The 144179-nt window shown below is 37.8% G+C and overlaps 5 protein-coding genes, 1 non-coding gene and 5 pseudogenes across 10 annotated transcripts; 9 read left to right on the top strand and 2 right to left on the bottom strand.

Moving 5' to 3' along the window:
• The first annotated feature begins 4641 nt into the window (after positions 1-4641).
• Positions 4642-7015, top strand: LOC143593477 (putative WRKY transcription factor 29; annotated as a pseudogene). The gene is made up of 3 exons (XR_013146108.1): positions 4642-5101; positions 5804-5917; positions 6286-7015. The product of XR_013146108.1 is annotated as a putative WRKY transcription factor 29 (transcript).
• Positions 7016-20763: 13748 nt separating this feature from the next.
• On the top strand, positions 20764-25041 carry LOC143593476 (putative WRKY transcription factor 75). Its single transcript, XM_077073096.1, has 2 exons — positions 20764-21318; positions 24736-25041. The coding sequence occupies exons 1-2, from the start codon at positions 20813-20815 to the stop codon at positions 24911-24913; spliced, it is 684 nt and encodes a 227-aa protein (XP_076929211.1). The 5' UTR covers positions 20764-20812; the 3' UTR covers positions 24914-25041.
• A 3465-nt stretch (positions 25042-28506) lies between these two features.
• On the bottom strand, positions 28507-33193 carry LOC143593481 (E4 SUMO-protein ligase PIAL2-like). Its single transcript, XM_077073099.1, has 17 exons — positions 32989-33193; positions 32163-32235; positions 31927-31992; positions 31751-31816; positions 31561-31661; positions 31402-31453; positions 31243-31314; positions 31087-31154; positions 30949-30997; positions 30768-30852; positions 30555-30656; positions 30422-30473; positions 30302-30353; positions 30088-30204; positions 29399-29998; positions 29028-29322; positions 28507-28940 (listed from the first exon to the last, which is right to left on the bottom strand). The coding sequence occupies exons 1-17, from the start codon at positions 33171-33173 to the stop codon at positions 28651-28653; spliced, it is 2325 nt and encodes a 774-aa protein (XP_076929214.1). The 5' UTR covers positions 33174-33193; the 3' UTR covers positions 28507-28650.
• A 2964-nt stretch (positions 33194-36157) lies between these two features.
• Positions 36158-40451, top strand: LOC143593475 (uncharacterized). Its single transcript, XM_077073095.1, has 7 exons — positions 36158-36219; positions 37323-37634; positions 38030-38182; positions 38284-38591; positions 39230-39389; positions 39487-39816; positions 39923-40451. Exons 1-7 carry the CDS (start codon positions 36168-36170, stop codon positions 40423-40425), a joined length of 1818 nt encoding a protein of 605 aa, XP_076929210.1. The 5' UTR covers positions 36158-36167; the 3' UTR covers positions 40426-40451.
• Positions 40452-49875: 9424 nt separating this feature from the next.
• LOC143593483 (respiratory burst oxidase homolog protein A pseudogene) lies at positions 49876-50556 on the top strand (annotated as a pseudogene).
• Positions 50557-50878: 322 nt separating this feature from the next.
• Positions 50879-71224, top strand: LOC143593480 (respiratory burst oxidase homolog protein A-like; annotated as a pseudogene). The gene is made up of 13 exons (XR_013146109.1): positions 50879-51036; positions 51767-51815; positions 52673-52786; positions 65739-66153; positions 67416-67802; positions 67917-68012; positions 68685-68800; positions 68869-69036; positions 69616-69775; positions 69864-70067; positions 70173-70301; positions 70628-70706; positions 70791-71224. The product of XR_013146109.1 is annotated as a respiratory burst oxidase homolog protein A-like (transcript).
• Positions 71225-75918: 4694 nt separating this feature from the next.
• LOC143593479 (reticulon-like protein B2) lies at positions 75919-78439 on the top strand. The gene is made up of 5 exons (XM_077073098.1): positions 75919-76172; positions 77263-77443; positions 77542-77683; positions 77784-77853; positions 77937-78439. The coding sequence occupies exons 1-5, from the start codon at positions 75992-75994 to the stop codon at positions 78110-78112; spliced, it is 750 nt and encodes a 249-aa protein (XP_076929213.1). The 5' UTR covers positions 75919-75991; the 3' UTR covers positions 78113-78439.
• A 745-nt stretch (positions 78440-79184) lies between these two features.
• On the bottom strand, positions 79185-86807 carry LOC143593478 (uncharacterized). The gene is made up of 16 exons (XM_077073097.1): positions 86456-86807; positions 84477-84598; positions 84312-84400; positions 84207-84242; positions 84010-84106; positions 83891-83933; positions 83706-83803; positions 83563-83627; positions 82985-83481; positions 82396-82453; positions 81806-81919; positions 81161-81729; positions 80505-80643; positions 80362-80430; positions 80161-80280; positions 79185-79532 (listed from the first exon to the last, which is right to left on the bottom strand). Exons 1-16 carry the CDS (start codon positions 86668-86670, stop codon positions 79419-79421), a joined length of 2445 nt encoding a protein of 814 aa, XP_076929212.1. The 5' UTR covers positions 86671-86807; the 3' UTR covers positions 79185-79418.
• A 2063-nt stretch (positions 86808-88870) lies between these two features.
• TRNAL-CAA (transfer RNA leucine (anticodon CAA)) lies at positions 88871-88954 on the top strand. Its single transcript has one exon. It is a non-coding gene; the product is annotated as a tRNA-Leu (tRNA).
• Positions 88955-106921: 17967 nt separating this feature from the next.
• LOC143593474 (cation/H(+) antiporter 18-like) lies at positions 106922-110481 on the top strand (annotated as a pseudogene). The gene is made up of 4 exons (XR_013146107.1): positions 106922-107109; positions 107351-108352; positions 108847-109440; positions 109835-110481. The product of XR_013146107.1 is annotated as a cation/H(+) antiporter 18-like (transcript).
• Positions 110482-132144: 21663 nt separating this feature from the next.
• Positions 132145-138935, top strand: LOC143593482 (uncharacterized protein At5g41620-like; annotated as a pseudogene). The gene is made up of 4 exons (XR_013146110.1): positions 132145-132299; positions 133766-134014; positions 136010-136141; positions 137026-138935. The product of XR_013146110.1 is annotated as an uncharacterized protein At5g41620-like (transcript).
• Positions 138936-144179: the final 5244 nt, after the last annotated feature.

The following is a 144179-nucleotide window of genomic DNA, read 5'->3' as shown; positions in this document are numbered from 1 at the left end:
GCTTAGTTGGTTAAGGAGGCGTAACACCTGGAATAAAAACCTAGAGACCGTGGGTTCGAAACCGATCATAAGCGACAACTGTCTTGCCGCTGAGTGAGGTTGATTTACCTCTTACATGAGCTGAACTAATCTTTTGGCTAAATCCCCTAGTATATGAAAGAGTGAAAAAGTGTTTTCGTTGTTGTGGAAGAAGAAGCCTTCGTATCTTAATGCACGTATTTAATTTATTCGGAAGCTATTAGAGCGGGATCAACTTTTTGGGGAATATGAGTCGAAGCAATAACAAGAATATTTCTAGTTTCATAATCCCTGAAGAGAAGGTTCACTAATAGGCCTAGGAGAAGTCATTTGACTTATTTACATCCAGATCATGAATGTTTGGAATCCATATTATGCTCCAGTATTTCTATACAACACTTGAATGGTTATGAATTATGACAATATATTTCGTATTTATTTATGTTCAGGTAATTGGTGCCTTGGTGGGCTAATATTTAAACTTAAGTTGGGCTCAATTTAATTGTTATGAGCTAACTAAACCCATTGGACCATTATATTAATGTGGGCTGAACTAGTCTTTTGGGCTTAAGTTTGTTTACTTTATTCGACACTTCAAATGATTACGACCAAGACTAGAGGTGAAAAAAAAAACCCAAATTCGAAACCGGATCCGAAATAAAAACATGGAACCGGTTTTTAATACCCGAACCCGTACCCGACCCTACCCACAGGGTATGCATTTCAGTACTAAAACCTGAACCCGAACCGGGCCCGATTTGTACCCAGTAAGTACCCGAAAATCCGAACTGGTTCCATACCCGAAACTGGGTTTTTCCAATACCCGGAACCAGGTATTTCAAATAACCAATGTATACCCGAAAAATAACTTAAAAATACCCGAAACATACCCTTAAAAAGTGAAACCTTTTAAAAAATTCAATCTATACCCGAAAAATAGCCGAAAAAAAACTCGAAAAAACCAACAAATAGGGTTTTTCCAAAATCCGAAAATAGGGTATTCAAATACCCGGTTTTAGAATACATGGTTCCATACCCTATCAAAACCCGATGCATAGGGTATGGTTTTTAAAGGCAATACCCGGACCCGACCCGGTTTTTACTAATACCCCGATTTTCCAATACCCGGTCATACCCGAACCCCGGCTATTTAAAAACCCGATTTGTGCACCTCTAACCAGGACTACGGTTCACACTTTATTTAAGAATCAAATACGCGTAATATTAACCACATGATCCTTGTATATACGATATCATATATATCCTATCAATTTAGGTTATTACTAATAAGTATAAAAGACAAGTTTGGTGTCGCAAAGTCTTCATTGGGCATTTTGCAACACATTATTGGTTTGTGGCAATTTCTTGTATCGGCATCGTAATGAACGTAACGAAAATAGTCCGAATACCAGTTTTATTTTTTAGTCCAGTACCTTACGCCTTGTTCTTGAGTTTTTTAACCAATGAAAGAAAAGGAAATGAGATGGAAGGATAAGAAGGGAAGGGAAGGGAAGTAAATTTTTTTTAACAGATGTGTTCTTGAGTTGGAAGGAAATTGGAGGAAATAAATGATAACTTATTGGAAATAAACTTACCCTTAGTAATCATCCATTTTTTGGAGGATAATTTATTGGGAAAAAACATCAATTTAATCCCTCCTAACTCCTTCTACTCCTTTCCTTTCTATCCTAAAAAAACTCAAGAACACTCATTTTTTAACTATCCTTAGTTTTCCTTTCCTTTCTTACTTTAAAAAAGTCAAGAACAGGCGTTAGTGATCATGATGAAAACCAACCGAATTCGTGTCGATTTACCACCTCACGTCCGGAACCTACAATGCTTGGGTTTTGTCACCACCTGGGTTTTACAACCTGCCCCGGTGCAACGCGCCGGGTATTACTACTATTATAATAGATATTAAATCTGCAATCTTGAAAACCATATTTTTATGTATGTTAACCCATAAGTTTCAATAGGTTAACACAATTAACTGTGCAACTTTTTAAAATGTAAGCTTCAAATTCTATTAATTATAACCTAACAAGTTTTCCTTTTACATATGGGACTCACAACTTTCACTAGGTTACATAATTACCCCATAACTTTTCAATATAGTAATGATCATGTTCCATTAAGTTACACAAACAAGCATACAAATTTTTAATATAGTACCGAATCCATACCATTTGAAGTATGTCGTATCGCAGCATGTTGGGATTCTTTCACTCTACATACACAAGTCTCTCACCGCAATGCACAATGACAAGAAACTAGTATATGTTTTAAATGACTTAAATAAATAATGGTTATCGTAATAAAATAAAATAAAAGCTAATATCTCATAAATCATCATCAAAACCCATGCTAGAAAATCAGACATGGAGCAAGTGGTACATAAAATCCATAGCCCCACAAATCACGCCAAATATATCACAACTTATATTTTTCCGTTTATCTTTGAAAATTTTGATTCCATTATTCACCACCGTCTTCTTGACTTGGTCTAATATTATTTTTCCTCATAAATATTATTTTTTTAAACATTATTTACCAAAAATGACTATTTTAAAAATATTTATCAAAGTGAGTTTTAAAATAAACTTTTCTTCTTCTCACTCTTAATCCTATTAAATAAAATAAAGGTTAAAACTTTAATTAAACTAAAAAATGTGAAATAAATAATTTAAACATTTATTTATTATTATAATAAATGGACCCCAATAAATGATATTTATGCCATCATTGATACAACAATACGTATGTACTACGTTTCTAATGATTTTTGACGTAGTTCATATTTCTTGGTATAGTAAACTAATGTTCTTTTTTGGTAGTTTTGAGAAAATTAGGATGTGTTCTCTACTTTACAATGTATACAACTTCAACATTTCTTGACGTTTGTTTTTCATAAATGGTTCATGCTATTATAAATGGTTCTAATATCAAAGTCTGCTAAGATAAAACGGGTGTCAATTTCGCAATTTCGCTATTCACCAGCCGCGAAAGGGTAAATAAGTATATTAATTTAAAATATGTTATATATCATAAAATCGGACATTTTATTACTTTTAGTTTGGATTAAAAAGGTTTAACACAATATAAAGAAATTAAGAAGGTTGTTTTTAGAATATCTATTTTTTAACCTAACATGCCAACATCAAGAAAAGATAATATATTTACTTTCTAAAAGTCAAAATATGAATTTGTAATGTTTGATGAGACGAAACCTATAGATATATGCCTTCAAATGAGCTGAAGTTACACTTGTGATAGAAAACGAGGTTTTAGATTAAGTCAGTGGATTTTTTTTAACTATGGTGAGTTTCATTCAAAAGACGGAATATAAATGATGGTGTGGATCAGTGACTCGTCAATGATCCAAATGACCGTTTAAAAAGAAATCTACTGTGTGAGTATTAAAGATTTTACTTAGCATTTAAAGAACACCTGATTTAAACAATAAATATCATGGCAATGTCATAACACAAATATAATAAACGCAATTATGGTCTTTAGAATTAAGTGTCGCAATTTTAAAAATAATATCTAAATTTTGCACGGCAAAGGTTATGAATTCCCAAAAAAATTTTCCACAAAGTAAATTAATATCTATTAATATTATGAACCCAAACCGTTATCTATTAATCGATAATAACTATACCGACAATTTGATCAATACAACTCGAAAGCTTCACTTTCACTACCAAAACCAATTCCACATGCAAAATTATCAAAGATTTCACTTGGTTTTGCTCACGGTGATGATAATGGGTAAAACGAGAGTATAAATCAATGATAATTATGCTATAGGATTTGCCCTTATCAATTAAAGTGAATTTTGAGACTGTTATTGATCAAATTGTCAGTATGAATTTACTATCGATAAATGAATCATAGTTTGGATTATTAAATTCCAATTTGCCTACATATAATAACAAAAATCTATTACACATTTTCTTATTGTATGATAAATACATAATACTGTAAAACATTTTTTATCAAATGCCCAAAGACCCGATGACTCGATATACTTGCTTGTTCTTTGTCTGAGAGTGATCGAGTTTATGCCTAGTTAAAAATAGTTAAGTATCATAGTTGTTGATTAATAATAGAACTTGCTATAGTAGTGGAATTCCTCTTATAAAGATCATGGAAGATTAACATGTTCAATTAGGACATGTTTAACGTACCAAATACATGTGTGTGTGTTTTCAAGTAATAAGTTATTATGTGTTTTGAACATGTATTATATCCATTTTTAACATGTATAACAAGTTAGAAGAGTTAAATATGAAATCAACAATGAACTTGAAATTAAAAAAAAGAGAGTTAACATATATTGTATTATTTGCCCAATTCCCATCCGTACAAAAAATATTACTGTTATAATAATAATAATACTAATAATAATAATAATAATATGTTTGACATGATAATAGAAACAAAAAATCATGGAGTCAAGAAGCTTAGCGAGTAAAAGCCGCATGCCGTGTTACAATTTTGTCCAACCTTACCCTACTCTACCCCCCCCCCCCCTCTTTGACTTGCCACCAAAGTCAACATCCCACTTGTAAACCTTACACACACCTTCTAAGATATTTCTGTAACACATAATTTAATCACTTATAAAAACCTCAACATCTTCTATTTATATATCATCTTTTATCTTCTACTCTTTGAACATTTCAAGAAATATTAATATTAATGGCTGACTGGGGTTTACAAGCAGTCATCAGACCTAATGAATATGATCATGATATCGATGACGGTCATAGTTTTCGACATCTTGATCACGACGACTTATTCGCAGGATCCATTGATATCAAGAAAGAATATTATGATCAGTCTCTTCTCTTTAGTTTCCCTCATCTAGTTGATCAACAACATCATCATGATGTTAATGAAACAGTTGTTACAAATGAATTAAACCAACTTTACAAGCCTTTTATCAGGTTCCTGATATTCAGACCGATATTTATCATCGTTTTGATCAAAAGATTCATCAAGATAATGGACAAGAAGTCAAGAATTTTTGTGGGTCTGCTACAAAAACCTCACAAGCTACACCAAAGCTCAAAAAAAGGTGTGCTTTTAGTGTTTCTTTTTGTTTTCTTGAAATGCTTACAAGTTACAAACCCTAAAATAGTAAAATATGATGATGAAGGTTTTATTAATATATATATACCTTTAGTGACTAGTAATTCAGTGAACTTAAGCATATGATTTTCTCCTAAGAAATCGAGGTTTCAGATCGATTCGAATCTTAATTTCACTAGTTTCCTACTATCTTAAACATAAGCTTGCTTAGCACAAAATACGATTTACTTCATCCTGTTGGTTAGCATGTTATTGACGGTGTTGTAAGTCATCCGATCTTAGATTTAAATCTTACTTTCAATAGTGGTTTCCTACCGGCTTTAACTAACTTGCCCAACACAAACTACGATTTACCTCGTCATGTTGGTTAGCAGGTTATTGACGGTGTTGTGGGTTAATTTTCCGGTCTCAGATTTGAATCTCACTCTCCTTAGTTTCCTACTATCTTAAACGTAACTTGCTCAATTCAAACTACGATTTACCTCATCCTGTTGGTTAGCAGGTTATTGACAGTGTTGTGAGTTTTCCGATAATTGTACTTCTCAAAATGATGAATCAAATTAGGTTATATATCTTAAGATCGAAGATATCAAATCTCTTGGAACCGTTTTCTTAATCGGATCTTTTATCAATCTTTTGATGCTTAGTGTATTATCATGTTAGTGACACTTTTTTTTGGCATGTGCAGGAAGAATCAACAAAAGAGGGTGGTTGTTCAAGTAACAGCCGATGGTTTGTCTTCAGATCCATGGGCTTGGCGAAAATATGGTCAGAAACCAATTAAAGGCTCAATCTATCCAAGGTATACATACATCTCCTTTTGTTTCTAACAACAAAAAGGTCACTAAAAGTGTAACATAAGTTGGTGTAAACAAACAAACGCGACCAGTAAAATCTCCTTCAGAAATAGAGTCATCGGAACGTGAAATGAGAACAAACATTTTTTGTTATCTGTGAAGATAGAGAGGATGCACCTAGTGAGACTGCTGACTCCAAAATTTTTTTACACGGAACAAAATACAAAATAACATACAATATATATAATTATACATTATATAGTTATAAATACCATCATACAAGTAAACTGTCCATAACTAAAGATAATGATAAAACTGCTAGTAACATATTTTGGTGTCACATTTCTAATCATTTGATGTTTAAATTCTACAGAAGCTATTATAGATGTAGTACTTCAAAAGGTTGTATGGCAAGGAGACAAGTTGAGCAAAGTTGCACTGATTCAAGCATCTACGTTTTAACCTACACTGCTGAACATAACCACCCGAAACCAACTCGTCGAAACTCCTTAGCCGGAATCAATCGTGGCCGACTCAAGGCTACTCCAAAGAGTCCCACCACTAGTGAAGGTTGTAAAACTGTTACTATATTATCAAAAGACTCCCCCTTTCATTCTCCAACACCTCTTTCGGTTTCATCTAATGAAGATGAAGGCCTCCAACAATCAAATATCAAACACGAGACAACATTCATCGATAACTTTGATCACAGTATGATGCCAGGATCAATCAATGCTGACGACGATTATATGGTTTTTAGCGACAATTTCTTCGAGGGGTTGGAGGATTTTGGAGGGTATAAAATGGAGTCATCATCTTATGTGCTTTGTTAGCATATGTTGATGATGTTTTATTTTTATTTTGTAAATTTTCTAAGAGGAATTGTGTTTTAGAAAAAGATTTTTTATAAGGTTTTTATGTTTACTTGTATACCTTAAATCATAAAACAAATTAAGTGTTTCTTAATGAAATTAGACAGAAAATTCAACAAATGTAATAAAGAGTTAGGTTGATAGCTAGTGAGATGGATAATTATAATTTATAATGCCAAAGAGGTTGCTAATTTATTAAGCCAAGACTATTTAACTTTGTAATCTTTGATGATACAAATATACATTTGTACTAAAATAAATAAAATAATTTTAGCTAAACTATAACTCAGTATATAAGCAAGTGTACATAGGAGACTCGGAGGGTGTACGAGCAGCACCATCGGTCGGAGCACAAACTTTTTTTATACATATCACATATACATGTTTTTTGGTGTTAAAAATAAGGTTATTTGCAATAGTTTATGAGATAATTACATGCTTAAAATGAATTTTGCTTATTATAAATCAGTCGATAATTTATCCATGTACGCTAGTGAATAAAAAATTTTCGTTAACACTTACGGGCCTATTTATTTTGTCACGGCCGAGGTATTTAAATTCTCGGAGACGGCCCTGCAAGTGTACTTTGTGTTTTAATTTTACACAACTTTTTTAGGGTTACATATTTGTTTTATTTGTTATTTTGTTGGCCCTTGGTGGATACGAAGAGAATTTTGAACAGTTTGTTTTGTAATTTCCTTTTATCGAAATAGAATTAAGTTCTCTTAAATAAAATTTAAATGCAACTAGCAATTCTTGGGTTATAGATAAAGATCCTGTATATCTTTATTTTATTAAGAAAATACAACTTTACTTAATAGTATTAGTTTATTTAGAGGCGAAGTCTATGACTGATTCAACTCTAATCAGTATACAAATTAAAATATCGTGAGATTAAAATATTTTAAGATTTTAGTTGATTTACAATCAAATGATCACATTCATCGATATTAAATTTCAAATTGATATATAATACTTTCTATCACATAAATGCAATAGCGTTTTAGATTAGTTATTTCAGTTTATTGTTAATTAAATTTTATTAGAAATATAATGCCATAATCAACATAGTGTAGTTGATGTCAATTTATGTGACCAGCTCATGAGCTATCATCATCATCGTACGTACTCAGTAAATCCCGCAAATAGCAAAGCTATGGTAGCTAGGTCTGAAAAAAGTAAAATGTAGACAGTCTTAATCTACCCCTTAGAAATAGAGAGACTGCTTCCGGTAATTCTCATTATCATTTTATAAATTCTCAAGCCTAAGTTTATCGAATAACTTTGAAATCAACCTAAAACCATTTTGGAAGTTATGATACCGACAATAACTTAGGCTTATAAAACAATGAAATTCTATCTTTCCATCCATGTAGGACAAGATGTTACAACCATCGCCATTATGTATTCGTCCGGTATACACACCAATAGTCAATGCTCAATGTGACGCGTAAGACTTAGTCTCTTACTTTGAGGGACTACTATAGGTTGGTCCTATAACCTTTGAATCAACTTACAACTATGAAGAAGACATGATTAGCAACTGAGGATTAATACGAGACGAATTGTTACATGTTGGGATCACACACAGTTACGATTTCACATCATCACGTGTTTATAAAGGTGAGTGTCTCGTATACCTTTCGAAATATTGAATTTAAACGCATAGGATTCACAAGCAAGTTAGGTTTTTAATGAGAGAGTTAACAAGTCACAACCAAACATACAGTGACAATTTTAAATATTTTATAAGTTTATGAAGTCATAAAATCCTTAATGTGTGAATCCCACTTACCAAACAAGAACCTTGTCAATAAAGAATAAAATAAAATGGCATTTAATTTACTAAACATCTATTATTGCGTATTGATGATTTATCGTGTTATACAGGTGGCATTTGACGCTGTAACATTTATATTATCATTAATCACGGACAAGTTAATTTATTTGGATAAAATTAATATAATATATATAGATTATAAATTTAGAATAATAAATTAATATATTGGACCATATCTTGAATTATCGGTGGGAATGATGTAAGGTGAAGATGGCCTTATGGGAATATTAAAATGTGAAAATGTATGCTAGTTTGGGGACGCCGAATTTTGCGTTCACGCTTTTGATGGTAATTGAAAGAGATGGTCAAATATATTTTATAAAATGTTAAATATATTAATAATATATAGTTGGAGATTAAATATGTGTAATCACAGCCTACAACGAGAAATGTTTATTAAAATACATTAAAACGTATTAATGAATAATATTTTATTTGTACTAGATGACAAAAGATATTTTTTTTATCAAAAAAGTTTATACTAAAAAAAAATAATGATGAGGTAACTAATTTAAGTATTAATAAGATTATAATAATAAAAGATAATGATGAGGTAACTAATTTAAGTATCAATACCTGCCGTAATATTTAATTAAATCAAAGATAAAATACGGACTAAGAAACTATATTGAAGATATTGTTGAATTAAACAAAAATAATAACTATATTAGATGATAAACCATATACTAACATAATATTATTATGCGTTTCAGTTCTTAAAGTATTTTTTTTATATCCGCTTATGTTAGTGTGAAAATGAAAATCAATGTACACCAATCAAATTATCATATCAGCCTAGCGGGCCAAGATTATCATCAAGAAACGGAGCCAATGATCCCACAAAAGCCGCGTTCGTATAAGTCTTAGCATCCAAGTGAGAACGGTCCGATCATGTATCATTGAAGTCGGCCCTCCAACAAGCGTGCCCACATGGGAATTAGGGTTAGGTTCAAGAGAGAAATAATAGCTTGACAATGCACTTCTACAACTAAGTTAATTACTTGCTACCGTATCCAACCGTGTATCATATTTCTAGAGGGTTGTTTCATCTAATGTTGAAACCCGATTTTTTTATATGCATTGTAATTGGTTTTCAAACGTTTCGATCCTTAGCTTTTATGAAAATTAACTTGGGATTTTGCAAAATATTTGATTCGAGTAGAAGTTAAAGTCGTGAGTTCGCATTGGATGGCTTCGAAGAGTATGTTGGAGTAGGCGACTAGGCAAGTAACACCATGAAAGAACGTGATAAGACCTTTGAAACCAGTGTTTATGAAAGTTAAAAATACAACTGTTGAAGGTGTCAACTTTTAATATACAAAAGTCACTAAAATAAATATATGATATTCTCCTAAAGAAGTGAAAACTTCTTTCAGTCTGTTAGTGTTGGTGCATAATGTTAGTAGTTCAGTATTTTGTGTTTTGTCTGTGTCTGTAATCATTTAGTTTGTTTGTAATGTTTTGAATATTGTTTATTGTATGTTCGCTAGTGTTAGGCGAACTTGGAGGATAAGCGAAGTTATGACAACTTCGCCTAGTATGTTAGGCGAAGTTGTCGAGGTCTATTTAAACCTCCACTTCGGCTTTTAGGGTTAAGTTTTTCCTGAACGAGTTGGATTGTGATCTTTAGCATCACGTGTTGGCTTTGGTATTATATCACTTTTATCATTCTATTCCGTGTGTTTATCTATCGATTCATCGTATTACTTGTCTTACACTCGTATCGTATTACGTGGGAATTCCGCACCCTCGTGTTACGAGATACTCCTGTGTAGATCCGGCTGGGAACCTACAATTGGTATCAGAGCTTTTGCTCGTGATTGTGTGGTTCGGGATTATCACACGGGTGTTAAGATCGTTCCGTTTGACTATTCGCGGAACGAGTTTACGTTGAAATACCTCGTTTTTGTGTCTTGCCCATCTTCCCCCATCAAATATACTTCTAAATCACCCTCGCGTCCCTCGCAATCAATCTAACCAAACCTGCAAAATTCAATTGTTCGTCAAGCGAAGTTGCCGTCACAAAAGGTAGGGTTTAGGCGAACATATAAGTGTTTGGCGAAGTTGATTAGCTGCGAAGTTAAGATACTAGCGAAGTTAGTAATCAAGCGAAGTTAAGGAAACTGCGAAGTTAGTGGGCTGCGAAGTTATAGATCCAGCGAAGTTGCAGACTAGGCGAAATTGTATTAACTTCGTTGTTCGCTGTTCACAGAATCTTGTTTCTGTTTTTTTAGTACCTTTTCTTTCAACTATGACTTCGATAAACATCACAGAACTTGTAAAGATGGAAGTTGAAGCCGGTTCAGCAACTAAAGCTCCGAAACTACTGAAGGGTATTGGTTTCGTTGCACGGAAAGATCGTTTTGAACAGTATGTGAATTATCAAGACGCTAAGATGTGGGTTTGCATTCAAGACGGTTACATTCCACCAACGTCCTTGTTTGAAGGTCGTGAACAGATTAAAAAGTACAGTAAGATGGAAGAGGATGAAAAGAAAATGTATGAGGCAGAGAGTAAAGCGCATGCAGCTATAACAATGGCACTTCCACAAGAGATTCTCCATACTTTCAAAAAATACAAAACTGCTAGAGAACTATGGGAAGCGCTAGAAAATAGATATGAAGGTAATGTTGGGATACGTACCTCCAAGACAAAGCTGCTAAAGACTCAATTCTCCGTATTCAATTATCTGAAAAACGAATCACTTGATGATATTATCACACGATATTATCATTTGATGACCGAACTAAATAATTACTCCATTGAATACAAGGAAGAAGAGGTAGTAGAGAAACTTCTTGATGCTCTCCCACTGAATTGGGAAATGTACACTGTTCTGATGAGAGAAGATAAAGACTTTGCCAAGATTGATTTGGACACCGTGGTCAATAAGTTACGAAATTTTGAACTTAACATGGTTCGGAATGAGACACCAACTGATCAGGTTCAGGATCTGGGAATGTATGGTGCGAAAGTCACTCCAAGCTCAAGTTCAAAATCAGAATCCTCTGCCTACTACTCAAAGGGAGAATCAAACTCAACTCATGATGGTCATGTGATTCTCAATATGGATGGTGACGTATGTTTCGTAGCTGGTGGTAGTAATCCTTCAAAACCTCAAGCCACAACTGGAAATTTCTCATCAAATGTTCCAAGCTATAACTACTCACAGATTCCCATGAGTGTTAAATCAGCTGAACAGCAGTTTGCTCTCTATGCATCCTTCATTGCATCTTATGAGAACTACATCAAAGGTAAAATAGTCGACCCTGCAACTTTGGACGAAGACTATGATCAGATCGATGCTGATGATTTGGAAGAGATGGACCTGTAGTGGCAGATGGCTATAATAGTTAGAAGGGTAAAGAGATTCATGAAGAAAACGGGTAAAAAGTTCGTTGGAGAAAGACCAGGGTTTGATAAATCAAAGGTTCGATGTTACAACTGTCAACAAAATGGTCACTTTGCTAAGGAATGTACAAATGAGAGAGTCGAATGAAGTCAGACCAGGCCTGCTCAACAGAATGGGGGTGGTAGTGAAAATAAGGCTATGGTATCTCAACAGAACGGTCGATACAACTGGAATATAAAAGTTGAGGAGATGTTCGAACAGGCAAATTTGGTAAACATTGAAACTGGAGGAAGTGAGAGGGAGACGGGAGAAGATCAAGCATACATGGCAGAAGTGAACGATCAGCTCTCTGAGGTAAGTTCTGAACTTCATTGTGAACAATGTGAAAACCTGTCTGAACAATTGAAAACATTAACTGATCAGTTTGTTAGTTTGGACACACAATTTAAAACCTTAAAAGAAGATCATCACTATACTAAAACTAGAGAAAACAGTTACTCGGTAAAAATAAAAGCTAGTGAAAAGGATATCAGAAGTCTTAAAGCCACTCTAGCTGAAAAAATACAAGTAATTGATCTCAGTTATGAAGTTTTAGAAGAAAAGACCAAACTAATTGCTGAAAGAGATAAATAGATAGCTGATTACCAGGTAAAAGTGGTGGAACTGAATAGAAAAATTGAACAATTTAGAAATTCTTCTAATATGTTAGATCACATAATCAGTGTTCAACGTTCCCCGGTTAACAAAGGGGGAATTGGATTCTCTGAAGTTCCACTACCATACAACAATAACTATACTTATGATCCTAGTGATCAGCAATCTGCGAATGTTGAGATTAGTCAGACAGTTCCAGTCAAAGTTTCTACTAAAGAAACTGAAGTTAATAAGAGCAAAACGAGTAAGTCAAGTTCTAATGTTGCGATTTCTGTCCCTAGCTCTGTCTCATCAAATTCGGACAAGTCATCCAAATTGGGTGAGATAAAAGAAGAGGTTGTGTTACTAAAACGTGGGGAGGAATATAAGCCCGATGAAAAGAAATCTTCCCTAAATCCGTTCGTCCCACCATATGTTAGACAAACGGGTAGTAACGCAACCTCGACATCAGCAACAACTGTTGAGACGAAAGTTCAAAATAGAAGTTGTTTCAGATGCAATAAAGTAGGACACCTTGTTGCTGATTGTCCTCTAAAACAGAGGAAATTTAGAGGTATAAGGCCTCCGAAAACTGAGAATAAAACGAATACTAATTATGATGCTGGTAAGAATGTGAACACACCAAATTTCAGTCATTGGACTAATCCAAGATTTCAAAGAAATTAGTCTCGTTTTTTCCCAGTAAACTACCAAACCAACAATTATAATTCAGTTAATTCACGAAGGTTTGGATGGCCTCATAGCCAGTCCTCTAGAAGGTTTCCGTTCAGAACTTACAGAAACCATCCTCAAACTGACTGTGGGCAACCAAAGTACTGGATGCCGGACAACAGATTTAATCGACCCAAGACCCGTAGGTCTTGGGTCCCCAGATTTTAATCTATTTCTTTAATTGTGCAGGAACAGTCAAACAGGGATGTAAACAATATGTGGGTTGTTGACAATGGCTGTTCCCGGCACATGACTGGTAACAAGAAATTGTTACGTGACTGGAAATCTATTCAAGAAGGAAGGGTTAGTTTCGCTGGAGAGAGTGGAGGAAGAATCAGTGGTATTGGAACTGTGACGAATGGAAGAATAAAGTTGGAGAAGGTGAATTTTGTGGAAGAGTTGAAGCATAACTTGTTGAGTGTATCTCAGATTTGTGACAAAGAATACACGGTGCATTTTACTAAAATGAGGCAATCGTTCTTTATCCTGGTTTCAAGATACCAGATGCCTGGGTTGTGATGAAAGCTCCAAGAGAAAAGAACACGTATGTAATGGATATGAGGTCAACTGAGATGACAACAGAAGAGTCATGTCTTCTGTCAAAGGCAACTGAGTCTGAGTCAGAGTTATGGCATCGAAGAATGGGACATATATATCTTCGCAAAATGAATTACATTGTCAAGAATGGGCTGGTACTTGGGGTTCCCTTGAAGATATTTAACTTTGAAGATCAATGCTTGTCGTGTAAGAAAGGGAAGCAACACAAAAAGCCTCATCACTCCAAGAAGGTTAACTCAATTGTCAGCACCCTAGACCTACTTCACATGGATCTCTTTGGTCCTGTGAATGTAAAGAGTCTAGGTGGAACGTCATACTGCTTGGTTGTAACCGATGATTACTCTCAATACTCTTGGGTATATTTTCTGAAGACAAAGGATGAGACAGTTCAGTTGGTAATTAACTTGATTACCAAGGTTGAAAATATTGCTAGGAGAAAGGTTATCGATACAAAGTGGGTTTTTAAATTTAAGATAGATGAGAAAGGGATAGTCATACGCAACAAGGCAAGATTGGTTGTGAAAAGGTTTAATCAGCCGGAAGGAGTTGATTACAACGAAATGTTTGCTCCTGTGGCAAGATTGGAGGCAATTCGATTATTTCTGGCATTTGCTGCACACAAAGAGATGAAAGTGTTCCAGTTAGATGTGAAAAGTGCCTTTCTTAATGGTAAAGTCGATGAGGTGGTGTATGATGAACAACCTCCGGGTTTCCCTGACCTAGATTTTCCTGATCATATGTACAAACTGAGTAAAGCTTTATATGGGTTACATCAGGCTCCTCGTGCCTGGTACGCAACATTGTCAGACTACTTGCTAGAAAATGGGTTTGAAAGAGGAAAGATTGATAGTACGCTGTTTGTCAGGAGAAAAGGGGAAGAGTTTCTTCTCGTTCAGGTTTATGTGGACGACATCATTTTTGATGCATCAAAAGTTCTATGTGTCAAGAATTTAAAGCGGTCATGAAGAAGAGGTTTGAGATGAGCGCCATGGGTGAATTAACTTTCTTTTTGGGATTGCAGGTAGATCAGAAGAAGGATGGCATGTTTATTCATCAAACGAAATATGTCCATGATGTGCTCAAACGCTTCAAGATGGATGATAGTATCCCATTTGACACTCCAATCTGCGTCAACCACAAACTGGGTGCTGATTCCGACAGTGATGAAGATGTGGATCCCACTCAATATCGAGCAATCATAGGTTCCTTAATGTATCTAACCGCATCTAGACCTGACATTATGTTTGCAGTTTGTCTTTGTGCTCGTTTTCAGGCAAGCCCGAAGGAATCTCACATGAAGGGAGTGAAGAGAATCTTGCGGTATCTCAAAGGCAAGCCTAAGTTGGGATTGTGGTACACGAAAGGGGGAGAACTGGATTTGGTAGCTTACACAGATTCTGACTATAGAGGTTGCAATCAGAACAGGAAGTCAACAACCGGTGGATGTCAGTTTCTCGGAGGAAGATTGGTGTCGTGGCAGTGCAAGAAGCAGACCTCAGTAGCCATTTCCACCTGCGAAGCAGAATACATGGCAGCATCAAACTGCTGCTCCCAGGTTTTATGGATACAACAACAATTGCGCGATTATGGTATGAATTTCACTCAAACTCCTATTTGCATTGATAACACTGCTGCAATCTCAGTAACTAACAATCCCGTTAAACACAGCAAAACTAAACATATTGACATTCGTCATCATTTTATACGGGATTGTGCTGAGAAGAAATTAATTGTGCTTGAAAAGGTTGATTCTTTGGATAATTTTGCAGATCTTTTTACTAAAGCGTTTACCGATCCCGTTTTCAAAATCTTGTTGAGCTTAATGGGATGATCAATCCCGAGTAACCTTGTTTTCTATAAAAAAAAAAAAAGAACCATCACTATCGCTTAAAATTATGTCGGTTGCTTAAGTTTGAAGGACATATCCTCGGATATGTTTGGTCCTTACTTCTACTTGTAGATTATGAGGATAGCCATTAACCGGATGACTGAAAGTGACCGGGGCGGTTTATGATGGGTTTGATTCTTTCGCTGAAAAATAGTCGTTCATACTTAGTTAGACGGACACATACTCGTATATGGTCGGTCCAGCTGATCCATTTGATCTTCAGGATAGCCGTTTACCTGAAGACTTTGACTTGATCGGGGCGATAGGATTTTAAATTTTTTTTTGGGAGATGATACAATTTTTCAAGTCTATAACGTCGTAAGAAGTTTCAATACGGTGTTAAAATGAAAATTGATCCAACCTTGGAAAGTGATAGAACAACTGATTTTGTGTTCTCAACTGGTGAAGTTATTAGGCCTAAAAGATTCTAGAACAGTCATTGTATGTTATGGTAGCTTTATATGGTGCGTAAAAGTAGAAGTGATACAAACTAAATATCCTCGATTTAATGTGGAAAACCATTTTGAGTTGTGCATGTCTCCATATACATCTTTCCGAATGATAGGCAGAAAAGTGATTACTCAGTCATACACGAGCCCGTGAGTGTTCTGATTCCCGAGAAGATAGTGTTAAGTACCTGCAGTGATCCAGATTCGGGACTTTCAATTTGTCTTCAAGTTGAAGTTGTATTAATGTCATTATTTGTATCAGTAAAAAAAATGTATAGTTTAGGCCTTCTGAAGCTTAAAGTGTTTCAAATATCTAGAAAGAGACAAGAAAGAATATTTCAAGCAGAAGAAAGAACGGGAAGAAGACTCTAAAGATGGATGTGTGCTCATTGATTAATCAGACACTACGGGTCGAAGTCAACTCGGGGTGACTTGGGGAAAGCCAAATACGCTTTGAGAATAGATATGAGGCATCACAATCTCTCATGTGATGTCTATCTAAATTTTGAGCTTAATTGAACCTAATCCGTATCACTGAAGCGATGAAAACCATACTAAGTTTTATACCTGCTTACACCCTGTTTCTTTATGTCATAATACCGCTGAACATGGATCTATGTGACAGCCACTTAATCAGTATGATTCATGTTCGGATCTTTTCTAAAACATGCAGGTTCTCGTCATGACTGAAATTTGATCCCGTTTATTTATTTATCTTTACTTGGTTTTATATTTTATACATTGATACGTTTTAATAAACACTTGGTTACTTGTTTTGATCCCTTTTTCTTTTATTCTAGTCAACTTCACTTAAGGCGAAGTTGTTTTTAAGCGTAGTTGGATCTGGCGAAGTTATCGATATAGCGAAGTTGACCAGCTGTTTGACCTTAGGCGAAGTTGTCAAAGGGGCGAAGTTAACCATAACTTCGCCCCTGTATTTTCAAAACTATATAAAGGTGAAAACGGTGGTCAACTTGGTCAATATAGCGAAGTTGGTCAATATAAAGTTATCGATATAGCGAAGTTGACCAGCTGTTTGACCTTAGGCGAAGTTGTCAAAGGGGCGAAGTTAACCATAACTTCGCCCCTGTATTTTTAAAACTATATAAAGGTGAAAACGGTGGTCAACTTGGTCAAATTATTTCCAAACTTATAACCCTCGGCGAACTTATACCCACGAATTAACCCTCATTATAATCTAATTTTTGTCCGATTTAAAGGTTTGTAGGATCATTGTGACCCGCAATTCGTAACATATGGTGAAATCAGTGTCTTGATGATCCAATTCGTGGACTTGGTTGAACGGTTCTTTAAACCCTCGTTCAAAAATTCGTTTTAACAGTGTTTTAGTAAAAACATGGTCATCTGAGTCTTTATCGAACAACCTTTATCATGTTTTCATCCTCAGATTGGCCAAACCTAGCTACAATTGGATCATCATCGTACGCCGATTAAGCAGCGAAGTTAGGGTTTAGGCGAAGTTGTTCTCAACTTCGCCATATGACTAACTTCGCCTGCTCAGGAACATATTACCTAAGTGATCTGGTTTGTTCTCAGACGAAGTTGGGTTTTTACGCGAAGTTAACAATCAAATATATCATAACTTCGCTCCTGGTAAAAGGCGAAGTTATGATCTGTCAAGCCGGCGTTCTAACTTAAACCGTTTGTTGTGCAGATATGGCAGCTGTGGCAGGTGCTGGTGGTGCTGGTGGTGATGAAGGTGGAGATAACAACCGACAGTTCTTTCCGGGTCACAACATGTATATCACTTTAGATCCGGATGCTAATGGTATAGACGACTATCGTGAGATCATTTCATTTCTCGTTCGCTCACGTATTTTTCACGCCATCACGACACTCTTCCCATTTCGCTACCAAATATCGAAGACATTTGGCGAACAATTGAAGTTGTTTGTGATTAAGCGTTATGATGGAATTCAGTATTTTAAGAAGGCTTTGAGATCGCTCAACACCTTTCCTGAGTGTGAGGTGAAAGATTTGGCTCGTTTGAGATTGATTAATAGGAGTGATGATGATATTGCAAGAATAATTGGAAAGATAGTATGGAAGGAAGCTATTAAGGAGAAAAAGTTTGAACTTCTAAAGCCTAAGAAAGGAAGGTTAGTTGAAGATAAGGATAGGGGAATGCGGGCTGATGGCAAGCCCGGGATGGTAATGAAGTACAAGCCGATTCGGTGTTTAAAAGAGGTACCGATGAAGATGACGCCCAAGGATGTGTTAAAAGATCTCAAGTGGTGGTACGTTGATTGTCAGACAGCTGAGGCCGTTATGGAAGATGAGGACGAACAGGAGATTCTAAGAGTGTATGATCCCATGCAATTGGTTAATTTGTCTCAAGCTGATTTGCATGTACTAAACGATAAGAAGATATTCTACATTCCTGCGTGGAAGGATGAAGCCAAGAAGTACCAGAGGGTGGTTTCTGTCTGTGTAAGGCAGGGCGTCCATGCTTGAAGATGAGTGGTATGAAAGTTTTGGGATTACAAGACACGAGAATGAAGATAGAGATATGAAGCTACTGCCATGGGGGAGTCTGTTGGTGCATAATGTCAGTAGTTCAGTATCTTGTGTTTTGTCTGTGTCTGTAATCGTTTAGTTTGTTTGTAATGTTTTGAATATTGTTTATTGTATGTTCGCTAGTGTTAGGCGAACTTGGAGGATAAGCGAAGTTATGACAACTTCGCCTAGTATGTTAGGCGAAGTTGTCGAGGTCTATTTAAACCTCCACTTCGGCTTTTAGGGTTAAGTTTTTCCTGAACGAGTTGGATTGTGATCTTTAGCATCACGTGTTGGCTTTGGTATTATATCACTTTTATCATTCTATTCCGTGTGTTTATCTATCGATTCAGCGTATTACTTGTCTTACACTCGTATCGTATTACGTGGGAATTCCGCACCCTCGTGTTACGAGATACTCCTGTGTAGATCCGGCTGGGAACCTACAGTTAGTCATATATGGGCTCATTTTTTTGAAAAGGCTTAACAAAAAAACAACCGTAATGTTGCTGGGCTTGGGCTTATTTACCGGGCCCGTTTTCTTTCATACACTGATACACATGGATGGGTCATAGAGTTTATGGATTATTATTGGAGTTTATATAAAGAAGATAAATGAAGTTGACCTAAAGTGATTCGATATAATCACAACTCAATCTAATGGAACTTTAGTTAATTATATTTACGAACCTGTTACAACTAGGTGATTAAAAGCGAGATAGAAAAAAGTAACATATAAGGGTACGGATTCATAGTTTGTTGGTTTCTATTCTAACATAAAAAGTTAGGATTTATAGTTTGTTGGTTTCTATTCTTTGAGAGTTTCACAATTATGATCCGAGCTTGTATTTTATCTTGTGCGTATTGATTGTATCACTTTCTTTTATCTTGTGTTTTGAGACTGAAGTATAGAGTAAATAATTCTTGATTTGTGAATAAAGTTCACATTCAGTTTTCGTGACACTAGTGGCGAACTACATGATCTCTAAACAAACTACTTTACATTGTCTTAATACACTTCTATGTGTTTCAACATGTTCATCACTCATAAGCATTGGTCAGACACGACATGTGATGGTGCCTGGTGGTCGACCGGTGGTTATGGTTTTGTATAAACTTGTATACGTATTCAAATGCATATATATAAACTTTACAATGAATTACATGAGTAGAAGCAGATGATAATATGTCGGTTTGTAGAGGACCGGATGTTAGTTGTATGAAAAAAATTAGTGTTTATTAAGGAACTGAGTATTTGATTATATGACTATATATAAATATTTGTTGTTATGACTTATGAGTGCTCTTAAAAAGACCGAGAAAGGGTTAAATTGGGGTTGCTTTGGATATATCAGGTTTGCATGTACCTTTTTATTTTTTATATAAAAAAACAAAAAGTATATAAGTGAGGTGTAAAACAAGTTTGATATTTGAAAATCCTAGATTACTTGTTAGTCGAAATAACAAACGGTATCTAACCATCTAGGACACTTAACACATTTTCTTTCTTTCAATTTTGTATGTATTCTCAAAAGGTTAAATATATTTAAATACTTTTATATAAATTCAGAGACATTATACACTTTTTAAACTAATAATAATTTAATCCACAAGCTGAGTGAACATCAATTTTCTAAACTACCCACAACAATGATTGATATGTATGCTTCACTCTTAATAACCTTGACTGGTTGTTAAACAACATTTAGTTTAAAAACTTAAAATATATATAATATATATTCACTTTGCATGTAAATATATGTATGCATGAATTGACAAGAGCGTTACACATGGAACCAAAAGGTATTTCTTAGCTTAGCTACATCTTTTAACAATGTATCTTGTTCAACAAAGTTAGGTAACATTTAGTTGGTTTTCTGCAACTTATATATCTATCTATATTATATATTAATATCTATATAATATATTATATATTAATACACACACACACGTTCAAACATGTATATATATAACAAGTGTGTGGGACAGACCAACCTCTTTCATCTACATTCATCTTATTATCTTCAATTTCTCTCTAGATTAAATATATTTTTCTAGTATGGAAGGAGATGAACATGCTACACAAGTTCCTATGAATGATAACATGGTAATCATGAACAATATTAATCCATATATGTTGGATTACATGAGTAGTACTACTCCTATGATTAATAATCCAATGTTTCAATACCCTCCATCATCATCTTCTCCGGTTTTGCCGCAGTTACCTCTAAGCATGAATGATCATTTGGATCATAATAATAGTAATATGAATAATAGTAATAATAATATTAGTTTGGAGAGTAGTAATGTGGATTGGGTTAGTCTTCTTTCTGGTTTCATGCATGGGGATCAAGGATCAACGATGGGGAGGCGGTTGAGTGAAGGAGATGAAAAGATTAACGCGCTTAGATTAAACGAGAAATTGATGAAAAGTGGGAGGGGTAAGAAGGTGACACCATCTAGGGTTGCATTTCATACAAGAAGTAGTGAGGATATTCTTGATGATGGTTATAAATGGAGAAAATACGGCCAAAAATCGGTCAAGAATAGTCAACATCCAAGGTACGTAGTTACATCTATCTCTATGTATATCTCGAGATAGCTTTTGGTGATTCTGTCATCTAAGATAGCGGATCCTACTCAAACTTACCACATGTCCGTTAAACAAGCATGTGACATGCAAGGTGGCTAGTGGGAAAAGGCATGGTCTGCTATCTGAGATAGCTGAATCCTTAAGAACGTTTCATAACCGATTTGGATCATCATAGACCAACTTTTGGTTAAACCCACCAAACCACCAAAAATCTCTATGCATCTATCTATCTATCTATCATGTGTGTCACCAGCGTTCGTGTATATAACTTTGATATTATTTTCTTGAAAAGATATTGAATATCAACATCAGACTGAGTGAACTTTTAGATTTTGTTTATATAACTATGAACTAAAAAGTAAGATTAAAAGGTTTCAAACATTTAAGCAAAACTTATGTAAACATGTATGAATATATTATTTTTTTATAAACTAGCTAGCGATTTAGCAAAATGAAAGTGTGTGTTCTATTAGTAATTATAGGTATTGTTTTGAAGAGAGTGTAATTACTTGATGCATGTCATGATTTATAAGGTAAATATATTGAGAACTGAAATATTTGACATTTGCATGAAATTTTGATACATAAAATTATAAAAGGGTCTAGGGGTGTTATACACTTATATACACATCATGTATTTGAAAATTGCGACAAACATATGAACTCAAACATGACATGAATATGCGTTGCTTGACGAACTTTTTTTCTTCTTTTTGCGTAGTAGAGCATTTCCATTGGAATCTCTATTATCATCTTCAAAAAAAATTTACATTTCTTTTAATTTTGTTTAAACTCTAACATCTTATTCTCCAATATAGTTTCTATATATAATACTTTTTTTTATTCTTACATGTTTGAGGTAAAAACCAAAACACTTGTGTTACAAACTGAAAGAGTTATTGTACAATATTGGAATTTTTTTATATGTGAATGTAGAGATTCATTGCAAAATCTTTAAAATTTGGAGATACTGAGATTTGGATGAATAAGAAAAATACGAAAAATCTCTAAAATTGTAGAACTAAAAAAGCAAATGTACATATTACTATTACATTTGAATTATAAAATCTTATACTTATTTCTTTTCTCAGTTTTAAATTTTAGCACAAATTATCCAACTCCAACCAAATTAACTTACTATATTATATAATACACATTTTAAAAAATAAACGGGTTAAACATTTCAGTCTGCAAACCTACTGGGTTGATACATGACTTGTTTAGCTTAACATGTTCATGGATTTGATACGTTACCATTTGTGCTACACTCATGCCTTCAAAATCCATTTTAGATACGTACCCTCTCAAAACTTCACATTTCACAACCAAGAAAAGGATAATCGCGGTTCATTCTATTAATTGCGATCACTCCTTCGTTGTGCTATATGAATAAATGTTGGATTGATCATTCTTTTTGTAACTATCTAATGATTAGTTCTTATTGAACTCATTAACGAAAAAAAAATATTCTAATGCTGATGGTTATAAACTTATACCTTATAACCATGTACGTCACATACTCGCATCAGCATAATTTCATCAATATCTCCAAGTGACCAAGACAACACCAAAAACCCAACAAAAAAGTTAAAGTTCTTAACCAATCTTATAATATTTCTCATCATCTTTAGAAGTCGAGTAATCATTTATCATCCAACAAGCTAGGTCAAACGTTATTTAAAGTATTTGTTTATTTCATGATATAATATCAAGTGATGATTATTGGTTTATCTATAAATGTGAAGTTTAGATATTAATGATTTCTCTCACATATAAAGGGTGCAAACAAGTCGAGCCGCTTGTAAACAACTTGAGCTTAGATCGATAACAAGCTCATAACGAGTTGAGCTTTTTCGAGCTCGATCGACCTGAACCTAAGCCTCATTAAAGCTCGTTTAGTCATCGAGGCCATGCTTAAGACTTTCATGGGAAGGTCGTTTAGGCTAGTCGAGCTGAGTAAAGATTTATTTAAGTTTTTTCTCAAAATATATACAAAATAATTAAAGATACTAATTAGGAACGAGTTTAGCCGAAGCTTGAAAAATAACTCACAAGCCGAGTCCGAGCTTTCGATTACGCACATGTGAGGAACATTTCCATAACCATGTGGAAAGAGTGTTTGAGTTCTTGTCATTTTAATTCATAATAAAATGTGCCTCGTTTTGACCTCTCTCTCTTTTTGGTGAGCAATAATATTATGAGTAAATAAGGTGACCTAACATTTCTATCCTAACTACTATTAAAGCACTAATCTCTTCTCTCTTTACAGAATTTTAACCTGTCCGGTGAAAATTTCCTAAAAATATTTTAAAACCGAATATTGTTCTAAAAAATTCCATTAAATTTTTGGGTTAATTTGGATCAAATCATAACTTTTATAACTCTTTTAATTATTTTTTAAAATTTTACTATATTTTATTCAAACATATATAATAAAGGAATTTTAATAAGTCAAACAAACTTAAATTCTGTAAAACTTTAAACCAGGGCGAACTAAATATATAGTTAGGTTCAAAGAGAGACTTTTGAGAATCGTATAATCCTTATGTGCATAATATCTTAATTTTAAATATATATAAACGAATTCATACATTCTCTTAAGCTATCAGATTGTTTTATTTGTAAATGAAGGTTTCTCATGAATTTGACCCGAATTCACGTGTATGAGTCTCACCAAATCCAGATGACCCTTAAACGGGTTATAACATCTCATTAAATTAAAAATTAACCTCACCAAATATTTGATATGAAAATCATATTTAATAGAGATATACTAAAAATCAGTATCCGATTATTTTAAAAAAAAAAGATATTATTTGTAATTAAGAAAAAAATTTAATAGTAAAAAGAATAAGCAGGTCATCGATCTCACAAAACTCAATAGCTTTTAAACCGAGTTATAACATCTCATTTATTTGTGAAACTCTATCACCATATCAAATCCTAAGTATATTATTAACTTTCTTACAAAAAATAAAATTAAGATCTAAAAGTTATATAAATATTATAAACGAATAATGTAAAATAACCCTCTAATACGATGAATAAAAACTAGTTTGATTGATATAGCTTAATTCATAAAGTAATGAAAGGTATATAGATCGATCCAAAATAATTGAATCTTTAATGATAAATTTTAATCTATAGATGGTACAAAATAACATATATTCACAATTTATGAGAAAAACAAAATTTTGTCTCCTTTTCATACTATTAAAGTGTTACAATACATTTTTTGGTAAGATAATTGTAAAAAAATATGTCTTTTTTATACATGTACATACTTGTTTTGTTCTCTATACGTATACATTATTTATTTACCAAAAGTTGAAGATATTTACCTTTTTTATTATTATTATTAATTTGTTTGTGGGTTTGAAATGAAGGAGTTACTATAGGTGCACTCATCATACATGCAACGTGAAGAAGCAAATTCAAAGGCTTGCCAAAGACGACTCAATCGTGGTGACAACTTACGAAGGCATACACAACCATCCTTGCGAGAAGCTCATGGAGACTTTGGCTCCGCTCCTCAAGCAACTCCAGTTTCTCTCCAGATTCTAAGTCGTTAAACACCCGCTAATTATGTTCTTTTAGTTTGTACATTTTGATCTTCAACTACTATGTCGTCGTTTCTCCTTTATTGGCTTTCTAGTCGTGTATCAAACACCAAAAATGAAAGTACAAATCGAGAGAGAAGTTAATTAATTGAAAACTGTATGTATAATGTATAACTAGTATCTTCGTATTAATTGAATGGAACAAAAGGGCTTCTTGTTTTTTTAGCGGGCTCACTTAACTACTTAAGTATAGAGTACCAAAAAAATAAAATCAGAATGTATTTATAAAAAAAAGAACAAACTTAGGCTATCCGGTCAACTTAGGGCTTTGAACTTTGAACTTAAGTATATTTCAGACTTTTTGTTAATTTGTCACACATTTATACATTCGGTTTTACGATTTATATTTACTAATATTTATTATTATTTAGGGCTTTGAACTTTGTTAAGAGTTCACGAGACACGCATCCCATTCTTCTACTTTTTGATAAGAACCCAAAATTGATTTTGTTTACTAGTTTACGTCAGTCATAAGCAGGGGCAGATCTACTTAAGAAATAGGTGATGCGTTGAAAAATGTATGAGACCAATTGAACAAGTGGATGTGGTTATGTAATGCACCGAACAGTGTCTAGTGCCGTGACAATCGTCAATTTCAGGTTAACTCCGTTAACTCAACTCCGTTAATTCAAACTTAAAGATCATTGAATCTATAACGCACACTTCATTACATTTAAACTAGGGTTTAAATGACGCTTAACACTTACTACATGTGTAGTCTTTCGGGATTTGCACCGAAACGCAAACGAGTTGACGCAAACGATTGAGGAATAAACGAAAAACGTCAACATAATAATTATTGGATAATTATGTGTTAACATATGTGTTACTTGATTATATGGTGTGTAATGCTAGACAAGAAACAAGAACTAAGTTAGTTAAGCTAGAAAAACAACAATTGGAAGTGGAGGGACTTGAGTGTAACTTGTATGTCTATAAATATAACCTTAATAACTTAACCCTAACTCCTTATTATTAACCTCAAGTCCGATCGGCCTCCTTCCCTTGTGAACCCTTGGCTGCCGTCCACTCTATACACACATTCAACCATCAAATCAAGTGTTTGATTGAAGAACTAGGTGCTAGGAAGGTATAATTGATCATCCTTTACAATCTTGTTGCTTGATTTTGATGTTTGTTGGGTTAACCACAAACCCTAGGCTGCCGATTTAGAGTATGTACATAGCTAACATGATTGTTGTTGAATTAATGATGATTGATAACTAGTATTGATGTTGTTACATGTTGATTTTTGTGTCTATGATTTGAGTTCAAACAAAAACCCTAATCTTGTATGTAATGTGAAATTGATGTGCATGGATGGTGTTTATGGAGTCTAGAGGGTTATATGGATGCATGATAGTTCATAGATTGTTATTATGTTGAGTTTGGATGCAAACAGATTCTGGACAGAATGTGTATACGATGTTTAAGTGACTGTAACGAAGTGTAAACGTGAAAGTTGGTTGAGATTGTGGGTACTACAGTAAACTAGGTTGAGTCTAGTTTCTATAAAGTATAAATTTGTAATTTTTGGACAAGTAGAAGTTAACTTTTATGATTTTACAAAAACGATGTGCAAAGCTGAGCTGTTAGACCTGCTGTTAGGTTATGTTGTAAATGTTATATCTCATGAACTACGAGACCAATTGGGTTGGTTCCACTTCTGGAAGTTGACTCATTGAGTTAAGAACCAAACCCAAGTGGTCTTGCATTTATTGGATTTTTCGTTTAACGGGAATTGCAAATAACATTCTGTTGTGCATGAATCTGACTGTTATGAGTTTGCTGTAATGATTTGATGATTGTGAGAAAACTATGAGGAATAAAAATGTAATAAAATATGTTCTGGAAACCTAAGACATATGTGCTTCTGTGATGATTTTTGGTAAATTAATTGAGACGCTATGATCGGTGAAATAGTACAATCTTTCTAGTAGGATTTCTGTCTCGGTGAAACTAGCTGCTGAGTTTTGTGAAAATGCATGAAATATGATACTTGCTAATTTATTATCGTGTTATGACCAAATTGCCCTTGAGGGAAATGATTGCAAGATAATTGTCGTGTTTTGACTAAAATGCCCTTGTGGGGAATAACTGCTAATTGATTGTCATAATTTGACCAAAATGCCCTTATGGGGAATAATGGCTAGTTAATTGTTATTTGTTGACCAAAATGCCCTTACGGGGAAAAATTGCTAGTAATGTACGTTATGAATACATGACACGTATATGATTGCTTACACATGTGATGTGTCACAAAAACACTTGTTAAAGTCACACACGATTCACAAACGAAACACGAAACATGTTATGTGCATAGGTATTACGTGCCGGGTCTAGAGACTCGATAATATTCCGACACTTAGAAAAATCTCTTTGTTGTTTTAGAACGTTAGAGAGAGTTTTTCGGTGACGCGCATCTTGGTGATTTATTTTGGGAAATTCTTCGCAAACAGTGAGTTTCACTTTCCCCTCTTTAAACTGTTTTCAAACGCTTTTCACTTGGGGGAGATAACATACTCCACAACGCATTTAAGATTTTGTTATAAATTATATATCACTTGTAAAGGCTAAGTGGCAAACGAAATATTTGAAGTCCTACACATCGAACCGGTTAATATTTAGAATAGCGAGTCACTGTTGAGTAGTACTACTGGGTTTGACAAACCCCACCCAACGCTAAACTCGACTGGAGGTCGAGCGGGTGTAATTTTGGCTAACACGTACCATGGTCTGGAGGACCTGGTGACAAGGCACTTATTAAACGAGTCAGCTTCGGTGTCGAACACTTAGTAATACTTGTTGTATAGATTAGCTACCTATCGATATATAATTTGACATAACACTATCTGGTAACGCAAAACGCCGTAACGTGGTTACGCAAAACGCTTAACGCAAAACGCTGAACGCAAACGCTAAACGATTTATTTTTATATAACTTGTGAACTCACCAACCTTGTGTTGACACTTTTAGTATGTTATTCTCAGGTAGCCGAGGCGGGGGCGCGGTTTAGGAACATGCATTGATTGAAAACGCTTTTGTCCTGCAAACTTATTTTTAACGATATCTTTGGTTTTAAGTCGTCCTGCGTGACGCAACTTTTGATTAAAGGTTTTTACGCTTCCGCATTTAATTACTCGTAAACGTTTTAATGGTTTTGAAACTTTATTTTATGGTTTGATTATAACTGATGATTCCGATCCTGCCAGTTCACACCCTCTGACGGTAAAACTCCGTTTGTGGATTTTGAGGGTGTGACAAGTGCATGTGACCAAGTGAACGTAAATGCACCTAACGAGGTCTAGTGAATGCGAATTATTGAACATGTAGGTATTTTGATTAACAACCATTAATAAAGTGTTGTATTATTGTTATATATGTTGTCGACTACGTAAGATCCAATGTTAATCGAAAACTTTATGCATAATGTACAGCTCTTATCGTCGCATTAATGGAATAGAACATAAAGACATAAAGCTTCTTATTTTGTTTAGCGCGCAAACATAAGTATCGAACGGGCATGAATAAAAAATCATTTTAAATGTTTACAAAAATCTGAATAAATTTATTAAAAAGTTAGAGTCACCCTAATTATGCATACAACTCTGGATGATACCTACATGTCTTTAAATAAACATTAAACAATAATATCACAGTACATGGTGACTTAACTACTTTCACTTATCAGAACCTTGACCGCCAGCCATATTAGTATCTGAACCCGAACCTGGGCTGCTTCCTTCCGCTTGAGGTCTCGGGTTATTAGCCATTAACGATTGTAAATGAGGCGGAAGGAACGGTCTGGGAGTGTTCATAACAGGTGGTGGTCTAGCAGCTTGAACCGGTTGACTTGGTTGAATTATGGACTGCTTTCTTACAGCTTCAGTGTATTGCCACCCTGAAAGGCTTCCTCGCATACGACCCGTTGGCCTTTGCGTTTCCTCGCCCAATGCGTTTACCGAACTCCCTATATCCATATTCCATATTAAGTTATTAACTAACATGTATCTTTAATTTTTATTTATTTAATGTTAGAAAGTATGTTAATTGTTACCTCTTTGGTCTGCTGTTACTGCAACTGGTAAAGATGACGGCCCGGATGTCTGAATATGGGAAGTTGCTTGCTGATGTAATGGATACGTGGGAGATTGACTACTTGCAACCCGAACGTGAGGATAAGGTTGACCAGATGATCGAACCGGAAATTGACTTTGTTGGTTCGAGTTGAAACGGTCTGTTGGAAGAATATGCCAGCTGCCATTTGTTGGCTGAGGTGAGGGTGAACGACGGATTTGAGGGAGTGTTTGACTTTGACTTTGACTTGGGAGAAGCAAATGATTAGGTTGACCCTGATGAAAAACAAATGGAAATTAAAAAAATGAATAAAATTAGGGAAATAAATAGAAAATTAGAAAATAGTCATACCTGAGAATTCATGTGCTGATGTGGATAAGACGTTGAGATATTTTGTTGTCGGTCAGCATCGACCGGTCTTGCAGAAGCCGGAGCTGGAAGTGCCTGAATGGCATTTGGTATTCTTGTTATCCAGGAGGCAGGTGTCGGGTACCTTGCATGGCCGTTACCATTATTACTTGAGATTTCAATCTGTTGTGACTGCATAGTATTAGCAACAGGTACTTGACTTTGACTTTGACCGGGACTCAAGGAGTTGAAACTGTGCTGCCTTTGAATAGTATTATTAGTCGTTTCAGTTCCATGTGTTGATGAATAAAAATCCCTCCAAAACCCGTCTTCCATATGTGGTGCGACATTTTCATTCATTAAAGATTCGCCAGCCGGCGAAGGCTTTTTGTCAGCATCCATATCAGTTTCATCTATCTCGTAATCATCTACAGTAAGGTCCATAATATCATCCACATTTAGGGCAACAGTTTCTTGGTTCGAAGGCGGTGCATCGTTGGGTTTTTCTGTAGTCTCGTTACTGATATTTCCAGTGCCGGCTTGCCACGAACCATCGCTTGATATTTCCACAAAATAAACATCTTCTGCAACCTCTTTCAAGATCTATATAATAATAATAATAATAATAATAATAATAATAATAATAATAATAAATAAATAAATAAACGGAATATGTATGCATGTTGACTTGCCTTGACCATGCTTTGGTCAATCCTAATGTCAGGGACGTTTACTGATTGGTTACAATGGGGACAACGCCACAGTGGTGTTCTTGAGTTCATTCCCATGTAATTGTTGTAATCAAAGCACTTAGATAAAAAAAATCAAGGAAATTAGGATATCATATAACAACATTAAAAATTGAAAAAATCGAAACTTTTTGATGATGTGGCGTGGAGAATTTACCTGAAGATGTTTACATGTATGCCCTTTGACAGGGATATTGATAAGACTAAAACTGTGTAAAAATACGAACAATAATCAGATCACAGAAATTTCATTATTGGATGTTTATGAGTTATATACCTTATGGGGCACTTTAGTGATACCCTAGATGGTCCTTCAACTATCTCATTATCTATCATCAAAAGAAAAACATATTAGCCAAGAAAAGGATAAAAATGGTTTTAAAAAAATCATAAATAAACGTGTAGTTAACCTGGATCAGATTGAGTAGCAATGGGTGGAACATAATCAGGAATGGAAGGAAAAGTAGGGTTTGCAACCACACTCATGAAGCCAATAACTATTATATATCTCCCTATATAGAATCAAATAAAATGTCAAGTGGCGGTAGTCGAGCATTAAAATTATTTTAGAAAATCAAGAAATTATGTTAAAATAATAATAATAATAATAATAATGAGATTACAGTTAAATTGGCCCACTACTTGAAGAAGATTGCTTCCATATTTAAGCATATGCGAGACAGGTGTCGGCATCTGTGGTCCAGGATCCTAATGAGAAAATTTAAGAACCAAAAACATGTTAGTGTTCACCGGTCACCGCAACCACATCATAGTACAAGCCATGCAGCAGTCTGTAGAACAAACCTTGTAAATAACAGTCCTTTTATCGACCCCTACTCCGTTCAATAAAAAACTACAAATTAAAACAAATGAATAACAGATTAGCCCGATGCAAACACATATGTATATTCTTCAGTGAAAAAAAAAACAGTTAGTGCATACTTGGCTTGCTGAGGAGTTATGAGACATGACGATGTCTCTATATTATCTGTTTGAGCAACAAATAAATACTGCAAGAAAATTGGTTCAACCAAAAAAAAGTGAGATTCGTAGTCAAGATGAGAATATAGAACACAATTTAATATGGTAAATGCTTACTATCTTTTCATCAGGAGATGTTCTTGAACTCTTGGATATATAAAGATCGGTCATATATGAATCATAACCTGGCTATATAATATCAACAAAACATACATTTAGATCACGGGTTTACAAGATAACTTTTTTTCAAATAAAATAAAAACTGAACGTTAATACCTTCGTCTCGAAAATAGCAAATATTTCACCCATTTTCATTCCTGGATAGAACCTGAAAGTAGACATCTTCCAATGTAAATTCCGAATTTTGGAACCAAAACTTCATTAAAATAATAATAATAATAATAATAAAATAATAAAAGATGATAATATTAATACCTTGACATAATTGTGGAGATGGTGGGATGTAAGCTACTCTCCTTGTTCTTCACATGAGAATTTAAATCATCAACACTAACACTGCAGAAACGGCTTTGCATCTACAATATGCAGACAAATCCTTTTATAAGAAGGATGTGGTAAAAAGATGAAAACGAATGAGTGTTAAAACTTAAAACCGTCCACGAACCTCTTTTGAAAGAACATAAAGTTCTTCTTTTGCCTTCTCACTGAACCATCCATTACTACACGCACTCTATAAAAACAAATAAAATACATCAAATAGAAAAGCCAGCAGATGTGAAAAAAAAAATCAAGATTTCTTTATTTATCAACCTTCCTTATTTTAGAAAGAGATTTGAGTACCTTTACAGAGATCATAAGTACCATAACAGCTGCTTGTGAAGAGAGATCGCTTTTCCGCTGACATACCTATTCGATGCAGCAAAAGGACGGTTATAAAAGTGAAAAGATAACGTTAAATAGTAAATGGAATTATTCATATAATCATAGATTCATAGATAACATCATAACTTGTGGAAGTAAAACAACATTAAACTTATGAAACGAAGCTTTTGATATTCGTATAGAAAGAAAGTAACCTGATTTAACAAATAAGGTAAATCTGGAGCTCGGCCTGGGACTTCGTTATTAGAAACAGCATAATCAATGCCTCTGTAATTGTCATCATTTAGTCAGTATGATGAATTAAACAAAAGAATCAAGATTCATTAAACAAGATCTAGAAATCGAAGAAATTTATATGATTAACATAATAAAGGATCTAGAAAACTATCAGAGTCATAAACTTGTGTAATACATATAGCATAAGTCGCATCTCGATTATATATCCAACAATTAAAGATGGTTTTTTAGCTTCTTCAAATAAGCTAAAAAACCATCTTTAAATAAGCTTCTTCAAATTAGCTTATATAAGCTCATAAGCATAAGCTTAAAAACCTAAACCAAACACTAAGTTAGCTTATTTTGTAAAAAAAAAAGCTATAAGCTTTGTTAAAAAAGCTAGGCCAAACACCCCCTAAATTTTCACCAAACGAACATAAACAAAGACGATTAACTGTTCCTGTTCATTTAAAGTTATATGAACGAATACGAACTCGTTTACAGGCCTACTTATGACTTCTGTCTCTTACATTGCATAAGACAATCAGTTAATTAATGCTCATTACACTAATCACTTCATCAATATCACAAAATCAGCTATATATATATATATATATATATATATATATATATATATATATCTCTAACACAGCTCAACACTCAACTAATCACACTACATTCAAAACCTAGGGTTTCAAACAAACACAACAATAACCACAAACTCAACTAAATAACAATTTACACAGTAAGCATTCCAGCTAACAGAAGCATATAACTTAATAATAATAATAATAATAAGTAAACCTAGCGAGAGATAAACAGAGGTTGCAAAACTCAGCATTATCGGAGCGTGCATCGCCGCGAACGTGAGCGAGTAGGCGGCTAGTCACGGCGGAGATGCGGAACGCGTTGACGTACGCCGGCGAGAGTGTGTGTCCGGTGGTCATGTCCGCCGGTCCGGACACCGGTCTAGCCACGGCTACGGTCATGGTGTCAAGAGTTTTGAGTTTAAAGTTTTGAAGTATTAAATTGTATAGTTTTAAATTTGAATTTTGAACTTACATTTTAGGAAACGAGAGTTAAATTACATTTTTGTCCTTTATTGGTACTTCGTTCCATGGTTGTCTTTTACCTTTAAAAATTTAAGGGAGCGTACTTTATGTTTTTAGCTTAAAAACGTTTGTGGGGTTCGTCTTTTTCATTAACGGACGGTTAAAGTTATAAGTGTGTCATGCACATGAGATTAGAGATGAGTAAATGACATCAAAACCAGTACCGTCGATACCGACTCAGTACCAACTTTTTTTGGTTTTGGGATCGGTACAGTACCGGTTTCGCGGTTCGATGTGGTACTGGTATTTTAATGCTTTTTGATTTGGGTAACGTATCAGTACGGTGTCAATCTCATCCATACATGAGAGTGAATTCGTCTTTATAGTACTATTTTAGAATAATCAGACCCGATAAGCTATACTATAAATATAGTTTCAGCCCGATAGATAATTAGGCCCATGACAAGAGGTCCAGCCCATAATAAAGAATTGGCCGATAGATTTTGATGTTTTTTAGTTGGATTTAAATGTCTTGATTGTATATAATCTCTTGTATCACTCCTAAGTTCTAACTTGTGGATTGTAATGTCTTAGGTAAAGTTCCGAAATTGGAAGGTGGATTGCGATCAAGTACTCGATACAATACATGATCTTGAAACTTGAAACTTGAAACGGTTAAGCTTTTGTAAATTTTCGCAAATGATTATAGTGTTTTGAATTAAACAAAAGAACTTAAAAACTTTTGTCAAGTCGGGGATCGTACACATGCATTAACATACGACCTTTGAGACTTTTGAAAATACAAACGTTACAAATTAGGTGTGATGCGTGTATATTGACGACTATGCAAGTTCCAAGTCAACAACCAATTCTTGTCTTTCTCCCCTTTACCCCTTACGAGTACAAGTACGAGTAAAGCATGCCTACAAATATCACATGATTATGAATGTTAGGAATAAATTATTGTTGCAATTTGTTTTTAATACACACAAAAACAAAATGTGTTGCATATAAAAACAAAAGGTGAAAACATACCAAATAATTATTTAACTATGCCCAAATAAAAAAAAAACTCATAAATTATCGTGATTTACTTGCTTAATGTTAAGCTTTGAGCTTTTAATTATTCAATGGCCTAATATTTAGGTGGTTTGTGTCTCGGTTCACCTTTTTAACGCTTTTTATCGTAATTTATTTTTACAAAGATTACGCCTTTAATCTTCATAACTAATAGTGTTACAAATAATATTATGTAACGCGCAGAAGACCACTGTTACGATTGTGTAGGTAGACCAACTTCTATGTAAATTTTTCTTTCTAAAATACTCATGACTATCAAAGATTTGTGTGTGCCGGTATGTGAATTAAAAGCATTCTTTTTGTTGAATCGTGGAACTTGCTAAATCATAAGAGTTTATATGTTGTGTAGGGTCCAACACTCCAACCTTAAATCTATGTGGTTCAAGATTAATGCACCACTTAAACTAAGTCGTTGCCTCATTTCAGTTCAAACTAAAAGATATAATAATATTTAATAGATGACTCTTATTTTGTCTATACATGTTTCTAACTTTCTATTTCATGGGGATACTGTTATAACTTGAAAGATATAATACTAGACATGTTTGGAAGATTTAAAACATTTATTTAACTTATAAGTTGTTGAAAGAAAATACGTTTAAAGCTAAAACTCTGTAAATATTTACTGAGGAGATTAATTCCAACAAACACATGAAAATTAGAATTGTTAAAATACAGTAACCCTTAAAAATGTGGTGCAAGAGCTTATAGCTTCAATAACTCAAATTTTTCACACCAATATGTTTGCTTATCAACTAAAGATAGATTACTTACAAAATTGATTTCAAACCAATTTATACTGATCTTTTATATAAGGAATGCAAAGAAAGTAAACATTATTTTTATTATTTTAATGACTAAAGAATAAAGTCTGGTTACATAGGGTAACCCAATGATAAAAGACAACCTCATACGTTTGTGATGCAATAAAACCCGGTTAAAATCAAATTCAAGCTTAAAACTGCTTTCATCGCAAATCTAACGATGGTAATGAAATCCAAATCCAATGGGAAAACCTGAAACCCAACATAATTGGGACGGGTTTGAGATTCGTTTTGAAATTTTTGTGGGTTTGGGACGTGTTTAAGATTTCTAATATATCTGATTACCTGATAACATATACTCATTTACCCGATTATATACCCAATATAAGTTTTTATACTATATATATAGTATATTTTAAATCTATTACTTGCCGAAACTTGTTTATGGTAATTATATATGACATATTTAACTTTATGATAACTGCTTTTTGTAATCGACTAGTTATATGTTTGTCAAAACTCGATAGAAACCCGATAGAAATTTTATCAAAACCTGAAACCCGACGGGTAATTACTCGATTAAAACTCGACGGAATTAAAATGAACTTTAATAATCAGATATGAGTTTAGAAAAATCTAAACCCGACCCATTACTACCCTACCCAAATCTTTATTTTCACACCAACAAGTTACAACCCATTGATTTGAGTATAATAAGATTACACAAAGGAAATATTATGCACATAATAAACATATAACATAACATAAAATAACATTAAAAGTGTAAATGACAATTACACCCTCAACCTTATTTTCTTCAGATTAGTGGACCCCACCAACCATTTCACCGGAATATTCCTACCGGCAACACCCACCAACATACTCTCGGTCACTTTTCCCGAAAACTATAAATACTCCTCATTATTTCTCTGCCCTAACCCAGCCGCAACCACTTTCTCTTTCTCTCTCTAAAACCCCCAATTCACTCCTCCCATCCGTTTCCAATATTATTATTAATTCTTATTATTATTAATTCTTATTATCCCAAAATGGTCAAACTTCAGTCATCAGTCACAGATCGAAGATAATGGAGCTGTCGGAGCGTCAAATTTGCAGAAGCTCATTTTGTAAAGATAAAGGTGTTGTTTATATAATTAATTATAATTAGCTTAACTGAGATCTGTTTCTTTTTAAAAATTTGATCTTTATATTATAGGTGTTGTTATGTTTTTAACCTAGTGGTGATATAAATTGGGGGAATTGATTAGGGTTTTGATTGAATTGGAATTTGTAACAGCTCAAGTAAACCCGTGCCGGGATATTGCCCCCTTTACCCCCGATGGATTGCCCGTCCAGAAACTCACGGTTTCGCTTTCACCCGACGAACTGCCCGCTCAGGTGAAACACGTCTCGGTAGAGAAGGTTTTCACCCCTGTTAAGACGGCTTCGTTCTTGTGCTCAACCGATGTGTCCCACATCGGTTGACGTGGAGAACGAAGCCTTGGTATAAGGGGTGGAAACCTTCTCTTCCGAGATGTGTCTCGCCTGGGCGGGCAGTTCGACGGGTGGAAGCAAAACCGTGAGTTTCTGGACGGGCAATCCATTGGGGGTAAAGCGGGCAATATCCGGCACGGGTTTACTTGAGCTGTTACAAATGGTATTAGAGTTAGGGGTCGGAACGGTGTGTCAACGAGGATGCTTGGCTCACTAAGGGGATGCAGATGTAATTTGTAAGTCCCGCGTTTGTTGAGAGGGAGAACGAAGCCTTCCTTATAAGGAGGTGGAATACCAAGACGTGTTTTGCGTAGGTGAACAGTTCGTCGGGTGAAGATAAAACGGAACAATATTTTGGCACGTTACAATAACTGTACTTGTGATATCTTGTTATGTAGTTTGTTGGCCAATAGGGAAGACATGCATTTGTTCTGTACTTGTGTAACTAATGGTAGACGAGGTGTCTCTGTGTTACTTAAATTGATGAGGGACGAGGGCTTATTATGTAAAGAAGAATGATTTTGTTATGTACCATTTGTTATTTGATCGCGGTTGAAGTTGGTTAATGTTAATAGTTTAAAATGTAGCGATGAGTGGTTTGTTGCTTTAGTGTTTGTTTGTTGCAGTTCTGTAATCTGTACTGTAATATATTTGGTTAAAAAATACAACATTGTCATATGTGTGTATTGATTTGTAACTTTATCTTCAGATTTTGTATTTATCTAATGTTGGTTCTAATTCTTTGTAGACGATAACTGTAACATAAATGGTTCAAAACCAGCTTTCTGGAACAAGATGTCTGACGACGACTTCTACAAAAAGGCGGAACAATTAACAAGCTTTCACAACGAAGAGGCGTTTGTCGACCATGACATGAATTCTGTGCCAGAGGTTAAGGAATTACAACGGAAGTCCGGGAAAGCAGCCAGAAGTAATGTAAACGGTTCTAGAAGATCGCGGGTAGCACACATGGAAGCTTCTATGAACGTAACAGGATTAGTTGATGTTAATGATCTATCCAAGGATCTTGGTTCTTATCCTGGCAAATACAACATTGCAGGTAAAGTCGGTACTTTGTGAATTATTAAATATAGAAATCACCTTAAATGTATCATAAATTGTATACGACATGCTGATGTGTACATTGTTCCTCGTTATGCATTTAGTAGCTTAATGTAAAATGTCGATATGACCATAAAAGATGTCAACTATATTTGGTTCCCAATAAGACGGTGGTGCGTACGTTTAACATGTTTCTTTTTTTAATTCTATTCACCTTTTTCTCATGTTATTAAGAACGATAATTCTTTTTTAAGAGCTAGCATATAGCTGATGTTAATCATAAAGTATACATCAGCAGCAACTTCAAATAGCGGCGCTATATTATTATTATTTTTTATTATTTTTTTATTATGATATTATTCCTCTGATTCTGCTGACTTTTTATGATTACAGATAAGACACAGGCATTTAAACAGAAGACATCTGTCTCCGGTAAACGAAGTGAAAAAAGAAATGGCAAACTTCATAAGAGCAAAAGTGATACTTTTTCTATAAAAGCTGGTTTGTCAAGCTTCAGCTCATCCGCTAGTGGAAATAACGCTCTTGGTCCGTTTTTTTCTTCTTTTTTTATTTTGTCAATAAGTTATTCCATATTATTAATCAAGTTGACATATTTAACTTATTTCTGTTATTGAATCGGTGGACAGGAATATACGGTTCGAAACATGATATCTGTGATTTTGCAAAGCGTGTAGATGAGATATCATTGAATGAGCTGCTTGATGGGAGTTATAAGTGTCCCGACTCCATCAAGGTCAAAGAAAAGTCAACGGAAGCTTTAAATGGAAGTATTTTGCTATCGGTTAGAGAAGCTTCTTCAGTCCTTCACCTCCAAAAGCCTGCTCAAACCTCGGTGCCAGCTGTCGATGCTATTTATAATAATGCATCTGTAACAAACTCTAGCTCGAACGATGGTAATAAAGGAGAAGCAACAGACTCGTCTCCTTGTAACAAGGTTAGTTATATGTAGGATTAGGATCATGTGAGAACTATTTTGAAATTGAGAACTTTGAGAACCATTTTGGATCACAAAAAAAACTCTTTTTAAAAAAAATTATAAAACAAAAAAAAGCGAAAATAAAAAATGTAAAAAAACCAAAAATTTTTATTTTTCATCCCGGTTTCATAAAGAAAATAAAAAAAAAATTAAAAAAACAATATCAGTTTAGCAAAATTATACATATATGTAAAATACATATTTTTTAATTTTATACATGTTATTCTTTATACACATATGTACAGTTAAGATAAATGATAATGTACATATGTGTACATTATGTAAATCGAGATTAAATAAAAATATACATATTTGTATAATTAAGGTTTTTTTTTATGAAACTGGGATGAAAAATAAAAAAAATTTGGTTATTTTACTTTTTAAAAATTTTCGCTTTTTTTGTTTTATAATTTTTTGTAAATTTTTTTAAAGGGTTGTTTTTGTGGCTCAAAATGGTTCTCAAAGTTCTCAATTTTCAAAGGGTTCTCTTAGGATCCTCACCCTATATATGTATATGTATATGTATATGTATATGTTCTTGCTTAAAAAGGGAACTTGTCTACTTAAAAGTTGCTTTATTATTTGGTTTATTGAAGGTGGAAGGTTCTCTCGCGGGCCCCGCTGATCATCATGCAAATATACTTCAGTTTCCATTGTTGGAACCGAAAGACGTTTTGGACCGTTTAGCTCTTGTTCCTCACAAGGATGTTGATCTTATGCTTCTTGACAGTATGAAGCCTACCTCATCCTCAAAAGGTAATCTTTATATTTATACGCGTTTATAACTTTATCCGTATTTAGATACTTAATATTAAATGTCTAATACGTTGTTAACGTTTGGTAATAATGACAGTACATAATGGTGGTAGTTTACCAACATTTTCTTGGTCACATGTCTCCGGAGGCCATTTTAAAGTCAACCCTGATTTGGTCAAGTCAACACCGAGTAAAAGTACGTGTCAAAGTAGATGGGTCAAAATGGGCAAGTCAACCACTTCTTTAGGGGTCACCACTACTTATCTTGAAGACTTTCAGTCTCTGACTTATAATCAAAGCCTCGTTCCATTAAAAAGTCAGCTGCCCGGGTCAACCCAAAAGGAAAAATCTCCTCTGGTATCAACTTCTGACCGAGTAGTAACCGCTGCACCTTCTGGGCCCCACACCACAGCTTCCAAAACCCCAGGTAAACGTTCTTATATATCGCGGTTTTTTGTTTTTATCGATGATATGATTATATTATATTACCGTTTATGCTAAAAGGCGACTTTTTTTTACTTGTTCTTTTACAGCTGTGCATTCTGCAGGGGTCTTATTAGCTGCTCAAACATTGTGCAACATTGCAGCCAAATTCCGTAAGCAAGGCCAATACGGGCTTGCCAGCTGGCAAAAGAAATCATCCCAAAAATCTATAAGGTCCAGCAAGTTAACATCAGACGAGAAGCTCGAAAAGGCATTATTCACCATCCCGAGTTCAAGATCCGTGGGACCCACCAGCCTCATCAACCGTTCAGACGACGCAAAGTCAAACATTTCAAAGAAGCTTAAACCGTCGGTCAACGACCCCGCCAAAGGGCAGTACCAATGGTCAACCGTTACACCTCAGTCAATCCGATCGTCATCGTCTCCAAATAAAATTTTTAAAAATGCACATCATGAAAGTAGCAGCAGCCCGATGAAGAGATCGATCGCAACGCAGCATGCAAAGTTACCAAATAAGCCTCCGAAGCTCAGAAAACTCGTGCCGATGGAGTGGAAAAGCCGTGGTGACCATAAAGGTAATGCGAAGTACTAAAAGTTCAATTCTTTTGGTTAATTATGTTGTTAGTTTGAATTATGTTGATGTATATAGTTTTAGAGTTTGTAGTACAGAAAAGTTTCCCTTGTTGGGTCCATAATGCTTTGTTGTAATTATGTAACAGAAGGGATAAAAAGATTCGTTTTTTTTCTTTCGTTTTCTGGTTTTATTGACCGTTTAAATCATGTTTGAATCGAAGCTTGGACATGTTCATCGGGGGGGGGGGGGGGGGGGGGGGGCTCAAACGGGTGAATTTATACGACGTATACAATTTTCAAACGAAAAATGGTCAATTTACACTGTTGTGCAAAAAAACAGGGGGGGCTGCTAAAGAAGCTTCGCCCATGATTGCTTCCTGTGTTTTTTTACACTAAAAACGCTTCGTATAAAACCATTGATCACATCATTTTAAAGTTAAGATTGATTTGGTTATAGCCTAATGGGAAAGTTGATAAAAATGTTGCAACGATAATAGAAGTATAGAACAACCTTCATTGTTAAAGAATGAGTTTTTAATTTTATTTATACTTTATTATTTTGGAAAAAAAAAAAAGTGTTTACGCCGCTATAAAAAAAATGTGTTAGTTCGTTAATCGTTGGAGAGTTGTATATATACGTGATCGAGTTAATGAAATGAGTAGCTATGATTGACGAGTTCCTTTCTCTTTAATTCGTTCTCCGATTTTACAGCCAACCTTTTTTATATAGTCTAAAATAACCAAAACGTATGTAATCAAAACCGAACAATTACAAAAGTTTTAAGAACTAAAACACGTGTTAAAGATTAATTTTGATTAGTAACTGAACCAAATTATTCTCACTGCTTAAATACACAAGCCAATAACAACATTTAGTTGCTTTCTAGTTAAACCTTAACCAACTACCCTACTCAATTGTCAATAACCATGCATATATTTACCCCTTTTTTTATAATATCTAGATTATATTTTTCTAAACCATAAACAATGAAAAATTGTTTTTTTTTCTCTTTTTTATATATCAGAATAGAGGTGATTTGGTGTTTAAACAGTTTTTAGTGAGATACATACTTTGGGAAACTTTCACAATTGATTGTATAAACAACAAAGAAAGCAAGTCTATATATATGTAAGACACAACTCATAATAATTATTATGTTGGTTGCCTTACAATAAATATAGCATTGATAATTGTAACAAAAATAGTTTTAATTATTTAACTTTATTTTTCTAATAATTAAATATTAGTTTTTAATGGCGTTATGAATCATGTTCAATGCATAACCACTTTGAAAGAAAAACGATGAGAATCGCATAGTATACTTGCACGTGTTATTTTGAAATTTTAATGAGAATGAGAAAGAGTGTGTGACAAACATTTAGTAGTTTGCATAACCGTTTTATGTATTAATTTAATCATCTAAATTATTATTGTTTATTTTTTTGCTAATAATCACATATTATCTTTGCTATGGCATATGACCCATGTTCAATTCATAACCACTTCAAAATAAGAAAATACGAGAATTGCATACTACACTTGAACGTACTATTAATTTTATGATTTAACGAGAGCGAGAAAGAGTGTGTTACAGACGTTTAGTAGTTTATAATCGTTTTATGTTTATAATAAATGTATTTCCTATATTATTATTATTATTATTATTATTATTATTATTATTATTATTATTATTTAATTTTTTTTGGAAAGGAAGTAACGGGTAAGACAATGACTACATAACAAAACTTGGGTGTTCTCTTGACTTTATTACACTACTTTTCTTTTTATCTTTATTCAAAAATCAAGAAAATGACATCCATTTGATTATTAAACAAGTAATAATTTGAATATACGTGTATTTATTTTCTATTTTCAATATAAGAAACATGCATCTTATGGGCTATCTACCATGAGTCCATGACCACATCACTTAACTCAAATTACTTTAGAAATGATTTATAATATATAGACTTATTTTTATCTACGAAGTCATAACATTTAATTATTTACTAACAAACTAAAGATGGTCTATTGGCGTTGTGCTATCATAATTCTGTATTTGGTGGTTGTATTTATATTGTTGTTTTTTATATTGTAACAATCAGTCTCTCATACCAATCAATATTTTATGCTAAAATCAACAATAAAGAGAGAACAATTTAATTTAATTCTTTAATTCCCAAACCGCTTGTAACAAGAAGCGATTGATTATGAAAATTACTAAACCGAACTACCTATGCTATTGTCACTCATAACTTAGTAAAAATAAAGGTGTGCTGGTTTGAAGGTTTAATTTTAATTCTTGATTAAAACGTTAAACCAACACACCTTTATCTTTACTAAGTTATGAGTGACCATAGCATAGGTAGTTCGGTTTAGTAATTTTCATAAATCGGTCGCTTCTTGTTACAAATGATTTGGTTATTATAGTTATCAGGAAAGACAATTTAGTTATTTCGGTTAACTACATCTTCTTACTTCTAGGTGTAACCCTAATAAAATGAAATCATGTTGATTTACAAAAGTAGAATTAGATAAGTAATATCCCATTTATAAAAGTTATAACAAATTTTTCATACAATATACACTTATATAAAAATAATTATAGTTGATATGAACTCTGTGATCATTGATGTGGGAGCATCTGGTTCGTTTAGCCGAACTGACCCGACCGAACGGTGACCCATGAGGAAGAATATTTGGAGTGTTGGACAAGATAGCTTGTTTGAATTCAAGATTAAAAAGATCTTATATTATTTTTCAAAATTGAAACCTGGTTTCTCTCTTTTCCGTTTGTTTTAAGTTAGGATCTATCGTTTATGTTTTGTTTTACATAGTTTTGAAGATTGGTTATCGTAAAAAACATTGTTCTTGAATCTTTCGACTTGTTTCTAACCATTCGATTAGATTAAATCTATGAATACACTATGAGTTTCTTGAGCCATTTAAGTATTACCGTGGATTCAATATCACTGCTCAACTATTCATACACACAGAACCGTACCCGATCAATGAAATTAAACTATTAAATTTACTTTTTTTTTATATTTATTTTGTAATTACTCAAATTTTCTTGTGAAAGCTACCAATACATAGACTCATAATTTTATTTACTCCTTAAAATGTAACCCGTGTTTATTGGGAGTGGGTCAAATTTTGACTTAAAATGGGCCTTAGAAGGTGATGCAAACAGGATCTTCTAGAATGACACCTACTTTTTTTGGGATGTTACCTTTAATTCGATTTTAATATTATTTAATAATTTATCTTTATGAAAAACTTGTAATTAAAAGTAATGCAAACAAAAAACAAAAATTTTATGCTATTAATATTATATGTTATTGCATTTCTTATTTGAAAGATCATGTTCTTAAGTTCTTTAATACAAAGTTATCACACACTTATATAATATCACATGATTAATTGATGCATCTTGATGATTCATATATAGTCCTCTAAGTTCTAACACCCATCATACCCTCTTCATAAAGAGACCGATAGCTAATGTGAAAGAAAGAGTAACAGGCGGGAAAAACATAGACAGAGAGACTTGGGAAAATACGGTAATTGTGGGAGGGGTGAAGAGAGTGGTCGTTTATAGAGTTTCTTTCGGACAAGCTAACCTGAGGGTTAAGGGAGCTCGAAATGTACAAGAATATATAAGGTCACATAAATACATCAAATATATGTCTACGTGATAATACATCAAGGACTTGTTATTATGATGTATATAAGATCTCCACACTCTAATGAGGGTATTTTTGCCTTGTTTTTTCTATACATATAATGATAAAATATATTTGTCTTAATTCTTTATATTTTAAAAACTATATTATGAAATCTAGTATTTTGTTTCCTTTAATTTTAAGGTAATATTGATATATTAATATATGACATTCTTAAAAGACCGGTGCATCAATAACATTAATAACAGTGCGTCTAACTCATGCATCCTTGGTATACGACACGTCTAACAAATACTATGTGTGTGTAAGTAAATAATAAGCTTATATACTTTCATGTACATAACAAATAAAACCAAAATGGCATTACAAAATTCTTAAATTAATCTATAACCAAGCTAAGACACGTATAAACATATTTACATATACACATGTACTTTTTATGTACTACAAATACATTATGTATTTTATAGGTGGGAATCATGTGCACATTGAAACAAACGGACATCTCCACTTATGTTTTATAAATGTTCATACAAGTTACAAAAGTCATAATACAATACATACATAAACATAATTTTCCAACGAACCAAGTTATAAGGTACCGTAATTATTTCCAACTTCTTGAGTAGTATTTTTCTTAATACCCGGTCAAATAATGTGACATCAGCTACAAAGTGGAATATTCCTTGTTACTATACATTAAATATCGTTTTAATAATGTAACTATAACATAAGATAAATATCAGAGTCTAGCGTTGTAAAAGTATTTTTGATTATTTTAATATCTTTGTTGTTGCTTTAAATATATGTATTTTTTTTGTTTCGGTACCATCGAAAACACCGAATGACTTTGTGTCAACTCGTTACCGTAACGTTTGGATTTACTGATCGGGGTAAACATAACTGAAACTAAAAGAATTCATGTAGACTCGGTGTTTCAACATTTGGGTTTTACCGTGTATACCAATTTCCGAATGCATGTTAATGCACCGTCGTAACACGACGCATACAAAACTAGTTAAAAATAAATGATGATGTCTTTTTCTCTCATTTTGTTTAGTTGAGAACTAAGAACTTATTATATTAAGCATGCAAGACCCAACAACAACTAATTGAACAGTATCAATTTTGGTATTTCAGTAATTAAATAGAATATCAAAGAAACTAAATAAATATACTAGAGTTATTACAATCGTTTTATCTTAATCACTATCACAACCAAAATCCTATTAAGGTAATAATAATTATTTTGAATATTTACAACAAAAGGTAAAGATAAAAAAATATTTTTTTTTTCATAATTACTCATCATTAGCGCAGTCACACCTCACTGGAGGGTTTTACCCCGAGCTACACTTCACTGGAGGGGCATTGAGGGCGTGGAGGGGCTTGCCGGGCTTGTCTTTTCTGGCGTGGAGTGGTTCCAACGCCCCAGGGTAAAGCACCATACAAGTACACATATTCTTACAGAGTTACACTGATATGTCGCTAAAAGTCGGTTTTCTAACGAGGACCAAAATTCACATTTATGTGTGTAATACCTTTTCCACAAATCACCTAACAAGTCATCAACAAAATAATATACATAAAATTAATTTGATAATTTTTAATTGTAATATTATTTTTCAAGTGGGGGATACAGGCTTTCCTTAATTTCATTACCATTAGCAGCCAGTAGTTAGGATTAAGAAATTTGGTAGACATTTTTTTCAAATATGTTTCTTTTTTTCTTTTCTTGTAACATAAGTTATTTGATTAGGTTATAGATTAGATTCCCTAAACTTTTTCTCAGTCAAAGAAAAAAAAATCCTCATATATATCAATGTTGGCTTATGTATTTTATACGTTTGTAACAAAGAATAATGTTGTTGAAACTTGAAATGATTGTCATATATACAATGTTGATGTTTTTAGCTGATTATATTTTTGTAAAACCAAAGTCACATTTACATAATTTGTTACAAGTTAGGAGGTGCATGCGCTTGTTTGAAACTATTAAAAGGAATCTTGGGTGTTAAAAGAGAAATACTTGTTTTTGAGAAGTAATTATGATTGTTGGTAGCAATTATGATTAAGTATGTTGTTAGTACTAACAACGTCACAAACATTTATGATTTCGGTAGTAGCTTGGGTGATTAAAAATAACTTATAAGACTATTAGCGGCGACGACTCTTAGCAATAACTTTACAACATCCGCAACTTTGGTGATTAGTTGTTGAGTTAATTACAACTGACAGACGAATCATCAATACTAGCTTAGTTAGTACCAAAAGATTACTGTTGATAGAGTTACTATTGTGGTAACGTTTTTAGTCTCCAATTTACATACTTATTCACAAAGAGTTATATCGTTTTTATTGAAGCTGTGCTTTTCCCCAACTATAAAACGTAAGTCTTTGGTTAATTTCTTGTACATCAGTGCAGGTTTCTCAAAACAGAAAATTGCATAGTTTCTCTTCAAATTATCTGATTGAGATTTCGAGAGTATCATCTGAATACTTTAATTTAGATTCTTTTCAAACTACAAAACATACATAAACATTCAAAAATAGTTTATAGAAAGTAGCGGATTGAATTTATATTATCATAAAGGTAGAATGTCAATTAATATCATCACTTTAAGAAATATTATTCTAATGACATCAAATAAATAGGATAGTAACATAAACTTTTCATCAAACACTAACATGACATGGTGAATGGAATGCATGTTCATCATAATGTAAGAGAAAGTCTTAATCGAATTAGGTATTACTTAAAACTTAGTGAAGGTGTCAAATTACATAAAGACATAACGTGTGTAAAGTATTATTGTTATTTTTAAGATAACATATATGGTTGGTGCCTCTAATTACACTCACTTGTCATACCATTGTTCATAATTTTGGCTATTGTCACCCAACTCCCATGTGTAGCACATCCCATCTTATAAGTCTCATAATTGAGTTTTTATTAACTTAATCATCATGTGTTTAATTTCTACTTGTAAAATGGTAAAACCTAGCACTATATGATGCAAAATATGCACTTCACTGAATTTGTTTGGATTTGTTAGTGATCACCTATTAACTGTTTCAAATGTGAGTTTTTCGTTGCTAAAAGTTTATTTTATAGTAGTGAGTATAACCGACTACTAGGACTTAGCTCGGTCCATGATGACCAAATCACGAGTTCTTGCCCATGTTAGCATATCACCATTGTTGAGCTTGAGGAATGATTGAGGTTTTGGAATGATTAGATGAGTGAATTAACGGTCGAACGAGGAAGAAGAATCAATATAAAAAAGAAATTTTAAGAGTTAAAAATTGAGTAATTTTATTGGCATCGCTTGAGAAACTTGATATCTTACTGTTGTGTAAAGCTACCACTCACTTTTTACCACAATCATAAATTCACCTTTTACATATGAAGCACTTCTCTACACATACTAAGGTGTTGTTTGTTTTTTAAGAGATAAAATGTATGCAGATTGCGAACCATATCTGCAAGCATCTGTAGAAGAAGATGTGGTCTGCGCGGCGCATACAAAAGAGACTGCAGAGACCTTTTTTAGAAAAAGAAACAACATCGTCAAATATAAAAACTTAAACCAAACGAATAATCCAACTACAAACCATTAACACAAAATAAACAACTTTATAAAACCAAAACTAAAAATTACATAATAACGGTTTGATCACGACGACACAATAATCTCCAAAGTAAACAACCAAATCACAAGCTAATAATTTCCCTAATCATATTTAAACAATATATATAAGGCTGAGGGGTGTGGGGGGGCGCGAGAGGGGGCGCGAGTGGGGGCTCCAGCCAATAATATTGTGACGTGTGGCAGAGAGAGAAACTTGATAAGATGGGTGTTGGTTGTGGTGCTCGCGCCCCGGGCCCTGGTGTGGAGGGGCGCGAGAGGGGGCGCGAGCGGTTTTTTTTTTTTTTTTATAAATGTATTAAAAAAACGTATTATTAAAAAAACTCATAAATTATTTAAAAAAACACACATTAATTAAAAAAACACATTAATATCTAAAAAAAAATTAAAGTACTAAAAAAAACATTATTCTTATTCTTCGGCTTGGTCTTCTTCGAAACCTCTTCCGGATACGTTCCTTTTGTTTTTCCATCAGCATTTGGTCGACCGGATTTAGGTTACTGAAGTCTCTTGTAAGGAAGTCCAAATCTCTCATTCTTTTTTTTTCCTTTTTGTCATTAGAGACCACCTCCATGGTTTTGTTGAATTTATTGAGGGATTCAACAAGATCGGCGATGTTTACGGCTTCCCCCTCAGCCGGTTTTTTCCCCCTGGCGTCCCTTCCCAATGGCCGCCTCCTCGGCGGTGAAGACGTTTCCTCCCCCGCAACGTTTAGGTCGAATCCAACCCGGCAATCCGACCCGGCGGAAGTGCTATACGCTCCAGACGAACTAGTTTTAGTCCGTTTCGGCCCTACTTCCGCATCAAGGTCCGGCGCCACCAGCTCAACCCACTTAGAACACCTTCTCAACCTCTCCCACACCTTTACATCGTCCCACGTCTTCACCGTCCCATACCTCCGCAGGCACTCCTGCTTCCACTCTTCGACAGTGAAATTATAAACCGCCAAATCGTCACTGCCACTTGGTCTCATACGACCGGCGTTCCTGTTGAACAGATTAGTAAACAAGCCGACAAATTTTCTGATTTCGGTCCACCGACCCGAAATCATATCGGCGTTCCGCTCTGTACTCCCAACGAGCGAATAGAACGTCTCCCTAACCTTTGTCCAAAAGACCTTGCTCTTTTGGTAGTCGGCTGCAAAATGCATAAATAAATTTGTAAGTCATTTAACTTTTTTATTTAACTTTTTAATTAAAAATCATTTTTAAAAACGTTAAAACAATTACCGCAACGCCGATCCTCAGAAATGACTATCCAAGCCCGACACAGGGCTTCCTTCTCATCCGATGACCACGGAGTGGTTTTCCGTTTCGTCCTTCCAGTCGAAGCCGAACCCGACCCGTCCGTTGCAACTTGTTTTTTCCGGTGGACGCGTCTTCTTTGTCCCGCAGCTTCACCTTCTGGTTCTTGTATCTCCGGAACAACAAAGTTAGGAGACGGTTGTATGTTGGATGGTTGAAAGCCGGATGATTGTTGCGACCCCGAATAAAACATCGGTTGGTCCGGGTGCCGACCATAAATCGTCGTAACTGTAATCTGAATCTAGGTTTGGGTACCAATTTCCAGCCATGTTTTTAAAAAAAGGTTTGGAAGATGGGGTGATTTTGGGTTTTTTTTTGAGGTTGTGGTAAGTATTTTATGTGATTTTGGGGTGTGGTATGTGATATTGGGTTGATATTGGTTTATATAGAGAAAATTTTTTTTTTTTTAATAAACATAAAGAGCCCAACGGCTCTATTTACGCATTCCCAGGCTCCCTCAAGCCCAACCTCTCCCGCGAGACCCCTTGCGCCCGCCTGGATTTCCGCGCTCACGCCCCTTTCGCGCCCCTCTCGCGCCTCGGTGTTGTGGTGCTCGCGCCCCGAAGCGCGAGCGAATGGGCTCACGCGCTCCACACCACTCAGCCTAATATATCTTCCTTCACTTCTCAAACTAAATCTCACTCATTTCCTAAGTCTCTTTCCAATATTATTATTATTATTATTATTATTATTATTCTCTCTCTCTTTTTAACACCCAACCCATATATACTTTCATCTAATAATATTCATTTTCACATTCATATTCATACTCATATTCTTCGTCATTCTCCAACATTCGTCACATCCGAGTTTGCTACTACATATTATTAAAGGATTAATACTGTGCGAGGCGCCCGTCACGAACGCCGATGGGTGTCCGATACCGTCCCGGACAACATGCCAAGCGAAAGCTCTTCGCCCGCGTACACGGACACGTCATCGATGAATCCAGCCGATCAAGAGTTCGTAGAAGTCACTCTCGACCTTCAAGATGACGACACTATTATTCTCCGCAGTGTCGAGCCAGCGAGCGCGACAGTTATCCACGTGGACAATGAAAACGCATAAACTGGGACAGTCCCGGTTTCTGTCCCAGTTTCTGCGTTTTCGTCACGCTCTTCAACAATGCGAAGGAGCTCGTCGAACCGGTCCAGCCGGTTTCGACAGTTCTCGCAGGAGTTGAAGGCGGAGGCCGTGGCCAAAGTGCGCCAGTTCTCCACGGAACTGAAACGCTTTCCGTGGAGTTACGGCCACGCGGCACGTGCCTCATCGTCAGGATTGGACTCTGCGATGGCGGCACGTGCCATAAGGAGGCAGCGTTCGCAACTTGATCGAACGCGTTCGGTTGCTCATCGAGCGCTTAAAGGACTCAGGTTCATTAGTAAAAACAAAATCAACGGGGCGGATGGATGGAATGAAGTTGAGAATAACTTCAAAATCCTTCAAAAGGATGGGTATCTATATCGTGCCGATTTCGCACAATGCATAGGTTTTTATTTCTCGCTATAGCTACACCGTCCTCATCTGATTTCAGCCGTTTTGACCAAAAAAGTCAAACTTTGAGAACTATTACCCTATTGGTTAGAACGGCCGTTTTCTCAAACTTTGAAAATTTTGGTTAAATCGGCCGTTTACAAAACATTCAGACTGCCGTTTTGACCAAAAAAGTCAAACTTTGAGAACTATTGCATTACTGATCAGAACGGCCGTTTTGTCAAACTTTGAAAACTTTGGTCAAAACGGCCGAATGACCAAGTTTCAGGTCGTTCTGGCCATAGACGGCCAAACTTTGAATTTTTTTAGTAACTGATCGTTGTTTACGTTTTTATGAATGAAGGATTCGAAGGAATTTGCGCTTGAGGTATTTGACGCAATAAGCCGAAGACGAAGATTTAATGTTGACAAGATTAGTAGAGAAGAATTATACGAATATTGGTCGCAGATAACCGATCAAAGCTTCGATTCTCGCCTCCAGATCTTCTTTGACATGTAAGATTTACAATTACTGGTCTCAAGTTCAAACCTGACAAAGAAATATATATTTATTGGTTTAATGTAAGACTGAGGGGTGTGGGGGGGCGCGAGTGGGGGCGCCAGCCAATAATATTGTGACGTGTGCCAGAGAGAGAAACTTGATAAGATGGGTATTGGTTGTGGTGCTCGCGCCCCGGGACATGGTGTGGAGGGGCGCGAGAGGGGGCGCGAGCGGTTTTTTTTTTATTTTTTTATAAATGTATTAAAAAAACGTATTATTAAAAAAACTCATAAATTATTTAAAAAAACACACATTAATTAAAAGAACACATTAATATCTAAAAAAAAATTAAAGTACTAAAAAAAACATGGTGTTGGTTTGGGTTTGATATAGGTTTAATAGAGAGAAAATTGTATGTTTTATATTGTTGTTGGTTTGTATTTGATATAGATATATATAGAGAAAAAAAAAATTTTTTTTTATTAAATAAAGAGCCAACGGCTCATTTTTAAGACCCCAACGTCTCTTTCACAATTCCCCAAGTCCCTTTACGCCCAACAGCTCCCGCGAGACCCCTTGCGCCTGCCTCTTTTTCCGCGCTCGCGCCCCTCTCGCGCCTCTCTCGTGCCTCGGTGGTGTGGTCCTCGCGCCCCGGGGCGCGACCGGCTGGCCTCTTGCGCCCTTTCTAGCGCTCCACACCCCTCAGCCTAAAGTAGTAGTAACATGTCTTGTTACATTTTTTAGGGTAGACAAGAATGAAGATGGAAGAATCACTGAAGAAGAAGTTAAGGAGGTAAACATTGTTCATACATATTATTATTATTATTAATTATTAATTATTATTATTATTAGTATTATTTGATTTTCAGTTAATTTAATACAAATTATTCATCAATGAAATATTCAAACCTGTTTTTAGATAGCCACTTTAGGCGTGGCGAGTGGTTGAAGAGTTGATTTGGTGATCATTTCTGTTATACAAAATCTTTCAATTTTTAAATATTTTTATTAAAACTATATTTATATAATTTGAAGCTTATATAACACTTTTACTAGATATCTTTTAAGCTTTTCTGTGATATTATCAAAAGTTTTATTAATATAAAGTATGTTAAAAGTTTGTCTAAATATGATATTTTTAAGTAATATTTTATTCGCATGCAATAGTGAACTCAATAACTTTTTGAATTAGGGTTATTCATCGTATATGATATATGAAAAACGAGTATCGGATATTAGAGAATACTGTAAAAAAACTACCCGGGTCTCTGAAATTAGCATATTCAAACATGTGCAATGACAAATTTTCAATGCCTTTTACATTACAACTGTTTAAAATCCTTCAATTTCCATTAGTAAGAAAATGTGTTACCATGTCTTTGTCATGAATTATTGCTAAAATTTTGGAAAAAAATTACCCATAAGTATAATACCTAAAGATATTTTGGATTGTAAAGGTTCAAATACTTCCAAGTATAATTTTAAACAATTTTACAAAAATAATAATATATAACATGACACATAAAATATGTATAAAAAGTTGTACTTTGAAAGTGTGTACTAGTGCACTAAACAAATATAAGGGGGTTTGGTAAAGACTTTTTCATGCATAGTACATGAATAAATATTAATTTTGGAAACTGTTAACAGATAATAATGCTAAGTGCGTCAGCAAACAAGTTATCAAGGTTACAAGAACAAGCAGAAGAGTATGCAGCTTTAATAATGGAAGAGTTGGATCCTGAAAGACTTGGGTACATTGAGGTAAGTGTGGGCCCCACCCTTGTGTTTTTGTATGGTTTACACTTTTTTACACATTACAAATTTAGTTGTCAAAGTAAATAAATGTCCATCTAGAAATTTTTTACTCGAAACAGAATTGACCTTTTTACTTGATAATCATCATTTAACGAAATTTTTAATCAACAAGATTTTATCACGTTTAAAATAAAGCCTGGCAGAAGACCAGAAAATCTCATCGGAAGACGAGACGGATAATTCTGTCAGGATACTTTAAAATCCTAGTTGGTTCGACGGCTTTTTTCCCAAAAGTCCGGGTGTTGGATATTGACATGTGGCGTGACTTGGTTGACTGAAAATCTTGTGTGGTGATGATTATTAAGTAGTTGGCACTTTGCCGACTGGTTTCGAAGTAAAAATTTTTATGAAAACCCCGTTCGTATGGACAAAATGTTTATTTTGATTGGTCAGATTAACAATTTGGTCATTCTTTATATTTACGTACTATGTTAAAAAAATAATATAATAAATGTAAAAATAAGAAACAATCTATGTACGACTCTTTCTTTTTAAATACTTAAGTGTCATTTTAGTACACACTACATACAAAGTATAAAAGTTTACGCTAATAAATGATAGATGTATTTATTATTTTTTAAATGTTTTTAGCTATAATAATAAATAGCCATCATGAAATCATCTATTTTGACACATCTTTCTGTCTGTTTTGTTATTGCATGAGGCTATTTTATACAATTAGTTAGTAATTAGGTAAGTTAATTGTTATATATAATTATATGTTAAAGTCAACCACTCAATTGTTATAAACCTTTGGACAGCCATAGAAATCAAGAGATTGAGATTTGTCTTGTGTTTTCATTTATTCATGTTCTAAATTCTTGAATATTTACATAAATTGAATTTTTTAATTTTTAACTTTTAAAATATTAGACAAGAGATTTGACTTGGCCTAAAATATAAAAGAGGTGAGGTGTCATCATCATAAAATAAAAAAAAGAAAAAATTGCCATGTGACATTTATAATAAATTAATAATAATAAAGTAGAAATATTTATTGTAGTAGGATGAACATGATAGAAATTTCAAATTAGAATTCATGAAAACCAGGGATTATTGCTGAAAAATGATATGATATAATATATTTATTTTACTTAATTAAATCAAGTGGTGTGTGTTAGTTTTCAAAGTAGTGGTTAGACCAAAAAGCCTTGGCTAAGATCAGATTAATTACATTGTTGTTCAACTGTCCCATGAAGAATTAAGAATGAATATATATATATATATACATAACAACATTGGAATACACATTCTTTTTTGGTTGTTCAACTGCTGTCTATTGGAAGAAAAATATACAAAACATATTCTTTAAAACCAATGTATCCATATATCAACTTTACACGTATGCACTAAGTAAATTTTTAGTTAAGCGAATTTTTGTTAGATCACCTATTTAAATTACAAATTTTTAACTTATATAGAAGGGACTATTTCACCTATAATTAGTAACCACGTTCTTTACACGTTTTTGTTAAAGTCGGTCAACACTTTTTTTCTAATAATAAGAACCACTCAAGTTACATTACTATTACTTTCACAGTATTTTATAATTTTTTTTATTATACCAATTGAATAAAGTAATGAAATTTGAGAATTACATAATATTTTTCTGTGATAAGATATGAATTAAATTACGTGTAACTTATTAACTTATAATTTGTTTATTATATGGGTTGAATAAATGAAATATTAAATATATAGTAATGTAAATTAAGAATTGTATAATGATATTTTGAGTTAATTAACATATAATTGAAACTACATGTAACTTATTAACTTATAATCTAAATATTTGAAGTCAAATATCTAATATAAGCTACCATATATAAATTTTATTATAATTTATATGTATTGTTTTCTATTACTAAAATTAAGAAGGAATGAAATAAGATAAGCGGAAAAAATAATTTTGAATTCATAGAATTATGACACGTGACACAACTAGTTACATATTTACTAGGTATACATTTTGATAGTATAGTATTTTAAATTCTAAATAATAGATATAAACACAAACTAAATGAGCGGTAATCATGAAATCAATCCTTTTGACATCATAAGATATTACATTTATGAAGAAGTTGTTTTTATTCTTCTACTATGACATATTTATTTAACAATGTGTGCTAATAATAATATCTTTGTTTTCCACTTTGGTTCCATACCTTATCTTAGCAAGCATCTTGAAGAAACACTAGATGACCCGGGGCAGACTATAGATAATCTGGGGGTTAAGTAATGTTTCCCACGAGGATGAGGTCTGGCAGAGAAGGTTGTTCTTCAGGGGACCTGCAAAACAGACACCGTAAGCTCGTCACTGAGAAGGGGGGGGGGGGGTTCCTCCTTGTGACCACCCTCCGGCGTGAGAATCAGACTAGATTGCTCTGAATATAAGTGTATATTAAGAGATTGCTAGATAAGATTGAGATATCAGATGATGTCCTTACCATTCCAAGGTGTTGGAGTATTTATAGCCGAAGGTAGGTTTCCTAGAAGGTACAGCCGGCTGAATAGTATTCCTGTTCTACCAACAGTGGACTACGCACAGGCCATGCTGGTTGGTGGATAGGCTACGGCCAACAGTAACAAGGTCGGCTGTACACTGTTCCTTTACTGCCGGCTATGCACTGTTCCACCAACTGTAGGCTGCGCACGTCCTATTGTAAGGGTTGGTGAGTAGGCAGCGGCTAATAGTGACAAACAGTATTAGAGGGTGCTCCTCCTCGTACTGTTGTCGGTGAGCTGTCACCCTGTGATTGGTTCACGGGCTGTTCTGGTCAAATCGTCCGTTCTGCCCATACCTTAGTAGGTATAGTACGAAAGACCTTCCAGAAGCATACGGACTGGCTCATTTAGGCGGGAGTATTCCCGCCTTGCTCATTCCTTCATGTGACTACTGAAGTAGCTAATGCCTTGTGCGTGTAGCCTTGCTGTTAGTGCGGGTAGCCTTCCCTGATGGCTTGTATCCGCAGCTGCGGGAACAGGCGGGGAACTTCACCATTGGGAGGCTTTCCCTGCGGGTACAGCTGGCGTACTATGCGTAAGGTTCTTTGAGCATGGTGGGTCCTGCTGGAGCAGTTGGTCATTGCGCAGACGTCCCTGTTCAAGGTGAGTCTTGCGGGTCCAACTGGGCTCTGCTGGGACCTACCTCTTCAAGTCCCCCCAGTCCAATGTTCTTCTCATGAATTATTAATAAGTGAGGTGAACTTTTGGACTTAGCAAGGGGTTTTGAAAAGGGTTTAGTTTTTAGGTTTTCCGTGGTGATTCTTCCCGCGGTTTTCCTGATGTCACGCAAAAATTCCCGACTTTTCTGCTTGATCTTTGGGTGTGAAGCGGGTAGGTTTGTAACCTCCTCGCACGTCAGGAGCGTTGAGTCCCACTTGTGTGGATTCTCCATGGGGTTTTGGGAGTTTTCAACATATTGATCAATTATGCTAAAACCGCCAATCCCATCATGGAGTTTCAAACAATATAGTTCTCGACGTTCCCGTCATGCGGGGATGTTATTCCCGTTTCCGCAAGCATGGCCCAGAAGATCCTTCTTGGTTTGAATTCCCTGCAGAGTGCTAAGTATGTGAAGGGTTTTGCCTTGACACTGTACCCGCACTCGTCTTACGGTTACTTTACTTCCAAGGTATTCCTGGCGTCAATTCCCTGCGGGTGCTAAGTATGTGAAGGGTTTTGCCTTGACACTGTACCCGCACCCGTCTTATGGTTACTTGGTTGCCAAGGTAAGGGGTATTTTCCCGCTTACTTTTGAATCTTTTTGAAATTTCTTTTTTGAAATTCGAAGAGTTGGTGAAAGGATAAGAACAGTCCAAACCTCTGAAACGTCGTGCGATGGTTTCTTCTGACTGTGTCAGGACGTGCAGGAAGTTATGGTAACGTGACAGTACCTGGTCATTCCAGTCGCTTTTTCAGGCGCGTGGGCCCGTTTTTTCGGGCGCGTGGCCGCGAAATTAATGGTATGCGTCCTTTCAACAGCTGTTGCCAGCTTGCTTTTTGCCACGTGTCATAGTTTCATTGCACCTTCGATTTCTCTCTCCTCCGCATTAAATTCATCGCATTAATTGCGATTAGTATATAAAGGGGGAGAGGGTTCTTTGTAATTCACACTTTCACTCTTCTCTTCATCTTTAGAACGATTTCCGGCGAATACTCATCTTTCAGTCGAGCATTCTCTTGAAATCGTTTTCTTCTTTCTTTTGCAAGATGTCTCGTGATCTCGAATCTACAGCCGATGACAAGAGTACTGCTGGCGAGTGCCAGTGTGCTCTGCCTGTCGATCTGTACCAGTACGTCGTCAGGAAGTTCATGCTCGAGTCTCTCGAGCCTGAGTTTCCTGAACCCCATCAGACTGTGTACGATGCCCCCAGAGGCAAGATCGGGGTATATGCTGCATTCTTTGTTTATGGGAATCTTAGGTTCCCGTTGACAAAGTTTGTTTACCGTGTCCTGTAGAGGCACGGTGTGCACCTGACCGAGGTGCACCCGATGACGATTGCCAAGATTCGGCGCTTCGAGTGGGTGTGCCGGATTCTGGGCATTGAGCCCTATGTTGACCGCCTGATGACCTTCTACACTTGGAGGTGCATCCAGGGGTGGTATACTCTGATAACCCGGATTAAGGGTTTGAAGATTTGCGCAACCGAGCGCAGTCTTCGCTCGTGGAAGAGGGAATTCTTCTACATATCCGCTCGCGCCATCCCCCTTGCCATGAAGTTCAAAAATGGGCAAGCACTTCCTAGCCTTCACGCCTCCAACTACGAGGAGGCGGAATGGTTTTCGAAGATTTCCCGGGTCCAATCTCCGGTTTACCGGTTTGCGGAGTCCGGGATGGTGATGCTGGGGATGAGCCGGGTGTGGAAGCAGGCGGATGCGTAAAAAATCCCAATCGTCCTTGAATACGGTTCGAACTCTGTTCCTTACGGTATGCTTTGTTTCCTTTTGTTGATTTTGAATTTCTTCTAACTTTTTTCCTGTTTATTTCAGAGGGGAACGACTTGCAGTCGCTCCTGAACCCGCGGGAGGCTGACGGTCCCGCTCGGATGGGTACTCGCGCTCTAGACGAGAACGAGTTGCCCATCCTAGAACAAACGGCGGATCGGTTCGTGGAGGTCTACCCGCTAGGCCACGAGATCCTGAGCGCCAGGCGGCCAGGTAAGGCGCTATTCAACCCTCGACCCCTCAATGTTGAAACCTCTGCTGGAATTCCTCTAATCGTATGTTCTGATGAGGAATCCGCAGATGGTCCTCCGTTGGTGCGGAAGAAGAAGGCTGCCGGCGGGAAGGGGAAGGAGAAGGTGGCCTCCACTGCCGATCCGGCGCCTCGGTCTGATTCGGAGACCGAGAGCGAAGAGGTGGCGGGGAATCCCGGTGGTGATAAGACCACCGCTCCGAAGGCTGCGACTGTCACCTCCGGAGAGCCCAAGAAGACGACGGTGATCGGCGCAAAGAGGCCGGCTCCATCGGGTTCGTCCCCGCCTCTCCGTACCTTTAGGCTCAAGAAAACCCGTAAGTACAAACTTCCTTTCTTTAACTTCATAGCTTAATATCATTAACACTTATCTTCTTTACGCAGGCGTGGGTGTTGACGCATTCCAGGGTGGAGCGCAGAGGAGTACCTCTCCGCCAATGACGGTAGGCTTGGTCACACTACCTGAGGCGACGACCCAGGCGCCTGCGCCTGCTTCCGCTGGTTCAGTTGCTTACTCCTTTGAGCCGACTGTTCCAGCTGTGATGACGTCACCGCCGGCTGTGAGTGCTATTTTTACAGCATCTTTCACAGAGCCGGCGGTTACTATTGCTGCGGATTCCGCAGCGGCGACCGCGGCGGCCGCTACCATGCCTCCTCCGTCATCGGCAACGACGGCCGATCCTTCAGGTATGCATGGGGCGTATCGCCAAACTCTGCCACCTTCCCATCTGCCTGACCTCTTGGATGGATTTCCCTTGGGTTCAGGTGATGGGTTCGGCGGCTATCGGCCTGTTATCGACCCTACAGGTGCGTAGGGTTCTTTTGGCCTATTTTATATTTTTCAACCATCTTTTCCTAACTGCTTTTTGTTTTTTGCAGTGTCGGATTCCAATGAAGTGTATGTTCCACGATGGAACATTCGCCGAGGAACAACCCTTCGCACACCTGTGGAGTGCGTGGAGTGGGCTCGTCACGCTGCTCCCAGTGGTGCGTTGGGGGAAGCCATGGCTAGCTACCAGGAGGGTAGGCTAAGCAATGAGCTTCGGGTTCTCCTGGCCCGGATGCAGCCGCGCGTCGAGCTGCTTTGTCGTGAAAACGACAAGTTAAAAGCAGCTCGCCTTCAGGAAGTAGCTCAGGCGCGGGCTGTCCGGGAGGAGAATAGGAGGCTTTCCGCCGCGGCGGCGGAGAAGGAGAAGGCGTTCAAGGCCCTTGAAGTCGAGGTTCAGGCCCGTCTCGAGGCTCGCTCCAAGGCTGCCCAAGCTGTTAATGAACAGCTTCGGCTGGCTAAGGAGACTGCTAGGAACGCGACTGAAAGGGCCACCAAGGCTGAAGCTGTTGCTGAGCCTCTACGCCTGGAGAATGAAGAGCTTAAAGCCAAATTAGAGGCTCTCCAGCAGGCTCATGATGCCTTGGCGATGGAGGACGCTAAGAAGCTTCAAGAAATCCTGGACCAGAGGGGGGTGCTTGACCATACCGAGCGTAAGCTAAAGGGCGTCGAAGAGGCTGCGGCTAAAGATGTGTTGCTTGCCAACCTCAACAAGAGTGAAGCCGAACGCGCCCGTAACGAAGCTCAAGCTGCCCTCCAAGAAGCTCTGGTTGCCAAGGAATGGCTTCTTCGAGAAGCGTTGTCTCAGGTATGTTTAGCTTCATGTCTTCACGCTTTTTTTTGTATATAGAAAAGGTTCTGATACTTGTATTTTTTCTTTGTAGGTTGTGCATCGGGTCTTCTCAGAGACGTCTTATGACGATGCTATGAGCGCAGCCCTCAACGCTTCTCATAGGGATGGGGAAAAGGCCGGCTTCCTGCTTGGTCTAGGGTTCGTTGAGAAAGGCATCCCGCCTTCCAACTTCCCTTTGTATGATGTGGATACTGAAGCTATTTACGACCAAGCAGTGAACCAGTATGCCGCCTTCCCGCATCCGGTGGTGGAGAAGGTGAACGAAGTCGCTGCTGCTGATGATGGGCTAGCTATTCTTAAAGCCTTCCTTGAACCACCACGCTCTACTGATGGAGCGGGTCCAAGTGGAAGTGGTCCTGAAGCTTGATTCTGAAGATCCCTTTCCACCATTAGCGTAGATTTTTGCTTTTATATAGCTATCTTTGTAATATTTGAATTTGATGAAATAAAGATTGTGTTAGTTCTTTGCCTTGTTTATTTTACGCATGTTTTGATCTAACTTAGCAATTTCTTATTTTACGCATGTTTTGATCTAACTTAGCAATTTCTTTAGTACTTAGATAAGTTAACTTTTTAACGTGGTAAATTATAAGTTTGTTTCGCTTCCTCTTTCATGATTGTGCGGGTATGACCGTCACTTACACTTAGTAGGATGGCTTAACTTTACTTATATCTGACCTGCGTGGAAGTTTTCCTCATCTTTTCCTTTGAAATTTTCTAAGTGTTCAGAATAAGTTAACCTTTGAACGTGGTAGATGATAGGTTGAAGTTTTGCTTCCTTGTTCGTGATTGTGCGGGTAAGACCGTCACTTGCACTTACAAGGATGGCTAAACTTTACTTACATCTGACCTGCGTGTAGGTTTTCCTTAAAACTTGAGATTTTTAGCGTTGTGTTTATGCGGGTTTTGCCGCCTTCCACACGTAACGACTTACTTCTTCCCCCATTTATGCGGTGAATACCGGCACATCAGTGTGGGAAGTTCATAAGTATAAAGGTAAGGCTATCAACACATTGTGAAAGGAGAATCATTTCCATTAGAAGTGGCTCTAGGCCTTTTCTTTACAAGTTTGGAATTGATCTACATATAACATTTGCGTAATTGAGCTCCATTCCATGTTCTTGGGATGGGAGTGCCATCGAGCCTTTCGAGCCGGTATGCGCCCTTTCCCAGGACTTCTTTGATAATGTACGGCCCTTCCTAGACCGGGGCCAGCTTTCCTGGGCGTTCTTGGTTCGAAGCCTCGTTGTTACGCAGTATGTAGTCTCCTACATTGAAGTTGCAGAGTTTTACCCGCGTGTTGTAGTACTTTTGCATTTGTCGCTTGTAGTTCTCTTCACGCACTGCGGCTAAGTCTCTGCGTTCCTCGGTTAGCATAAGGTCCAACCGTCTTTCCGCATCATTGTCTTCTGGCTGAATCAAGACCCTTGGGGAGGGTAAACCAATTTCGACCGGGACCATGGCTTCAGCGCCATAAGTGAGGCTGAACGGGGTTTCTCCCGTACTGGCCTTTTTCAGCGTTCTGTTTGCCCAAAGGACGTGCGGAAGCTCGTCCACCCAGCCGGATCTGTGTTCCAAGAGTCTTTTCTTTATGCCTTCGACGATGCTCTTATTTTCTCTTTCCACCTCACCATTACCTTGCGGGTGTGCCACTGAGGTAAAGGTGTGGGTGATTTGAAGTTCTTTCAGCCACTGTTGTAGCTTCTTGTCAGCAAAGTTGGTGTCGTTATCGCTCACCAAATTCTGTGGAAGTCCAAAACGACAAATAATAAATTCCCAAATAAACTTTTTGATATGTTTCGCGGTTGTTTGGGCTAAGGGTTTTGCTTCTATCCACTTGGTGAAGTAGTCGATGGCTACCACTTAGAACTGAACATTTCCTGCTGCTGTAGGAAATGGGCCTGTCACATCGATGGCCCACTTCTGAAATGGCCATGAAGAGGTGACTGGAACAAGTTCATTCTTCGGGCGGTGCGTGTTGGGTGCGTAAAGCTGGCAAGACCTTCATTTTCTGATGTATGCCAGCGCATCCGTATGCATCCCCGGCCAAAAGTATCCCGCGTTGTTTAGCTTAGCTACAACAGCGTGGGGACCTGCGTGTACTCCACAGATGCCTTCGTGTACTTCCCTTAGGAGGTAGTCAGCATCTTGGTTGTCCACGCATCTTAAGAGTGGGCCAAGAAAGTTACGTCTGTAAAGGATGTCATCGATGAGTTGATAATTCAGTGCTTTACAGCGTAGTTTTCTTGCCTGTGTTTTTGACTCTGGTAGTGTACCTGCCGCAAGGTATTTTATTATTGGTGTCATCCACGTTTCCGTGCGGTTTGGATGACACAAATTTCCTTGTGCGGGACCGAAGGTGTCTCGAGGAGTTCAATGCGGATATCCTTTCCTAAGTGGGTGAAGGCTAATGATGCAAGCTTGCTTAACGCATCCGCAGATTTGTTTTCACTTCGCTTGACGTGTATGACTTTGCAGTCGTTGAAATCGCGCATAAGGGATTTTGCTTGTGCGAGGTACAGGGCCATTGTGTCGTTCACGGCCGTGTACGTCCCGTTGATTTGATTGGCTACTAACATGGAATCCACGTGGGCTTCCAAGTTTTTCACTCCCATCTTACGCGCGATTCTCAGCCCCGCCAAGAATGCCTCATACTCGGCTTCGTTATTCGTACTTGGAAAGTCCAGTCGAATAGCGTAAGTGTATTCTTGGCCTGCTGGGTTGGTTAGTTTTAGCCCTGCGCCTGAACCCTCGTTACTGGCTGCTCTATCAGTGTAGAGTCGCCAGACATCATTGATGTCTTGTGCTGGAGAGGGTTGAACCTCTTCCTGGCACTCTTTTTCCCGCGATGCAGGTACTTCTGCAATAAAGTCGGCCAGAACCTGGCCTTTTATGGCTGGTCTTGGCTTATACTTTATCGCGTATTCCCCCAACTCAATTGCCCATTTGGCTAGGCGTCCCGATAACTCGGGTTTGCCTAGAACGTTTGCAAGTTTGAAGTTGGAGAGAATGGTGATTGGGTGACCCTGGAAATATCGTCTTAACCTGCGTGAAGCGTGTATAAGTGCTAAGACTAATTTTTCGAGGGTAGAGTACCGGGCTTCTACGTCTGTTAGGATACGGCTGACATAATAGATTGGCATCTGGATGCCTTTTCGCTCTACTAGCAGGACTGCCTCGGTTGCTCTATCTGCTGCGGAAAGGTATAGGATTAACTCCTCTCCCGCTTTTGGTGCTGTGAGCGTTGGGAGTTCGATCAAGCGTGACCGAATCTCCCTAAAAGCTGCTTCCGCTTCTGGTGTCCAGCGGAAGTGCGTTTTCTTTAAACAGTTTCTCAACGTTGACACGAAGGGAAACGACTTATCTGCGCGGTTTGCCAAAAAGCGATTAAGTGCCACTGGTCGTCCATTCAGTGTCTGAGCCTGTTTGATGGTAGTAGGTGATTCCATTTTGATAATGGCTTCGACCTTTTCAGGGTTCGCTCTGAAGCCATCTTTAGTGACGATGACCCCCAAGAACTTCCCTTCTTCCATTCCAAAGGCACACTTGCTCGGGTTGAGCTTCATGTTTATCTTCCTGAGCGTGTTGAAAGTCTCTTCGATGTCTTTCAACATCGCTTCTGGGTCAGGGCTTTTGATGACCAAGTCATCCATGTAGACTTCCAAGTTCCTCCCAATTTGGGCATGAAACTGGTTGTCCATCAGGCGTTGGTATGTGGACCCGGCATTCTTAAGTCCGAATGGCATCATTTGGTAATAAAATGTGCCATCGGGCGTCCGAAAAGCGGTTTTGTCCTGATCATCAACGGCCATGTGTATTTGATGGTACCCCTTATACGCGTCCAGGAAGCATTTAAGGCGGAACGGTGCCAACGAATCCACCTTAAGATCAATTTCGGGTAACGGATAACAATCTTTGGGGCATGCTTTGTTCAAGTCCTTGAAATCTATGCACATGCGCCATTGTTTGTTATTCTTCGGTACCATAACGGGATTTGCAACCCAAGTTTGATATCTACTAACGCATACGATGCCTGCGTCAAGGAGTTCCTTGACTTGGGTTCTACACGCGTTAGTTTGTTCTGGCCCCATTACTCTGCGCTTTTGTACGATCGGCGTAACAGCCGGATCGCATTTGAGCTTATGCTCTGCCTTACTTCGGGGTACACCAGTCATGTCAGCTGGTGTCCACGCGAAGATGTCAGCGTTTTTTTGTAATAAGCGCTTGAGTAAGGTGCGTGTTGGATCAACAATTGTCGGGCCAATGGTGACGGCCTGGTCAGGGTACTTGCCGTTGAAGGCCCATTTTTCTAGTTCGGTGATGGTTGGTTTAGCCATCTTTGGTTTGGGTTTAGATGAGACAGATGCGATGCATACCTGGGGAATGCCGGTGATCATCGCTACACCCTCAGCTGTTGGCCATCCCATCATGCCGTGGACTGAGGATACCACGGCGTTGAATCTTGCCATCCCGTCTCTCCCGAAGAGAATGTCGTATGTGCGGTGTGGCTTCCTCATCACGACAAAGTCCACATCTTCTGTGCGGGAGTGTTTCCCATCCGTAAGAGTGACGGGGAAAGATAGGATACCCAGGGGGTGTTTTTGCTGCCATCAAACCCTTCCATCGAGGCGCAGATCGTTTCCAGGCGTTCCTTGTCTTCTTCATCTAGCTTGTCGAAGAACTGCCTGTACATCACCGTTGACGAGGCGCCGTTGTCAGCAAGAGTGCGAGAAGTGATGTAGTGCCCCAGCTGGCTTTTGATGACGATAGGGCCTTCTTTGCTGGGTCTTCCTGGCACTCGCGGGAAGCGCACCTCAGCTTCCTTCCACGCACATGGTTCTGTCGTTCGCCTTTTTCTACCTCTGATCTTACCATGAACCATGTTGATGCTGATGTCAAGGAAGCGCACCTCAGCTTCCTTCCACGCACATTGTTTTTATTCTTTGACATATTTATTTAACAATGTGTGCTAATAATAATATCTTTGTTTTCCACTTTGGTTCCATACCTTATCTTAGCAAGCATCTTGACACATGGTTGCTGTGATTCACATTATTTGTTCCCATCATTGGATTTGTTGTATAGTCCCCTCAATTACGCGTATTCTCCACTATCCATCCCATGTGTATAAAGTAGTCAACCATATATTCTTGTCATCAATAATATCATAAAAACACACAAAAATGAAAACATAAAAATAATAATAATAATAATAATAATAATAATCAAAATTTTATTCTCACTTTATATTTGCACATATAGAGGGTTCATAGTTATATATTAGGGTGTTAATTGCAACGGGTTAACAGGTGACGGGCTAGCAGACTGAAAATGCAACGTGCATTTGGCCCATGTTCTTATTTGTGTTAGATATTTTAATCGTAACCCGCACACATAATTCTGGGTCGACCCAAACTCACCCCGTTTAACCCATAATTTTTAAAAAAATTAAAGGGTGTTTTTACATTTTAACAATAAAATGGATATAATTTAGATAAAATTACAAATTTTGTTCTTTAAACATAGCTGATTTATGGCCATATCTTTAAAAAGTTTACTTTCAAGCGCTGTTATTTAATAGACAAATTACCTCGCTTTTTGTCTTTTTGACTAATTGTCATCCAAATCCTCCGTTAAATCCTGAAATGTGCCATGCATATGAGGGCAAAAATGTAATATGAATATATATATATTTTTTAAATATTAAAATCTTGAAAATGGATCGGAAAGTGTAAGTGTATCTTCAGAAAATCAAAAAACAAAGAAAACAAAAATAAAATTCTATTTATTATAAAATTTTAAATACTTAAACGGTCTAATGGGTCAACCCAAACCGACCTGTTTTAAAACGGGCCACCCTGAACCCGACCCATTTTCTAAACGGTCATGTTAGTCAACCCAAAAACTGTTTTAGTTTTCGTGTTGGGTTTGGGCCATGTCAACAATACCATCACACTGATAATCTCATTCAAATTATTATGTAACTAATATTGAACATGAAGTATTTGTTATGATCATACAGTTATGGCAGCTAGAAACACTTTTATTACAAAAGGACACATACCTCAACTACAGTCAAGCATTAAGCTACACAAGCCAAGCCTTGAGCCAGAACCTACACGGGTTGAGAAACCGCAGCCCGATTAAGCGAATGGGGTCGAAATTCATATATTATTTACAAGAAAACTGGAAAAGACTTTGGATTATTAGCCTATGGATTTTGATAATGATAGGTTTGTTCCTATGGAAATACTAAACAAAGGGCTGCATTTGAAGTTATGGGATATTGTGTTCTTACGGCTAAAGGCGCAGCCGAAACGCTTAAGCTTAATATGGCTATCGTGTTATTACCCGTGTGCAGGAATACTATAACTTGGTTGAGGTCCACCAGGTTGTCTTATGTCGTGCCGTTCGATGACAATATTAACTTTCACAAGGTTCGGTTAGTTTTCATATTCAAATTTGGTTTGGGTTGAACATGCCATTTTTTGAACGGTTTATGACACGACATGAACTGGACACAAAATTTTGCGAGTTTGGGTTTTGCATAAATGGGTTCGTGTCAGATTTGGGTCAACCCGGCGAGCACGTTTAGCTAAACAGGCAGTGTTAAATGTTGATATCAACCTAGCGGCTTGACCTGTTTAACACATTTATTTCATATTTAGCTTTATATTTTATGTCATGATTTAAATTGGTAGTGTTTTATACCAAAGTTTAAACTTAAAACAGAAATTAATATAAGATTTTATAATTAAATTTTCAACTATTTTATATACATTTATATTTATGGTTTAAAATTGTAATTTTAAAGTAATAATATGTGAAAATTTTTTAGGGTTAAGCAGGTCATGTTCTTGTCAACCCATATATATTCATGTCGTGTTCAGAACATATGTCTAACACGACTTTCGGGTTCGTGCCAAATTTTCGGGCCCATTTTGGGTTGGACCCAAGAACTTGACCCGTTTAGCTCCCCTGGGTGAATTGGGTCGAGTTAGGTTGGCCTGCAAACACCTTTTGCTCCTTTTGTTAATTTTAAAAAATAATAAATAATTGATGATTCAAGCATAATCACAAAAACAATATGATTATTAGATATAAAAGGTATTATGCAATGAAAACATAATATAGACAACAGTGAACTGTGGTTTTCGTCCCTGTGGTTTGTCCAAATCTACGGTTTTAGGCCAATAGTTTCAAATTTGCGATTTTCGTCCCAGTGATTTCAATTCACTTGCAATTAAACCCGACTTCACTAACCCCGTTAAGTCTGGTCGTTAAACCCATCAGTGTGCCCCTCACGTGAGGGGCAGTTTTGTCCTTTTTCTCCCCAAACCTAATTCGCAAGCCCTCCTCACGTGAGGGGCTGGGTTGTATTTGGGGAAAAAAGGACAAAATTGCCCCTCACGTGAGGGACACACTAATGAGATTAACGACCAGACTTAACAACGTTAGTGGGGTTGGGTTTAATTGCAAGTGAAATGAAACCACAGGGACGAAAAACGCAAATTTGAAACTATTGGACTAAAACCGCATATTTGGACAAACCACAGGGACGAAAACTGCAGTTTACTCTATAGACAACTTATAGCATATTAGCATGTTTGGCACATTTGAGCCATGCAACTTTTATTTAAAAATATTGTTTTAGCTTCACTAATAATATTAACTTTGTACATGTTACTTACATTTGCAGACCATAGCTGCAGCCATAGTAATCGGTGTAATACTCCACGCGGGTAACCATTTAGCATGCGACTTCCCACGCCTTATAAACGAAGACGAAAAGCAATACAATCTTGACATGAGTAAATTCTTTGGTTCAAACCAACCAGACTACATAACTTTGGTTAAAGGTGTGGAAGGTGTGACAGGAATAATAATGGTAATTTGCATGATAATAGCGTTCACACTCGCAACCAGATGGTTCAGGCGCAGCCTAGTGAAGCTACCAAAGCCACTCGATAGACTCACGGGCTTCAACGCGTTTTGGTATTCGCATCACTTGTTTGTTATCGTTTATGTTTTGCTGCTAGTACACAGGTGGTTCCTGTATTTTGTGAAGAAATGGTACAAAAAGACGGTATAATACTATAATGACTAACTTTTTTTTATTAATTTAACAACAAAATGTAGTATATAAATATAACTATATATATGTATGTATAATAACTGTGACATAATATTGTTGTTGCAGACTTGGATGTATCTTGCAGTTCCGGTTTTGCTTTATGCAGGGGAACGGACACTCAGGTTTTTTCGGTCGGGTTCTTATACTGTCCGGATTCTAAAGGTTAGCAAAACCATATGTGTAGATATGGCTAGATGGGCAGGTCAAGCAATGGGTTGTCTTTACTGTAGGGGTGCTAAACGGGTCATTTTCGAAGGTCCAACAGGACACGACCCGAACCCAAAAATCTTGTTAGACAAGTGAACCCGAACATGACACACATATTTGTGGGTTGACCTTAATACGGCCCGTTTGACCCGGAAGTTTTTTAATGATTTTTACATGTTAAGGTTTTAAATATACAAATTTATATAAAAAAAATACATTTTTAGTTATATAAATAGATTTAACAGGTCAACCCGTGAACCCGTTGGATTGACCCGAACACGACCCATTTAGCTAAACGGGCTCATGGGTTCAACCCAAAATTAACCCACACGGACCTGTTTATACCAAACCTGACCCGTGAGTTTCGTATCTGGTTCGTGTCATGTCAGAAAATCACACCCCTAATCTTTAGTGGTCCACTTGCCCCGGTTAGGATTTTTTTAGAACAACAAATGCTTTTTTTTTTCTTCCATTTTTTTTATTTTTATATATTTGCAAAATACTTTATGAGTTAACAATGCTTATAACAACAATTGACAAGTTGAGTAAAACAACATGTATGCACTATTTTTTTCATTTTGCTTGTAAAATGTTTATGATGTTTTTGTTATTGTAACAATATTATAGGCAGCGATTTATCCCGGTAAAGTTCTCACGTTACAAATGTTGAAGCCTCCACAGTTTCGGTACAAGAGTGGACAATACATGTTTGTGCAATGCCCAATTGTATCACCGTTCGAATGGTAATTAATAATTATTAATATCTTAAAAAGTTATATTAACATAACATTTATGGTCTACTTTCTTTTAGGCATCCATTTTCGATAACATCTGCTCCAGACGACGATTATCTAGCAATTCACGTACGTGAACTCGGTGACTGGACACAAGAACTACAACGAGTATTCTCCGAAGTTTGTGAACAACCCGTGGCTGGTAAAAGCGGGCTGCTTCGAGCTGATGAAACTACAAAAGCAATGTATATAACTATACATTTTACCTACCTTTTTATACCTTATACATAGGGGTGGCAAATATGACCCATTTGGTTGAATGAGTTGTATTAAAATGTATATAATAGGTTAGAATTGGTCAAACTAAAAAAAATTTGATTGAAACGGGTTGACATTTCTCGAGTTTTTTTTTTTTTGGAACGAGAAAACGGAGGAAACGTTTTAGTACTTTTACTTTTTTAGTTATTTATTTATATTTCAAGTTATGATTTTCTAATTATTTTTTTTGAATTTTTTAATGAGGGGTTTTTGAAATGGGTCAAAATGGGTTGAGATTAAAAAAACCCCTCATTAAAAAATTAAAAAAAATAATAATACAAAATTTATAACTTGAAATATAAATCAAAAACTAAAAAAGTAAAAATAATAAAAAGTTTTCTCCGTTTTGACCTGTTTCAATCATATTCTTTTTTTAGTTTGACCAATTCTGACCAATTATATACATTTTAATACAACTCATTCAACCCATAGGTCACAATTGCCACCCCTACTTATACATAATTAATATGCTAACAATATTAATAATAGTATTAAACTGATTTTAGCCTGCCAAGACTGTTGATAGACGGGCCATACGGTGCACCAGCACAAGACTACAGAAAATACGACGTTCTCTTACTCGTTGGGCTCGGTATTGGAGCGACACCTTTTATTAGTATTCTTAAAGATTTGCTAAACAACATTGTTAAAATGGAAGAACTTGAAGTAAGCAACATTTTATATAACTATGCATCTTTTAGTAACGTGTCACGTCGACTGTCAAGTAGCTAATAATACATTCACTTGGTTATAGTTTCTGGATTCGACGTCTGGTCATAGTAGGCGATCGGATCAGAGTTCGGGGAGTGGTGACTCATCATCATATCATGGGAAAGTGTCTCCTAAGAAGAAGACTTTAAGGACTACAAATGCATACTTTTATTGGGTCACTAGAGAACAAGGTTCATTTGATTGGTTCAAAGGAGTCATGAATGAAGTTGCTGAACTTGATCAAAGGGTATATATATATATATATATATATTAACTACTAATTTTTTTTAAGTCAACTTATTTTGTTTAAGATGTTTCAAAAATTTATGAATATTTGTGGTTATGTGTATAGGGTGTGATAGAGATGCATAATTATCTAACAAGTGTCTATGAAGAAGGCGACACTCGGTCCGCTCTAATCACGATGGTTCAAGCTCTCAATCATGCTAAAAACGGGGTCGACATTGTGTCCGGAACAAGGGTAAGATTTCAGGGACGAACTGATATAACTCACCAAAACGAAAACACACACAAAACATATATTGAATAACTCTCTATATGCATTACATTATTACATACGGAAATCTAACTCGAAAATCCCTAGTACACATAATTCGTGTCTCTTGATAAACCATAACTCGGTTTCATCCCATATGTTTTATAATGTGTAACCATAACTTGAATCATATAGACTAATATTGGTCATCAAGATTACCGACTGGTGACTTGGAATCTGAGATTACCAACAAGATAGGCATCACTCTATAAGAATCTTATATAACCGTTGATATAAACTTTCATTAACAGGTTCGAACGCATTTAGCGAGGCCAAATTGGAAGAAAGTGCTTTCCAAAACTTGTACAAAACATGCTGGTGCTAGGATAGGTGAGTATACATTAGGTTTTATGTTTATACATAACTTTGTATACATAGATAAGTGTAATTAATATTTGTTGTGTTATGTGACAGGTGTGTTTTACTGTGGTGCACCGGTGTTAGCAAAGGAACTGAGTAACTTATGTCATGAGTTTAACCAGAAAGGTTCAACCAAATTTGAGTTTCACAAAGAACACTTTTAAGGTAGTAATAATAATATTATTATTAGTAATATTACTAATATTATTATTATTATAATCACACAAATGTAAATGTATAGTTATAGTAACAAAGGAGGATATGTTATTTTTGTTACATGCTAGCAACCTTTGTTAACAAGTTGAAGTTAAGAATATTATTGACTTATGTCGGTACACGTGGCGGGAAGCTAGAGGTGACAGCTGGCATGATGGTAGTGGTGGGGTCCACATGATCCACGTGGACCACTAGCTAAGGTTGACATTTGGAGTTGGAGTTGGTGGAGAGACATGAATCATGAACATATTCTAGAAGTGATTAAAGGTGGTGGGGCCCATCTTGAATTGTTTTATCTTTTTGTTTTTTATACAGATACATTTTTATACTTTGATTATATTATTATTAATTTATTATTATACCGGTAGTCATATCAAAATACCTTTCAGTTAAGTCGTGTACATCATCTAAAACATTGATATTATTAACTAGGTTAGACCCCGTGTGACACACAGGTTGGTAATAAATATAATAAACAAAATAAAAAACTCATATATATAGAAAATAAGATAAAAAAAATTGGTTCATATTATATAAACAATGATACTACTTTAAGTAGACATATAAATTACAATTCTCTAAAAATTTTCTTGATTTTGGTTTACGGTCATCGCAGCAATGTATCGGGAAATTTTAATGTATATAGATTATATTTCAATAAAACTAATAAATTTATCAAAAAAATTTATGACTACTTTAAAAAAGTTTATTTATCTTCTTTTAAGTAACGCGGTATTGCAAACTTATAAATAATTAAAATGTTTTCGTGAAAAAATTTGACCGATATTCAAAATTTGAACTCGGAACTAAATCTTTGATTTGTTCACCCTACATATGTAACTAACAAACAATTTTCTATTATAAAAATAACTAAAAAAACAATTCTATAATTATTCTTCTGATGTGAATTTGATTTACAATATGTTGCTGGTAATTTATTGCTAACACTTGTGGTTAAAGAAAATGCAGATCCATAATGGTCATCTGTAAATACTTTAATAACATAAGAAATTATACTGTCTACATATGAAATATTTGGTAGTGATGAAGTGTTAATATGAGAATGTTTTACAAAAAAAATTATAAACATGTTGGCATATTAAAAGTTAAAAACAAAAAAGAAAAAAAAACATTTTACTTATAAAGACAATGTATGTACATTACATATAAACCAACTACGTGAATCGATCAGATTACATGATTCGGATTAAATGAATCACATTAAGAATATTGATCGATTGAATTGCGAGTCGATTGAATATGTGTATGTGAATCGATTGACTCTTATTGAAGTTATGAGTTTGATTGAATTTATGAAGGTGAAACAATTGAATATGTAATAGGTAGACGATGATTGCTAGGATTAGAACGTGTGAATTGGGATGATAAAAATTCTTAATATGATAGGCATTTCAAGTTTGATTTTAAAATTGAATTAAAATAACTAAAAAATAATTAGAAAATGTAATGTGACACTTTAGAGAAATTTGGTGAAAAATAAAATGAAAATTTGATAGAAAATCCACATGTTTATTATATAGAGAGATGTTTGGCTGTAAGAAATATATATTTTGTAGAAAAATAAAAAACCAACATTCTTTATTAATACATTAGTATAACTTATATGAAAATAATAAACATAATCGTGACGTAACGTTCAAGTATTAGAACTATAGTGCATACTTTTTTCATTTTTTGTAATATTGTTTGGTTAGTTTTAAGCTAGTTTAATTATTTTGATTTTAAAATTTAATTAAAATAATAAAAAAAAAGAAAATGCCATATGGCACTTTAAAGAAATTTGATGAAAAACAAAATGAGATTTTGATGAAAAATCCACCTATTTATTATATTTATTATATTGAGAGATCTTTTATTATCAAAATCTAAACACTCCAAAAGTTCATTGTTCATAATTTCATATTCCCCGTTAAAGCCCATAAAGCCCCAATAATTCCACATTGGGCTAAAATAATAAAAGGCCCAAAAGGCCCAACCCAAATCCATATCACTTTACACATATCACATATTTGGATAGAGGTACGTTGTGCCTACATCCCACCCTCCCCAGACCCTACTTATAGCTTTGCTGTCGGTGGGACTTCACTGGATATGATTGATTGATTAACATATGTGCCATCAAGAAGCCCATTAAACTTTTAGTTTTGATTAGTACAAAAGGACTAGTTTGGGACCGGTAACCAGTTTCCAGCCTGGCCCGATCATACACTTTAAACTTTCGGTTTCAACGGCTCAAAAATTATAGTCGTTGGGATGACCGTTGGAGCCCCTTCTTGATCGTTTATTGACTTTCTTTTTGCACTTTAGCCCCGATGTGTGTTTTGGGTCAATCACAACACTCAAAAGCAAGGAACGCGAAGATTTATATGAGGACGAAATGCTCGATGACTAAGACGATAAGAGACAAAAGAGTATTTCATTCCTTTGGGTGATGAATGGAAGTAAGAGGGCAAGTTTGATGTGGGAAAATTAGTGTCAATTTAATTTTGAGAATTTTTCTTTATAACATGTTATGTTAATGTTTCTTTTTACCTATTCATATGTTTTGGGCTTCTTGCTTCTACATAAAAGGTTCTTCACTTCTTTCCGTTTTAACATATTTCCTTTTATAAAAATGTAATAAAAGGAATTAAAGGTGGTGTGGGAGGCACGTGAAAGAAACATAAAAAAGTTAGGAAAATGTGATTAGGATTGTGGTAGCAACTTTGAGGGGGGCAACTTGTCCTCTTTTACATAATTTCCACTGACTTATGATTTCATTTTATTTTATTATCTTTATTTATTTTTAGTATATTTAAGCTTAAAAGATGATAAAACAAAGAAGCTAGCAAGCTTGATTAAAATAGTAATCTAGGTTAAATTAACTATAACCTTGAAAAATATGGCTCAAGTCATGGCCGGACTAAGATTGTGTTAGGGGACCGAACTTCATTAGAAGTTTGATGAAATTGTGAATTGAGTTTGGTTTAAGACAAGACTTCGAATCAAAAACTTAACAATCCAAATTATCAAAGTTTTTTTTTTAAAAAACTTGTCGGTATTTTGTATTTAAATTAGAATACGATTTGTATTTCGGAAAAATGTTTTCCCTCTTCTTTTAATGGCTTCTAGAAAAGTAGAAAACTATATGGTCGGTTAATATTATATTAGGATTTTTATTTAATTGTATAATAAAATATGTTTAATATTAGAATAGAAGTCAAATAACGTTTTATATCTTCGGGGTGATTGTGGTTGAAATGAATTATTCAATTATATGAAAAAAATTGTTTGTGTTTTAATATAATTATAGCGTCTTTAGAAACAGCAAATAATATTATTTAGTTACGTGTGATTGTCTAGGTTTAGGATTTTCAAAAATTTGTGGCTCACATCTCACTTGAGAAAAGCTTAGCTCGAAAAAAGCTTGAATCTCGCTTGAGAAAAACTTAGCTTGAAAAAAAACTCAAATCTAGACGAGCCTAGATTTGTATCGAGTGGTCTCGAGTTTGTGGGTATATTGAACTACAAATACCTAAATCATAACTTCATGGGCCATTAATAATTGCATAAAATAATACATGTGTCACTTAGTTGTGGAAGCCAGTTGACCCATTGTTTATTGACGTGCTTGCAAGGTCCGTTAATCACTTAATTTCGACACGTATTAATGTATTAAATTGGCTTGTTACTTTGTTTAGAGGGAAAAATACAGCTCTATGTAAATGAACTTAAATGAACCGGACAAGATTTTGTTTATATTTGTCTGTTAAACTTATGTCTGATAAATGAATGGTTCAAGAACAATTTATCGAACATAATATTGTGTATGTGTTCGTTCGTTAAGAAATTGAGCTTGTTTGTGCACATTCAATAATTTGTAAACGGACACTAATGAACGTAATTGGACACTAAAGGACACGTATGAGCAAAGATGAACACAAACGAGCATATTAATTTGAGAATAACAATCATTAAATCAACTCAAAATCACCCAAACATTTGAAAATACACCATGTAATAACCTAAAAACAGCTTCTCATGGTAATCATAAACATCGTCACATCTAAACAATAATATTAAAACTATTAATCGAACATATATATGTAAACGAACCTAACGAACGGATGTAAACAAACATAACTGGACGAACGTAAATGAACACATTACCAAATGTTCACGAACACTATTTAACAAGCGCATCCTCTGTTCGCGTTCGTTGGCTAAGCTTTGTGAACGAAATCATTTGTTCATGTCGTTTATTTGCTAAGCATGTAAGCGTAAATTTATATAAAACAAAACGACAACATAACAAAGTCGAAGGGGGTAACACAAAACTATCCTCGTAGATATCTATTTTTAGTGGCTAACAAACAGAGAATTATCTAGGTATTCCGTACGGGGTGACCTAATGGCATAAGGCCACCACCAGCCAAGGTTGCAAAAGTCGCGAGGCGGACCCTAGGCGGCCGACTGGGGAGTTGGGAGTACTCGGCCTTAGTCGGTGAGTACTCGGCCTTAGTCGGAGAGTACTCGGGGATGGCTCACCGAGAACTCGGCCTAGGCGGGGATTACTCGTTGAGTACTCGGCGCCTAGGCGCGGTTTTTACAACCGCCAGCTGACCCAACCCAAACGTACAGAGCCTTTAAGCGCTTTCAAATTATCTTCAGTTCCGGAGAAAACCCGCCCACCCAAATGACCACTAATAGTAAAACCTAAACACCCTCAGGATCAAACCGAATATCACAAAGATCTCGATCTTCCTTTATGAAGCCATCTATGACCTCTCAAAGTGTTGTAAACATGTATCGAATCTAAACCACTCCGAACCTATTTACAAACCAACGGGTTCGTAAACCACCCAAACCTGAGGCTCGGATAACACACTCTCCTTGTTTATGACTCACCTATCATCTTCAAACTCTCTCACACATTCCTTGCGTTACCAAAACCTCTCGTGTGACGTCACCATCCGTTTCACCTTTCAAAATATCAAAAGCTAACGTTTACAGATAATAATAATAATCAATCAATCAGCATGTCAGATCACGAAGAGCACAAGCCGGAGTCATTAATCGAGAAGATAACGGAGAAACTACACGATTCGTCATCGTCGTCTGACTCGGATGGCGACAGCAAGATCTCCGAGTTGAAATCCAAAGTGTTCCGGCTTTTCGGTAGAGAAAAACCGGTTCATAAGGTCTTCGGCGGTGGTAAACGTATGTTATTACGGTTATTAATTATTATTAGTTAGTTTTCAATAACTTTAACTAGATCTCGATAGTTCGTTATTTAGTTTTGTACGATTTGTGTGCTTATGAGCATCGGTTAGTAGTTTATTGATGCTATTAATACTTAATTCTCACTTATTTTACTTAATTTTGTACGATCTGTGTACGGATGAACATCAGTTAGTAGTATGTATTGAATAACATTCGATTTGGATGCTAATTGATGGATCTAGGTTTTAATTTGTGTAAAATTGCTGTTATTATTATTATTATTATCTGATTTGACTTGTAATTACTTCCGCCGTAAGTTATAGTTCAGGTCTAGTTCGGTAAGTTAGGCTTTGATGCTAATTTATGGATTTATGTCTAATTTGTGAAAAAAACGTGTGTTACTGCTGTTAATAGTTAATTCTCACTAATTTATTACTTCGATCTCGTTAGTTCGATATTAGTTTTTGTACGATTTGTGTATGAATGAGCATCGATTAGTAGTATATTGATTAACATTCTTCGTTAGTTTAGATCTAGGTCTAATTGTGAAAATTGTAACGATTTTAATTTGATTAGACTCGTAGTTTCTTCCTCTGTAAGGAATAGTTTAGGTCTAATTGTGAAAGTTGCTGCGATTATTATTCGATGTGACTCGTAATTTTTTCCACCAGTTTGGTAGGGAAAAACCGGTTCGTAAGCTGTTTGGCGGTGGAAAACGTAAATTCTTTTTTAGTTTTGTACAATTTGTGTACGGATGAGCATCGGTTAGTAATATATTTGAATAACGTTATTCGTTTTGTTAGATTTTGATGCTAGTTAATAGATCTAGGTCTAATTTGTGAAAATCACTGCGATTATTTATGATTTGATTCGACTCGTAATTACTTTCGCCGCAAGGAATAGTTAGGTATAATGTTGATATTAAGAGATTTTGATGCTAATGTATTTATGTAGGTATAATTTGTCAAAATTGACGCGGTTATCATTGATTCGACTTGTAATATCTTCCGTTATAAGGAATTGTGATATTAAGAGTTCATTCGGCTTTGATTATTTGTACTTACATAACTTTTGGTGGTTTGTAAAGCGGCCGATCTGCTTCTCTGGAAGGATAAGAAGTTGTCTGGCGGGATCCTCGGCGGTGTGACGGTGATCTGGTTTCTATTCGAAGTGTTGGAATATCATATGCTAACTCTGGTTTGCCACAGTCTGATCCTTACACTGGCAATACTGTTTTTGTGGTCAAATGCCTCAACCTTCATTCACAAGTGAGTGCTTTTAAATTTCAGCAATCCGAAACTTATTTGATTTTTATAACTTTAATAACTTTTATGTTTATGCATGATCTGATGCTTGTTTATTACAGGTCTCCACCTAAAATTCCAGAAATTTCAATTCCAGAGAAACCCGTTTTGGAAATTGTATCCTCATTAAGGATTGAAATTAACCGTGGTTTGGCTGCTATACGCGATATTGCTTCAGGAAAAGACTTGAAGAAGTTCCTATCTGTAAGCTGCAATCTTTTTACAGTTTTTACAGTCAAAAAATTAGTAAACAGTAGGCTTGCATTTGTTTTTTTTAATGTTTTTAATTATATTTGTTGATCAGGTTATTGCGGGCTTGTGGTTCGTGTCAATCATTAGCAACTGCTACAACTTTTTGACATTGGTCTACATATGTAATATCCCAACACCATCTATTCATATATTTTAATGCTGCTTTGTATGGGGATACAAAACTGATATTTGAATATTAATGCAGTGGTTGTGCTACTCTTCTCGGTACCGGTGGTTTACGACAAATATGAGGATAAGATAGATCCACTTGCGGAGAAAGCATGGATCGAAATCAAGAAACAATACGCGGTCCTCGATGCGAAGGTGTTGTGTAAGATCCCAAGATCCTTGAAAGAATTGAAAGAGAAGAAAAAGCTTTAAAAGAATACAAGATGATGGTATTGGTAGGTGTGTTTTATATTATGGTGTTGGTTTTCGGGTCAGATATGAGTTTGAATGTTTGATGACGCCTTTCGGCCCAGTATAATTTTAATTTTTTTTTTCGTTTGTTTTGTTTTTGTTTTGTTATGGTGATGTTATGTTTTATTATACATGGTGTTACAGTTTTTGTGAATGTGGCACTTTGTTTTGAGAATTGATGAGATGTTAAGTCTTTTGTGGTTAATGTTTACTAGATGTTGGTGCTAGGCGTGTAAACAAACTGTGCTCAAGCTAGTCTATGCTTGAGCTTGGCTTCGCTCGTTTTATTCGTGAAAGTATATACTTGGCTCATTTCGAGATGTATATCTAAACGTTGAGCTCTAGCTCGTCATATAAGCTTGAGCCACTTATTATTTTTGTATGTGATTATGCAAGTCCTTAACAAACAAATCTTGAGTTAGCTTTTAAGTGTATTGGCTAGGTTTCACTAGCCAGAATCCGACATGACCTATATGTTTTTCTAGCTCCTCATATAAGCTCGAGCCACTTGTTATTTTCTAGTTTTTGAATCAAAACCGCTTTTGAAGAACCAGTTCTATATGTTAAGAGTGAACACGCTAAACAACTTAAACCGAAAACGACAAACAAACATCTTTTCTAAACAACTTGGCCGAAAACGACAAACAAGTATCAAAAAAACGTATATTGATTCGTAGTTTCTTAATCTATTTTTCTAATCTAGTTATATGATTCTTTTAGTTTAGAAGTTACATTTATGCAAACCGGTTCCAAACACGAAACAAATCCATACTGACCCAAACTGGTACCTTTTTTTTTTTTGGGTGGGTGAGTTGGGTTCTAAACTGTTGAATTTGTTCCAGCCCCAACCAATTTCGTTGGGGTCTTCTATACTGTTGAATTGGTTCCAACCGAAACCGCTTTCGGGTTTGGAATCGATTTGTGCACCTCTAGGAACAACTGTATCCAATCATACAAGAACTTTATTACATCCATTAGACAAAATGAAGTATCATACAACAACAAAACACGCAAGTGACAAGACCATTCCAAGTACAGTTCACACCTACCTCAACAAAAATCAAACATATTGTTTTTATGTAGAAAACAACACATTTAAACAATGTTACAACACACACAATGACCATTCAAATAGTTTTGCTTCAACATAGCTTTCTCACAAACTTTAGTCCCCTGATGTTGTTCCTGATTGCTGGCTAGAACATGTTTATTGGGTACATGAGATATGGTACTTCATAGGTTGTCTGCTCAGTCAGATGGTGAATATTTAGAGGAAATATGATAATTGCTCCTTCTTCCTTGAACCTCCCTCGCCGTATTGCTCGTTCCATTGCTTCAACTCGTTCATTACCGTTCCCTCGGACGCAAAGCTTGCCGCCACCTATATATCCGAAATATATGTGACCATAATTATATTATTCAAGTATGGGTTTTGATCAAATACGAATTAAATTAACTTGCTAGCTGTACGAATCAAGTAGTGTAATTTTATATACAACATGGTGTATTATAGTGTAGTGTCGATGTATTTACATAATTACACTATTTGTAATTTTGTATATATAATACACTAGACTCTCGCACAGTTATCATGTTAATTTAATTTGTATGTTAACTCCCCCCCCCCTTCTATATACCAAACCCCAAAAACATTTGTGTTTATATAGTTAAATCTTGTTTTATTTAGGGGAGGCTCGGAGGGTGTGCGAGCCACACCATCGGCCGGGGCACAAGCTTTTTTATACATATTACATATATATGTTTTTTGATGTTAAAAAATGTTATTTGCAATTGTTTATGAGATAATTACATGATCAGAATGGATTCTGCTTATAATAAATCGGTCGATGAAAGTTTTATCCATGTACATTAGCGAATAAAAAATTTTCGTTAAGGCCTACGAGCCTTTTTATTTTGGCTCGGCTGAGGTATTTAAATTCTTGGAGACGGCCTTTATTAACTAGTTTTTGATGTTTTCAATTACTATAGCATGATAATAAGAAAATTACCTGATTCTTAGCTTCCCTAAAGTCCTCCATCTTCAATGGCCTGATCGTAATAACCTTCTCTTCCGTATTCACTTCCGGAGACTCGGGCCCTTCACCGCTCTCAGCTAACCGTTTCTTCTCCTAAAAATTTAAAAATACACCATTCGTCAATCACGTGTAAAGAAAAAAGAAAATGGTACTTAAGTAGATTGAAACACTTACAAGATCCTTCAATCTCTCTTGTTGTATCAACTCCCTAACCGGCCGATAAGCAGCCGTGGTACACAAATTCTGTATCGTCGTCCAAGCGTTCAAATTAGTTAAAATGCAAATAAACACTTATTAAACCGTAAACACTAAACTACCTTCAAATCACTTCCTGTATATCCTTCTGTCATCGTAGCAACCTCCCTTAAGTTCAACCCGTCGTCAATATGCTCTTTCGCCAAAAGCGTCCTCAATATCATTTCCCTATTTTCCACCGACGGTAACCCAACCATAATCCTGTTAAAAAACCGAACATCAAATATTCAAATCTCATTTTCTTAATTTCGAGAACATCAAATATTCAAACTGCAGTTTTCGTCCCCGTGGTTTGCTCAAATCTACGGTTTTAGTACCTGTGGTTTCATTTTAACTGCAATTAACCCGAATTCATTAACCCCGTTAAGTCTGGTCGTTAATTCGATCAGTGTACCCTTCACATGAGGGGCAATTTTGTCCTTTTTTCCCAGGTACACCCTAGCCCCTCACGTGAGGGGGGCTTGCGAATTACGACTGAGGTTTATTTGGGGAGAAAAGGGACAAAAATACACCTCACATGAGGGGCACGTTGACGGTTTTAACGACAAGACTTAACGGGGTTAATGAATTTGGGTTTAATTGCAAGTGAAATGAAACCACATGGACGACAATCGCAAATTTGAAACTATTGGACTAAAACCGCAGATTTGGGCAAACCGTGGGGACGAAAACTTTAAAGAATGTAAATTTGACAACTTGTACAATAATAAACGATTACCTTCGTTCAAAGCGTCTAATAATCGCCTCGTCAAGGTCAAAAGGCCGATTAGTTGCAGCCAAAACAAGAATCCTTTCACCCGGTTTAGTCAACAGCCCGTCCCAATGAGTCATGAACTCATTCTTAATCTTCCTCATGGCTTCATGCTCCCCGGCTCTTGACCGTTGACCAAGCATACTATCCACCTCATCAACAAATATTATCGTCGGCGACACCTTCGCTGCAAGAGTGAACAAAGCTCTAACATTCTTCTCGTCTTCACCGAACCACTTTGAAGTAATGGTGGACATCGAAACGTTAATAAAACTCGCTCCTGCCTCGTTGGCGATCGCCTTTGCAAGCATGGTTTTCCCTGTGCCAGGTGGACCGAATAATAATATCCCTCTGCATGGCTTTAACAGACCTCCTATGAACAAGTCAGGTCGTCTTAACGGTAACATTACTAGCTCTTGAAGTGACTCTTTAATGTCGTCTAGTGCGCCGATATCAGAAAATGTCACACCGATCTCGCTTGCGGGTATCACTTCCGGCCTTATGCGTTTTTCAAACTCGTTGTCAGCAGGCACTCCCTAAAATATAAATTTATTAAATTATAAAAATAGAGAATAATAATCAAAGCATATTACTAAAACATGTTAGGATTACGGGAGCTTTTGGTGCTGCGGGGGCCACATTATCGGTATTCTTGGGACCGGAAGCTTCTGCTTCACTAGGACGGGTGCTTTCGGCTTTGGTTTCTGGTTTCGGGACACCAACATCCTACAATAAATGTATAAATGTTGCAATGTTAAGCTTGTGAACGAACCGAACGATCAGTGAACAGTTTGTCAACGAAGTTTGTTTATTTGATAAACGAACATGAACAAAAAAACTTGTACATTTGGCTAAGAGAAGAACACAGGTCTCGTTTGTTTTCGTTAATATATACATATTTATATATTTGATATTTTTGGCTCATTACAACATAATCTAGCTTTATCAACTTTTTAGGCCCAACACATTGTTCTTCATAAAACCTTTTACTAATTTTAGCAAAGTAATGTTTACGTTCGTGAACGGTTCGTTTATACTGTTAACGAACAAACATAAATAAACACAAAAAAGTTTGTTTTCTTAACGAATGAACACAAACACGAAAACTCTTTGTTTGACTATTTGTTCAATAAAAGTTAAACGAACAAATACGAACATGCTCCGTTCGTAAAATATACTACTAGAAGGTGAGTATTATATACCTTTGAGGTGTCCTTAACAGATTTACCTTCCTGGAACAGACTCAATCCATGAGACAAACTGTTTAAATCAAGTTAACACAAATCAACAAAAATATTTAACTTCATACAAAAAAAAAAAAAGAAAGAGTGAATTGCGTTTTTCGTCCCTGTGGTTTGTCTAAAACTGCGGTTTTAGTCAAATAGTTTCAAATTTGCAATTTTTGTTCCCGTGGTTTCATTTCACTTGCATATAAACCCGACCCCACTAACCCCGTTTAGTCTGGTCTTAAACCCATCAGTGTGCCCCTCACATAGGGGGCAGTTTTGTCCTTTTTACCCCAAATACACCCAACCCCTCACGTGAGAGGGCTTGCGATTTAGTGTCGGGGAGAAAAAGGACAAAACTGCCCCTCACGTGAGGGGCACACTGATGGGTTTAACGACCAGACTTAACAGGGTTAGCGGGGTCGGGTTTAATCGCAAGTGAAATGAAACCACAGGGACGAAATCGCAAATTTGAAACTATTGGACTAAAACCGTAGATTTAGACAAACCACAAGTACGAAAAACTCAGTTCAGTAAAAAAAAAACATAAAATAACAAACCGGACCTTGTAGAAGATATAACTAGCTTCCCATTACGATACTCCGGATTCTTAGTATGTGTAAGATGATACGAAATAGCCGATACCACAATCTCCTCAATATACTTGCTAAGATCAATCGTATCTGCCACACAAATAGACGCAAGATCATCACAGTCGAGATCATTAGCCGCAAGCACTTCACTAATATGATTTCTGTTATCTTGAAACTGGATCATCTTCATATCTTCCTCAAGTTGACTTTTCCAACTGACCAAATGATTTTCTTCTTTCGGAGGTTTGATTTCGATGTTGTATGGGAATACGGAAGTAATTCTGTCGTCTAGTTCGCGGTAGTCTTTTTCTTGGTCCACGACTTGTGACCCGATGATCAGAACCGGTCCAGATATCTTTTTTAACATGTTTTGGAATAATGTGTATAGTCTTTGTGATCTGCATAATAGCTTCTCGACGTCTCGAACGTATAATACCATAGGACTGTTCTTGGATATGAAAGTTATAACCTTTTTCAAAAAAAAAATATTTTGGATGTTAAAGAAACAAGCATTTGTGACATAAGGCGGTATAGTAGACTAGTAGTATACCTTGTATAAGGTTTGTATAAAAAGCTTCTCGTCGAAAGCTAAGCTGCTTGTTCGCCTAAGCGGAGCTGAGAATTTTTTTTTTTAAACTTTACAATAAGCATAAATGATTTTTGAAATATTATTAATTTAGATAAGTAACTTACATGGATTTGTTGGACATTTTGTAGCAAGCTCTTCCATATTAGTCGACGAAGACGCGTTTCTCCTAAGATTTGGAGGATTTGAGAACGCTTCGGCCCCCCTACATATAAAAAGTGAAAATTTAAATATTAAACATTGCCAGCCATATCGCAATATTATTATCAACCGAACTGTATGGCATACATACCTTGATCCAAAATCAGAAACACTGCTTTGTCTACGTAACGTTCCTGAAATAATAAAAAGATGATTATAGCATTTCCTTGGCTATGATATAGATGGTGAACAGAACTAAAATTGAGAAACCTTTCGCTTCGTTGTTGGTTTGAAACATAGATAGTGTTGATCCAAGCAACTCGGACATTCGTGCCAAGGTTGTTTCCGAAGTGGACCTCTGAAACGCCTATATAAAAACATGTTCATGAACATAATAAAAAAACATGTTCATGAACATAATAATAATAATCACACAAAAGAGTAATATAGTTAAAATAAATGCTTACGGTTTCTTTAGAGGAAGATCCGTACTTGCTTTGGACCTGACAAGAATCAAGACCGAGAATTAGTAAATTTAAGTAGTAGAAAAGATTATTAATAAGCGGACTCACCTTAAGTGAGAAATCCGTGACATCTAGCAATAACAACTTCGCTTCAAAATAATGAGCCAGAGCTTTGGCAAGCATTTGTTGGTAAGATTCTATGTAAAAGTAACGTAAAATTAGACAATGCCGATATTATTAAATGTTTTAAGTGTGACAAGACGTTTAATTTACCTGCAGGCCCGGATAACAATATAGTTCGACTCGCTGGAGAAAGGGTCCTTGTATGCTTGGCGAAATCGATGTTTTTCAGATAAACAAAGGCCGCACTTGTAAGTAAAACTCTTGTCTGCTTGCTGTTATAATGGTCAACAAAAAAATTAACCATTATAAAACAATAAAAAAGGTAACGCCGACTCACTACATATTTATATATATATATTGATAACAAAAAAAAATCATGGGTTCGCACGGTCTAACGTGAATATAAGATACATATATCTTTGAAAAGTGATATCAACAATATAAGATATACATCTTTAATAGTGGTTACAAAATATAATAGTGAAAATTCTCAAAATAACCATTTTGACCAACTAGTTTTTTAAGAACGTCTATAAGATAAAATTTCCAAAAATATCCACTTGGAAGTGGTCGGACCGCCTCTATTCCAAATGCCATCTTCATAAACTAAAAGCCAATAAAATCTAGCTACCTGTTGTCACAAATTGTTTGGTCTAACCAATCCCTATTTAACCTGACTAAAAAACTTGACGCGTATAATAATAGGTGGATAACAAAGTAGAAATCAAAGTCTATGACCACGACACATTTTTCGTCAGCCGTTGCGGACAATCGGATATCACCATCGATTTTAGGGATTGGTCGGACAGAAAAATTTCGTGACAGGTGGCTAGATTTTATTGGCTTTCAGTTTGTGAGGATGAAGGTTGGAAAAAGGACTGCGTTGACCGTTTTCTTTGATTTTCATAGATATTCTTAAAAGCCAGCCGGTCAAAATGGTTATTTTGTGAATTTTCCCAATAAGATATCGCTCCGCATCTAACGTGAATATAAGATGTTTTTTGGTTTAAGATTACATAATTCTAGATAGAGCAAGCCCTATGGGCAGCTCATCATTGTGATGGTACATAGAATTTATTTTCTTATGTACGTGTACAAAGATTTACTAAAAGAAAAACAACAAAGGCTGGTCCATAGTGTACATATGAAAGAAGACAAACTATCCTTTGAAATGAGTCACCTACTTAAAACAATAAATTATTATTATTATTATTTGATGTGTGTGTGACTAACACTTAGCCATGTGCCCAACATGACCAACATACTAAAAGATTATAATGTGTTGTAAAATATCTATAGATCCCCATAAAAAGTTACTGAAACATTTTTAAAAAAGCACAAAATAGGTGACTTTATAAGCTTATCTTTTTTAGTCTCAATAATATATGACCATGTGTTACGCGTAAATCTAAAAGATAAGGCTCGAATCTGACTCGAGCTTCACAAATAGATAGACATAGACGAAATAGACATTTTTGAGGACACTAATCAGATACTCGAATCTGTTTAGCATATCGTTTATCATAGGCTTACGAAAACAATGACTTTTTTGAGCAAGAAAATCTAAACTTAAGATGCTTGAATCAAAATTCACGAATTAACTATTTCTTGTGTTTTCTATACTAAAATTCAGATACTCAAATCGAATTCGCCTAAATTAAATTACAGGCTTACAAAAATGAATAATTTTAGAAATATTCAAGTCTCAAAAATATATACTAGAATAAGATTTGCATATATTTTTTATACTAATAGTTTTGACGAATAAAACTACATATATACGCAACTACATAAGAATTTTTAAAGTCTATGCTAAATCGCCATACATCCATTCCTTGACGACTAGTAATTCATCCAAATCCAATTCATTTTCTATTTAATTAAATTAAAACGGAAGCACTAAATGTAATTTTTAAACGATTTAATTTTACTTTCCAAAAAAGGATAAAAAGACTAGCAACGCAACTTGCTGTCTAGTTATCTTCTATTTCAGGCTAAACACTAATCAATTTTAATCAAAATCAAAATTACTAATTTTGTTATAAAAGTAGCTCAACTTGCTGTCGGTTTACCTACCAAACAAAACAATAATGAATTGAATTTGAACTAAAATTGAAACAAGTAGATACCTTAAGTAATACGGAAACTCATCAAACGTGATCTTACTATCTTTCCCATCAACAATCATACTAAGCATCTCCCGCTCCATGGTCTGCGGAGTAAGTCCGATTCCGGACGTATCGTCACCGCCCGTCCACCGACTCATCGTCTTCCCCATCCCAAGCCCAACTCCCACTCCCAGTCCCACACTCAAAGCCGACATAAACAAATGCTTGTTCTCCATCTCTCCTTCCAAACTTTCAACAATATCAGATCTAGCTCACAATATTATTATTATTATAGCACACTTGATGATTACACTCGAGCTGATATATATATATATATATATATATCAATAAGTGGAATTAATATTGTAGTATTGAGTTACCGAGAAACGTTACTGTTATCACAATATAGCAAAACACTCCATGGGTGTGTTTTGCTGGAGTGTTTTGCTATATTAATATTATAGTTACAAGTTTATATATATGTATATATAGGTGTGGCTTTTGTTTTGTGCAATATATGTATGGTTTTTGTGGTTGTAAACTTGATCATACAAAGTTGAAATAACGGAAGAAAGGTGTGTTTTCCGTCGTTGTTAGTGGTGGAGACGGTGGTGATGGTGGTTATGAAAGGAATGTAAATAAGAGTGATTTGCCGCTTTATTATTTTGTGAGGGGTGCAATTACCAAGATACATGAAATGTTATGGCGGTTCACGAGCTACTCACGTGACAATCATATATATCAATCCAAATTTTTTTTTTTTTGGTTTTTTTTGAACAAAAATTAAATTTGGATTACTTCTTTCATTATATAGAAACATAGATATTACATCAACATAGCAGGTAGGCGGGCAACAAGCTGCGCCGTCACCCCTTTCTGAATTGCTTCTTTCTAATATTACTTCTTTCATTAATCCAAATATAATATATATATTTATAATTTATTATTGTGAAGAGAAAAATGTATAATGGAATTGATAATTTGGTTGATTTGTATTAAAATTTTCAAGAAAATATTATTTTGATGTGTTTAACCTCTTATAACTTGAATAAGATTATATAATATAATACATATAGTTATGGCATAGGATCTTTATACTATACATTTTGTCTATACAACTCGTATAGAGTTATACGAGCCATATATGACCTTAGTTGTTGAAGATCCATATGATTTGTATAGGGCTATGGCCCGTATATTTCTATACGAGTCATATAAGCATATATAGTCATTATGATGATGATGTATAATCATATATCGTGATTATATATTCATTTCATCATTTGTGTAAGTAAATTCTTGTAAAATAACTATATATATTGCATGACTTTGTGACTGTTAATGTAGATGTTAAGTAAAAGGTTAGTGTGGCTATAAAATATAGATACGTTAATTATATTACTTATATATATTTATGCTACTTGATTCTTACCGTGAGTACGTTAACTTTCGCTTTAAATTTAAAGCTTAAATTAGGTGTCACTCATAAGATAAGTGAAGTATTTTACAATTTAGTGTAACATTTTAAAGTCCATAACAATAATGGAATGCGATAAAAGGATAAATAGGTAAGCCCTGTACACTAGAATTCATTCAATAGAAACTAACCCAACTTCCACTACACATCATCTTTACCTATCTTTTACATACATGTTACATATTTATTCTAGTGATAGAGATGTTTTTTTACTATTATAAAATCCTGATAAATTTACTAATATATAAAAATTATATAAATAACACAAAATAAACGAACAAAATCCAGTTCCATGATACCATGAACCGGGGGACTGGCAGGCACACCAAACGTAGTAAGGGAAAGTGTCAGACCGCCGATATTTGATCCAATTGCTATTAAAGGAAACCACTTTTTTAGTGTTGAATTTACTAACTTACCTTATCTCCTACAAGTTGCATAATAATAATAATATAATAAAAATCATTATATTTCCTAACTGAAATATATAAACTTTGTATCTTAACTTATGTTATTTATATATGTTTTTGGAACCGAGGGATTGAAAACAGTCTGTACATTCTTAAGGACTGAGTTAACGTTTGTCTACAATACATCTTATTTTTTCTAGACATGACCAATAACTTATTAGCTATTCGTAGGATTTACTCAGTGTATGATTGTTGTATTGTTTTTCTATGTATGCGATCTTACCTCGATAAGTGTCATAATCTCATTTAATTATGCGGTGTAAGTAAAACATTCAATAATCATGTAATAATTTTATGACATCAAAATAATCAACATAAAACATTAAGATAGAAATATGGTTGGTTATCATACAATATATTATTTTTGTTATAATATATAACTTTGCACTCTGTTTAAGAGGCACTATGATATATTTCAGTGCAAACAATATTTTAAAATAAAACGTTCATTTTCATATTTTATGATATGTTTGGTAAAGATAAAAAATAGTCAGGATGGCCGAGTGGTCTAAGGCGCCAGACTCAAGTTCTGGTCTTCGAAAGGGGGCGTGGGTTCAAATCCCACTTCTGACATTGTTCAATTATTTTTAGAACATAGAAAGGAAATACATTTTGCACATATAACTTTACAATAATGTTCTACTTAACTTTGCTTAAACAATACATCCACCTTTGCAATTTTGGTAACCTTTTTATAGTAAATTTGATGCAATATTAATTACATTTTTGTATCTTACTTTTAGTTATATTATGACTTGTTATAAGTTTTAACTACATAAGTATCATTCACTCTTACAAGTTACAACATCATGTGATAGATAGTGTACATTTCTTAAAATTGTGTGTAGTTAAACGAATGCATGTCCCATTCCATCTAAAATTTACACATGCATATGTGTGTTTCGACTTTCGTCTTATAATTGGAACGATTAAGCATATTCGGTTTGGTTCTCTGTCTTAACTTCGAAGGTGGATTTGGATTCGGTCCAAGTAATAGCTGAAATACATGACCTCTTAAAAATCAAAGAAAATTATACTCTCTTGTACAACCCGCCCGGCCGAAACTCAACCCTATGCTCTTAAAACTGTGGAGGAAATATATATGACCCGTTTATCCTAAACCAATGCCCCTTGAGAGGCGCAGAGACACGTTTTCCTTTTAGAAAACGCGTTAGAAACACGATCATTAACACTATATTTTGAACCGGGATGTCCGCTCGAGCACCTCTTCCTGCCACCATGAGCCTTGCAAAAATTAGTGCTACTTGTGCACTTTTCCCACACCCTTCAAACTGACACCTCTTACCTCCACCATGGCGGACACAACAGTCGGTCCGTCCCCTTGCATTTTTCGTGCAACCGGGAACCACACATCTCTTTCTGCCACCATGTGCCACACAAAATTAGGTCCCGCCATGCAGAGCCCGGATTTCCCTCTCACTGCACGGGTGCAACCATAATGCAAAGCCGGCTATGAGGAAGGGCGGGTGGTCCAACACCCCGATAGGCCCCTTTGATCATCCAACTACCTTCAAGAAATTGTCGGGGACTGGTTATGTCATATTGGTAAACTTATATCCGTACGTAAGGCCATACTAATGGGTTATTTCCAACACCACCATCTCCTTCACTTGATTAGTGCTTCAAATCAGGTGTTTGAACTTCAACTTAACAAAAACTAAGCTATTTGAAGTATCGTTTCGAGCTAAGATTTACATCAATCGACTCGTATCCTCTTTCCGATCAAAACCCCTAAAAATCAATTTGAAATTAGAGAAAAACTTAACGTGATTAGGTTTTTTTAATGTTGGACCATTGAGATCCAATTTTTTTAAATTTGGGACAGCTGGTAGGATTAAATTAAGTTGGATTATTAAAATCCAATTTGTCTTATTATTATTAAGTTGGATTATTATTAACTAAAATCCAGTTTTAAGTTTCGGGATCGGTATGGCACGGTACCGGTATTTCCTGAATTTTTACCGTCGGTACCGGTACTGGTACTATACCGGTACCGAACCGAATATTTCGGTACCGATTCCAAGAATTACCGATTTTCGGGATCGATATTTTCGGTACTGGTACGGTACCGAGCTCATCCCTAGTAACAGTTATAACTAATAACCACATTAATATTTTTCAATTTATATTTTGCTATTGAAACGAAATATCCTTAGATTTCAACAATGGCATTAAGTATAGATGAGGCTAAACCAAATAAATGAACAATAGTTAAATGCAATCACATGATCCCATATATGGGACCGTAATTAATAGTGAGTTGCATCTTAAACTTAAGTGTTGGCTTTGAAAACACAATACTGACATGTTGGATTGTTTGTAATTTATAATTATAGAGGAAGAATCAAGAGCATGATTGCACGAATGATTGCCATATGTGTCTTAAAGTGGTAATAATTGAAAAGGCATTAACATTACTTATGATTTGGCTATAAAGAGTGATGATGAGGCAGAAAATGCCCACGGGCATTACCAGGATGTGGCGTTTCTACAATAACGTCATATGTGACTTTAAGTGGTAATGATTGAAGGGTCATCAACCATTGCACGGGTTTTGGCTAAAAAGTGATGATGATATGGCGGAAAGTGTTCCTTAAAAGCATTAACCATTACATATAGTCTTGTAATGAGCTATATAATTCAATAACTGAACTTCATGCATACCAAGATAAGAAATGAAAATTATCATGTCTCTTATCACATATAGCACCCACATGTACATAAGACACATATTGAATCGAATCTTTTTAATGAATAGATTCGATCGTAACTTTGAAAGACACTACTCTCAGCTGAGCACACTTAATTATGAAGTTTTCATATGTTTTACAACCAACTAAACTTAAAACACATTGATGATTTAAAAGGCTACACATTTCTTATGAACCAAGAATCTCTTACTTTTACATCGGGTATGATATTTGCTTAGAATGGTACAATTTGCCACAGCCAACTAAGCCTAAAAATCCACAAACTTTGACAAGCATACAAAACTGAATACAAATAATGGAAATTGACCTGAGACTTTCTTTCGGGTATAAGGGCTTTCAAGATGGTTGATTCACCCTAGTTAAAGAAACATAGACACGTGTAAACGTGTAATATCACACGAGCTTATCTAACTATATTATTAAAACAATATAATATGGACACATGATGTCATTCTAGCCTGTACACATAATATTCCACATAAACGTTTACCATTTTTATATTTTTCACCTAATTAACAATTAATAAAAATAGAAATTGAGTGGTCATTATAAATGACATTCCAATTACCAAAATTAAATATCACAACAATTAACATAATTATAACATCTAACATAATTATAAAAAACGGTTTATTTACGGATTAATTAAAACCTATAAGTACGTTTGTATTTATAAGATTAACCTCTCTACAAAATAACTCATAAATGTTTTTTCTTTTACTTATATTATTTACTCAATATTGATAAAACATATATTTTTAGCAGAATAATAATGGATTGTAACAATATGATTTTGTTGATTGCAGATCGCATTACCATTTTACATTGTTGTTAAAGTTGTCATTTATTATTTTTTATATTTTTTACTTATTGTTAACTTTAAACAATTTTATATAGAACCATATGACTCGTAAACATTTTGATCTTTACATTTTACATTGTTGTTATTTTTTGTTATAAAGATATTTTAACTTTTCATTTATCTTTCTTAGCCCTTGTATTTGAATTAAATAAAAATGTAATATCTTATAATTCATGTAATTTTTTTTAATAAATATGACATTTGCATTTCATCTATGAATCCATAAGGTATTTTATTATATATATTATTAAATTTAACTTTTTTTGTTGTATTTATTTTACCACCCGTGTATCACACGGGCTCTATCATAGTATACTAATTACGTATATTAAGCCTGTGTTTTAATAAATAAGTTGTTTTTAATTATATATATTATACTCAATTTAGAAAGAATACCCATGGTTGCGTTTATGTTATAATTTATAAATAAACAAATAATAAAAAATATATATAAAAGATATTTACTTTTAAAATGTTTTTAAAACTTTTTTTTCGTAGTGACAACAAAGTCCGATCACGCATGTACATCAATTGACAAAAGGCCACCACGCCAGTGATTGCAGACTCGTGACTCATCTGCTACCAATTTAAGGGGAAACCAAACTATTCGAATGTCCACTATGATAAAACATACGGCTCGTGCATGACATGAACCATAACCTCCTGTAAGAAAAACAATAGGGCTACCATTTGACCAATTGACCCTTGTTAATTTATAAAGCTAAATATAAAGCAACAATTGTGGCTCTTTCGTTTTCACCTTTTCACGTAACTAATCTCCACTTAACTACAACATTGTAGCGCCTTAATGAATGTTTCAATAAACTCATAAACTACTAATCACGTAAAATTCATTTTCACTTGATTCATTCTCTATAGGTATGCTTGTTGCGTAGAGCGAAGTCGGTTATGTTATTTCACCATAGTTTTTAATTTTAGTTTCGCCTAGTTTGCATCCAAACAAATCTCGTTCATCCAAGTGGATTAAGCCTCACAACATCGAACTCTCCTGAGAACTTTCTAGTGGTTTAGCCGGCGTTCGTCGTAAAAAATAAAACTTATGAATATATAATTTAGTGCCCGTAAAAAATTGGATAAAATCAGTTTAACGCTACTCAAAATATCTTGATTTCGCATGATTTTAGGAAATCAGTTGCTTTGGATAACTGTGTTATATCTACAAATTTATCAAAATACTTTTTAAAACTACATGAAAAGTAATTTACTTCTAAATATTTCTTTTATTAAAAAACTTACTTAATATCATATTTACATAACTATCAAATACTTATAAGTATCATTTTTATCTATTTTTTTTCTTAGCCATCAAACTTAAAATTCAATTTTTTAAAAAAAAAATGGATATAAATAACATGCTATAAAACAAAAAACCAAATATATCTAACTATTTTTTTTACCCGGCTATAGGTCGAATATGTTTATGTCACGTTGCGTTGTTCATTATTATGGGTCCGGTTGATTAACATATAAAACACTAAAATATAAAAAACCATTTGCTCTGTCTATAAAACCTGAGTATTGTCAAAACCGGCCCCTGCAACAATGAGTCAGTAAATCTCGGGTGTTGGTAAAACCTAAGTCTTGCCAAGCATTGCGACAGTGAGTCAGCGCAATTTCGATTACGGTTGTTACGATACCTATGACAAACTGAAAATTTTTTTTTTACTCTTTCAGACTCTCATCACGACTTGACTCAAATTTTCGGGACGAAAATTCTTTAACATGGGAATGATGTGACAATCGTCAATTTCAGGTTAACTCCGTTAACTCAACTCCGTCAATTCAAACTTTAAGATCGTTAAATCTATAACGCACACTTCATTACATTTAAACTAGGGTTTAAATGACGCTTAACACTTACTACATGTGTAGTCTTTCGGGATTTGCACTGAAACGCAAACGAGTTGACGCAAACGATTGATAAATGAACGAAAAACGTCAAAACAATAATTATGTGATAGATATATGTGTGTTACTTGATTATGTTATGTGGAATGTTAAACAAGAAACAAGAACCAATTAGTTAGGCTAGAGATGTAACACTTGGAAGTAGAGGGACTAGAGTGTAACTTGTATAATTATAAATATAACCTTAACTACAAACCCTAACTTATTTTCTTTTCTTTTCCCCCACACCACAAACCCCGATCGGCCCTCCCTTTGTTCTCCACGGCTGCCGTCCACAAGAACACACACATATACACATCAAATCAAGTGATTAATCCAAGAACTAGGTGCTAGGAAGGTATAATTGATCATCCTTTACCTTCTTGTTGTTTAATTTTGATGTTTAATGGGTTAAGTACAAACCCTAGGCAGACGATTTTGTTCATGTATATGGTTAATATGATTGTTGTTATTTGGATAATGAATTGATAACTAGATTGATGTTGTTGCATGATTCATTGTTGTCTTTGATTTGAGTTAAAACACAAACCCTAATCTTGTATGTATGGTGTAATTGAGATGCATGGATAGTAGTATTAGTGTCTAGCATGTTATATGATTTATTTGTGATCCATGGCTAGTGAAATTGTTAAGTTTTGATGTGAACAGAATCTGGGCAGAATGTGTATACGATGTTTAAATGACTGTAACGAAGTGTAAACGTGAAAATTGGTTGAGATTGTGGGTACTGCAGTAAACTAGGTTGAGTCTAGTTTCCATGAAGTATAAGTTTGTAATTTTTGGACAAGTAGAAGTGTACTTTTATTATTTTACAAAAAACGTGGTGCAAAGCTGAGCTGTTAGACCTGCTGTTAGGTTAAGTTGTAAATGTTATATCTCATGAACCACGAGGCCAATTGGGTTGGTTCTACTTCTGAAAGTTGACTCATTGAGTTAGGAACCAAACCCAAGTGGTCTTGCATTTATTGGATTTTTCGTTTAACGGGAATTGCAAATAACATTCTGTTGCGCATGAATCTGACTGATATGAGTTTGCTGTAATGTTTTGGTCATTATAAGAAAAATATGTGGAATAAAAATAAGATAAAATATGTTCTGGAAACCTAAGATATGTATGCTTCTGTGGTGATTTTTGGTGAATTAATTGAGACGTTATGATCGGTGAAATAGTACAATCTTTCAAGTAGAAATTCTGTCATAATGAAACTAACTGCTGAGTTGTGTAAAAATGCATGAAATATGATAGTTTTTATATATTTGTTATGTTTTGACCAAAATACCCTTGCGGGGAATAGTTGCTAATTGATTGCCATGATTTGACCAAATTGCCCTTATGGGGAATAATGGTTGGTTAATTTTGTTTGTTGACCAAAATGCCTTTACGGGGATAATTGCTAGTAAAGTATGTTATTAGTACGTGACACGAAAGTAATTGCTCACTCATGTATCGTATCACAATTGTACTTGTTTAAGTCACACACGATTCACAAACGAAACACGAAATCTGTTACGTGCATAGGTATTATGTGCCGAGTCTAGAGACTCGTTAAACGTACCGATACTTAGAAAATCTCTTTGTTATTTAGAACGCTAGAGAGTTTCTACGACGCGCATCTTGGTGATCTATATCGGGATATTCTTCGCAAACAGTGAGTTTCACTTACCCCGCTCTTTGAACTGTTTTCAAACGTTTTTCACTTGGGGGAGATAACATACTCCGATAAACGCATTTTCTGAGATAAACGCATATTTAAGATTTTGTTATAAATTATATATCACTTGTAAAGGCTAAGCGGCAAACGTAACATTTGAAGTCCCACACATCGAACCGGTTAATATTTGGAATAGCGAGTCACTGTTGAGTAGTACTACTGGGTTTGACAAACCCCACCCGACGCTAAGCTCAACTGGAGGTTGAGTGGGTGTAATTTTGGCTAACACTTACCATGGTCTGGGTTTACCTGGTGACGGGCACTTGATAAACAGTCAGCTTCGGTCTCGAACCACTTAGCGATACTTGTTGTATAGATTAGCTACCTATCGATATATAATTTGACGTAACACTATCTGGTAATGCAAAACACTTAAACGCCGTAACGTGGTTACGCAACACTTAAACGCCGTAACGTGGTTACGCAACACTTAAACGCCGTAACGTGGTACGCAACACTTAAACGCCGTAACGTGGTTACGCAACACTGAAACGCCGTAACGAGGTTACGCAAAACGCTAAACGATTTATCTTATATAACTTGTGAACTCACCAACCTTGTGTTGACACTTTTAGTATGTTATTCTCAGGTAGCCGAGGCGGGCGCGCGGTTTAGGAGCATGCATTAAATGAAAACACTTTTATTCTGCAAACTTATTTTTAACAGTTATCTTTGGTTTTAAGTCGTCCTGCGTGACGCAGCTTTTGAATTAAGGTTTTTACGCTTCCGCACTTATTTGCATTTAAACGGTTTTATGGTTTGATTATAACTGATGATTCCGATCCTGCCAGTTCACACCCTCTGACGGTAAAACTCCGTTAGTGGATTTTGAGGGTGTGACAATACCAGAAGTAAACAATAAGGACTTAGCAGCATAAAAGTTATCAGTTATATATAAATACAAATATAATATGATGAATTTTCCTTTTACGTAATATATAATATTATATTATTATATATTAACCAATACATGTAGCATGATATATCGTTTAATTTAATAGATAATAATAAACATAAATATCTTGTATCATCTAATTTCGCTGATCACCCGGCCAACATATATGTTAAGATAAAATATCAAAATAATAAAGTGAAGTAAAATAAAACTGAAGAAACACTAATCGACCCCGGGAAGATTACGGATAATCTGGGGGTTAAATAGATGTTTCCCACGAGGGTTAGGTCCGGCAAGATGGTTATTCTTCTGATGACTTGCAAAACAGACACCGTGAGCTCGTCACTGAGAAGGGGGGGTACCTCCTTGTGACCACCCTCCGGCGTGAGAATCAGACTAGATTGCTCTTGAATATAAGTGTATATTAAGAGAAATAGCTAGAGAGAATATATCAGATAATATATGAAGATATAAGATAATGATACCGTTCTAAGGTGTTGGAGTATTTATAGCCGAAGGTAGGTTTCCAAGCAGGTACAGCCGGCTGAATAGTATTCCTGTTCTACCAACTGTGGGCTATGCACGTGCCATGCTGATGGTTGGTGGGTAGGCAGCGGCTGATAGTGACCACGCCGGCTGTGTACTATTCCTTTTCCACCAACTGCAGGCTATGGACGTGCCCCGACAGGGGTTGGTGAGTAGGCATCGGCTGATAGTGACTTTAAGTACTAGAGCGTGCTGCCCGTCGTACTGTTGTCAGTGAGCTGTCGCAGCTTTGGTCAGATCTTTTGTCCATACCTTGGCAGGTACAGTACAAAAGATCCTCCAGTAGCGTACGGACTGGCTCATTTGGGCGGGAGAATTCCCGGCTTTGGGCGGGAGTATTCCCGGCTTGCTCATTCCCTCTTCAGGTGACACTGAATTATTTGAGAGTTAGTGCCTTGTGCGTGTAGCCTTGCTATGCGGGTAGCATTCCCTGATGGCTAGTATCCGTAGCTGCGGGAACAGGCGGAGTACGTCACCATTGGGAGGCTTTTCCTGCGGGAACAGCTTGCGTACTGCGCGTAAGGACGTCGCGTCTCTGAGCATGATTGGTCCTGCGGATCCAGTTGGTCTTTGCGCAGACGTCCCTCTAAGGTGAGTCTTGCGAGTTCAACTGCGCAGACGTCCCTCTTCGAGGTGAGTCTTGCGGGTCAAACTGCGCAGACGTCCCTGTTTAAGGTGAGTCTTGCGGGTCCAACCGCGCAGACGTCCCTGTTCAAGGTGAGTCTTGCGGGTCCAACTGGGCTCTGCTGGGACCTACCTCTTCAAGTCCCCCCAGTCCAATGTTCTTCTCATGAATTGTTAATAAGTGAGGTGAACTTTTGGACTTAAGCAAGGGGTTTTGAAAAGGGTTTAGTTTTAAGGTTTTCCATGGGGATTCTTCCCGCGGAAGTCCTAATGTCACGTGCAGAAATTCCCGACTTTTCTGCTTGATCTTTGGGTATGATGCGGGTAGGTCTGTAACCTCCTCGCAAGTCAGGAGCGTTGAGTTCCACTTGTGTAGATTCTCCATGAGGTTTTGGTAGTTTTAAACATAGTGATCAATTATGTTAAACAACCAATTCCATCTTGGAGCTTCAAACAATCTAGTTCTCAACGTTCCCGCTATGCGGGGATGTTATTTCCGTTTCCGCAAGCATGGCCCAGAAGATCCTTCTTGGTTTCAATTCCCTGCGAGTGCTAAGTATGTGAAGGGTTTTGCCTTGACACTGTACCCGCACTCGTCTTATAGTTACTTTACTTCCAAGGTATTGTTGGCTTCAATTCTTTGCTGGTGCTAAGTATGTGAAGGGTTTTGCCTTGACACTGTACCCGCACCTGTCTTATAGTTACTTGGTTGCCAAGGTATTCTTGGCTTCAATTCCCTGCAGGTGCTAAGTATGTGAAGGGTTTTGCCTTGACACTGTACCCGCACCTGTCTTATAGTTACTTGGTTGCCAAGGTAAGGGGTATAGTCCCGCTTACTTTTGAATCTTTTTGACTTGCGTTGTAAACGTTATATGACTTGCTCATGCATATTTTAGTTTAACTTAGCAATTTTCCAAGTGTTTTGAATAAGTTAACCTTTCGACGCGCGGTTGTCAATAGGTTAATGTTCAGTTTCTTCTATCATGGTTGTGCGGGTAGGACCGTCACTTTCATTTAGTGGGATGACCAAACTTTACCTATAACTGACCTGCGTGAAGGTTTTCCTCATCTTTTCCTTAGAAACTTTTGCCGTTTTTTGTGTTTATGCGGGTTTTGCCGCCGTCCACACGCAACGACTTCTTTCCATATTTATGCGGTGAATATCGGCATATCCGTCCCGAAAGTTCATAAGTATAAATGTAAAGCGATCAACACAATGTGAAAGGAGAATCATTTCCATTAGAAGTGGCTTTAGGCCGTTTCTTTATAAGTTTGGAAATGATTTACATGTAACATGTGCGTAATTGAGCTCCATTCCATGTTCTTGGGATGGGGGTGCCATCGAGCCTTTCGAGCCGGTATGCGCCCTTTCCCAAAACTTCTTTGATAATGTATGGCCCTTCCCAGACCGGGGCCAGCTTTCCTGGGCGTTCTTGGTTCGAAGCCTCGTTGTTACGCAGTATTTAGTCTCCGACATTGAAGTTGCAGAGTTTTACCCGCGTGTTGTAGTACTTTTGCATTTGTCGCTTGTAGTTCTCTTCACGCGCTGCGGCTAAGTCTCTGCGTTCCTCGGTTAGCATAAGGTCTAACCGTCTTTCCGTATCATTGTCCTCTGGTTGAATCAAGACCCTTGGTGAGGGTAGACCAATTTCGAACGGGACCATGGCTTCAGTGCCATAAGTGAGGCTGAACGGGGTTTCTCCCGTACTTGCCTTTTTCATCGTTCTGTGTGCCCAAAGGACATGTGGAACTTCGTCCACCCAGCCGGATCTGTGTTCCAGGAGTCTTTTCTTAATGCCGTCGACGATGCTCTTATTTGCTCTTTCCACCTCACCATTACCTTGCGGGTGTGCCACTGAGGTAAAGGTGTGGGTGATTTGAAGTTCTTTCAGCCACTGTTGTAGCTTCTTGTCAGCAAAGTTGGTGCCGTTATCGCTCACCAAATTCTGTGGAAGTCCAAAACGACAAATAATAAATTCCCAAATAAATTTTTTGATATGTTTTGCGGTTGTTTGGGCTAAGGGTTTTGCTTCTATCCACTTGGTGAAGTAGTCGATGGCTACCACTAGATACTGAACGTTCCCTGCTGCTGTGGGAAATGGGCCTGTCACATCGATGACCCACTTCTGAAATGGCCATGAAGAGGTGACTGGAACAAGTTCATTCTTCGGGCGATGCGTGTTGGGTGCGTAGAGTTGGCAAGACCTACACTTTCTGATGTATGCCAGTGCATCCGTATGCATCCCCGGACAAAAGTATCCCGCGTTGTTTAGCTTAGCTACAACTGCACGTGGACCTGCGTGTATCCCACAGATGCCTTCGTGTACTTCCCTTAGGAGGTAGTCGGCATCTTGGTCGTCAACGCATCTGAGGAGTGGGCCAAGAAAGTTACGTCTGTAAAGGATGTCATCGATGAGTTGATAGTTCAGTGCTTTACAGCTTAGTTTTCTTGCCTGTGTTTTTGACTCTGGTAGTATACCCGTCGCAAGGTAATTTATTATTGGTGTCATCCATGTTTCTGTGCCGGTTTGGATGACACAGATTTCCTTGTGCGGGACTGATGGTGCGCCAAGGAGTTCAATGCGGATATCCTTTCCCAAGTGGGTGAAGGCCAATGATGCTAGCTTGCTTAATGCATCCGCAGATTTGTTTTCGCTACGCTTGACGTGTATGACCTTACAATCGTTAAAATCGTGCATGAGGGTTTTTGCTTGTGCGAGGTACAGCGCCATTGTGTCATTCACGGCCGTGTACGTCCCGTTTATTTGGTTGGCTACTAACATGGAATCCACGTGGGCTTCCAAGTTCTTCACTCCCATCTTACGCGCAATTCTCAGCCCGGCCAAGAATGCTTCATACTCTGCTTCGTTATTTGTGCTTGGAAAATCCAATCGAATAGCGTAAGTGTATTCTTGGCTCGCTGGGTTGATTAGTTTCAATCCTGCGCCTGAGCCCTCGCTGCTGGCTGCTCCATCAGTGTAGAGTCGCCAGACCTCATCGATGTCCTGTGCTGGAGAGGGTTGAGCCTCTTCCTGGCACTCTTTCTCCCGCGAGGCGGGGACTTATGCAATAAAGTCGGCCAAGACCTGGCCTTTTATGGCTGGTCGCGGCTTGTACTTTATCGCGTATTCTCCCAATTCTATTGCCCATTTGGCTAGGCGTCCCGACAATTCGGGTTTGCCTAGAACTTTTGCGAGTTTGAAGTTGGTGAGAATGGTGATTGGGTGACCTTGGAAGTATCGTCTTAGCCTGCGTGAAGCCTGTACAAGTACTAAGTCTAATTTTTCCAGGGTAGAGTACCGGGTTTCTACGTCTGTTAGGACACGGCTAACATAGTAGATTGGCATCTGGATGCCTTTTCGCTCGACTAGCAGGACGGCTCCGGTTGCTCTATCTGTGGCGGAGAGGTATAGGATTAATTCCTTCCCCGCTTCTGGTGCTGTGAGCGTTGGGAGTTCGATCAAGCGTGACCGAATATCCTGAAAAACTGCTTCCGCTTCTGGTGTCCAGCGGAAGTGCGTTTTCTTTAAACAGTTTCTCAGCGTCGACACGAATGGGAACGACCTATCCGCATGGTTTGCCAAGAAGCGGTTAAGTGTAACTAGGCGTCCATTCAGTGTCTGAGCTTGCTTTGATGGTAGTAGGTGATTCCATTTTGATAATGGCTTCGACCTTTTCAGGGTTCGCTCTGAAGCCATCTTTAGTAACAATGACTCCTAAGAACTTCCCTTCTTCCATCCCAAAGGAACACTTGCTCGGGTTGAACTTCATGTTTATCTTTCTGAGCGTGTTGAAAGTTTCTTCGATGTCTTTCAACATTGTTTCTGGGTCAAGGCTTTTGATGACCAAGTCATCCATGTAGACTTCCAAGTTCCTCCCAATTTGGGTATGAAACTCTTTGTCCATCAGGCGTTGGTATGTGGACCCGGCATTCTTAAGTCCGAATGGCATCATTTGATAACAAAATGTGCCATCGGGCGTCCGAAATGCGGTTTTGTCCTGATCGTCAACGGCCATGTGGATTTGATGGTACCCTTTATACGCATCAAGGAAGCATTTAAGGCGAAACGGTGCTAACGAATCTACCTTAAGATCAATTTCGGGTAACGGGTAACAATCTTTGGGGCATGCTTTGTTTAAGTCTTTGAAATCTATGCACATGCGCCATTGCTTGTTAGACTTCGGTACCATGACGAGATTTGCAACCCATGTTTGATATCTGCTAACGCGGGCATCTTCCTTGACTTGGGTTCTACACGCGTTAGCTTGTTCCGCCCCCATTACTCTGCGCTTTTGTATGACTGGCGTGAAAGCAGGTCACACTTGATCTTATTCTCTGCCTTACTTCGAGGTACACCAGTCATGTCAGCTGGTGTCCACGCGAAGATGTCCGCGTTTTTCTGTAGTAAGCGTTTGAGTAAGGTGCGCGTAGGATCAGTGACTGTTGGGCCAATGGTAACCGCCTGGTCGGGGTATTTGCCATTGAAGGCCCATTCTTCTGGTTCAGTGATGGTTGGTTTAGCCATCTTTGGTTTGGGTGTTGATGAGACAGATGCGATGCATACCTGGGGAATACCGGTGACCATCGCTACGCCCTCAGCTGTTGGCCATCCCATCATGCCGTGGACTGAAGATACCACGGCATTGAATCATGCCATCCCGTCTCTCCCGAAGAGAATGTCGTATGTGTGGTGTGGCTTCCTCATTACGACAAAGTCCACGTCTTCTGTGCGGGAGTGTTTCCCGTCTGTGAGAATGACGGGGAAGGATAGGATACCCAAGGGGGTGTTTGTGCTGCCGTCAAACCCTTCCATCGAGGCGTAGACCGTTTCCAGGCGTTCCTTGTCTTCGTCGTCTAGCTTGTCGAAGAACTGCCTGTACATAACCGTTGACGAGGCGCCGTTGTCAACAAGAGTGCGGGAAGTGATGTAATGCCCCAGCTGGCTTTTGATGACGATAGGGCCCTCTTTGCTGGGTCCTCCTGGCACTCGCGGGAAGCGCACCTCAGCTTCCTTCCATGCGCATGGTTCTGTCGTTCGTCTTTTTCTTCCTCTGATGTTACTATGAACCATGTGGATGCTGATGTCAACGGGCTTTCGTCCGTTGCTTTTGTATCGGTTGTCATTCTTCCCTCCATTCTTGATTGATGCCACAAGGTGTGTAAGTTTTCCATCCTTGACGAATGTTTCAACAATATCCCTCAAGGATATACACTTCTTAGTGGTGTGACCCTTTGTCCCGTGGAAGTCAAAGGATTTGCTCTGATCCGCGTCAGGTCGGTGCCGGACCGTTGGAGCTTTTGGCCATGGGAGTTTCTCAGTGGCAAATATCTCCGTGACGCTTTTGGTGAGCGGTGTCCACCGGGGGTATCAGCTTGATGGGTGCGTGCCTCCGCCTACTAAAGAGCGAGAGCTGGATGAGGTGTCAAAGTTTACCCTTGACTGCCAAATGCCTAGCTTCCTCTTTTTGTTTTGCCGGGCGGTCCGGACGTTGTTTTCTCTAATCCTCTGCGCGTAGAGGTTTGTATTCTGGGGTAGATCCCCACCCAGTTGCTTCTCTGTTTCGGCAAAGCGCTTGGCCGCCGTCATGATGGCATCCCATGTGGATGGCATGCCGTCTTTACCCGTCAACGTGCGGATAAGCTCTGGGTATTCGGCGCCCTGGATGAAAGCGGCGCGAAGAAGATCTTCGCTTATAGTGCCCAGACTCAGCTTTTTCAAGTTGAAGCGAGTGATGAAGTCTAGTAAAGATTCATCCTCCTCTCTAACGCAGTTGAGGATCGTCCACTGCTCTTCAGTATATTTCCTCTGTTGACTGAAGTGTTGGCTGAACTTATGTTGGAAGTCCGCCCAATCGTAGATGTGGTGGACCGGTAGACGGTCAAACCACTCTCTAGCTGCTCCAACCAACGTCATCTGGAACATATAACACCACGTGGGTTCCGTCCAGTTGCTGACGGTTGCCCCCGCTATGAATCTGTTCAAGTGATCGTCTGGGTCGGATATACCATCATAAGTGCCGATGTTGGGCATCTGCTTGGCACTCTTCGGGGCGATTGCTTCTGCAATGTCCCTTGCAAACTTGGATGTTCCCGCATTTGCAGCAGTTGGTCTAAAGGTTTTGGAGAAGTCACGTGGGTTTCCCCCCGCGTTCCTTTGTTTGAAGGTTTCTCCAAAATTCCTTCTCGGTTGGAAGTCCGTTTCGTTACGCTTCCCTTTCGCCCTATGGCGAGGGTTTGCGTCACTATCGGATTCCTCCCGATCATCGTCCGAGGACTCGCACTCATTGCTCATGTTGAGCCGTTGTCGAGTGCTTCCGAATTCGTCAGCCTGTTGGAGTGAACGTAAGCGTTCGTCCAACTCAGCTTGGAATTCCTTCTGACGTGCTTCCGCCCACGCTTTAACTTGTTCAAGTGTTTGGCGGGGGAGCCTCGTCTGTTGTCTTTCCACCTGGGTATCAATGAATCTCAGGGGATGATTGTTTACTGCACTTGCCCCGGCTTGGGTAACCGGGGTAGTGTTCGTAAAATTTACTGCACTTGCCCCGGCTTGAGTAACCGGGGTAGTGTTCGTAAAATTTGTGTAGTCGCCGGTGTTCCTCCCAGTAGCTGGGGTTGTGATTACCGGGGTTTCTTGGTCACTCGCTGGCCTCGGGACCGGAGTAACGTTAACCATCTTTCCAGAAGTTTTGAAAAAACTGAAAAAGAATAAGTTCTAGCTTTTATGCACGGATGGCACCAATGAAGAAACACTAATCGACCCCGGGCAGATTACGGATAATCTGGGGGTTAAATAGATGTTTCCCACGAGGGTTAGGTCCGGCAAGATGGTTATTCTTCTGATGACCTGCAAAACAGACACCGTGAGCTCGTCACTGAGAAGGGGGGGGGGGGTACCTCCTTTTGACCACCCTCCGGCGTGAGAATCAGACTAGATTGCTCTTGAATATAAGTGTATATTAAGAGAAATAGCTAGAGAGAAGATATCAGATAATATATGAAGATATAAGATAATGATACCGTTCCAAGGTGTTGGAGTATTTATAGCCGAAGGTAGGTTTCCAAGCAGGTACAGCCGGCTGAATAGTATTCCTGTTCTACCAACTGTGGGCTATGCACGTGCCATGCTGATGGTTGGTGGGTAGGCAGCGGCTGATAGTGACCAGGCCGGCTGTGTACTATTCCTTTTCCACCAACTGCAGGCTATGGACGTGCCCCGACAGGGGTTGGTGAGTAGGCAGCGGCTGATAGTGACTTTAAGTACTAGAGCGTACTGCCCGTCGTACTGTTGTCAGTGAGCTGTCGCAGCTTTGGTCAGATCTTTTGTCCATACCTTGGCAGGTACAGTACAAAAGATCCTCCAGTAGCGTACGGACTGGCTCATTTGGGCGGGAGAATTCCCGGCTTTGGGCGGGAGTATTCCCGGCTTGCTCATTCCCTCTTCAGGTGACACTGAATTATTTGAGAGTTAGTGCCTTGTGCGTGTAGCCTTGCTGTGCGGGTAGCCTTCCCTGATGGCTAGTATCCATAGCTGCGGGAACAGGCGGAGTACGTCACCATTGGGAGGCTTTTCCTGCGGGAACAGCTTGCGTACTGCGCGTAAGGACGTCGCGTCTCTGAGCATGGTTGGTCCTGCGGATCCAGTTGGTCTTTGCGCAGACGTCCCTCTAAGGTGAGTCTTGCGAGTTCAACTGCGCAGACGTCCCTCTTCGAGGTGAGTCTTGCGGGTCCAACTGCGTATACGTCCTGTTTAAGGTGAGTCTTGCGGGTCCAACCGCGCAGACGTCCCTGTTCAAGGTGAGTCTTGCGGGTCCAACTGGGCTCTGCTGGAACCTACCTCTTCAAAAACTAATGTAGAGATAATAAGATTCTACATGGATCTATAAATAGGGAACAGCCTTTGCATATTTTTTATGTGTTAAAACAGTTTAAATAATAATAATAATCACCATAATTAAGGAATAAAGACACCTTCAAGCTATTATTTTCTTCAAATTTCATCAATCTCAGGTCTCTCTCTCTCTCTATATATATATGTACGTGTACATATGACTTTGTTCTTGATATCAAGATTACTATCTGCTTTTTTGCATGATGTTAATTACCCTGAAACAAGATTAAGAGTAACTGTTCTTGATTTCATGCCAATCGTGTGCAAAGATTATGGTAATTAGGGGGTGGGGTATTATGGTAGTTTTACAATGGGAACCCTATATAGGTTACATGCAAATTTAACATTGGCTTTGAAACAGGAGTTGTATGTTTTGCTGGTTGCAAAATTCTATTTTGGGGTTTGAATAGTTTTTTTTTATTTAACAATTTAAATCAACATTAAACAATTTATTGAGTTTTGGGTTTCTTGAATTTTCTTTAGTATTCAAAAAACTATCTTTAGAACACACTTTAGAGTTTAGACTGCACGTGGATCATACCCATATGTTTATTGTTGTTCTTTAGAATTTACATGTGTAGTTCATTGAGGTAGAATTTTATTATTTATTATAAAATTTATGGAATTTCAATAAATCATATGGGAATCTAAAGTTCTGTCTTTTGTATAAATTTACATTTTACCTAATTAGGCTAAGTGTAATGAGGCGATTTGTGAGGGCGACAGGGGCGATTTTGGGGGGGGGGGGGGGGGGGGGGACACCGCCCCCGGGCGATTTTTGAGCGAAATGGGGCGGGGGGCGAGAGGGATTTGTCGCCGGAAGGAGAAAGGGTTTATTATTATTATAATCCTATGTGTGGGTGTGTGTATATATATATATATAATCCTATGTGTGGGTGTGTGTGTTGTATATGCATATATATATATATATTAGTATTTCTAGCACCTACATGACACCTTAAAAACAAATTCCCATCCCTTACTGATTGGGCGCCACACGGCGCAAAACGCCCCAATTTGTAGCCCCTCCACTACGCATAGCCTTAGTAACAAGTTATATCTTAGTGCAAGATCCAAAATTGGATTATGGGTCAACACCCACAAGAATCAACTTTGGTTCTCTTGTTATTCTATTGAATTAGCTACCTACTTATGGTTAATTACTTTGTTTGTTTAATATCTGAAACTTAAAACCTGGTATATGTATGTTATTTTTATGCTAAGTGTATTTGTAATTTATGTAAACACTACTCTTTAATGAATGAAATAGTAGTTAATTACTAATAAAAGATTTGTGATTTATGTGAATGCAGGCTGTGACGTAAAAACTTATTGTTTATCGACGGGCAAAATGGTCTCCAACATGACATGCAAACCGCCTATGAAGGCTACATCAGAAGGGGTGTTCCAAGGCAACAATCCACTTGATTTTGCACTCCACTTGTGATTATACAAATATGCATGGTTCTCGTGCTCACTCGCGTTCTTGCGTACCTTTTGAAACCGTTACGAAAGCCTCGAGTCATTGCTGAAATCATTGTAAGTTTTTATTATCTTTAGTATAGTATATTTTCTTGTTTAAGCAACATGTTAATGAGTTTGTGCACAGGTATTAGATTTGACTTAGTGATTATTTATTATATTACTTTGCTTAAATAAGTATATATAACTAATAAAAATATAACTAATGTGACCATTAACAAAGTCATACAATACGTCTGATAATTGTTTACGTCCAACTTATGTAACTCAATGTATGATGTTACTTTTGTTTTTCCAGGGTGGAATTTTACTGGGTCCGTCTGCTCTATGCCGAAACACAAACTACCTCCACGCAGTTTTCCCTAAAAGGAGCCTACCGGTTTTGGACACATTAGCCAACCTCGGGCTTCTATTCTTTCTCTTTCTAGTTGGACTCGAGCTTGACTTAAAGTCCCTTAGACGGACCGGGAAGAGAGCCTTGTGCATAGCCATGGCTGGAATATCCCTTCCGTTCGTCTTAGGGATCGGTGTCTCCTTTATCCTTCGTGGGACCGTCTCCGAAGGGGTCAACCCAGGCCCGTTTATCGTGTTCATGGGCGTCGCAATGTCCATCACCGCGTTCCCCATGCTAGCGCGTATCTTGGCAGAACTCAAGCTTTTGACCACAGATGTTGGTAAAATGGCCATGTCAGCAGCTGCAGTCAATGACATAGCAGCTTGGATCCTACTCGCCTTAGCTGTCGCCCTCTCGGGCACTGGGCGGTCCCCACTTGTGGCAGTTTGGGTTTTCTTATGTTGCGCGGGTTTCATTGTTTTATGCTCATTTATCGTCCCACCAATTTTCTAATGGATGGCTTGTAGGTGCCCCGAAGGTGAGCCCGTGGACGAGCTATACGTTTGCGCCACTTTGGGCGTCGTTTTAGCAGCGGGTTTTTGTACCGATACTATTGGGATTCACGCGCTTTTCGGGGCTTTTGTGGTGGGTGTGCTTATCCCAAAAGAAGGCGCGTTCGCAGGGGCATTAGTGGAAAAAGTTGAAGATCTTGTTTCGGGTCTATTTCTACCGCTTTACATTGTGTCAAGCGGGTTAAAAACCGATGTGACGTCGATTAAAGGGGCCCAATCTTGGGGCTTACTTGTGTTGGTCATATGCGCGGCTTGTTTTGGGAAGATTGGTGGGACCGTCGGGGTTTCTATGTTGTGTAAAATACCGTTCACCGAGGCGGTGGCGCTCGGGCTTTTGATGAACGCTAAAGGATTGGTTGAACTCATTGTTCTAAATATCGGGAAAGACCGTGGGGTATACATTCATGTTTAATATGTGTTTATGTACCTTTTGTTTTTAGTCATTTAGGGGGTGTTTGGCCTAGCTTTCTTAACCAAGCTTATAGTTTTTTTAGCTTTTTTTTTATAAAATAAGCTTAACTTGGTGTTTGGCTTAGCTTTTTAAGCTTATGCTTATTAGCTTATATAAGCTCATTTGAAGAAGCTTATTTGATAGAAGCTTATTTATTTAAGGGTGTAAATTACCCATTTGGCCTCAAATGGTGGTGGATTAGTAATTATTACTCTAACAAATTAAAAATGTTGGATTTAACAACTTATTAAGACACATAATTAACTTGTAGAATATAAGTTAATCCAAACACTTAAAAAGAGCTTATCAAATAATAGAAAATAAGCTATAAGCTAATTTTATATATAAGCTTAAGCTTAAAAATAAAAGCTAGGCCAAACACCCCCTTACTGTTATATCTTTTTATAACTTTTAAAATACGATGTTTTACTTTTCAGGTGCTAAATGATCAAACTTTTGCCATATTGGTTTTAATGGCGCTTGTAACGACATTTATCACAACGCCTTCGGTGATCGCGGTGTACAAGCCCGCGAAAAAGCCCTCAAAGTCGGAATACAAGCACCGAACAATTTACCGAAAGGGGTTCGCAACGGGGCCGTTTCGTATGTTTTTCACTTTCCATGGAATAAGTATGTTTTTCACTTTCCATGGAATAAGAAACCTACCAACAATGATTAACCTTATTGAAGCCTCGCGTGGGACCGGGAAGAAGGAAACGCTTACGGTTCACGCAATGCACCTTATGGAGCTTAGCGAGCGCTCTTCGGCTATACTAATGGTTCACAAAGCGAGGAAAAACGGGTCCCCGTTTTGGAAGAAAAGTACACAAACCGATTCAGAACAGATCGTGGTGGCTTTCGAGACGTTTGAGCAGCTGAGCAAAGTATCGATCCATCCCACGACCGCCATTTCGGCTGTTTCTAGTATGCATGAAGATATATGTAACGGGGCCGAGAGTAAGAGGGATTCTCCCGTTTCATAAGCATTTGAGACTAGATGGTCATCTCGAGATGACCCGAGCTGAATACAGGTATGTTAAAATGTTAACGGTGTTAAGTTTAAAAGAGTTTGACCTGTAAACGTTATTTAAAATAGCGTTTATAAGGCGAAGTGAGTTCATTCATCAACACTTAATACAATAACAATGTTTTCAATATCATAGATTTAACCAATTTTTGTTGTATAAATGATTAAATGGGTAAATATAATATATTTAGTAGGTGTAAAACTTAATCTACTTATATCATGTTATTGATATTAATATATTATAATGATATAAGAAGTTGTATTGCAATTGTATTACTAATATATTATCTAAACAAGTTTTCACTGATAAAATAAATATATGAAAAAACTGAAATAATAATATTAAGAGTTTATATAAGTAGGGTGTTGCTAAATTATTATTATTTTTTTAACTGCAGGCATGTTAACCGAAAGGTTTTAGAGCACGCGCTGTGTTCGGTTAGCATCTTAGTGGACCGCGGGTTTGGTGGGAGTTCACATGTTTCCGCGAGCAACGTTGACTCACTCGTGACAGTTTTGTTCTTTGGTGGTCATGATGACCACGAGGCGTTAGCTTATGGGGCCTGTATGGCTGAGCATCCGGGGATCAATCTAGTCGTGGTCCGGTTCATTCTGGACCGTGATGTAACCCAGTCAGACTCGGTTAGTGTCGATATCGATGGACAGGACAACATCAAAGCCATGTCAATGGATGATGACGTCATTGGTGAGTTTAAGGAAAAAATATTAAAGGGAAGCACAAACAAATATGTAGAGAGAGTGGTTAAGAATTCAACCGAGGCGATTGAGGCGGTTCGTGAGCATAGCCGAAGCAACTTGATATTAGTCGGGAGGATGCCCGAAGGCGAGCTAGTGGCGTCATTGAGGAAAAAAAGTAAGTGCCCCGAGATGGGGCCCGTCGGGAACCTTTTAATCTCGCCCGAGATGAATATATCGGCTTCGGTGTTGGTGGTCCAACAATACCATACTAATCTTTCAATGCATTCTCTCGCATCTTTAAAAGAAGATGAAGTCACTACTGATTAATATGACTCCAATTAAAATATGTTTTTATCATGACCGACCCAGTATAACTATTTGAAATGGATGTAGACCAGGTAGGCTCTATCAGTTCTAGTTATATGAAATGGGAACAAGTTACAAATGTTGGGATGGCAGACTTTGTGTAAATCTTTTCTTTTATGGACCATCAAATGGATTTTAATTATGCTAGATTATTGTATACATTTTCTGCTTTAAACAACAAGTGAATTTGATTGTTTGGGTGTCTTCTTGAGATTGAGATAATTTATTTTTTCTTACTTGGGTTGAAAATAAAGTAAAATGCTAATATGAAAACTTTTTAATATATTTGAACAATCTGTACATTTAAGGTGGTATGAACGCATCATTTTACGTAAAATTTTATGTTACGGTAGAAACTCGATAAATTAATACTTGATTATTTAATAAACTCTCTAAAATAATATTTTTTGCCGGTCCTGACTCGGGGATAGGATGTTAATTTAATAATTCGCTAAAATTATAAGATAATACATTTTTGATAAATAACTCAATTGTCTTTTGTTTTTTATTGAAATCAATTTCCCCTTGAAAAATGATCTTGTATTTATATAGAAAATATTTTTAATGTCCATAAAGTGATACATTGAACACAAGAAGCATAATAAGGTGGAAGATTGAAGGTTTCTTTCAAATTGGGCCGTTCATTTGATATACATGCATTGTATACAATAATTTAGTGGAAGCTTGAAAGGTGTTTGTAAACTAAGTATTCCACTATAAATTAATAAAATATTAATTAATATATAAATTAATAATTATTAATTTATCGATTAATTAATAACTCTTTTAATTTATAAATTTTGGTGGTCCCAAATGTATTATTTTATAGAGTTTCTACTGTATATTGAAATTGGACATCTTATGTTCAATATATTAAATCTTTTGTTACCTTAGGGTCGGTAGTAGTCACCGAACAATCTTTCCCATTTTTTTCATTTTTCAAGAAATCTTTTATATTTCGTCCAATTAGATAATTTAGAAAGTTTATTTTTATTTAATTAAAATATATATATATATATATATATATATATATAAGGGTAATTGAATGAAGTGACGTTAGCCCCTTAGGATAATCCAGGGTAGTTGTTAGAGTAGCTTAGTTGTCTCGTTTAAGCATGATACACACACACACACACACACACATATATATATATATATATATATAAAATAAAAATTGGGGGCTCCCCTTGTCCCTTTAATCACCTTTAGTCCTTTTGGGTTTTGTTTGTGCCTTTTGAGCTTCATTTGTGTCTTTTAAGCTTCGTTTATGCCTTTTGAGCTTCATTTGTGCCTTTTAGGCTTCGTTTGTGCCTTTTAGGCTCATTTGTGCCTTTCGGGCCCTGTTTGTGCCTTTTGGGCTCCGTATGTGCATTTTGGTCTCCATTTGTGTCTTTTAAGATCGAGTTCTGCCTTTTGGGCTCCGTGTGTACCTTTTGGGCTGGATTTTTCGGTTCCGGATCGGTATTTTCGGTTTCTTGCACACCCCTAGATGAACATGTCACTGAACTTGTTCGCATAGTCAAAATACCGAAGTTAGAACCGACAGGTGGCGGGCTACAGTTAACATTTGTGACATCTGATTCAGCAGGAACAAAAAAACAAACTTAACTCCAGATCAACCATTGATGGTTGACTAAAGGCTGAAGTCCAAATCAAGATCCATAGATGACTCTTCATCCGTTTCTTTAGAAAACGACACGTTGGTGCATCCTGTGGCTGAACTCAGACTACTATCTGAGGAGCTTAGAGAGTGACCGAGCCAGAGGCTTAATGGAAACCTGGTCTGCGCATCCATTGGCCCGTTTGCAGCAAAGCCCGGTATGCATTCAAGTTATCTGCAAGTCTCTTATGTTAACTTTGATAAAAACTTATTAGCAAAAGAATAAGTCGACTAATTTCCGGGCTGTATTAATATCTATGAAATCTAAAGTATTTCTAAGCTAATGATCTAGTGTCAACTGTTAACATATGCTGAGTATGTTGCTCCTCCAATGACAAAACCTGAAGTATCGTGTCGGTCCATTTGGGTGCAAACGAGTCTAGCGGCTCGTGAGCTACTTGGTATATTTTTCTTGTTAAAGGCTTGAATCAGGCTAAGCTTAAATTAGCTTGAGTCTGAGGTTGAGTCTAAAAATAAGTTCGTTTAATAGACGAGCCTGAGCCCCTACTTCACTTGTGAAGCGTGAACCGGGTAGCAAGCCTAAACGAGCTTTAATTTGATGCGGTTTTATCTAATATGTTAAGTACATAAATTTAATAAACGGGTTATATATAAAATATAATTAAAAAATGCACAAAAAATAATTAGTATAAATATAAGTAAAATGAAAATAAAGAGTAAACGAGTGATGTTCGAGCCGAGTTCGAACTTGAAAACTCATTAACGAGTTTGAGCTTGGAACCTACGAGTTCTACTCGGCTGGTTACAAAATGTGTTTTTGTAAGTTGAGATTGAATTTTGTGTTAAACAAAATAAAAGTCAAATAAATACAATTTAGAAACGTAGAACATGTGTTTCCGGATTTTATTATAAGGGTGAACGGGGTGACATTAGGGATGGGCATGATGAGGTCTCGGGACCGTTGGGATCACCACCCTATGTCCGTCAGGCCGGAAAAAAAAACCCTGGCTCGGGGTCACCACATTGGTTCGGGAAGGAGACGAGGAAGAAAAAGGTCGGGAAACTGGGCAAATTGGAGTGGAATGGACACTAAGTTCACCCTAAAGCACATTACACTCTTATTACTATTTAAGTTATTTTATAAAATTGGTTATAAATTAGTGAAAAACTAGACTGTTGTGTCGGATTTTATAGTTTAGTCATAATTGTTTGTAGTCAACATGGCATCTTTAACTCCTTAAACATTCTCAAGTCATTTACTTGAATGATGTGTCGGATCTTATACGATGTTGGACATCAATGTTAAGCCACCTCACTTGATGACGATGTATATGTCGCGGCTATATGATATTATTTTAATTTTTAAGTTATAAGTTGGCACTTTGCACTCTTAACATATAGGCACCATGATATATATAAATGCAAACACGATATATATATAAATCAGGTTTAATAATATTCTGGTGGTATAGTATATATTAAGTTGGTTTGGAAAACATAATAAACAGTCAGGATGGCCGAGTGGTCTAAGGCGTTAGACTCAAGTTCTGGTCTCCGAAAGGGGGCGTGGGTTCATATACCACTTCTAACATTTAGTTATTTATTTTTGCCAATTATCTTTATGGTTTTATGTAACAACATGCAAAATTGCATACTATTGCATAGTGGGCTAGAAGAGTTGTCATTTATAGTCCAAAAGATTCATTTTTGGGCCAGAAGTTTTGTCAATTTAAGTGAAAAAATAATATTAAGAAATACAGTATAATCTTGTAAATATTGACCAGACAAGTATATTTTTGGGATTTAATTGATATCTAAAACCAAAGTTGGAGGATTTAACCACTCTTATTATTTTTTTTTAAAGTTACTTTCAGTAAAAGAAAAGGGTGTGAACTTTACACACAAAAAAGGATCATAAAGATGGGCATGGTTGAACCGATTTGTGTTTCGGGTCAACACGATTGATTCAGTATTGAAACATATGTGAGAACGGACATGGTGTGACCCATAATTACTTTATTGTTTTTATTGGGCATGATTGGAGTTGTCGATGTTGTTTTCTTTCTTTTTTACTTGTTTTTACTTGTATCGTTTTCCATTTTGCTATTGAAATTTAAAAGTTTATATATAAACTCGTTAAAAGTTTTATAACTCAAGAATTCGTATGTTTTTCTATAAAAATTTAAATTTATGCAGTTATTTGCAGGTGAAGAAACACTAAGTGACCCCAGCAGATTACGGATAACCTTAGGGTTAAGTAGATGTTTCCCACGAGGGTTAGGTCCGGCAAAGATGGTTATTCTTCTCAACCTGCAAAACAGACACCGTGAGCTCGTCACTGAGAAGGGGGGGGGGGTTCCTCCTTGTGACCACCCTCCGGCGTGAGAATCAGACTAGATTGCTCTGAATATAAGTGTATATAGAGAGAAATAGCTAGAGAGAAGATAAGATAAGATCCTGATACCGTTCCAATGTGTTGGAGTATTTATAGCCGAAGGTAGGTTTCCAAGCAGGTACGGCCAGCTGTATAATATTCCTTTTCCACCAACTACGGGCTATGTACGTGCCACGATGGGAGTTGGTGGGTAGGCAGCGGCTGATAGTGACATTTTGTACTGGAGCGTGCTCCTCCTCGTACTATTGTCGGTGAGCTGTCACCCTGTGATTGGTTCATGGGCTGCTTTGGTCAGATCTTGTCTATTTTGTCCATACCTTGGCAGGTATAGTATAAAAGATCTTCCAGAAGCGTACGGACTAGCTCTTTTGGGCGAGAATATTCCCGCCCTGCTCATTCCTTCTTCAGGTGACATTACTGAAGTATTAAGTTAGTGCATTATGCGTGTAGCCTTACGTTTAGTGCGGGTGGTCTTCCTTCTTGACTTGTACCCACAACTGCGGGGACAGGCGGGGTACTGTACCAAGGGAGGCTTTCCTGCAGGAACAGCTGGCCTACTGCGTGTAAGGTCTTCATCTCTCTAAGCATGGTGGGTCCTACGGAACCAGCTGGTCCTTGCGCAGACGTACCTTTTCAAGGTGTGTCTTGCGGGTCCAACTGGGCTTTGCAGAGACCTACCTCTTCAAGTCCCCCCAGTCCATTGTTCTTCTCATGAATCGTTAATGAGGTGAACTTTTGGACTTTAAGCGAGGGGTTTTAAAGAGGGGTTTTTTGTTTTTTAAGGTTTTTCGTGGGGATTCTTCCCGCAGTTTTCCCAATGTCACTTGCAGAAATTCCCGACTTTTCTGCCTGATCTTTGGTCATGATGCGGGTAGATGTTTAATCTCTTCGCAAGTCGGGAGCGTTGAGTTTCACTTGTATAGATTCTTCACGAGGTTTTGGTAGTTTTGGACATAGTGATCAGTTATGTTAAACCACCAATTCCACCTTGAAGCTTCAAACAATCTAGTTCTCAACGTTCCCGCCATGCGGAGATGTTATTTCTCTTTCCGCAAGCATGGCCCATAAGATCCTTCTTGGTTTCAATTCCCTGCCAGTGCTAAGTATGTGAAGGGTTTCGCCTTGAATCTGTACCCGCACTTGTCTTATGGTTTCTTGCTTTCCAAGGTAAGGGGGTATATTCCCTCTTATTTTTGAATCTTTTTGAATCTTTTTGAAATTCGAAGAGTTGGTGAAAAGATAAGGACAGTCCAGACGGCTGAAGGGACGTTAGCGTCTTCTGACGGTTTCAGGACGTGCAGGAAGTTATGACGACGTGACAGTATATGGTCATTCCAGACGCTTTTTCAGGCGCGTGGGCGTGAGTTTTCAGGCGCGTGGGCGCGGGTTTTATGACACGCGTCCTTTTGACAGCTGTTGCCAGCTTGCTTTTTCCACGTGTCGCCGTTTCATTGCACCTGCGCTCTCTCTCTTCCGCATTAAATTCATCGCATTCATTGCGATGAGTATATAAAGGGGAGAGAGGGTGCGTCTAAATTTATACCTTCACCTCACTCTTCTTCTTCTAAACGATTTCCGGCGAATACTCTTAACTTTTCTGTCGAGCATTCTCCTGAAATCGTTCTCTTTCATACCTAAAAGATGTCTTCTATTCATGATCTCGAGGTTACTGTCGAGGAGTCCGATGCATACCTCGAGAACCCGATGTCCACGTCTGATAAGGACGATAAGAGTACTGCTGGCGAATGCCAGTGTACTCTTTCTGTCGATTTGTATCACTATATCGTCAAGAAGTTCATGCTCGAGCCTTACGAGCCTGAGTTTCCAGAGCCCCACCAGACGGTGTATGATGCCCCTAAGGGCAAGATAGGGGTTTATGCCTTATTCTTCATATATGGGAATCTCAGATTCCTATTAACGAAGTTTGTGTACCGTGTTCTGGAGAAACACGGTGTACACTTGACGGAGGTGCACCCGATGGGGATCGCTAAGGTTCGCCATTTTGAATGGGTGTGCCACATTCTGGGCATCGAGCCCCGCGTCGACCGCCCGATGACCTTCTACTCCTGGAGGTGCATCCTGGGCTGGTATACCTTGGTCACTCGGATCAAGGGTTTGAAGATCTGCGCTACCGAGCGCAGTCTTCAGTCTTGGAAGCGGGAGTTTTTCTATATCTCTGCTCGCGTCGTCCCCATCGCGATGGCGTTCAAGAACGGGAGGGCGCTCCCTAACCTTCACGCCTCCAATTACCAGGAGGCGGAATGGTTCGCCAAGATCTCCCAGATCCAGACTCCGGTTTACCGCTTCGGCGGAGTCTGGGATGGTGATGCTCGGCATGAGCCGCGTGTGGAAGGATGCCGGGTCTGGGGCGCCGCAAGTACCCATCGTCCTCGAATACGGTTTGAGCTCTATTCCTTACGGTATGCTCCATTTTTTGTGTTGTTTTAGGGTTTTTCTACTAACACTTGTCTTTCTTTTTATTTCAGAGGGGAACGACTTACAATCGCTCCTGCATCCGTGGGAGACTGGTGGTCCCGCCCGGTTGGGTACTCGCGATCTTGATGAGAACGAGTTGCCCATCTTGGAGCAGACGGCGGATAGATTTGTGGAGGTCTACCCGCAGGGCCACGAGATTTTGAGCGCCACGCGGCCAGGTAAGGGATTCTTTAATCCTCGCCCTCTTCATGCTCAAACCTCTGCTGGAGTTCTTCTAATTTTATCATCTTCTGATGAGGGATCCACAGATGGGCCTTTCTTCGTGAGGAAGAAGAAAGCTGCCGGCGTGAAGGGCAAGGCGAAGGTTACCTCTGCCGTCGACCTGGGAAATCAGTCTGATTCCGAGACTGAAAGCGAGGAGGCGGCGGGGAACCCTGGTGGTGGTGAGACCATTATCTCGGAGGTTGGGACAGCTGTCACCTCCGAGCAACCAAGCGTTACGGTGGTGACTGGCGTGAAGAGGCCAGTTCCATCGGGTTCGTCCCCGCCCGTCAGAACTTTCAAGATTAAGAAAACCCGTAAGTGTAATTTTTATTTACATTTCCTGCATTTCTTTTCACCGTTGTTTTTAATGTTTTGTTCTTTATGCAGGAGTGGACGCATCTGCATTTCCGAGCGGTGCGGGCGGAAGCAGTTCTGGACCCACGACCTATCCGCATGGTTTGCCAAAAAGCGGTTAAGTGCGACTAGTCGTCCATTCAGTGTCTGAGCTTGTTTGATGGTAGTAGGTGATTCCATTTTGATAATGGCTTCGACCTTTTCAGGGTTCGCTCTGAAGCCATCTTTGGTAACGATGACCCCTAAGAACTTCCCTTCTTCCATCCCAAAAGAACACTTGCTCGGGTTGAGCTTCATGTTTATCTTTCTGAGCGTGTTGAAAGTTTCCTCAATGTCTTTCAACATCGCTTCTGGCTCAAGGCTTTTGATGACCAAGGCATCCATGTAAACTTCCAAGTTCCTCCCAATTTGGGCATGAAACTCTTTGTCCATCAGGCGTTGGTATGTGGACCCGGCATTCTTAAGTCCGAATGGCATCATTTGATAACAAAACGTGCCATCGGGCGTCCGAAATGCGGTTTTGTCCTGATCGTCAACGGCCATGTGGATTTGATGGTATCCCTTATACGCATCAAGGAAGCATTTAGGGCGAAACGGTGCTAACGAATCTACCTTAAGGTCAATTTCGGGTAACGGGTAACAATCCTTGGGGCATGCTTTGTTTAGGTCTTTAAAATCTATGCACATGCGCCATTGTTTGTTAGATTTCGGTACCATGACGGGATTTGCAACCCATGTTTGATATTTACTAACGCGTACGATGTCTGCGTCAAGGAGTTCCTTGACTTGGGTTCTACACGCGTTAGCCTGTTCCGCACCCATTACTCGACGCTTTTGTATGACCGGCGTAAAAGCCGGGTCACATTTGAGCTTATGCTCCACCTTACTTCGGGGTACACCAGTCATGTCAGCTGGTGTCCACGCGAAGATGTCAGCGTTTTTTTGCAATAAGCGTTTGAGTAAGGTGCGTATGGGATCCGTAACTGTTGGGCCAATGGTAACGGCCTGGTCAGGGTATTTGCCATTGAAGGCCCATTCTTCTGGCTCGGTAATGGTTGGTTTAGCCATCTTTGGTTTGGGTTTAGATGAGACAGATGCGATGCATACATGGGGAATACCCGTGATCATCGCGACACCCTCAGCTGTTGGCCACCCCATCATGCCGTGGACTGAAGACATCACGGTATTGAATCTTGCCATTCCATCTCTCCCAAAGAGAATGTCGTATGTGTGGTGTGGCTTCCTCATTACGACGAAGTCCACGTCTTCTGTGCGGGAGTATTTCCCGTCCGTGAGAGTGGCGGGGAAAGATAGGATACCCAAGGGGGTGTTTGTGCTGCCATAGAACCCTTCCATCGAGGCGTAGACCGTTTCCAGGAGTTCTTTGTGTTCGTCGTCTAGCTTGTCGAAGAACTGCATGTACATGACCGTTGACGGAGCGCCGTTATCAGCAAGAGTGCGGGAAGTGATGTAGTGCCCTAGCTGGCTTTTGATGACTATAGGGCCTTCTTTGTTGGGCCCCCCTGGCACACGCGGGAAGCGCACTTCAGCTTCCTTCCACGCACGTGGTTCTGTCGTTCGTCGTTTTCTTCCTCTGACGTTGCCATGAACCATGTGGATGCTGATGTCGACGGGCTTTCGTCCGTTGCCCTTGTACCGATTGTCATTCCTCCCTCCGTTCTTGATTGACGCCACGAGGTGTGTAAGTTTTCCATCTTTGACGAATGTTTCGACAATATCCTTCAAAGATGTACATTCCTCGGTGGTGTGGCTCTTTGTCCCGTGGAAGTCATAGGATTTGTTCTGATCAGCGTTATGGCGCTGTCGGATCATTGGAGCTTTTGGCCATGGGAGTTTCTCGGTGGCAAATATCTCCGTGACGCTTTTGGTGAGTGGCGTCCATCTGGGATTCGGGTTTGATGAGTGCGTGTTATCCCTTCTGCCTAATAGAGGGCGAGAGCTGGATGAGGTGTCAAAGTTTACCCTTGACTGCCAAATACCAAGCTTCCTCTTTTTATTTTGTCGGGCGGTGCGGACGTTATTTTCTCTGGTCCTCTGCGTGTAGAGGTTTGTACTCTGGGGAAGATTCCTACCCAGTTGCTTCTCCGTCTCGGCAAAGCGTTTAGCTGCCGTCATGATGGCATCCCATGTGGATGGCATGCCATCTTTACCCGTCAACGTGCGGATAAGCTCTGGATATTCGGCGCCCTGGATGAAAGCGGCGCGAACAAGATCTTCACTTATGGTGCCCAGACTCAGCTTCTTTGAGTTGAAGCGAGTGATGAAGTCTAGCAAAGATTCATCCTCCTCTCTAATGCAGTTGAGGATCGTCCACTGCTCTTCAGTATATTTTCTTTGTTGACTGAAGTGCTGGCTGAACTTGTGCTGGAAGTCTGCCCAATCATAGATGTGGTGGATTGGTAGACGATCAAACCACGCTCTGGCCGCTCCGACGAGCGTCATCTGGAACATGTAACACCACGTGGGTTCCGTCCAGTCGCTGACGGTTGCCCCCGCTATGAACCTGTTCAAGTGATCGTCCGGGTCAGATATGCCATCATAAGTGCCGATGTTGGACATCTGTTTGGCACTCTTCGGGGCAATTGCTTCCGCAATGTCCCTTGCAAACTTGGACGTTCCAGCATTTGCAACAGTTGGTCTGAAAGTTTTGGAGAAGTCACGTGGGTTTCCCCCCGCGTTCCTTGGTTTGAAGGTTTCTCCAAAATTTCTTCTCGGCTGGGAGTCTGTTTCTTTACGCTTCCCTTTCGCCCTATGACGAGGGTTTGCGTCACTGTCGGACTCTTCCCAATCATCGTCCAAGTACTCGCAATCATTGCTCATGTTGAGCTGTTGTCGAGTGCTTCCGAATTCATCGGTCTGTTGGAGTGAACGTAAACGTTCGTCCAACTCAGCTTGGAATTCTTTCTAACGTGCTTCCGCCCACGCTTTAACTTGATCTAGTGTTTGGCGGGGAAGCCTTGTCTGTTGTTCTCCAATTGGGTATCAATGAATCCCAGGGGAGGATTGTTTACTGCACTTGCCCCGGCTTGAGTAACCGGGGTAGTGTTCGTAAAAATCGTGTACTCGCCGGTGTTCCCCCCAGTAGCTGGGGTTGTGGTTACCGGAGTTTCTTGGTCACTCGTTGGCTTTGGCATCGGAGTAACCTTAACCATCTTTCCAGAGGTTTTGAAAAAACTGAGAAAAAGAATTAGTTCTAGCTTTATGCACGGATGGCGCCAATGAAGAAACACTAAGTGACCCCGGCAGATTACGGATAACCTTAGGGTTAAATAGATGTTTACCACGAGGGTTAGGTACGGCAAAGATGGTTATTCTTCTCTACCTGCAAAACAGACACCGTGAGCTCGTCACTGAGAAGGGGGGGGGGGTTCCTCCTTGTGACCACCCTCCGGCGTGAGAATCAGACTAGATTGCTCTGAATATAAGTGTATATAGAGAGAAATAGCTAGAGAGAAGATAAGATAAGATCCTGATACCGTTCCAAGGTGTTGGAGTATTTATAGCCGAAGGTAGGTTTCCAAGCAGGTACGGCCAGCTGTATAATATTCCTTTTCCACCAACTACGGGCTATGTACGTGCCACGATGGGAGTTGGTGGGTAGGCAGCGGCTGATGGTGACATTTTGTACTGGAGCGTGCTCCTCCTCGTACTATTGTCGGTGAGCTGTCACCCTGTGATTGGTTCATGGGCTGCTTTGGTCAGATCTTGTCTATTTTGTCCTTACCTTGGCAGGTATAGTACAAATGTGTACGATAGGTTTGGTCAACCTATCCGAAGCGATGACCCAGGCGGCCGCGCCTGTTTCCGGTGCTGGTTTGGTTGCTCATACCGTTGAGTCAACTGTTCCAGTAATGACGTCATCTCCGACGGCCGTCAGTGCCATCTTTACCGCATACCGGCGGTGATCTTTTCTACAAGCTCAGCAGCAGCGACCACGGTTGTGAGTACATCTACAATGAGTTCACCTCCGATGGTCTCTACCACGGTGGCTTCTACCCTGCCCCCTCCGGCGCCAGCGACTACCTCGTCCGTGGCCGGTTCTTCAGGTATGTTCAGGGTTGGGGCTTCTAGCCAATCTTTGCCCCATTCCCATCTCTTTGACCTCTTGGATGGATATCCCTTAGGTTCGGGTGATGGGTTTGGCGGTTACAGGCCTGTTATCGACCCTACAGGTGCGTGGGGTTATTTTGGCCTATTATCTATTTTTATCATTTTTTCCTAACTGTTTTTTGTTTTTGCAGTTTCGGATTCCAATGAGGTGTACGCTCCACGGTGGAATATCCGCCGGGGAACGACCCTCCGAACGGCTGCGGATTGCGTTGACTGGGCGCACCATGCCGCCCCAAGCGGTGCGTTGGGGAAGGCCATGGCTAGCTACCAAGAGGGTAGGCTAACCAATGAACTTCGAATCCTCCTTGTCCGTATGCAGCCGTGCGTCGAGCTACTCTGTCGTGAAAACGACAAGTTAAAGACGGCGCGTAGCCTGGAAGTGGCTCAGGCGCGAGCATTGCGGGAGGAGAACAAGAGACTCGCTGCCACCGCAGCGGAGAAGGAGAAGGCCTACAAGGACCTTGAGGTCGAGATCCAGGCCAGGCATGAGGCCCGTTCCAAGGCTACCCAAGCTGTCAACGAGCAGCTTAGGTTGGCCAAGGAGACTGCGCGTAATGCGACCGAGAGGGCCACCAAAGCTGAAGCCATTGCTGAGCCTCTGCGCGCCGAGAATGAGGAGCTTAAAGCTAAACTAGAGAAGCTTCAGCAGGCTCATGATGCTTTGGCCTTAGAAGACGCCAAGAAGCTCCAAGAGCTCCTGGATCAGAAGGGTATGCTTGATCGCACTGAGCGTAAGCTTAAGGGCGTTGAAGAGGCTGCGGCTAAGGATGTGTTGCTTGCCAACCTCAACAAAAATGAAGCCGAACGCGCCCGCGATCAAGCTCAAGCTGCCCTTCAGGAGGCTCTGGCAAATAAGGAGTGGCTTCTGCGAGAAGCGTTGCCTCAGGTACGCATAGCTTCATAATTTCTTTACGCTTTTCTTTATACTTAGAAAAGGTTTTGATATATATATATATATATATATATATATATATATATTTTGCAGGTTGTGCATCGGATCTTCGCGAACACATCTTATGACGATGCCATGAGTGCAGGCCTCAACGCTTTTCATGAGGATGGGGAAAAGGCTGGTTTCCTGCTTGGTCTAGGGTTTGTTGAGAAGGGCATCCCGCCTTCTAACTTCCCTCTACACGACGTGGACACTGAAGCTGCCTACGACCAAGCAGTGAACCAGTATGTTGCCTTCCCGCATCCGGTGGTGGAGAAGGTGAACGAGATTGCTGCTGCTGATGACGGGCTAGCTGTTCTCAAGGCTTTCCTTGAACCGCCACAGCCAACTGATGGTGCGGGTTCAAGTGGGTTTGGAGGGAGTGGTCCTGAAGCTTGAACCTTGAGATCCCTTCCAACCGTTAGGATGGATTTGTAATTTTGTATTTTTGTAGGCGGATAGACACCTGGCCATTCTTGTAATGTTTGAATTTTTATTATGAATATAAATATTTTGTTAACGCCTTGCCTTGTAAACCTTATATGTTTTGGATAAGTTAACCTTTCAACGCGTGTTAGATAATAAGTTAATTGTCACACCCTCAAAATCCACTAACGGAGTTTTACCGTCAGAGGGTGTGAACTAACAGGATCGGAATCATCAGTTATAATCAAACCATAAAAACGTTTAAATGAAAATAAGTGCGGAAGCGTAAAACCATAGAAACAACGTTACGTCACGCAGGACGATTTAAAACCAAGGATAACAGTTAAAAGTAAGTTTGCATAGTTAAAAGTTTATCAAGCAATGCATGTTCCTAAACCGCGCGCCCGCCTCGGCTACCTGAGAATAACATACTAAAAGTGTCAACACAAGGTTGGTGAGTTCACAAGTTATATAAAAATAAATCGTTTAGCGTTTGCGTTTAGCGTTACAGCGTTACAGCGTTTTGCGTTACAGCGTTTTGCGTTACAGCGTTTTGCGTTACCAGATAGTGTTATGTCAAATTATATATCGATAGGTAGCTAGTCTATACAACAAGTATTACTAAGTGTTCGACACCGAAGCTGACTCGTTTATTAAGTGCCTTGTCACCAGGTCCTCCAGACCATGGTACGTGTTAGCCAAAATTACACCCGCTCGACTTCCAGTCGAGTTTAGCGTTGGGTGGGGTTTGTCAAACCCAGTAGTACTACTCAACAGTGACTCGCTATTCTAAATATTAACCGGTTCGATGTGTAGGACTTCAAATATTTCGTTTGCCACTTAGCCTTTACAAGTGATATATAATTTATAACAAAATCTTAAATGCGTTGTGGAGTATGTTATCTCCCCCAAGTGAAAAGCGTTTGAAAACAGTTTAAAGAGGGGAAAGTGAAACTCACTGTTTGCGAAGAATTTCCCAAAATAAATCACCAAGATGCGGGTCACCGAAAAACTCTCTCTAACGTTCTAAAACAATAAAGAGATTTTTCTAAGTGTCGGAATATTATCGAGTCTCTAGACCCGGCACATAATACCTATGCACATAACATGTTTCGTGTTTCGTTTGTGAATCGTGTGTGACTTAAACAAGTGTTTTTGTGACACATTACATGTGTAAGCAATCATATACGTGTCATGTATTCATAACGTACGTTACTAGCAATTATTCCCCGTAAGGGCATTTTGGTCAACAAATAACAATTAACTAGCCATTATTCCCCATGAGGGCAATTTGGTCAAATCATGGCAATCAATTAGCAATTATTCCCCGCAAGGGTATTTTGGTCAAAATATAACAATTATATAGCAAGTATCATGTTTCATGCATTTTTACACAACTCAGCAGCTAGTTTCACCGAGACAGAAATCCTACTAGAAAGATCGTACTATTTCACCGATCATAGCATCTCAATTAATTTACCAAAAATCATCACAGAAGCATATATGTCTTAGGTTTCCAGAACATATTTTATTATATTTTTATTCCACATAGTTTTCTCACAATCATCAAATCATTACAGCAAACTTATAACAGTCAAATTCATGCGCAACAGAATGTTATTTGAAATTACCGTTAAAAGAAAAATCCAATAAATACAAGACCACTTGGGTTAGGTTCCTAACTCAATGAGTCAACTTCCAGAAGTGGAACCAACCCAATTGGTCTCGTAGTTCATGAGATATAACATTTACAACATAACCTAACAGCAGGTCTAACAGCTCAGCTTTGCACAACGTTTTTGTAAAATCATAAAAGTTAACCTTTACTTGTCCAAAAATTACAAATTTATATTCTATAGAAACTAGACTCAACCTAGTTTACTGTAGTACCAATAATCTCAACCAATATTCATATTTACACTTCGTTACAGTCACTTAAACATCAAATACACATTCTGTCCAGAAACTGTTTGCATCCAAACTCAATATATTAACAACCTATGAACTATCATGCATTCATATAACACTCTAGACTCCATAAACACCATCCATGTACATCAATTACATATTACATACTTGATTAGGGTTTGTGTTTGAACTCAAATCAAAGACACAACAATCAACATGCAACAAGATTCAATCTAGTTATCAAATCATCATTCAATCAACCACAATCATATTAGCTATATACATACACAAAATCGGCAGCTTAGGGTTTGTGGTTAACCCAACAAACATCAAAATCAAGCAACAAGAATGTATAGGATAATCAAATATACCTTCCTAGCACCTAGTTCTTCAATCAAGGGCTTGAATTGATGCTGTATGTGTGTGTATTGATGGACGGCAGCCAAGGGAAGTGGGGGTGGGTTCCGATCGGGATCTTGGGGAAAAGAAGAATAATAGTTAGGGTTTATTATAACATAGTATTTATAGAATACTATGTTACACTTTGGCCCCTCCACTTTCAATTGTTGTTTTTCTAACTTAAATAACTAGTTTACGTCTTGAGTTAACGTTTATAACCATGGTATCACACAACACATAAGTCTAACACATAATTATCACATAATTACTGTTTTGACGTTTTTCGTTTATTCATCAATCGTTTGCGTCAACTCATTTGCGTTTCGGTGCAATTCCCGAAAGACTACACATGTAGTAAGTGTTAAGCGTCATTTAAACCATAGTTTAAATGTAATGAAATGTACGTTATAGATTCAATGATCTTAAGTTTGAATTGACGGAGTTGAGTTAGCGGAGTTAACCTGAAATTGACGATTGTCACATCATTCCCATGTTAAAGAATTTTCGTCCCGAAAATTTGAGTCAAGTCGTGATGAGTGTCTGAAAGAGTAAGAAAAAAATTTCAGTTTGTCATATCATCCCCTAGTAGAAAGAAATTTCGTCCCGAAATTTAATTCATACCTCCGGTGATGTCTGACGGTTTGCCGAGTTTCGCGGTTTTCTGTGTTTGGTTAGCCCTTCAAAAAGGTGGGGATACTTTTTCATCATTTGATCCTCGCGTTCCCACGTGAACTCCGGTCCACGTCTCGAGTTCCAACGAACTTTAATGATTGGAATTTTGCTGTGTTTGAGCGTTTTGGTTTCCCAATCCAAAACCTCGACTGGTTCCTCAATGAAACGTAACTGTTCATCAACTTGCAGTTCCTCCAAAGGAACTACTTGGGTTTCAACGGACAGGCATTTCTTCAAATTTGATACGTGGAATACATCGTGTACGCTACTGAGTTCTGTTGGTAGGTCCAGTCGGTACGCCACCGGACCAATGCGCTCAGTTATCCGGTACGGACCAACATACCGTGGGTTGAGTTTGTTTCGCTTCCCAAAGCGAACCACACCTTTCTAAGGTGAGACTTTGAGTAACACTCGATCGTTCACTTGAAATTCGAGGGGTTTTCGGCGCTTGTCGGCGTAACTCTTTTGGCGATCTCGTGCTGCTGCCATGCGATTTCGGATTTGAACAATCTTTTCCGAAGTTTCGAGTACCAGTTCCGGACCAGTGATTTGGCTGTCACCCACCTCTGCCCAGCAGAGTGGTGATTGACACTTCCGTCCGTACAGCGCTTCAAACGGCGCTGCCTTAATACTTGCGTGGTAGCTGTTATTGTACGAAAACTCTACCAAGGGTAAGTGAGGTTCCCAACTTTTTCCGAAATCCAATACGCAGGCACGCAACATATCCTCCAGGGTCTGAATAGTTCGCTCACTTTGCCCATCCGTCTGAGGATGGTATGCTGTGCTCATATCGAGACGGGTGCCTAGTGCGATTTGCAGCGACTTCCAAAAGTGCGAAGTGAAACGAGAATCTCGATCAGAAATGATTGAGACAGGCACTCCGTGTCTAGACACTACTTCCTTCATGTAAACACGAGTCAGTCTTTCCATTTTGTCCGTTTCTCTAATCGCTAGGAAGTGTGCCGATTTAGTCAACCGGTCAACGATCACCCAGATGGTATCGCATCCCGTCGGTGTCTTAGGTTAACCCGTAATAAAATCCATTGAGATGTGTTCCCATTTCCACATTGGGAGTTCCGGTTGTTGTAGTAGACCAGATGGTTTCTGGTATTCTATCTTGACTCTGGCACAAGTCAAGCATTTGCTCACGTAGGTGGCAATGTCGGTTTTCATGTTCGGCCACCAGTAAAGTGCCTTTAAATCATGGTACATTTTATCTGAGCCAGGGTGGATAGAATATCGGGACTTGTGAGCTTCGTCCATCACTAGAGTTCTCAACTCTCCGCAGCGTGGAACCCAAATCCGGTTCTCAAAATATCGGACCCCGTCCGATCTGGTTTCAAGTTGCTTGTTCATGCCCCGCATGAGTTCTGATGGAGATTATCATCTTTCAAAGCTTCAAATTGCGCATCGCGAATCTGATCGGGTAAGCTGGCATGAATCGTGAGTTGCAATGCTCACACTCGTCTGGGTTTATCTGTTTCTTTTCTGCTGAGGGCGTCGGCCACTACATTGGCCTTGCCAGGGTGATACTTGATGGCACAATCATAATCTTTAAGCAGCTCGACCCAACGACGCTGTCGCATGTTCAGCTCCTTCTGATCGTAGATATGTTGGAGACTCTTGTGGTCGGTGTAAATGGTAAACTTGGTACCGTACAAGTAATGCCTCCATATCTTAAGAGCAAACACCACAGCTCCAAGTTCCAAATCATGGGTCGTGTAGTTCTTCTCGTGAACCCGTAGTTGTCGAGAGGCGTAGGCTATAACCTTCTCGAGTTGCATCAGCACACAACCGAGACCTTGTATAGATGCGTCACAGTGTACCTCAAAATTTTCCGTTCCCTCGGGGAGGGCTAAAATAAGGGCGCTGCAGAGTTTGGTTTTCAATAGTTGAAAGGCGGATTCTTGCGCGTCACCCCAATTGTACTTAGTGCCTTTGTGAGTCAAAGCGGTGAGGGGTTGAGCAATCTTTGAAAATCCCTCGATGAAACGCCGGTAGTAGCCGGCCAGTCCTAGGAATTGTCGCACCTCAGTCGGAGTCTTAGGTGCTTCCCAGTTTTTGATGGCCTCTACCTTACCGGGATCGACATGGATACCATTCTCGTTGATCACATGCCCTAAAAAGTGAACCTCGCGAAGCCAAAATTCACATTTCGAGAGTTTAGCATACAGTTGTTCCTTCTTCACTAATTCCAGAATTACCCTTAGGTGCTCTTCATGGTCAGCTTCGTTCTTGGAGTAGACGAGAATATCATCGATGAATACAATCACAAACTTGTCGAGGTACGCCTTGCATACTCGGTTCATGAGATCCATAAATACGGCGGGTGCGTTGGTTAGGCCAAAAGGCATAACCGAAAACTCGTAGTGACCATACCGTGTTCTGAAAGCCGTCTTTGAGATATCTTCTTCGCGCACTCTAAGCTGATGATAACCAGATCGCAGATCGATCTTCGAGTAGTAACTCGACCCTTGAAGCTGGTCAAACAAATCATCAATTCGGGGTAAAGGATAACGGTTCTTGACCGTCACCTTGTTCAACTCCCGGTAGTCGATACACATGCGAAAAGTCCCGTCTTTCTTTCGGACAAACAAGACAGGGGCTCCCCATGGCGATGAGCTAGGTCGGATAAAACCCTTATCCAACAAATCTTGCAACTGAGTGGACAACTCCTGAAGTTCCGCTGGTGCGAGCCGATACGGGGCTCGTGCTATGGGTGCTGCACCGGGTGTCAACTCGATTTGGAATTCGACTTGACGAATAGGAGGGAGTCCAGGCAAATCCTCCGGGAAAACTTCCGGAAAATCTCTCACAACCGGTATATCTCCAATTCGTTTCTCCTCCGCGGGTTTCTCAGTGATCTGCGCCAAAACTGCCGGATGACCCTTTCGTAGGTACTTCTGCGCCTTCATAAGGGTAATGACGCTGGTGGTCATGCCGCTTCTCTCACCTCGGACCGAAATGATCTCGCCAGAAGGGGAAGAAATGTGAACTATCTTGTCGTGACATATAATCTCCGTTCGATTCTCGGATAACCAGTCCATGCCGACAACGACATCGAAACTACTAAGCGTAAAAGGAATAAGGTCGATATCAAAGACATGACCTGACAGTTTTAACTTACATCCCGCTAGTACATGAGTCGTCACTATAGTCTTACCATCAGCTAATTCAACAGGAAACTTAGCATCTAACGGAGTTGGAGTTAAGTCTAAGAGTTGACTAAAGGCTTTCGACACAAAACTCCTATCAGCTCCAGTGTCAAACAATACAGAAGCAAAACAATCGTTTACAGGGAACTTACCAGTCACCACGTGCGGATCATTGCGGGCTTGACCCGACCCAATTACAAACGCTCTTCCTTTGCCATTGCTTCCACCATTACTGCCACTTCCATTACCCCCATTGTTGTCGTTCTGTTTCAGCTTGGGACAATCTTTCCTGAAATGACCTTCCTGCCCACATTCGTAACATCCTTTCGTCGACATAGGTGGTTTAGGAGCACCCTTTGCCGCAAGGTCTCCTCTACATTCTTTCGCTTGGTGACCCATCTTTCCGCATCTTTGACACTTGACGCGGTCACACTGGCCAACATGATGATAGTTGCACCTGTTGCACTTTGGATATTTCCCAGCATATCCGCTCGAAACCTGTCCGCTACCGTTGTTGTTGTTGTTGTGATTCTGAGTGTTAAAGCTCCGAGCGAATTCGGGCTTACGGTAGTGCTGTTGCGGTGGGAGGTTCGAAGATGAAGATCTGGTGTTGTCAAACTTCCTCTTCCCGCTGCTCGGGTTGCTGTTGCTGTTGTTGTCATGACTCGGGTTGTCACGGGCTTTAACGGTCGAACCCCTAGGTGGTAACGCACCTTGGGTCACAGCCTGATCCGTCAGTTTGTGAGCTAAACGGATCGCTTGTTGGATCGTGGCTGGTCTGGAAGACGTCACCATGCCCTGAATCTGCGGTGCTAATCCATCAATGTACATTTCGATCCTCTTGCTCGGCAGATCCACCATCTGCGGACACATCACAGCCAACTCGTGCGAACGGGTAGTGTAGGCTTCGATTTCCGAACCCACCATCTTCAGCGACCAAAATTCTGACTCTAATTTTGAAATCTCCTATCTCGGACAGTACTCCTCTCGCATCATATTTTTGAACTCCTCCCAGTTCATCGCATTAGCCAGTTCCAATCCAAGGATCTGGACGTTCGAATTCCACCAAGTGAGGGCAGAATCCTCAAGTGTTCCAGCAGCAAATTTGACCATACTGGCAGGGGGGACAATTGCACATCTCAAATGCCGACTCAGCCTTCTCAGCCCAACGCAGGAAGCCTATAGCTCCCTCAGTGCCCTTAAACGTACTGGGCTTGCAGTTAAGGTAGTTCTTGAAGGTACACGTTCCACTCGGACCTCCAGCTTGATTCTGAACGTGTGCGGCTAAAGCGGCCGCTGCATGATCGTTCAGCAGAGTTTGGAGCTCAGCTACAGTCAAGTTGATGTTACCACGTCCTTGTCCAGCGTTTCTTCCAGCCATCTAGGTATTATCATCCCGAGATGTCGTCGCCTGAGGACACGTCCGAGTGTGCCTCTGGCTCAGCCGGTCCTTCCTCCGGTTCCTCTTCGGGTTCCTCCTCGGGATCCTCCTCAGGCTCCTCTTCGGGATCTCCTTCGGGTTCGGCCTCAGGCTCTACCTCAGGTTCGGCTGCATTCTGAGCAAGTTGCATTCGTAAGACATCGCAACGCTCTAGAGCTATCTCGGTTCGGGTCCTTGCTTCTTGGAGTTGCTCTTGCAAGTCTATCATCTCAGCTTGCATCTTCATCGTAATTTCATCTGTTGATCACTAGCCTCTTGCATTTCCTTCATTGCCGCTGCCATGCTGGCAATCTCCTCCTTAGTCTCGGTTCCGTCTTTTAACAGTCCGGAAACGTTCGCTCTCGTATAGCGCATGTAACCCACGTCACGCTCCAAGCATGAAACAACAGCTGCGAGAACTCGCTCTACAGGTTCGGTTATGGGTGGTAGGGTGTTGGGGTAAGCAGGGTGGTTCGGGTGAGGTAACGGGGGAACTTGTTCGCGATAGACCATACGTCTGATCATGTTAGGGTACCATTCCCAGCTAACGTCGTTTTCGTAAATGCCTCCGGATAGGCGGTACCTTTTCGGTGCGGGAGCTTCGAGTTCCAGGACTACTCGGGGTGGTGAGGAGGTAGGTAACTGCGGTTCCTTCCCGTGAGCATGCGTCATCGAATCGGATGATGATGAGGGTGGCGTCGACATTCCTACAGGTAAGCCGTGTATGCGCGCGCGTATGAGTGAAAGAGGTAAAGAGATAAGATTATAGACTACACAAACCTATGGAGTGCGTATCATTATAATTAATGGGTCGTCGCGGTTATAGTCTAGTATGCATGCAGCTTCTAGTTCGCTATAACCTGGCTCTGATACCAATCTGTCACACCCTCAAAATCCACTAACGGAGTTTTACCGTCAGAGGGTGTGAACTAACAGGATCGGAATCATCAGTTATAAAATCAAACCATAAAAACGTTTAAATGAAAATAAGTGCGGAAGCGTAAAACCATAGAAACAACGTTACGTCACGCAGGACGATTTAAAACCAAGGATAACAGTTAAAAGTAAGTTTGCATAGTTAAAAGTTTATCAAGCAACGCATGTTCCTAAACCGCGCGCCCGCCTCGGCTACCTGAGAATAACATACTAAAAGTGTCAACACAAGGTTGGTGAGTTCACAAGTTATATAAAAATAAATCCTTTAGCGTTTGCGTTTAGCGTTTCAGCGTTTTGCGTTACAGCCTTTTGCGTTACAGCGTTACAGCGTTTTGCGTTACCGGATAGTGTTATGTCAAATTATATATTAACACTTTTATTTTTATTATGATTAATGAATGATACAACATATCAGTTTTATTTTTGTTTGATTTGTACAATTGCAAGTTGGATGATATACTGGTAATCGTCTTTATAATTGCAACTTTGATTTAGTCTAATTGTTTGTTATTTATTTATACATATATTTACATTGTTCAAATGAGAGACTACAAAGCCTGAAGTTTGAATATGATCCCAACCAGATTTTACCGCAATGAGTCTTGGGGTGGCGAATTTCTATGGAACTGAAGATGGTGGGCTTGGACTACTCAGCGTTGTCTGCGATTCTATGGGCATATGTGGTTCCCTTTTGCCATTGGGTTACTCCGCGGGCTTTATCCGTTGGTCGTTAAAAAGATTTGTTCATAGGTATGAAGTGGCAAGCCTCTTAAAAGCCCCAAATTGCATATCTAATGAGGTATTTTGGTACATAGTTTAATGTATTTTTACACACGCGTATTGACTAGCTTAACCTGTCACCCCAATTGCATATCTAATGAGGTATTTTGGTACATAGAACATGACACCCCCCCCCCCCCCCCCCCGAATTGACGAAAAATCTGATGTTAACATAGAAGTCTATATAGATACTAATTATAGGAGATAAAGAGATAACTATAAACAAGCAAAAGAGAGAAACTAAATAAATCAAATAAACCTATAACTTAGACCAAATTCTTTTGGATAATCTTGATTTTCAAACTATTATTTATCTTCACTCTTTTCTTTTGGTCGGGATTATCGTCTACAAGTCTGGTGCTTGATTGGTTTACAGTCTGTTGCTGCTTGTAAAATAATTTCAAACTCGCATGTTTTACTTTGTTGGGTATGCCAAATAATTTATTTGTATATATTAATATATAGAGATAATGCACACAAACCAACCTTTGATTGAGGTAAAAAGTGACAAAAATATTGATTAACTATACCAACTAAATTCTTTTATATATATATGCAATCAACTTGTGTACACTCAGGCTCACACACATCCATACTTTAAAATTAAAACTGGTCCTACAACTATGATTCCATCACATTCCAGTGCACACTGTTGGAATAACAAGAAAGAAAAAACACACTAAAAAGTAAATTAAATAATAATATTAGATAAATCCCAACCCTCCATGGGTCGGTTTTGGTCAACTTTAGGCTAAAATCAAAACAAAAACTGAAATTTTGGTTATTGTGTTTAGCAAAACAGTTCGGTTTTGGTTTTTCAAGTTTCAATTTTTTTATTTGGGTTCATTTTGATTTCTACTTTTTCGGTTTTATTAATTGGGCTTGAACATTTTGGGATGAAAGAAAATGTTGGCCTAGTTTAGACCTATTATTTATTTATTTTTTTGTTATTTAAATTTAACTATTAATAATTATCACACATTTTGGTTAAAGTTTTTCGGTTAAACTAAATATTAGTAATTAAATTATAAAAAATTATTTAAAATTCAAATAAAAGTGAAACTTTTATAAGTCCGATCGTTTTTTTTTTGTTTTAGTTACTCGCAAAAAGCAAAAACCAAAAACCAAAAATCAAAAACCAAATTGAAAATTCATTTTATACGAAAACATAAAATAAACTGTCAATTTTTGTTTCGATTCAGTTATTTTAGTATCAAGTCAACCATTTTTGTTTGGTTTTTTCGATTTCATGCACACCCGTAAAAGTCAACTATTTTGGTTTCATTTTTTCAATTTCATACACACCCACCAAAACCCGCTCACTAGATTCAAAATAAAATTCAAAAACAAAAAAGCAAATGGAAGAAGTCTAGAGAGAGAAAAGTTGGTGGTGAGTAGAGAGAGAAACTAAGTTAAAAAAAAGTAATTTGAAAAAGCATTCACACCTCTTCATATTATACCCTACTTTGTGTTTCACACTTTCTTTTGCTTCTTGGTGTTTCTGCTATAGCTAGAAAGCTAGTTGCCACTGTTTGGGAGCTTCAACAATACAACCTGCCTCTTGCTATAAAATGCATCACGGTGGTGGTAGCAGGCGGAACCACCGGCAACTGCAGCTCAACAACCACCATCACCACCGGCATCATCATCTAGAGGATAACCCTGATACGTTTCCTCATGACCTGGTAAAATAACACCCTTATTACTTCGAGAATATTGATCTAAATATTGTGATTCTAGCTATTAGTATCCCTTTATTAAAATTCTTAATCAGTTATTATTATTATTGTTGTTGTTATTATTATTATTCTTGTTGTTGTTGTTGTTGTTATTTGATCCATTTATAGTTGGTGAATTGTTGATATAGTAGGTAGATGTCGCTTTTTAATGATATATGATGCGAGTAGGGTGTAAACGAACCAAACCAAGCAAGGCTTTGTTGATGTTCGTGTGTGACAAACGAACGGTTCACGAACACATAACTGACTGAAATTTCTTGCCTGTGTTAGTTTATTAAAGAAATTAATGAACTAGTTCTTTAACAATTCATGGACACAAATAATGTTTTATTTGATTTGATTAAACGAGAATGATTAGTGTTAACGATTCGGTCTGGCTACTAAGTTTATGTTGGTGTTTTCTGAACATTCATATTCATATATAATTTACATATAAATTAATCACATAATACTCGTATATATTATTATTTTATAGTTAATAATTTTGCATAAATTTATATAATAGGAGTAGAAAAGTAATTATAAAATTAATTTAAAAACCTTTATTGACCAAACATAAACGGACATAATCTAACACCTTATCGAACGTTCATATATGAACACAACTAAACGAACATGACCTCTGTTTATGTTCATTCATTTAGTTAATCGGACGAAATTCCTTGTTCTTGAAATGAACGGGCATAAACAAAGTTTTCGCTAAACGGTTCGCTTAGCTTTCGGTTCGTTCGCGGCCATGGATGGAAGGGTCTTCTTATTTTGCTTATTTGAGATTGTTATTTGAATCGCTTTCGTTCACATTTCATTTATTAATTTTGCCATTTAGGACATCAATTTAAGTTGAAGTATTTATGATGGTTGAGTCTAAACACGTGCGAAACATGTGAGGGCAATAGCATCCTTTTCTCACCCTTTTCATCACACGCGATTTAACCCTATACCATGCTCGAAAGGTGAGGGCAATAGGGATTATACGAGTAAAATGGGTGAGAAAAGGACAATATTGCCCTCACGTGTTTCGCACGTGTATAAACATAAGAAAAAAAACTAAAGGAGTTAGGACAAAATGACAACGCCTGCTTAGAAATTAAAACATAAAGATATGAAGGAAACCTAAGTTTAAATCTCAAAACATAGTTAAAGGACAACACCTAAAATTTGATCAAAACATAAAGCACGAAAATGCAGTTCGCTCATTTTCTAATAGATATGTGGGAAACCTAAGTTTATATTTCAAAAATAGATAATAAAATTATACAATATAACAAGAAGAGTAAACTACGGTTTCGTCCATGTGGTTTGTCCAAAACTGCGGTTTTAGTAGATGAATTACAGTAGATGAATAAACATAATTTACCAAACACGGTTTCCTTAAAAAACAGATTTTGCGTCTGCTGCGCAGGATATATACATCAACCGCGACAAAAGTTGTGCGGCATATGACCAAACTTGTCCAAAACTGCATTCCATGTTGTCTAGTAGAACTTAGCAAGAATGCAGCATTGAGTTCGGTCAATGTTTGTGTACCTTATTTTTGCGCCTCATGGGAAGTGAACCATAAGCTCATTATACAGTCCAAGATTCTTGAAAGGTTTTCGGTTTGCGTTTAACATGATTTGATAGTGATACCAAATATGACCATAACAAATCATGAAACCTATTTATGTTTATGACCTTCATGTTTACAAATTTCATGATTGCTTACACCCTTTTAAATTCAATAATAAGCACTGTTTTTAGCATTAAAATATTTCATCTTTGGATTCAATGTAAACACATCTTTGCAAGACAACAAATACTACCATTAAATCTTTTAGTACATAATAAAGTTGTAAAATTTAATTTAGTTTATGTTTTCTTGATCATTGTTTCATCAAGGTTATTTATAAAACCTTGAAATTTGGCTTTTGTGGATGTAAATTTGGTTTATAATTAATGTAGGGGAGTGCTGGTAGTTTGAGAAGGCATGTGGCAGCATCACTAATGCAAATGCAACATCACCGGGCGATTCAAAGGACCCATAACGCTGCACGAGCAGTCTCACCTGAAACCTATGGTAGTAGTTCCATGGAGGTACAAAATCACCTCTAATCTTGTTACATTTGTTCCTAAATTGGAAATTTGTTGACTCTTTGGCCATTTTATGAATCCATATTTTTATTTGTGTAAATAAAATCAACGCTAACCCGTACAAATTTAAAATCATGTAACCTAAACACAACCCGTTTAACTCACTTATTTAAACGTGTCAAACGAGCTGGCAAATAATAATTAAGCTGTAAATGTGTTAATCTGGGTTAGTGGGTTTTAAAATATGGGGTTGAATGGGTCATAAACGGGCTAGAGGTTCGGCCTTTTTAACTAAACATGTGAGCGGAACTTTTATATCCCATTAAATGGGTTAATAATTAAAAGGTTAACCTGAACACGACTCATTAAATTATACAGACCAACCAAACACAACCCATTTAATTAAGCATGTCACGACCCACACACAACCTGTTTTCTAAGAGGGCTAGATACGCCAACCCAAAACTTAATTATTTTCATGTAACCGTCCCCGGTAGGCCCGAATTTAAAAAAAAAAGAAAAAGAAAAAACTTTTATATAATTTTTTTTGAAAAAATATTTATTCTTAATGTTTAAACCCATTTAACCAATATTCATTTGAGCACATTTTAATAAAAAAAAAATTGCACAACCCAAATCATAACCAATAAGCCAATTTAAAATTTTTATTGTTTAAAATTTAAATCCAATAAAAAACTCATTTTATCGAAGGTCCAAGTTTTTCTTGCATTCGGCTCCGAAAATTTTTATCAATTCTCGGAGACGGCCTTTTTTCGTGTCGTGTTTCGGGTTAATTTCCATCCGTCTGCAGAATCTGTTTAGTGGAAAACAATAACTAATATGTTGACCTTTTATTTTGGTCTAACCTGTTGACTTTTTTTTTATAGGTAGCACCTTATAACCCTGCTGTTACACCTACAAGTTCAATAGAGTTTAGATTAGGAAATGGTGAAACAAGTTATAGTCTCAAAACATCAACAGAACTACTCAAAGTCTTAAACAGAATCTGGAGCCTCGAAGAACAACACGCGGCTAATATAACCCTGGTCAAGGCTTTAAAGCGCGAACTAGACGTGGCCCGGTCAAAGGTCAAAGAACTGGCCCGTGACCGCCAATCTGACCGCCTCGAGTTAGAACAATTAATGAAACAATTAACTGAAGACGAACAAGGTCATGCTAATGCAACTATTCAATCTGTGAAAGACGAGCTTGAAGGCGAGAGGAAGTTAAGAAAACGGTCAGAGACACTTCACCGAAAGCTGGCTCGAGAGCTTTATGAGACGAAAGCGTCCCTTGCGAATGTGTTAAAAGACTTGGAAAAAGAGAAGAAATCAAGAGTGGTTTTGGAAGATTTATGTGATGAGTTTGCATGGGGGGTTAAAAACTATGAACAAGAGTTGCATGGTTTGAAACATGTAAATCTTGATAGAGGTAAAGGTTTAAACAATAGCAATAGATCCACCCGAGACGGAATGATTCTCCATATATCCGAGTCTTGGCTCGATCAGCGAATGCAAATGAAACAAGAAACAACCCTTACTAAGAAATCTGTAGTTGAACAATTAAGTTTGGAAATCGAAGCTTTTTTAGAAGCGAAACGAAAGGGTATGCAAAAAGTCGGGTCGGCGGTGGGACCCACGCCTCGAAGACGGCATTCTCTCGAGTCCATCCCTACTAATTTGGTTGCTAGTGCTCCTCCTGGTGACGAAGAATATGACGACGATAATAATAATAATAATGATAATGATAATGATAATGATAATGATAATGATGGCGCTCGTTCAACTAATGGTGGTGATTCACCTTGTTTCGAGCTAAATAAACGTGTTGCCGATGGCAAGGGCGATATCGTAAATTCAGCAACAAAGTCAGACCAGGGTAAAAAGTTTCAAGAAAAAAAGGCTAAGGCAATATTAGGTGAAGAACAAGGGAAAACAGAAGAAAACCACACAAAAATAACAGAAGGCGCGGTCGGTTTAAACACAAAATACTTAGATAGTTTACTGAAAAACAATTATTTGCTAGCGAAAAATGATTGTGATGATTCGATTATTAAACCCGTGTGGAAAACTCATCCAAGTCCTGTTCGAGGATGGAGCACAATGCTACCGGCTGAAGATATTGAACCATCATCAAAAGTTGAAACCGAGTCAAAGGAGCATACTACATTGAAGTCAAAGCTACTTGAAGCAAGAACACGGGGTCGTAGATTGGGTTCTCACGCAAAAAAGTAACAAGATCTTGTTCCGAAGTTCACATTTTATCTGTTTCTATAGATGCTATGTATATTTCGTGTATCGGTTTAGACAGGCTTTAAAATACAAAATATGCATACAGATCATAGATTGAAGATTCACATTGTGAAAACATAAGAAACTTGTTGGATTAGCTTTGTTATTGCTAGTGTTCTTTCATGCAATCAATCATAGCATAGTGTGTAAAAGGTTTACCTGAAATTTGCAATTTAGTAAGATATTGTTCACATAGAATTATATGGGACAAAGTGGCGGACCCAGAAAAAAATTTAACAGAGGTCAGAAGAGGGTCATTGTCAAAATTTTATAGAGATCGATCAGGATTTTAAATTTATATACCTTTATTTTTTTTTAACAGGTGTCAGCTGACACCTACACATTTAGTGTAGGTCCGGCGCTACTAATGGGACATATTTATCACATTTACTTATAATGGGTTACCTGGTTGCATTTTATCTTAAATGGGTCAAATAGAAAAGTCGGCTAAAAATAGATAGAAGATGTTTGTGGGTCAACCTGACCTGTCAAAGTAAAGGATACATATTATTGGTGTGAAAGAAATGGGTTGCCCGAACTTCGTCAACTGAAAGTCGTTGACCTGATGCAGTGTCAGCATTCAAGATCTTGTATAAGTTTACGTAAGTTAGATTATAGGCGCGCCCAACTGAAACATGTGATTGATACCAGAGAGTGATTATTGTAACCAACTGCACAGGGGTGTAAGCGTTGTACGATCGACAATATATTAGGCAAACTCATTAATGTCATACACGGCTCATTATGACCCAACATTATAACCCATTTATTATAATATGACTCATTATAACCTAATCTAACTTATTAAAACCTAATATGATACACATGAAGAAAGATCATGCCAGATTACGAGTTACATGAGTCTTAAAGGCCCAATATGACTCATTAAGACATGTATAATCAACCCAATTATCTATGATTATGTAAGACCAAATATGCCCCATGAATACATGTATAGTCCACTTCATCATTCACATCAAAGTTTATCATCACCAGACTTATCTCCCTCGTAGTCAAAATGTTGAAATAATGATATGACTCATTACCATCAAATCTAACACGTTAAGACGCTATATGACATGTGAAGGCACAACATGTTGCATTAAGAATTATAATGAGTCTATAATCCATTACAACCAATCTTACTCATTAAGACCTTAGATAACTATGAAGACACATCATGCATTCATGCCCTACTAAGAACTATAATGACTCTTAAAAGTATTGAAGAAATTTGATTCATTAAACTAATTTGCAAAGAAAGATAAAATCATGTGACCAATTATTTACACAAACTATGAGCAAAAGTTCATATGAAAAGTTTTATCTTCTTATTCTTGTATTTGTACCATTAAACATACGTGGTTAAAATAATTTGAGAAAGCCTGCAAATTAAATAATTGCTACAAAGTTTTCTACTTTGGAGACAAAAACAATTTAGAGTTCAAAAATGGCAGAATATAATGGAAAAAAGAAGCACACTCGAGTAATCAAATCAAACCATAGAAAAGACAAATGGATCTTGGAAAAGTTTGATGGCCGTGAAAAGAAAAAGAGATTCGACCTTTAAAATATATATGTATGTAAATAAAAAATATGCATTTATATAATTATATATATATATATCTTTACCATCACAAATTTATACTTTGATCATATCAAATACGTAATTTACATTTACGTATACCTTAAGAATTATAATTGATACGATCACTGCCAAACAAATGAGTATTACACAAACTAGTTCCGTGGTAAATCCTTTGGTGGAGGTAGTTACCGGCAAATACTTGTTGGTACAAGACCATATGTCGATAGTATGTGCTTAATTGGCTAATTTGTTTACTGGCGACCTATTGAGGGAAAGTCTCAAGGGATACCAACTAACAAACGTACATATAACATGACCACATGCTCATCTGATTCGACACCTGAATTGTCATATATATAGGTAAAATTAGGTTTTTGCATAATCGATGCGACACGGTCATCCAAATCCAAAAGAAATTCTCAAAAAACACTATGCCAAAATATGCTACTTCGGATAAAAAAAATTAAATAGACTTGTATTCTAAGTATTATCTTACTTTTGACCTCGTCCCTCATCCTGTTTATTTTTATTGATGTTTCGACATGAATTTTTTTTTTCACGGATGAATGCCAGTATACAAATCATTGAAATCAAATGTTATACTCCCTCCGTCCCATTATAAGTGTCCTAATTTGATTTTTCAAGTCTTTCTTGTTTAACTTTGACCGACAATATTTTTGTTTGTGTTATATAATACTTGGTGTAAAATATATGAATGGATTGGATTTTAAATGTATGTTACATTGATATAAATTTCATCAAGTATTATATGACACAAACAAAAATATTTACAGTCAAAGTTGCAAAAGAAAGACTTGAAAAATCAAACTATGACACTTATAATGGGACGGAGGAAGTATCTTTTAACACTCGCGTCGATGAGCACGCTTCGCTCACTAATTTGGAGTAAAGAGTGAAGTTAAAACAGATGGGATATTACATATTTGACTTGTCACCCCCGTCACCTCAAAGGTGGAAAGAAATCAATCTCTAAAAGTATTTACGGCACATGTTTGCGTTTTTTAGGCAAAAAGTAATATATGTATTCTAAGACTACGCTCATGAACTTCTAGGCCCCCCATCTTGAATCCGGCATGTACATATGGAATTAATTATTTACTATATACTATTATAATGTATTCTAAACGACTAAAATGGGACATTTTAAGTTAAATAATAAGAACTTAAATATGATTGAAACTACTTTATTATGCTACTTATGTAATCATTATAGTCTATAATGTTCTATTGGGAATATTATATTGTGTATATTAAACTCATATAAACCATTTAAACAACTCATTGTTGTAAAAGTTGGATTCCAAGGCCTTGGAATCGGCGATTCCAAGGTACTCGAACATCAACCTTGCCGCATTTTTCCAACTCGGGCAATATTACTCGCCAATGTCTAGCTAGGTCAAAAGTCAGAGTACTCGGGATTACTCGGCCTCCAAGATCAACTCGGCCACAATTTTTTAATTTTTTTAATTTGTTTTTCATTTTTTTTGTTACTTTTTTTAGTAAAAAATTAAAAATAACAACAAAACATGAATTTTTTTAATTATGTTTTTTTTCATATGAATTAAGCTTATTTTGACGTGAATTATGCTACATTAACATATATATAATATCTAATAATTAATTTATATTATATGTATCATGTTCGAGTACAAGCCGAGTACTCCCTACAAGGGGTTCGGCCGCCTAGCGAGTTTTACAACATTGAAACAACTTGCACTATATTAATCTCTAATGCATTGACGTGCCACTAATTATACATGTTTCTTTCTTTCTTACTCTCACACTCGATCATTTCTACTGCATTTTCACATAATTACCCTTAATCTGCTTAATTGTTTATGAATTTGTAGGAGTATTTAGACTATTGGTGACATTGAGAAAAAAATACAACGGAAAAATGAATAGATAAAAAAAGCCACCAAAAGTTAACATGGCACGAGTGCGCTCACCATAGACATGATTATGTCACTCCAAAGACTCCAACCTAGACTAGAAGCACACATCATGCCCTGATGATCATAGACAAATCCAGATTGGTATGGTCGTCACTTCTCATACACAATTATGCGCCGACATGACTCGCTGACCCATAATCGTGTCTACCAATACATATGTGCGTGCCTACAAGATTCGTTGACCCACGAATGTTGTACTTTTACATGCCCGTGCACGACCAAGATTGATTGAAAGGAGTTGAGACATGCACACGTATAGGGGAGAACATCAATAATAGTACAGTCGCGCTCCTTTGTCTACACAGTTGGCCCATTCATAATAGAGGGGAACATTTTCCATTAAGATCATCCACTCCCAAAGAAATTTCACACTTTATTAGATTACGTCTTTGTTGTTCGATAGAGTCATCTTTCATCGTCGAGATCAAGAAGTATTCTACCCACTTTTCACTTGGTTTAGTTTTATAACTATTTTTAATCAAACTGTTAACGTGTTACAAACTACTTCTATAAGTCTATTATAATAAGAAATATAACGGGGAAAATGGTCCAATTAAACTTAAATATAAATCTTAACTTGAGGTTTATTAGGATAACATTCCAACAACGTCTAATATGGATAACCATTAAAACCAATTGGTTATCCATCTAATGTCTGACATATAGAAAGAACATAATAATTAACTTAAACCCTTGAACACGATTCATAACATGATAACATAGTTGTTTAAAGTTGTTACAAAATAACATTTTCTTTCCCAAACCCAAAAAGGACTTTCTCAAGACTTTGATTTCGAATTGGGGAGGCTTTTAAGGCCTCGGACCAGTGGCTATGTGGGGTGTGTATGCGTCCAAATGCTCTTAAACGAACGTGTCATCATGCTGATGGAGTCACCAAGTACAACGAGGGTGTGGGAGCTGTGGAGGAGTTTATTGTGGGGATTGATAAACCACATGTTATGAGGGATGTTGCTCCCTTGGGAGGGATAGTGGTGGATGAGGTTCTCCTTGACCGCGTCTTCTCTCTTCCTATCACAACTGTTAAGAGCATCAATCATAGTTGTCGTATGGCATTTTCTCAAGCGTTAACTGCGGCTCTGGGTAAGGTGGTTGCTATGCCAGACTCTGCTGAGGCATGGGTGAAACTTTTCTTGTTACCGCGGTGCGCGCTGCGTGTTTTCAGACCTTCTAAACTTCAGGAGCGCAGGTCCGGTAATAGAAAGTCTTTGCAATGTCAGAGTATTTAACAAGCACTAGCAAGTTGGGGTGCTAAGGATGGTTTTGATGCGCTTATTTTATCCCTTTTTTCCACACCTATAGGGGTGAACTCGAGTCATGGGGAGCCTCTCACTAAGCACGATGATGTTGCGGTATGCGCCAATGTGAAACAATGTTTATGAAAAGTGGCGGACGGGCATTTTACTGCCGCCATTAAAGTATTATGCCCTTCAGGGGTTGCACCTTTCGGCAATGACACTTTGAAAGCGTTAGTGGCTAAGCATCCCAATTTGCCCCAGCCGGTTATGCCTGCTTCATTGCTTTCTGAGCCTCCTCTTGTTGTTGATGAGGATTGTGTGCTTGGATGCATTAAATCCTTCCCTAAAGGGACGTCATTCGGACGAGATGGATTGAGGGCACAACATATTTTGGATGCATTTTGTGGAGAGGGGTCGCCGATCGTTGTTGGGTTACTAAAGGCTACTACTGCGATGGTTAACTTATGTTTGGGGGGGAGATGCCCAAGGGTTTTTGCAGAGTTCATTGCGTCGGCTCCTCTCATACCGTTGCTCAAACCGGACAATGGGATTAGACCCATTGCCGTAGGTGCCATTTGGAGAAGATTGATCTCTAAGGTGGCTTTGAGGGGTGTTGGGAAAGACATTACTAAATACCTGTGCGACTTTCAGTTTGGGGTGGGAGTCCCTAGTGGTGCAGAGGTTGTTCTTCATAGCGCGAACAGGTTTTTAAGTAAGTTCCATTCTGATAGGTCATTGGCTATGCTTACTATTGATTTTTGTAATGCCTTCAACTTGGTGGATAGGACTGCTCTTCTGAATGAGGTTCGGGCCCGATGTCCATCTATTTCCTTATGGGTGAACTTTTTATATAGGCAACCGGCCAGGCTATATGTGGGGGATGACACATTTGGTCCACCACTGGGGTTCAGCAGAGGGATCCTTTGGGAC

The sequence above is a fragment of the Bidens hawaiensis genome, unplaced genomic scaffold (assembly GCF_021521415.1).
Source record: "Bidens hawaiensis isolate Kalapana, Puna unplaced genomic scaffold, B.hawaiensis_p1.1 tig00042255_1, whole genome shotgun sequence".
Classification (NCBI taxonomy): Eukaryota; Viridiplantae; Streptophyta; class Magnoliopsida; order Asterales; family Asteraceae; genus Bidens; species Bidens hawaiensis.
Note: the sequence above shows the minus strand (reverse complement) of the source record. Positions and strands in the feature narration are given on the sequence as shown.

Excerpts from the sequence above, each read along its gene's own strand:
- LOC143593476 (XM_077073096.1), top strand. The coding sequence starts at position 20,813 with ATGGAAGGAGATGAACATGCTACACAAGTTCCTATGAATGATAACATG. Across the intron at positions 21,319-24,735 it reads AAGAATAGTCAACATCCAAG|GAGTTACTATAGGTGCACTC; the intron begins GTACGTAGTTAC and ends TTTGAAATGAAG.
- LOC143593478 (XM_077073097.1), bottom strand. The coding sequence starts at position 86,670 with ATGGAGAACAAGCATTTGTTTATGTCGGCTTTGAGTGTGGGACTGGGA. Across the intron at positions 84,243-84,311 it reads TCACGGATTTCTCACTTAAG|GTCCAAAGCAAGTACGGATC; the intron begins GTGAGTCCGCTT and ends GATTCTTGTCAG. Across the intron at positions 84,107-84,206 it reads GATCTTCCTCTAAAGAAACC|GCGTTTCAGAGGTCCACTTC; the intron begins GTAAGCATTTAT and ends GTTTTTATATAG.
- LOC143593481 (XM_077073099.1), bottom strand. The coding sequence starts at position 33,173 with ATGACCGTAGCCGTGGCTAGACCGGTGTCCGGACCGGCGGACATGACC. Across the intron at positions 31,993-32,162 it reads TACCTTATTTGTTAAATCAG|GTATGTCAGCGGAAAAGCGA; the intron begins GTTACTTTCTTT and ends TGCATCGAATAG. Across the intron at positions 30,998-31,086 it reads ATAACTCCTCAGCAAGCCAA|TTTTTTATTGAACGGAGTAG; the intron begins GTATGCACTAAC and ends TTTAATTTGTAG.
- LOC143593479 (XM_077073098.1), top strand. The coding sequence starts at position 75,992 with ATGTCAGATCACGAAGAGCACAAGCCGGAGTCATTAATCGAGAAGATA. Across the intron at positions 76,173-77,262 it reads GGTCTTCGGCGGTGGTAAAC|CGGCCGATCTGCTTCTCTGG; the intron begins GTATGTTATTAC and ends TGGTTTGTAAAG. Across the intron at positions 77,684-77,783 it reads ACTTGAAGAAGTTCCTATCT|GTTATTGCGGGCTTGTGGTT; the intron begins GTAAGCTGCAAT and ends TTTGTTGATCAG.
- LOC143593475 (XM_077073095.1), top strand. The coding sequence starts at position 36,168 with ATGGAGCTGTCGGAGCGTCAAATTTGCAGAAGCTCATTTTGTAAAGAT. Across the intron at positions 37,635-38,029 it reads TGGCAAATACAACATTGCAG|ATAAGACACAGGCATTTAAA; the intron begins GTAAAGTCGGTA and ends TTATGATTACAG. Across the intron at positions 38,592-39,229 it reads ACTCGTCTCCTTGTAACAAG|GTGGAAGGTTCTCTCGCGGG; the intron begins GTTAGTTATATG and ends GGTTTATTGAAG.